The sequence below is a fragment of the Aotus nancymaae genome, unplaced genomic scaffold (assembly GCF_030222135.1).
Source record: "Aotus nancymaae isolate 86718 unplaced genomic scaffold, 86718_ANA_hifiasm-v0.15.2.pri h1tg000015l_0, whole genome shotgun sequence".
In the NCBI taxonomy this organism is placed as follows: domain Eukaryota; kingdom Metazoa; phylum Chordata; class Mammalia; order Primates; family Aotidae; genus Aotus; species Aotus nancymaae.
Window position 1 is genome coordinate 6,980,505 of NW_026988426.1, and position 101,325 is coordinate 7,081,829.

The window sequence follows — 101,325 nt, forward strand, 5'->3', positions numbered from 1 at the left end:
GCATGATCTCGGCTCACTGCAACCTCCGCCTCCCGGGTTCAAGCAATTCTCCTGCCTCATCCTCCTGAGTAGCTGAGATTACAGGCATGCACTACCATGCCCGGCTAATTTTTGTATTTTAAGCAGAGACAGGGTTTCACCATGTTGGTCAGGCTGGTCCTGACCTCTGGTGATCCACCCGCCTTGAACTCCCAGAGTGCTGGGATTATAGTCATGAGCCACCGAACCTGGCCCTTCTCTTTTTCTAGGACTCCAGTGACACAATGTTAGATCTTTTGTTATAATCCCACAAGGCCTTGAGGCTTTATTTTTTTTCCAATCACTATTCTCTATGTTGTTTAGATTGGGTCGTTTCTATTATTCTCTTTCAGTTCACTGATTGTTTTTTTTTCTCCTCCATTCTGCAGTTCAGCCCAACCACTGAGCTGTTTTCTTCAGCTACTGTAGTTTTAGTTCTAAAATTTCCATTTGGTTCTTCTTTTCTGTCTTCTTTTTCTTTGGTGAAGTTTTTTTTTTTTTCTTTGCTGAGGATTTCTATTTCTTTCATTTGTTCCAAGCACATTCCTAACTCCCTTTCCGTGGATGCTTTAAAAGTTTTATGAGATTAACTTAACATCTCTGTCATTTTGATGCTGTCACCTGTAGGTTGTCTCTTTCCATTCCATTTTGAATTTTCCTATTTCTTTGTATGACTAGTGATTTTTGGTTTAGGTCTGAACATTTGTGCAGTATGAGACTCTGAATATCATTTAAACTTACTTTAAATAGGCTTTTTCTGACTCTGTTCCAGTAGGAGATGGGGAAGAGGTGCCACCTTGTTACTTCTATAACAGTTCAGGTTCCCCACTTTGCCACCAGGGTGGACTTCCCATTACTGCTGGGTAAGGGTTCCTATATGGGGAGTTGCAGCTCCCCATATGGGTAACGCTAGCACAGAGAAGAGGAGGGAAGGGCTTCATTACCATCTATCAGGGGTGAAAGTAAAAGTCCAAGTCCTTCCTTGGCATTCTCTGATACCACTCACTGGGGGTATGGGAGTCCTCATTACAGCCTCATGAGGATGTTAATCTCAACTCCAACTCAGCCTTTGCTGGCTTGGGTGAGGGAGGGGTCATAGCTTTTTTTTTTTTTTTTTCCCTGTGGTGTTTGGCTGAAGTAGATTTGTAATTGTGTAAACGTTTTCTGCTTTTCTTGGCTACCCCTTTCCTTGCCCTCTTTCTTTCCTGATCATATTTTTGTTGGGACTTTTTTTTGGTGGGGATGGTTCCAGCTTCTTCAGCTCCAGGTCTGGAATATATTAGGCAGAACTTAACCAAAAGAAAATCCCAGGGAAACAACTACCGTGTTATTCCTCAGTTCCTGAGGTCCCTAGCTTTCTTTCCACTGTTCAAGTCTTCTGCTCTTGTTTTATATGAAATGTTCAAGATCTTTAGTTGTACTGATCAAGAGGAATAGAGAAAAACATGTCTACTCCATCTTTCTGGAAGCATTAAGAAGTGAATTATCAAAGCAACCAATAAAATATTTGTTCCCTTTTTTAAATCTACGTATTTTGAATTTTCTAAAATAGACCCATAAATTTGGCAGTAAACAAATATACCTAATTTTACAATTATTTAAATTCAAAATTGTATATTCTATGTTATATCCTTCTTGGCTATCATCAACACTTTTTATAAGGTTAGTGAAGTCACAAGGAGGTGAGCCCAGCACATTACACTAACGTAATGTTGCAAGTTGTGTTCTCTGTGAAGCATATTTTGAGATAGAGGTTTGTGGGAAGGATGGTGATTAAGGAGTGCCCTTAGGACCAGCACCTGTGGAAAGGAAAGGGGTGGAAGTAGGAGTACACAGAGAAGGAAGGTGAATTTTGATACAGGACCCTCAGGAAGCTCTGGAACAAGAATAGCCCTTCAGACTTGGTCTGTATTGGGCCGACAGTCAGACCTTCATATTCTACATCACTCAGTCCTTGATGTGGGCTCTGGGAAGAGCATCACCTTGGGTGAAAGAGGTCTCTGCAGCTGGCACAATTTCCAAACTCACTGCCAGCTGAAAGCTTTCTGTGGGCAGCATTCTCAGCCACTGAGGACACAAGTCCTTCTTTGAAGGAGGGTCTGGATAGTGCATCACCATGTATACCCCACATGGATATTTATTTATTTATTTTTGAGACAGAGTCTCGCTGTGTCACCCAGGCTGGAGTGCAATGGCTGACTGTGACCTCTGCCTCCTGGACTCAAGCCATTCTCTTGCCTCAGCCTCCCAAGTAGCTGGGATTACAGACATGCACCACCACGCCTGGCTAATTTTTGTATTTTTAGTAGAGGCAGTGTTTTACCATGTTGGCCAGGCTGGTCTCGAACTCCTGACCTCAGGTGATCCAGCCACCTTGGCCTCCCAAAGTGCTGGGATTACAGGCATGAGCCACCACATCCGACCATTACATGGGTATTTCTAATGGGAACATGTCTTTCAAAACATCTTCTCTAATCTCATTTTATAGATCTTGTAGCAAAAGACAGGAATTACATAAGGTCACATATTAACAACTACCTTCCCAAATATTTTTTCTCACAGCAACCACAGTGACCTTTACAAAGTGCAAATCTGACCAAGTCACTCCTCAACTTAAAATGTTTCAGTGGCTTCTCATTACTAAGGACAGAAGTCAAAATTGCATACATTAACCTGAAAGCCTTGCACAGTCTGTCCCCTGCTCCTGGCATAATTTCCAAACTCACTGCCAGCTGAAAGCTTTCTGTGGGCAGCATTCTCAGCCACTGAGGACACAAGTCCTTCATTGAAGGAGGGTCTGGATAGTGCATCACCATGTATACCCCACATGGATATTTTTCTTTCTTTCTCTTTCTCTTTTTCTTTCTTTCTTCTTTCTTTCTCTTTCTCTCTTTCTCTCTCTCTTTCTTTCCTTCCTCCCTCCCTCCCTCCCTCTTTCTTTCTTTTCTTTCTTTCTTTCTTTCTTTCTTTCTTTCTTTCTTTCTGTCTGTCTGTCTGTCTGTCTTTTGAGACAGAGTCTCACTGTTGCCAAGGCTGGAGTGCAATGACAGATCTTGGCTCACTGCAACCTCCACTTCCCAGGCTCAAGCCATTCTTCTGCCTCAACCTCCCGAGTAGCTGGGATAACAGGCACCCACCACCATGCCCGGCTAATTTTTGTATTTTTAGTAGAGACATTCTTGCCCTGCCAGCCATGATGGTCTGCCTTCAACATTTTGAGGCACCTTGCTTCTTCTCACAGTAGACCGGTTTCCTCTGCTTGAAAGACTCCACCCTAATATGACAACTGCATGAGTGATGTTATACTGCTTTTGGCAAAATATCCCTTTGTCATCTTTGTACTTATGTGTGTAATGCCAGACTTTAAGTTTGGAACATTGGTTAGTAATCAGCCATCTACTCTCTTATTACACTAGCAGCAGCAGAATTGCTACTATGGTGACAAATATTGCTGTTAAAAATATTGTGTTTTATCTGATAGGGTTATTGACTTGATGCCCCAATTGATATCTTCCTCTGAGGAAGAGGCCTGTTGCTTTGAAATACGTAGGTATTTATGCATCTTTCTCTTGATGAAGTATCAAGATAGAAAAGGAATTGCAGAGAAAGTACGTGGCAAAGCATGCTGTGGTGGGCAAGTCCCCACCTCTACTTTACTTAAGTTGCTTTTGTGTACATTGGAGGTCTGCTCAGCTAACACCCTGCATGGTGGATAAACTATGTTCGTGCCGAAGAAACCCTTCAGACAGGGGAGGGTGCATAAAACAAGACTAGAAGAAAAACAAAAGATAAAGCCATAGTCTACACAATTATGAGATTAAGCCATTTGTAGCTAGGATAATTCAGACTCTGGCATAGCTATAAATCTGGAACTCCAGATCAAAGGCTTTGACAGGAGTTCTGTTTTATCTCTCTCCTCTACCCCACCTGCCAACCTGTCACACTCCTGGGTGGCTTTCCCAAAGGCCCTCTCAGACTTCTGGGTGTGTGCCTCTCTCTCTCCATCTAACTGTACCCACTGTTTCAAGAGTTGACTCCCAGAACATCTTAATCTCAGCTTCTATGGTCTTTATCGAAAGTCGCAAGGTGAGATTTTCCAGCCGCCCGCCAGAGCCACTGAGAAGGGATTCCCCTGATACTGACAAGCCACTACTCCTCCCAGAATACCTTGCTTCTCACCTCCTCCATCTGCACTACACATATTTGGTCTTCAGAGAAAGTCCCTAAGTTTCGCTGGAAACTCAACTTCTGTCCTCCAAGGTACTGCTGCAGAGGATGAGCAAAGACTCAAAAGCCTGGGCGGTTGCTCCCCTCCTGGACTTACATGAACACACATGGCTCCCAGAACCATTTTTCTCAAATCCAACTTATATTATCTGATGTTAATAATGTAATGTTTTTCATGGATTCATTTTATAGGTTTTTTTTTAAATGGAAAGACAATTTTTTTTACAATAAAAGTTTTTAAAATTTACAATCCCATTTCTAATGTAGTGTGATTTTTTAATTCTAGGGATTAACTTCCACATGAACACATAATTTACATCATGTTAGTACACAGCGTTTTGGACCATTTTATTTCTTAAGCATTTAAACATTTTTCATGTTTCTATATTCTGAATATTTTTATGTTACTTAAAATTTTTGTTTTGTACCTATTGAAAGATGTCTTTCAGACTTAGATATTTTGTCATAAATCTCGTGTGTGTGTAAAAAGGAAAACATTGGTGAAATAAATTGGATAGGGCATTTCTAAGGCAGTGACAGTGACATACAATTGACACTTTGCTGGCAGTGATTTAAAAACAATCCTGATTTCAGAGATGTTAAAATGAAGATACAATAACAAACCTCCATGAATACACCCTCTTGTTTAAGAAATGGAATAATCATGATTCTGTTGAAACTCTTTGTGTGTGCCTCCCAGACCAGACATCTCTCCTTTTACCCTTTCTCTTCTTTCCTTTTTTTCATTCATATCCCGAATTTTGTGATTATCGTTCTCTTATTTTTCTCTATACTTTAAGCAAATATCTATCCTATAGTTGAATCTTATTTTTCAGCTGTTCTACAAATTGAACTATATCATATATATTTTTGTGACTTGCTTTTAGTATCCCACATTATGTAAGATTTATCCATGCTAGCTGGGCACAGTAGCTCACGCCTGTAATCCCAGCACTGTGGGAGGCCAAGGAGGGTGGACTGCTTGAGGTCAGGAATTCGAGACCAGCCTGGCCAACATGGCGAAACCCTGTCTCTACTAAAAATACACAAAATTAGCTGGGCATGGTGGTACATGCCTGTAATCCCAGCTACTTGGGAGCTGAGGCACGAGAATTGCTGGAACCTGGGCGGCCAAGGTTACAGTGAATCAAGATCACCTCACTGCACTTCAGCCTGGGTGACAAACCGAGACTCTATCTCAAAAAAAAAAAAAAGTATCCTTTCTAACAGCTGCTATTCATTTTCACTGTTGTAGATTATGCACTGTAGTTTATTTCATAATTTATTAATTCTCCTGTCTGATGAACACTTGAGGATTTCCAGGGTTTTGCTGTTACAATTTTACTATAAACATTCTCTAGTTGTCTACTGGCAAGCATATGTGAGAATTTCTCCACTGTCTACACCTAGGAGGAAGACTTGTTAAGACTAGATCAAGAGTCAGCACACATTTTCTGTGAAGGCCCAGATAATATTTTAGACTCTGCGGGCCATATGGTCTCCATTGCAACTACTCACATCTGTCATTTTAGCGTGAAAGCAGCCGTAGACAATATGCAAAGGAATGGCTGTGGCTATGTTCCAGTAAAACTTTATTTACAAATCCAGGCAGCTGGCAAGATTTGGACCTCAGAATATGGTTTGCCAATTCCTGATCTAGATGCATAAATTTCCTATTCTAATTGCCTACAAATGCTGCTGCACTGCTCCTTCCTCCCCTGAATATCCCCTGAGGGGATGTGAATCCTGTCTCTGCCTGGTCTATGGACTGGACTGAACGTCCATGTTCAGGAGCATTCAGGGAAAAGAGAATGGGCCTGGGGACGTGCCGGTGGTGGTGCATCCAGCTCTTAATCTGTGACTTTGACAGTCTGGGGGAAGCAAAGGCAGGAAGGGGTTGAGGCAAAGCAAAACACTCACATTGGCTCTGCTGGGCCTTGGTGGGTGGTGGGGCTCTACCTGCCTGGAGGCTGGGGTCTCAGGCTGTAATGTGGTCACCATCACAGAAGCCACTATGAAGTCACTGCTGGGCTATGGGGCAGAAAAAATTCAAACAGGAGATTTTATTTATTTAGGGGTTGTATGATTTCCTTTATTATTTAAACTGCAGTAAAGAAAGCTGAGATGGGCTCTCTAGGGATACTTCCCAGATCCCTGGGTAGTTGTAGCCCTGGCTCCTCCTTAAATGGATTTGGTTTCAAAGACGATCACCTCCGTCATCTCAGATGTCATCGTGCCACTGGTCACCTCCAGCTCCTGGGCTTTCTCCACTTTGGCCTCTATGTTTTGCTTCTCCACCATCTTAGCCACGATGTCTACCTCTCTGTCGTGTGATGTGACCCTTGTTTTTGAACCAGCAGTGGCCCTGAGGCTCCTTAAAAAAGAGCTGATTTTACTGGCTTTCTTACTTAAAGCTCCTGTACTAGATGTGGATTGGTTCTTCCCCAATTTGTGAGTTGTTCTCAACTCTTTCCTGGTGGAACTGTGGCTGGAGCTCTTGCGAGAGGAGCCACGTCCCTTGCCCCTTACCTTGCTGCGCCCTTTTTCTTTTTTGCCATCTCTCGTGTTTTTATGACCGGATATAGACCGGTGGGAGGATGCTTTCTGGGTCTTGTCTCCTGCTGTCCTGCAGTGACTTTCACCTGCCTTGTGGTGACTTTCACCCGCCTTGCGGTGATGGGAACTTTTCCTACTGGGACGTTTGTCCTTCTTTTCTCTTCTTTCCTTTTTTTCATTCCAGGCTTCAGCACTGGGCTGGGAAACCTTCTGGCTTCCATCCCGTTCACTCATGTAGCCTTCGCTTTGCAAGGTGGACACGAGGGATCCCAATGCTGGTCCTTGAGTTCTTTCTGCCACACACTTGCCTGTCGTCATACTGCCTGCAAATGCCGTACTCAAGCTGTTGTCTTGGGAGAGACTGGCGGCCCCCGCCATGGTGGTGGAAGTACCTGCCGAGGAGGGGCTTGCAACACCCACCAAGGCCAAGTTAATACTATCTGAGGATATGTTGGCAGCACCTGCCATGGACTTGCTGGATTCATTTTCTCCTGGATTTTTGATGGCTGCGCCCGCCAGCGCTGTAATCACCTGGTCTGGGCCTGCAGGTTTGGTTGCTGCTATGCTCACAGCGCCTGTTGCAGGACTCATTGCTGCCCCTGCTATTGCCACACCTGCTCTGGGGCCTGTTGTTGTTCCTGCCACGCCACCTGCTGTCCTTGCTGCTGCTCCTTCAGCAGCCTCTGCAGTGCTTGTGTCTAGAGAAGTCGCACTAGCCATTCCATGGGAGGCATGTCGGATTCCCTCTCCTGCAGCATAAGCAGAAGAGGTGGCTGCAGATACATCACAAGGCTTGTGAAGCCCAGTCTCACTCTGATTCCCTTTTCTGTGGAGCTCTGCAGCCTGTACCAAGGAGAGGAGATACAGGTGAGATAGAGATGACTGAAAGAGAGTTCAGAACTGTCTGCTGCTCTCTTATCCTGGAGCAGAACAATTCAAGGGTTTATGATTAGAAGAACCTGGATCGAACGTGGTGGCTCACACCTGTAATCTCAACACTTTGGGAGGCTGAGGAGGGCAGATCACCTGAGGCCAGGAGTTTGAGACCAGCCTTGCCAACATAGCAAAACACCAACTCTACTAAAAATACAAAAAATTAGCCAGACGGAGTGGCACACACCTGTAATCCCAGCTACTCAGTAGGCTGAGGCAGGAGTATCACTTGAACTCAGAAGGCAGAGACTGCAGTGAGCCAAGATTGCGCCACTGTACTCCAGCCTGGGCAACAGAGCGAGACACCGTATCAAAAAAAAAAAAAAAAAAAAAAAAAAGAGAAGAAGAACCTCTAAAATCATCAAGTCTAAGTGTTTTTTTTTTTTTTTTGAGACGGAGTCTTGCTCTGTCACCCAGACTGGAATGCAGTGGCGCTATCTCGGCTCACTGCAATCTCTGTCTCCCAGGTTCAAGGGATTTTCCCCTGCCTCAGCTTCTCAAGTAGCTGGGACTATAGGCGCCTGCCACCACGCCTGGCTAATTTTTTTGTATATTTAGTAAAGACAGGGGTTTTGTCATGTTGGCCAGGCTGGTCTCAAACTCCTGACCTCAGGCGATCCACCCACCTCGGCCTCCCAAAGTGCTGGGATTACAGGCATAAGCCACTGCTTCTGGCCTTAGTCTAAGTCTCACTCTCATTTATTGCCAGGTTCCATCTACAGCACCCCTTCAATGGTCACTCAGTTTTGGTTGAACAATTCCAGTACCAGGGAAAGTACTGATACAACTCCTCGTCCTTGGACACTGTATTTTATACACTTATTTTTGCATGCTCTGCAGGACAGATTTCCCGAAGTGGGATTGCAGGGTCTAGGGATATGCTCACTTTACATTTTGGTGGCTACTAAGATTGTGCATGTGCGTACACACAGGCAGGGTGTACTGACTGACACAGAAATCAGTGCCTGGTAGTCACGGGAGACAGACTGTGACTCAAATGGAAGAAAGACTTCTTCATTGTTAAAAATATTGCACAGCACTTTGGGAGGCTGAGGCAGGTGGATCACCTGAGGTCAGGAGTTCAAGACCAGCCTGGCCAACATGGTGAACCCTCATCTCTACTAAAAAAAAAAAAAATACAAAAATTAGTTGAACATGGGGGCAGGTTCCTGCAATCCCAGCTACTCAGAGGCTGAGGCAGGAGAATCGTCTGAACCAGGAAGGCGGAGGTTACATTGAGCCGAAATCTCGACATTGCACTCCAGCCTAGGAGACAAGAATAAAACTCTGTCTCAAAAAAAATTGCACAAAAAACTGTACAGTCTCCAATTGCAAATTGGAGACTCAGAAGGGTGGGAGAGGGGTGAGGGATGAGAAATTACTTAGTAGGTGCAATGTATATTATTCAGACGATGGTTACACTAAAAGCCCAGACTTCACCAGTATGCAACATATCCACATTAAAAAAAAAAACTACACTTCACCCCTTAAATTTATACAAATAAAAGATCCACAACAAGCCAGGTGCAGTGGCTCATGTCTATAATCCTGGCACTTTGGGAAGCTGAGGCGGGTGGATCACAAGGTCAAGAGATCGAGACCATCCTGGCCAACGTGATGAAACCCCGTCTCTACTAAAAATACAAAAATTAGCTGGGCATGGTGGCGCATGCCTGTAGTCCCAGCTACTCAGGAGGCTGAGGAGGGAGAATTGCTTGAACCCAGGAGGCGGAGGTTGTGGTGAGCCAAGATTGCGCCATTGCACTCCAGCCTGGGTAACAAGAGCAAAACTCCGTCTCAAAAAAAAAAAAAAAAATGTTCCACAGCAAATCAGAACACCTGGGTCGGGGTAAAAAGTGTTCAAGAAAAGGCTGACAATCAGGGTACTGTAGAAAGTATTTCAACCCTGGGTGTGAGGCCAGAGTAACTGATACCTAAGGTCTCTGAAATTCAGCCTTATGGGACACTCTGAAGAGGCCCTCCAACCTCCCAGTGTGCTAAGTCCGCTAGTAGTGGCTCATTTGGTGCTGAGCCCTTGAAAATGGAATACCTTTTCCAGGTGGACCTCAGAAAGCACCAAAGGCTTTGTAGGATTGGCTTTGAACTCCTCCCCCATAAAACCCTGCCCTCTTTTCTCCAGCCTCTAAAGAGGCTTACCAGTAGGCTTTCGCTGTCTTTTGGTGCTGTGTCCCCAGATAGAAGTGTCGGGGTACTGCTGTAACTCTCCACTGGTGGCCTCAGGAGATAGACAAGTTTTTCCCAATAGCTGAAGAGATCTTCCCGGGTGTCAGAAGATGGACACAGCTGCAGATAAAAGGTACGGCCAGTGGCAAGTTTCAGGCGCAGCTGCTGTTTCTCATGATTGTAGATGGAGATCTTCACAAACTTCAAGGGAATTAGTCTCGTGAGCTCTAGAGTCTTGGGGGGCCTGCAACGTCTCCCCTTGGCAAACCAGCCCTGTCTGGCATGCTCTTCACAGACTTTAGCTGGTCGGGCCAGCAGCATGACATCAGGCAGTGGGAGGATGGGGCTGGTGCAGACGATACCCACTGTCACCGTTCGGACACGGTTGTGTACATCAATCACGTCTCCCTTTTTGCTTATCTGAATAAAATCACTCTCGAACACTGGTGCATACTTGAAAATGTCGTACTCTCCTCTCTTGTACAATTGTCGTTGCAGGTCACCCATGGAGGTTCTGAACACATTCATTGAACAGTAGCTGTGGGCCGTGTAATAAGGTAAACAAGATTCATTGTTCATAGTTCTCTACCTTTAAGACAGCTCCACGAGCCACAAATGGAGTCTCTAAGAAAGAGAGGGAGAGAAGGCAACTACCCGTCTCTCTACAGGGCTTCTGCCTAAATCCTCTGGCATCACCACATTTATCCTCTGCTGTCCTTTGTGACCTATACTTATCTCACACTCCTTTGTCCTAGCCTCCATGCAGCTGTCCCCTCGGGTCAGGGTCACCAGCCTCCCCAGCAAAACAAATAAGTGCCTCTACAGGGGAGAAGCTGACCCTGCCGGGGTGTAGGTGTGAGTAGGCTGGGTATTCTTTTCAATCAAAATCCTGGGTTGCACAATTTATGAAGCTATTCTGCTTTTATCAATATCTAGGTTGTTTCCAGTTTTGCTGTTGTTATGGGTACCCTTTCAAGGATCATCTTCTTGCAAAAATATTTTTGCTTCAGCTGAATTACTTCCTGGGGATAAAATCCTGGCCGTGGATGGTGTGCTTGCTAAGGGCAGGGGCGCTGTCTAGATTGCTGGTCTCTGTGTCCCCAGCGTGTAGGTAGCACAGTGCCAGCTGGCACTCAGGAATAGATGCTGAATGAATGATCCCGAGGGACTTCTGCTCCACATCAGAATCAGAGACACATTTGTATGGTGATTTTCAGGATATGGAAGATTTTCTCACTTATTTGCTCATTCGAAGCAGGTTAATTTTTTTTTTTAATGGAGTTTTGCTCTCGTCACCCAGGCTGGAGTAGAGTGACGCAATCTCAGCTCACTGCAACCTCTGCCTCCCAGGTTCAAGTGATTCTCCTGCCTCAGCCTCCCAAGTAGCTGGGATTACAGGCACCTGCTATCAGGCCCAGCCAATTTTTGTATTTTTAGTAGAGATGGGTTTTCGCCATGTTAGCCAGGCCAATCTCAAACTCCTGACCTCAGGTGATCCACCCACCTCATCCTCCCAAAGGGATTACAGGTGTGAGCCACCGTGCCTGTCCAGAAACAGGTTTTTGTTGTTATTGTTGTTTTGCTTTGAGACAGAATCTTACTGTGTCATCAAGACTGGAGTGCAATGGCGCAATCTCAGCTCATTGCAACCTCTGCCTCCCGGGTTCAAGCAATTCTCCTGCCTCATCCTCCTGAGTAGCTGGCACTACAGGTGTGCACCACCACACCCAGCTAGTTTTTGTGTCTTTAGTAGAGACAGGGTTTCACCATATTGGCCAGGCTGGTTTTGAACTCCTGACCTCGTCATCTGCCCGCCTCAGCCTCCCAAAGTGTTGGGATTACAGGCGTAAGCCACTGCGCCTGGCCAGAAGCAGGTTTATTTTTCAAAACATAATTTTAGCGTGAGGAAACTGAGGTTTAGGATTGTCTTGCTTGAGGTCAGAGTGCAGAGCTGGATTCTAGGTCAGAGCTTTTTCTCTTCCTCAAGCTGCCCAGCTCACTGATAATCTCATTCTGCATCAAAGCTGGTGTCATTGGTAGTTATCAATGTGTGTGGGGACTTATTGAGAACCACAGGAATTCTTGGAGGTCTTGAATCACTGTAGGATTTCCCACACTGATAGGTCTGCTGCTTCACTCTTGATGCCTATTTGATAAACCACTGACGTTCTGTTTCTTTTTAAAGCTCTTCTGAGAAATTGTGGCAAAGACATCTTTCTGGAGTTTTTTGTTTTGTTTTGTTTTGCTTTGCACAAGGTGAAGACTCCAAATTCCCCCTCCCCCAGCTAGAGAACTTCTTCTGAAATAAACATACATTCCCCCAAACTCAATGATTACCAGGTAGAGGTCTTGAAATAAACTTCAACCATGAAATGTTATTTTTTTATATCTCCCAGTGCAAACTGCAGAACCTGACACATTGCAGCTTTGCAGTAAATATAAACTTGCTCATGCCCATTGAAATTTATTCTTCCATTTATTTATTCAACAAAATTTAATGAGCAAGTATTTTGTTTGGGACTAGCTAGAAAGTGGAAATGCAAATATAAAGTTTCCTATCTCTGAAAAGCTGAAACATTTTTTACTAAAGATGTTGAATAACTTTTTGAGGAAAAAAAAAAATGAACAAAGTGGCATATATTCTATTATAAGGGAATAATAACTAAACGTCAACACAATTATGTTAAAAAGAAGTTGGAGCTATATATCGATATAGCCATATATTCTTCTCATAAGGTCATTTCTGATGGATAATTAATGAGAGAAATTATCATATTATTGAGAACTTACTATAAGCCAGGCATGGTGCTACCACTATACAATCTTCTAAAATTTTCAATTCTGGCTGGGTGCATTGGCTCACACCTGTAATCTCAGCACTTTGAGAGGCTGAGGCAGGAGGATCACTTGAGACCACAAGGCTGAGATCAGTCTGGGTAACATAGCAAGACCTTCAGCTCTACAAAAAATAAAAAATATTAGCTATACATGGCAGCATGCCTGTAGTCTCAGCTACTCAGGAGGCTGAGACAGGAGGATGAAGCCCATGAATTCAAGCAGCCAGTGAGCTATGACTGAGCAGTGGCTCAGTCCACTGCACTCCAGCCTGGGCAACAGAACAAGATCCTGTCTCTAAAAAAATAAAATAAATGAAAATTTAAATCCTCACAACCCTATAAAATGCTTCTTTTTTTTTTTTTTTTTAATTTGAGATGGAGTCTCACTTTGTCACCCAGGCTGGAGTGCAGTGGTGCAGTCTTGGCTCACTGCAGCCTCCACCTCCTGGGCTCAAGTGATCCTCTGGCTTCAGATCCCCCAAGTAGCTGGGACTACAGACTCATGCAACCATGCCCAGCTAATACTTTCTTTTTTCCTTTTCTTTTTTCTTTGTATTTTTAGTAGAGATGGGATTTTGCCACGTTGGCCAGGCTGGTCTCTAACTTCTGGCCTCAAGTGATCTGCTTACCTCAGCCTTCCAGAATGCTGGGATTACCTGCAAGAGCCACCATGCCAGGCCAGGTTTCTATTTTATAGAGGAAAAATGAAGGCTCAGAAAAGTGACAAGCAGATCGGGCATGGTGGCTCATGCCTGTAACCGCAGCACTTTGGGAGGCCAAGGCGGGAAGATTGCTTGAGCTCAGGAATTTGAGACCAGCCTGGCCAACATGGCAAAATCTCATCTCTACTAAAAATAAAAAAATAAAATAAAATAAAGAAAGAAAAAAGAAAGTATTAGCTGGGCATGATTGCACGAGTCTGTAGTCCCAGCCACTTGGGGGATCTGAGGCAGGAGGATCACTTGAGCCCAGGTGGTGGAGGCTGCAGTGAGCCAAGATTGCACCATTGCACTCCAGCCTGGGTGACAAAGTGAGACCCTGTCTCAAAAACGAACAAACAAAAAAGAAGTTACAAGCAATTTCAGCAAGGTCACATAAGACTAAAAGCATACTGACATCCCAAAATGTGGCAATGGTTAAACTATACTAGCCTAGGTGACACTAATAGGACACAAACATACAAATGCACTGCAGCATAAATTTATCCATTCACTCCCTTAATATAATTAATTGTCTAATTTGTGCCAGATCCTGTTTTAGGTGCAGGAATATAGCAATGGACAAAATAGACAAATATTCTTGGTCTCATGGAGTGTGTATATAGACAGTAAACAAGTAATTTGTTTTCCTAATACCTATGATCTCAATGATAAGCAAGCAAATTAAATGGCATGTCCAATGCAGTAAGCACTGCAGAGAAAAAGTAGGCAAGCAGGATGGGAGTGTGTGTAGGGGAGGGGAAGGTGGTGGTTAAGAAATACTCAACGAGAAGGGTTTTTTGTTGTTGTTACTGTGGTTTAAGAGACACCCAGGCTAGAGTGCAGCGATGTGTTTATGGCTCATTGCAGACTCAAACTCTTGGGCTCAAGTGATCCTCCTGCCTCATCTTCCCAAGCAGCCAGAACTACAGGTGCACACTACCATATCTGTTAGTTTTTAAATCTTTCTGTGGAGGCAGAGTCTTGCTATGTTGCCCAGACTGATCTCAAACTCCTGGCCTCAAGCAGTCCTCCCACCTCAAATCTTCCAAAGTGCTGGGATTACAGGCATGAGCCACTGTGATTGGTCCACAAGTGACTTTGAGTGAAAGAGATCAGGGAGGACGCTGTGAAGACATCTGGGGAAAGAGCCTCTTAGTGAGGGGAGCAGCAAGGGCCAAGACGAGAGCATGCCTTGGCTCACTGCAGGCTCTAACTCCTGGGCTTGAGCCTGGGACGAGAGCATGCCTGGTGTGTTTGAGGAGTTCCCAGCAGGCTACAGTGATGAAAACAGAGTGAATTAGGAGGAGGGTTGTTGGAGATGAGGCTGAGAGGCAACTGGGGTGGTGGTGGATGAGCAGATCATGTTGGACTGACCTTATAGTGCTCTGAGAGGTCTTTGGCTTTGCTCTGAATGGGAGATGATCCAAACCACAAATAGAGAAGATGATTCTGGTCTTCGTATTAAAAAGAGACTGTAGAAGTGCAGGGAAAACAGCAGTAGAGATAGGTAGCTCCTACAAGAGATGATTTGGAGTAAGATGTGTGTGATAGCAGTGAGAGTAATGAGAAGTGATCAGCCACCACACATACTTTGAGGCAACTATTATGTATGCTGATATTGAACAATTTCTAATAAATATTAGCAAGTAAAAAAGCAAGTTGCTGGACCTGGGATACTGGGTACACACAAAAAAAGGAGGTTCCAAAATAGCATATGTGGTATGTCATGTGTTTGTTAATGAAAAATTTAAAGTGTGTGTGTGTGTGTGTGTGTGTGAAAGGAACTGGTAACAGGAGCTATCTTGGGTCAACTTGCTGTCTCAGGGAAACTCTGTGAATATATACTAAACATTACCAAACTATACACTTTCGATGGATGAATTTTATGGTCGATAAAACATATCTCAATAAAGTTATTGAAGATAATAGACAGCAATACTTCAGTTTTATGGATCCAATCCCATGTCTTCCTTCATTCTCTTAGATAATTAAATAATCCTTTGGCAGGCATGTTAAACAAGGCTTTAATATGACATCAGAAGTACATAGTGTCTGCTTTACTTGATTTTTATTTACAAATATTGGGTAATTTTTCTTGACTGGAATGTGGCAGAGCAGGTATAAGCTAGAATTGTAGAGAGCTTACAAACGAGTAGAACACACATGGAAGAAACAGAGAAAACAGGAGGACAAGTAAATACATGGTAGGGTGATAACAAATTAGTTGAATGAATGGTGACCCTAATACCCTTTACCACTATATTCAAAACCAACAATAATTGTTTCTTAAGAAGAAAAATGATCAAAACCACAATTCTAAAGACAGTTTTGCGTACATTTTAAATTAACCTAAGGTTGAATAGCTGTGAAGAGTGGCAACACAAAACAGTGTATACGAGGCACTGAGTATATGCAGACGTACAAGATTATACATGGCTGAAGTCTAAACGTGCATTGTGGGAAGTGGTTTCAAGTCAATAACTTTTATTCTTCATCTATGATTTTGAAAAGCAAGGTAGACAGCTATAATTAGCCTTTTCAAAGAGTGTGCAGCCCAGGGGAGCACTGCGAGCTAGGCAGGATGTGAGGGTGGGGAGATTTCCATACCATACACAATATGTACTGGCTGGGTAAATCCCCTGGCCTAAAATACAATCCACAGTACTTTTATGTCAGTGCTGCTGAGCCGAGGTGGCGTGGGCTGAGCTGCGGTCAGCCTCGGGCACCTAGGACTTCAGGAAGCCAACCTGATTTCTGCCTTACCTTCTGGCTCCGAAAAGACCATAGTCGCCTAACTCTTACCCTGAGGGCCAGTATGCAAATCAGCCTGCCTCTTCCTTGGGTTGAAAAGGAAAATGAGCTGGTATACATACAAAAAAGAAGTCGGACAGGCGATCAAAATAATTTTCTCAACATTATGATCCAACTAGCGCCCCCTGTCGTTCCCCTCCCATCTCCCGCCCCTGTGTTGCTTCTTTCTGGCTCGGCCTGTTTGGCCCCACTCCCAGGCCGAATCCTTCCCAGCTCACACGGCTTAGGACTATTCCCTTTCTCCGATTCCTGTTTTGCTCTGTTTACAGATCATGAGATGTTCTCCCTCCGTTTATCTATTTAATGTTACACTGAAGAAAGTTGCAGCTAAATTCATACACATAGACACACACACATAATAAAACACTTAACATTGAAGATAAAAATGAAGATCAGGCCAGGAACGGTGGCTCACGCCTGCAATCCCAACACTTTGGGAGGCGGAGGCGGGCGGATCACCTGAGGTCAGGAATTCAAGGCCAGCCCGGGCAACATGGTGAAACTCCAGTCTCTACTGAAAATACAAAAATTAGCCTGGCTTGGTGGCGGGCACCTGTAGTTCCAGCTACTCCAGAGGCCGAGGCACGAGAATCGCTAAAACCCAGTAGGCAGAGGCTGCAGTGAGCCGAGATCAGCCACTGCACACTCCAGCATGGGTGACAGATCGAGAATCCCTCTCAAAAAAAAAAAAAAAAAAAAAAAAATCAGAAATTGTCTGCAGGTAGAAGGACGTAACTGATCCAGGAGCTAAGATAAAATGATTATTCTAAGTAAATATTAAATTTAACTCTGAAAAAATACTGGAAGAATGTAAAATAAATATTAACATTAATTATTTCTGAGGAGTGATATTAGATGTAATTTTTATTTATTTGCTGGTCTACTCCTTCCACCAAGAATATATTTTACTTTTGTCACCAGAAATATATATATTTCAAAAAAAAATTAGCTCTAAGTTTACCAGCCACTTCAGTTATCATTGTCTTCTATGAATCAAACCAACAATTCTGACAAAGGACATATTTTTCCTTTATTTTAAATAGGAAAGTAAAAAATCCTTCCATTTTATCATTTTTTAAATTATGTAAATTAAAAAGTGAAACATCTCTGTACCTTTCTAGTTTCATTTGCTGGCATTTTGATATACAAACTTCCTGATATCACCATGTGCATTTACATATACATTAATAGAAACACAAAATATACCTGGAAAAGGTACAGAACAATATGTATGGCTTGTATGTAAAAACAAAAAGTAAAAACACAAAAGCCAAATGTATTGTTCTGCACCTTTTCCGTGTTAACAATATATCCTGAAGTTTTTTAGGTTGATACATTATGAATATACATTATTTGTTTCTGTAACCTTGCACTGTAAGGATGCCCCGTAGATTATTTTACTTGTCTCTCATTGATGCACAGATAGTTTCTATTACAAAAAAATACTGCAATAAACATCTGGTACAGATACCTCTCTGTGCTCATGCTATTTTCCCCCCTTAGAATTGGTAGCTCTAGCAAACATAAGGTGCTACTGTCGTTGTTGTCGTTTTCAGAAGAAAGAAGTTATGTATTTACCAAAACATTCTAGGTATGACTCTTAAATGGATATTAATAAACCTGATTAAGTTTGGACAGGAACCACAAGGAAATCAAAGGGCTTCAAAGCCACATCCTGAGAGGACAAACTGAAGGACCTCTTTGGCCTAGACACAAGAGGGCCCTGGAGTTATCCAAAGGGCAAGCCCCTGGACTAGAGAAGGTTGGAGTTGTAGGACCTCAAGCGATAAAGCAATGAAGACGAGTTTTAGGGAATAGTAAGAGTGCAATCATTTATCAATGATCCAGCAGCCGTTCCCCTTCCTCTAGTGTTCCTCAGAGAACCATCCCTCCCCGATCTGTGGATAGGCAGGTCTGTGTGGTTGGGTAGAGCTGACTCCACGCCACCCTCAGATCCAGGAGTGGGTCCAGACCTGGAATGAGTCAACTGACTATTCCATTGCCTTGGCTCTAATGATTGAGGTACATGTGAGCATGTCATCTGAGCTAGGCCAATGATTCAAAATTCTGGGACTTTTACTGGAACTATGAGGAAAGGGATCTACCTCCACTGATAAGATGTCAGCCCAGCAGCCACTTCGCTGCCATGGAGGACAGCGTGCCCATGCATGAGACCAGCCCAGAACTGAGAAAGGAAAACCAAAACCTCTGATGTCGTCGTTAAATGCCAGGGGACCCAGCAGTGCCAGGTTGAACCGATTTTTTCTTTGTTATAGAAATTAGGTTAAATTAGGTTTTTCCAGCCCAGTTTCAGTTGAGGCCCTAAGGCCCTATATTAATATGATAAAGGGAATGAAGTACCTCCATCTACACTTGATACATTAAGAGGCAAAACAGGTTCTGCCAGTAATAGTGTTTGCCCACCTTCAGCCTTTAGAAAACAAGGCACGAAAAAGCAAGAGAGAGAGTGTTGGGGGCTGCGCATTTCCTCTTACCACCAGCCCACAGGGGAAGGCAGGTGGGTGTGTGTCTACCAGAAGCCAACCAACAGGGACTTTAAGAGACTTCTCGGTGAGCTTGGTGTGAGTCTCAGAGTTTTGCAGCTATAAGGACTAGTGTCTAAATCTCACTTGGAGAAATGTAATGGTGAAAGCTTGTGGAAGAGCTACTATTTGGTGTCAGAGGGAAAGGGGGCTCTACTTGGGGCAAATGGTATGCCCATCATTGGCTGGGAAAGGAGGCCTGAGTCTTCCAGTAGAGGCTGAGGCAGGAGAATCACTTGAACCCAGGAGGTGGAGGTTGCAGTAAGCAAGGGAGGGAATAAGTGGTGTGTGGTTCAGTTTCTTTTTTCTTTATTTGAGATAGGGGTCTCACTCTGTCCCCCAGGCTGGATTGCAGTGGCACAATCTTAGCTTACTGCAACCTCCACCTCCTGGGTTCAAGCGATTCTCCTGCCTCAGCCTCCCAAGTAGCTGGGATTATAGGCACCTACCACCACACCCAACTAATTTTTGTATTTTTAGTAGAGATGGGGTTTCACCATGTTGGCCAAGCTGGTCTCAAACTCCTGACTGCAGTGATCCACCCACCTCAGCCTCCCAAAGTACTGGGATTACAGGCATGAGCCACTGTGCCCGGTTCTTTTTCCTTTTTATTTAATAGAAACCGTTTTTCTGTGTTTTGCCCAAGCTGATCTTGAACTCCTGGGCTTAAGTGTTCCTCCCAGCTCAGACTCCCAAAGTGCTGAGATTACAAGTGTAAGCCCCCATACCCAGCCTCTGTGGTTCATTTTCAAGGAATTTCAGCCAAGAGGACAACCTAGTGGGCAAAGGAATCCCGACTGGGGGGAGGTGGAACAGCTGAATCCCAAGGGCTGAGGGTTGGGCTCGTTGGCCAGGGAGAGTGGCACCTCCTACATCAGGGGAACAGTTGTCAGAACCTTCAGTTGAAAAATCTCTGAAAACAACAAAGCACATGAAACACGCAAGAAAAAGCAGCAATTGTGCCTCCACCACATCCCAAGGACATCATCCCCAGGTTACTGCTGCAGCTTCATGACTGCTGCACCATTTGCCCCTCTTCCTTTTGCCCTCCAGCCTGAGCTGCTGGCTCAGGTGGGTCAGAAACCCGGCTTCTGTGTGGGAAAAGAGAAGTTAGGGCATGGTGGAAAAAGCCAACATGCTTCAAATTCTGAAGCAACCCATGCAAAGTTAAGGAAAGCGTCGTCTTGAATACATGTTTGGAGTTTTGATTATTACCTTGAACTGAGCTGGGCTTTCTTTTTCTTTTCTCTTCCCTTTTTTGTTTGTTTGTTTTTTGAGACAGTTTTGCTCTTGTCACCCAGGCTGAAGTGCACTGGCACAATTGGCTCACTGCAACCTCTGCCTCCTGGGTTAAAACAATTCTCCTGCCTCAGCATCCCAAGTAGCTGGGACAACAGGCGCCTGCCACCAGGCCTGGCTAATTTTTGTATTTTTAGTAGAGATGGGGTTTCGACATGTTGGCCAGGCTGGTCTCAAACTCCTGAACTTAGGTGATTCACCCACCACCTCAGCCTCCTAAAATGCTAAGATTACAGGTGTGAGCCACCGCGCCCTGCCTCTTTTTCTTTACTTAACTTTTTATATGGAAATTTTCAAACATGCATCAATGCAAGGAGAGCAGAATAATGATGTACCCATTAGCCAGCTTTAGCAATTGTCAAGTCATGAGCAAACATATTTCATCCCTTCCCCTACCGATTTCTCCCGCTCCACTGGACTATAATGAAGCAAATTATAAACATTTTATTATTTTATCAATAATTCAGTATGTTTCTATATAAAATAAGGACTATTTTAACATGGTAATAGCACCATTATTATATCTTTTTTTTTTCTGAGATGGTGTCTTGCTCTGTTGCCCAGGCTGGAGTGCAGTGGCACTATCTCTCGGCTCAGTGTAACCTCTGCCTTCCAGGTATAAGCAATTCTCCTGCCTCTGCTTCCTAAGTAGCTGGGATTACAGGCACACGCCACCTCACTCAGCTAACTTTTGTATTTTTAGTAAAGATGGGCTTTCACCATGTTGGCCAGCTGATCTCGAACTCCAGCTCTCCTGACCTCATGTGATCCTCTCACCTCAGCCTCCCAAAGTGCTGGGATTGCAGGCGTGAGTCACCATGCCCAGCCCATCATTACATCTTAAAAAATAACAAGTTTCTCAGTATTATCAAACATCTGTTCAACATACAAATTTTTCTAATTGTCTCATAACACTTTTTACACAGTTGATTTGCTTGACTCTTAACCCAAAGTCCAAATATGCTTAAAGTTTCTTTTTTTCTGAGACGGAGTCTTGCTCTGTTCCCCAGGCTGGAGTGCAGTGGTGCCATCTCAGCTCACTGCAACCTCCGCCTCGTAGGTTCAAGCGATTCTCCTGCCTCAGCCTCCCAAGTAGCTGAGACTACAGGTGCGTGCCACCATGCCTCGCTAATTTTTTGTAGTTTTGGTGGAGATGGGGTTTCACCATGTTAGCCAGGATGGTCTCGATCTCCTGACCTCATGATCCACCCACCTCGGTCTCCCAAAGTGCTGGGATTATAGTCATCTTTTAATTTAAGAGTTCCCTTCTGACTTATTTATTGCTGTTTTGTTTTGTTTTTGTTTTACGAGACAGAGTCTGTCCCTATTACCCAGGCTGAAGTGCAGTGGTGCAATCCCAGCTTACTGCAACCTCCACCCACTGGGCTCAAGCAATCCTCCCACTTCAGTCTCCTGAGTAGCTGGTACTACAGGTGTGTGCCACCATGCCTGGCTAATTTTTTGTATTTTTTGTAGGGACAGGGTTTCACCATGTTATTAAGGCTGGTCTTAAACTGCTGGGCTCAAGCAATCCACCCACCTTGGCCTCCTAAAGTGCTGGGATTACAGACATGAGCCACTCTGTCCGGCCCTCTATGGCTTATTTGTTACTGATACTGAGTCATTTGTCCTTAGTATGTTTTTTCGTATTCTGGATTTATCCAATTGCACTTCCACAGTGTCATTTGTCAGGTTCATTTATCTCTTGTATTTTCTGCAATCTTGAATTTATATCTCAAAGTTTGATTAGATTTGTGTTTGATTTTTGTTTTCTCTTGGCAAGACTTCTGAGTTGGTGATTTTGTGTACTTCCTCTTGCGTCACCTCAGGAGACATACAACGTCTGGTTGTCCTTCTTTTAAGATTAATCAGTGTGTTACAGTGTTGTCAGCTTCATAGGACAGTTATACATTTTCCTACTGGCTTTTTGCATAATAATTTTAACAGCCATTGATGATCATTGCCTACATTTCTTGTTTCATTAGCATTGCAAAACGATGATATTCTATCACTCCTTCATTGTTTAGCTTCTCAGAAAAAAAAAAAGACTTCCTCATTAAATACTTGATTATTGAACCGAGAGATAAGTCTTCAAGAAAAGCAAGAAATATGTTTCATTCTTTTCCTTTGTTTCCAGTTTTCAGAATAACAAGTTGGTTCTTCAGCATCCTCCAAAAGTGATCAAAAGGTTGGGATGCTTTTTTCAATTCTTTTAGGAACTCATTGTTTTAACATTTTTACTGTTCTTTATTTCATGGCAATTATTATTCCTTTTGATACTCAAATTGTTCCAATTTTGGCAAATGAGAGCTCCTTGAATTTGGCTCCTGTGAAGCGAACTTTTCAAAACCAAAAGAAACAAAGGGACTATTTGTTTTTGTTTATGTTTTCCTTAAAAGGAGAAAAAATATTGAGCCTCCTAAGTTTACATTTAAAAAGATGGCAAAGACAAACCTCAGTTAGTGGGTTTGAAGGCTCTATGAGAAAGAGAATAAAATTACTTATGATGACACTCCATGGAAACTGGGCAAATGAAAGCCTCCTAACTATTGCAACAACTACCAATGATATTTTGCTTTCCCGGCTGAGAACGCTTTATGACGTCTGTAAATCTTTTCATCTGAACCAACCAGGTATAAAATGTACTTTTCTCAAACGAGTTTGTAGTCTAGCTTGAGAAGATAGCACTGAATTATCTAGATTTGCTGGTAGTGACAGAAACCTCAAAATAACCAAGACTTAGAAACTAGATATTAAAAAAGGTAATCCACGGCTGGCGTGGAAGATCCATGGTCACCAGGGTCCCAGATTCTTTCTGTCTTATACTCCATTGTCCTCAACATGGAATTTCCACCTCGTGATACTAGATAGCTGCTTCAGCTCCAACTGTCACCTCACCATTCTAGTCAGAAGGCGGGAGGAAAAGGGAAAGAAAAGGATGACAGATCCCATTAAGGAAATTTCCTAGAAGTTGTACACACCACTTCTGCTATGTTCAGTTGGCCAGGAGACAGTCATACAACTACACTTGGCTACACAAGAAAGGCTAAAATTGTAGTTTTTATTATGGCTGGCCAGATGCCCAGATAACCGTCAGGGATTCAGTTACTCTAGTAAGAAGGAGAGGGTAGATATTTGGGAAAAGTAGCAATCCCTGCCTCAAGCCTATACTCAGAAAAAATATATATTATCTTGTTTGGGCAGTGTATTTCCACACATATGTCTTAAAATCTCAGAATGGAGGAGATCATTTAAAATATACCCATACCCTACTCTCCTGGGTGTCTTGATTATGCTGGGAATGCAATATATAACATAAAATTAGGCTATTGTCTGGTAATTTACATTTAAAAATAAACATTGGAGAATTTCACTCCTATACAGCAATAATGATTGTTTCATTTATTATTTATCCCTACCCAGTACATGCCATCTCTGCTTACACTAAAATCTCTTGATTATTAACATGGTAGAGGTAAGTATCACATATCATACTTCATCTATGTACTAACTCTAAGGCAAGATACATGACTAGCACCCACCATTCATAAAGTGTAGGGTATTCAGTCCTCCAAGGACCCTCACAAGGAAGCAAAGGATCAGAGAAGGCATAGCTTGCTCAGAGAAAAACAGCGTAGTAAGTGACAGAGCTGGGAGTCCAACACAAGTTTGTCTGTTTTCAAAGCCCATGTATACTTTGTTTGTTATGCCATTCTGAAGGATTCACTTATTTTTCAGTTTTCCACAAAATGTCAGCATAAAAAGGCAATCATCTTTATGTAGCATTGAGAAATTTCTATGGGTTTTAATTTAGATCTTAAAAACTAATAATCTTCAGCAACATATTTCTTCATTTTAATATATGAGGAGTTTGGCTCATTACCTCTTTTACTTGTCCAACCCAATTCGGTGATGATCCATTGAACAAATTTTTCTTAAACATCTTTTCTTATGTCTGAAGGTTGCTGAGTATATCATGGTAAGCAAAACCACACATGGTGTTTACCCCCGTGCTACATGTTTTAACTGCTGGTTGGATTAAACCAGGAACTATAAGGATTAAACTGTAATCCTTACCATAATTCTGAGTCTACAATTCTTCAAATATTATTTCAAGCCATATAGCAAAGGGTGTATGTATTTTTTACATATGCCTCTTGGTTTTGTGAATTTCGAAAGGATGTGGTTATGGCCTTTGACATCAGAGGAGAAGCTCTGCTATGCTGGCTAAATGTTGATAGAAAGATAATGTTGAAGGCAAGTTGCCTTTGAGCAGCTTTCTGAAGATCAACTGCCTCCCCATCGCATTCTTTGCCCCAAAGCTCTTTCCTTCTGTTGTGCTAAGAGGTGATGCCCAAGGTGCATCACCTTTCAAGAACTGGATCATGAACAACTTTATCCTCCTGGAAGAACAGCTCATCAAGAAATCCCAACAAAAGAGAAGAACTTCTCCCTCGAACTTTAAAGTCCGCTTCTTTGTGTTAACCAAAGCTAGCCTGGCATACTTTGAGGATCGTCATGGGGTATGTAAGCAGTTTCATTTGTCTTTTTTCACATAATATTTTATGTTTGGACTGGGCTGATGCAAATATATATACATAGCATAAAATAGAAAACATGAAACACCAGCATGCTTGTTATAACAACATAAAAAGTACAGTAAAAGTAATCAGAGGAGAACACATAAAGCAGTCTCGAGGTGAAATGGTGGCGATAGGCTATTTCAATTCTAAAAACTATACATTTAACATTTATCAGCTTTTTCCCCCTGCAAGATTATGTTTAATTTTAAAATCATTAGTAACAGTTTAGGTAGCAAATATGATTAGATAAAACTTGAACTTTCTATGACACATACTAAATTTAATGAAACATAGATTAATACAATATTAGCATTGGATGAGATGATCTACCCCAGCTTTCTTATTTTTTAGTGGAAGAAACTGTTGTTTAGAATGGTTAAGTGTTGGGTTCAGTGTTAACATTTTCATGAATTTAACTCTGTTTGTCTCAATACTCGTCACTTGCCCAATCTTGGAATAAGATTCTTCAGGCATTTCATTGTCTAAAGTTGAAAGGCACAATGGCAAACCTCTTCATCTTTGGTAGACTTCCTTGGACACCAGGGTTATTAAGAACAAACTTTCTGCAGTGCAGACCAGCGATTCTTACCCAGAAGAGTATGGCTCAGTACAGACTGAGCTAAGTCAGTCTGTCTCTATATCTAAAAATAGTCTCATGTTTCTTAACATCAGTAATAACAAAAGCAACGGGAATAATCTTAATAATGTAGTTTGGTAGAAACAAGAGTCAAGAAACCAAATTCTACTTCTCAGTAGGTGATCCGGCCTGGACAAATGTCCACCTCCTATTTCAGGTTCTTGCTTTATAAAAGGAAAAAACTGGAAATAACAACAAACAAGATCCCTTTCTTCTTCAAAACTTCTTTGTTTTATGCAGTGGCTCTTGTTTAGCTCTACTCTGCAATCTTTCAAAGCATGTTTGATTTCTTACTGTATGATTATATTATTTTTACATCTTTAGTGGGGTAGGACAAGAATTATCACATATATTACTGAAGGGAAAATAATATTAGGTACCTGATGGTCACTTAGAAACAAAAGCGCTCCAATTCTTTGTTGGAGTCTGACTTAGCAGGTGGAGGCATGAGTTTGGGAGCCTTTGGAGTGCCAGGCTTTAAAGCATTTCATGAGGGGGAGCTCCAAAGTAGGTCAGGCTGGGTATAGAGCCTATGGATGCCTCACCTTTTAAAGTTGCAGGTGTTGCATGTCCTTGGTGAATTACAGAAAAAAAAAAGTTGCAGGAAAAATAATGCTGCCTCTTTGGAAGTGAAAAGAATTGCTTGTCTTGTTATCAGATTCTTACTGATAACAGTTTACGAATCAATCAAAAAACACATGGAATTACGTGCAAGGCCTCTTTGCTAGGTGGCCAGGAGCCCAGGTTGTGAACTTGGAGGATTTATCGTGTAGAGCTAATAAATCGCATGGCGTTACTCAATGCGTTTTTGTGAATAGAACATTTAAAGGTTTTGTTTCATATTGAAAGAACAGTCATGTGCCGTTAAATATTTTTTCAAAGGCCGTTTTACGGTTTTCACCAGTTTGTTTTTCTGACTCAAAATAGTATCATCTCATTTAGTTAGTACTAATAATTCCTTAGCCCAATTGCTATTTGTGAACTGTTCGTGAATTCAGCTCAATATTATTTGCAAATAATCACAAACCAGATGACCTTAACTCAGAGTTTTATTGGTCATAAGTTGCATGTAGACAATGTTGTAAAACCACCCTACTTCTTTTACTGAGCATTATGAAAATTTCCAAGACAATTACTTCATTCTGGGGAGACCTAGGTATAGTTTCTAATACTTCCATGTGAAATGGAACTCTATACATTGGACATGTATAAAGTATACATGTCCAAATACCAAATTTCTTGTTTTCTAATGCCAATGTTTTATACTTATAAATAACATTTTAAAAGTAATTATTTATCTATTGTAATTATTTTAATAATTTATTAAATTATTTATTTATAATTTATAATTAATTATTTAATCATTAATTAGAAATTTATCCAAGGTCACTGAAAAAAATAATATATGTGAGTTATTATTGTTCATGTCCTATGTATAATATATCATTTAGGACCACCAGTTTGCACACAAGAGTGCATTAATATTACTTAGAAGTAAATAACATTACACTTGTGGAAAGAACATTTTCCTCTTCAAATTAAAACCTCCATTTTCAATCTGTAAAATGGGTGTGATCACAGCACCCATTTCATAGGAAGATGGCAAAGACTCGAGGTACAATGTCTTTAGGCTGAACTTTTTGAAATTATTTGGTGGATCAAATATCAGATATTAGCAGTTTCATACAGTTCAACTTAATATATTAGGTACTTAGCACAGCCTTGTCAGCTGGTAAGCGTCTAGTAAAAATTAACCATTATTTGTATCCCTTTCGTATCTCTAAAAAAGCCAGCAGGGTGATGGCATTATTTTCAAATGATGGGAGATTTTAAAGGATTCTTTGAAGTCAAGCTAAGATCAGGGTCCTGGATTCCTTCTGTTCTGTAGCTAAATACAAGCCTGTGGGGAGATATACACACATCATGAGCTCTTGGGTCAGTTATTGCCCCTCTTAGGATCTCGAGCTTCTTCTTCTCTTCTCTGATTTGTAAAATTGTGATCCTTGCAGTTCTCACCATATGAAAAATAACCCTTCTACATACTCAAGAACAAATTTGGTAATTCTGGAAATCAAGTAACCTTAAAAATCATGCCTATTGTCATTATAATACTAATTGATTGAGGCTTTTACTTGAACATGGATTTAATTCTGGTGTTAGATGCCTGTTTTCCCTATTGGGATGTGCAAGTGTGTTCAAAGGGGCCAAGAAGCACCTTCATCTCGCTGGAGCAGTGGGCCAAAAAGAAGCATAGATTTGGCAGGTGGTGGCCTGCGGACAGGCATGATTTCAGATGCTCTCCTGTGCCTGCCAATTTTTTCCCAAGTGGTCCCTGATGCCTAAAATTCTATGACAGAGGACAATGAGAGATAAAAGCCCGTGGGTGTTCTGGTAAATGTTTAGGAATCCGAGGATGGGGCTTGTTGGGAAGCCCTGATTCATAGTGTATTGCCAATTCCTTTGGTGTGAATACTTCCATCATGGCCCATTTTAAACTACCAACCTGATGTCTAATGGTTCACAAATTCCTGAAAATTTAACAATTAGCTCCCGCAGGCCAGTGCAAGCCAAGTCCAGCACACCATCAGCAAGCCTAAGTACAAATAATCCTTGGAGAGGTAGCCACCAACTAATCAGCATACTTAGTTGCACATGACTGATATCAGATCCTTTTTAATGGTAAAAGGAAAATGGAGCACCTCAGGCTCTTTGAGTAAGCATAGGATGGAAGAAGCAGCCTAGATGGAAATAAGCATCATAGATTGGTGTTGCTTGTGTGGCCAATTAGAGCTGGATTCAAATCCTGCCTCTGTCACTTTCTAAATATGGGATTTCAGACAAGATATTTGACCTCTTTATGCTTGTGTCCTGTAGACCCCAACACTACCTACTTCAAGTGATGTTGAGTATTTCATGAGAAAATATGTTATAAGCTTCTTACCAATTGCTACATGGTAAGGTGATTATTACTCACAATTTTGCCCAAGCACCACCTTGATCTTCTGAAATCCCCTCTGGAGAACTGGAAAGTTTCTTCCATTTTGATGACTCTTTGCACCTTAGGGATCAAGTGTGCTGTGCTCCTTATGGTATGGAAGGCATTATCATTTACATGGAATAAGAGAAACAGTCAAAATCACCATTCCGGTCAGCATCTGGGTAAGGGTCTCCACTCCTCACAGCCTCTTCCCTTTAGCCTGCAGTCTGATCTAGCAACAGAATCATCTCCTGTAGCAGGAAATCAGAGATCTGGAGAGACCGATGGGGTTGCAGGAGGATTCTATTTAACATGTTCACAGGCTCAGCGGAATCGCTTCTTAATTCTGAGCAAAGGACAAAGAAAATGGCCTACCTTTTATGCACCTGGGTGGTACAGGGTGACAAAGTAGGAAGCAAGTTTACAGAAGCCAGAACAAAGAGCAGTTAACTAACTTGTGACGTATCTTGTGATGTACTTTACATTTCAAAAGTAACATCTTGAGAAACACATTTTGCAGTTTTGAGTTTATCTGCTTTGTGACTTGCAGCTGATCAACAAGAAAAACAGGAATTTTTAGATGCCTGGGAACTTTGTTAAGAATGTGGGAAGGATAGATAAGGTTCAGTGCTTTGCAGAAAGGCAGTTATTCTGCCTTAAACAGAGCTGGGAGGTGTTATATTAAACAACACACAACACAGCAAAATTTCCTTTGTTACATAGCAACTACAAATTATAAGGTTTTGTTTTACTATTATTGCTATTATTTAATTTCCTTCTTCACTCCTACTTGCAGCAAGCATCCTTTCTAAATTAAAGATGGCAGGTGGGAAAGATGATCCCCTTTCCTTGCTTTTGAAAGCATTACTGCATAGCAGAAACACTGCTTCTGGTGTCAGACAGATCTGACACCAGATCTGTGTCACAGCTCACATTTGATCTGTGTGATTTTTGTCTACATTGTATAATGCTGTGCAATCCTCTAAGAAACTATTTATGTTTTTAAAATAATTAAGGCCAGACGCAGTGGCTTACACCTGTAATCTCAGCATTTGGGGAGGCCGAGGTGGGCGGATCACTTAAACCCTAGAGTTTGAGACCTGCCTTGGGCAACATGGTAAGACTCCATATTTAAAAAAAAAAAAAAAAATTAGCCAGGTGTGGTGGTGCATGCCATAGTCCCAGCTACTCAGGAGGGTGAGGTGGGAGGATCCCTTGAACGCAGGAGGTTGAGGCTGCAGTGAGCTGTGATCAAGGCACTGTAATCCAGCCTGGGCAACAGACTGAGATCTTGTCTCAAAAATAAGATAAAATAATTGAACATTCCTTCTTGATCTTATTAATCTTATTTCCTTTTAATAAGATGGAGGTCACCTTCATTCGAATAAGATAGTAACTAACATTTACCGAGCACTTACTACATGTCCAACACTGTGCAAAATGTGAATTATTTCACCTAATCATTACCAACACCTTGTAAGTTAGGAACTAATATTACCCCAATTTGTAGGTCAAGAAATTGACACAAAGAGAGTTTAAATAACTTGCCTGAGGTCCCATGTCTCTAGAGTCTACATTGGTCCCTGATAAATAGTACTTATGACCATTAGCAGTTGGCACTCACAGGTAATCAGGTATTCCATTGGGTTTTTACAAAGTGTGCAATGCATTCTTGTTCTGAAGTCCCCAATGTAAAGGACGGTCCTGAAAATTGGTACCCTGTGCCACATGGGTCTTCTGCAATGAAGAATTTTATGACTTCTACATTTTTCACATATGCTTCAGGACAAATCTCTGTCTCCATTCACTTCAAGAACCCCTGCTATGTGTCTGAGACAAAGAGAAAGAGAGAGAGAAAGAGAGAGGGAGAGAGAGAGGGAGAGCGTGCCTTGGCAAGCCTTGCCGCCTGAAGTTCCTCTAGAATCTCCACATGGCAGCCAGCACCAGCTTTTGACATGTGACCATAGTCAAGTCCTGATGACCTTCATCAGACATCAATGTGTCCCTGCAGCGGCTCTCCCCATTCCCTAAGGATGGACACCACCAGAATCTACCCCATGGTCTCTTCTGTCTCAGCTCATGTCTCACTTTATCCCATCTCGGGGTTCCAACCACACCACATTTTCTTCGGTGTTAAAGCCTCCATTTTAAGTGTCATTTATTGGGAAAGCCTTCGTTGACTTCCCTAGACGAAGTCATGTCCTCCTGTCCTTTCTACCGTAGCACCAGTGCCCTTTCTTCAGAGCACAGGTCGAAGTTGTAACTACCCATTAGTTAATGTGATGATGTATTAATGTCATTTCCCCGCCTTGCCCTCCACTGGACTATCAGCTATATGAGAGCAAGCATCCAAGTTGATAAAGATGGCTTCGCCAGTGTCTACAAGAGTGTCTGGCACACACTATTCACTCATGCATCATTTGTGGAAGGAAGAAAGAAAGAAAGCTGGAGAGGTTAGTGACATAAACGAATCTCAAATAGAAAAGGTTCAATGACCAAATAATAGAGACCAAGGCAAGTGATGTAGGGCTTTAAAAGGGAGATTACTGAGTGTAGGAACAAATAACAAAGACTCCCTGGAGGCAGTAGTGTATGGCCTGTCCTTGAACAAGGAAGAGGAAGATTCACGTGGTTGGAATTTTAAGAGCTGGATCACAGAGGCACGTGTAGGAACCAGCAGGAGGTCCAGGTCCCAGTCCTCAAAGCTTTTTAGGAGTTTAAGCAACTCTTTTCTCTCTTTTCCTCTGCCCAGTCTTACCCTTCTCCTTGCCTTTACAGCTAAACCCTCTGTAGATAATATTCTTTCTTTTGCGGGGGGAGGGTCTGTTGCCCAGGCTGGAGCGCAGTGGCTTGATCACAGCTCACTGTAGCCTCAATTTCCAGGCTCAAGTGATCCTTCTGCCTCAACCTACCGAATAGCTGGGACTACAGGCATGCACCACCAAACCTGGCTATTTTTTTTTTTTCTTTTTGAAACAAAGTCTTGCTCTTGTCCCCTAGGCTGGAGTTCATTGGCACGATCTTGGCTCACTGCAACCTCCGCCTCCCGGGTTCAAGCGATTCTCCCGCCTCAGTCTCCCGAGTAGCTTGGCTTACAGGTGCCTGCCACCACGCCCCACTAATTTTTGTAATTTTTAAATTTATTTTATTTTACTTTATTTTTGAGATGGAGTCTGGCTCTGTCACCAGGCTGGAGTGCACTGGCACGATCTCGGCTCACTGCAAACTCCACCTCCCAGATTCAAGCAATTCTCCTGCCTCGGCCTCCTGAGTAGCTGGGACTACAGGCACACACCACCATGCCCAGCTAATTTTTGTGTTTTTAGTAGAGACAGGGTTTCACCATGTTGGCCAGGATGGTCTCGATCTCTTGACCTTATGATCAACCCACCTTGGCCTCCCAAAATGCTGGGATCACAGGTGTTAGCCACCATGCCTGGCCAATTTTTGTATTTTTAGTAAAGATGAGGTTTCACCATGTTGGCCAAGCTGATCTTGAACTCCTGACCTCAGGCGATCCATCTGCTTCAACCTCCCAAAGTGCTGGGATTACAGGCGTGAGCCACTGCGTGGGGTACTTGGCTTTTTTTTTTTTTTTAAATTTTTGTGGAGACAGGGTCTCACTATATTGCCTAGGCTGGCCTCTTAACTCCTGGGCTCAAGCAATCCTCCTGCCTTGGGCTCCCAAAATGCTGGGATTACAGGTATGAGCCATCGTGCCTGGCCATGTAGATAATATTCTTAAAACTTCCCGAGCATTTTTGCTTGAGACGTTCAGCAGTCATGGGCTCTCTTCTCTACATTCCCATGTCATTCAGTTGTCTTCCAGCTGGGCTCCTGCTGACACTTGAAGCTCTTTACAGTCTGTTATCCACATGGCACCTAGGATGAACCTTAAGATCATAAATCAAATACTACTTTCTACCTTAAAACCCTTCACGGCTATTTAGAGTATTTAAATAAATTCTCAACTATGGCTTACAAGACCCCTCATCCTGTGGTCCCAGCCTGCCTTCTTTATTTCATTTTACACCACACTCCCTTCATGTGCTTCCATCACATCTGCCTTCTTCCTGAAGCACTCCAAGCTCAAAGTCCCTGCAGGGCCTTTGTACAGGGCCAGGACTAGGGTGAGACAAGTGAGACACACACGTAAAATGACACTCATTCTCAGGATGCAGGATCTTAGCATTAGCTGTTTCCACTGCCTCAAACACCCCAGATTTTTGAAAGAGTGTTTGTTTGTTTGCTTGTTTGTTTGCTTGTTTCTTTGAAACATGGTCTTACTCTCTCACTCAAGCTGGAGTGCGGTGGCAGGATCTTGGGTCATTGCAACCTCTGCCTTTCAGACTCAACTGATCCTCCCGACTAGCTGGGACTACAGGAGTGCATCACCATGCCTGGCTAATTCTGTTTGTTTGTTGATTTATTTCCCACCTCTTCCAAAGCACATAGATACTTTAGTATCTGCACTTATTTGTTAGGTTTATGGATGTGTTTCTCTGTTTAGTATCTGTCTGTCCATCTACTAGAAGGGCAGGTCCATGAGAGCAGAGATCTTGCCTGTCTTGTTCATTATGGTATCACCATCATCTAAAACAGTTCTGGACACTGTTTAGTAGTAGTCAGTAAATACCTGGGGAATGAACGAAGGTCACATAACTCACATTGCATTCAGAAAAGCATCTGGAAGCTAAAAATGTGGGTCTTGTCTAGCCACGCAAAGAAACTAAGGGCCCAAGCAAAGTACTTGATACTTGAGGCGTGCATGGTTTCCACCTGTTTTAATGGAGTTTCATCATGAATTGATCTTTGCCTGTGTTATGTGAGGTTAACGTTTCATGGAGATAACTATTGCATTGAAATTTTCTTTTTAGGAGGCAAATATTCTCACATTAAAATTAGATTTGACTCCTACTATTCAGGGGCGGGTGCACCCATTCATCAGTTTCTGCAGTAAAAACGGGCCACAGGGAGATACTACGAACACGAGAGTTTAGTTTTTGACTCAGTCTGAAAGAAAGCAGAAGAGCTCAATTTCAGGCCACGCACAGTGGCTTACACCTGTAATCCTAGCACTTTGGGAGGCTGAGGCAGGCAGATTATCTGAGCTTAGGAGTTTGAAACCAGCCTAGGCAGCATGGCAAAATGCTGTCTCTACTAAAAATACAAAAATTAGCCAAGCATGGTGGCACATACCTGTAATCTCAGCTACTTGGAAGGCTGAGGCAGGAGAATCACTTGAATCCTGGAGGCGGAGGTTGCAGTGAGTCGAGATTGCATCACTGCACTCCAGCCTGGGTGACAGAGCAAGACTCTGCCAAAAAAAAAAAAAAAAAAAAAAAAAAGCTCAGTTTCTTGAACTATGAGCTCCATGTAAAACAAGACATTTAAATATCAAACTCAGAAATCGTATCTACAAAAAACTATTGTAAAGCTCTTTGCAAATGTTGATGGACCATATAGTAAATTCTCATTCCACCCTTATTTTCTTAACCAACTAATAATACATACCTCCATTCATCAATGAGTTATGAGGCCAACTGGAAAAAGGACACCTTCTAGGATGTAATTTTCATCCAGAGGTCAGTTTGGATTTGGCTTCGTGACACTCAGAGGCCTAACTAAAAGTGATCCTGAGGAGAAACAACTCCGTAACGCTTTCCCAGTCATCTGAAAGTCCCCTTTTGGATCAACGGCCTGCTCAGCTCCTTGAAATTCCGTAAAAGTTTTCTGTATTTTAATAGAATAAGAACTCGAGACAGGTTCTTATGTCTTATGTTGCTGTATAATTCCTATTAACCTAAAGTTATTTATAAGCAGGCTTCTCACCATATTTTTCCTTTTTTGATATTTAAAAAGTCACAGAAATTTTACCTGCTTGTTATAAAAATTCAACTATAGAATTTTTTCTCCCAAACTTCATATATTGTGCCAAATCTTTATTATTATTGGTTTTTTTTTTTTTTTTTTTTAAGACAGAGTCTTGCTCTCTCCCCAGGCTGGAGTGCAGCAGTGCCATCTGAGCTCACTGCAACCTCCGCGCCTCCTGGGTTCAAGTGATTCTCTTTCCTCAGCCTTATGAGTAACTGTGACTGGGACTACAGGCGCATGTCACCGCGCCCAGCGGAATTTTGTCTTTTTGGTAGAGATGAGGTTTCACCATGTTGGCCAGGATGGTCTCAATCTGCTGACCTCATAATCCGCCCGTCTCTGCCTCCTCCCAAAATGCTGGGATTACAGCCATGAGTCACCATGCCTGGCCATGTGTGTGTGTGTGTGTGTGTGTGTGTGTGTTTAGTTGACTCTGTATCAAGGAAACATTTCTGTTTTGGTACATTTAGATATATTCATTTGTTCAGCAAATATTCTGCAAACAACTGCTCTGTGCCAGGCACTGTGCTAGATGTGAGAAATGCAGTGGTAAATAGTGGAGGTAGGTGTCTTAGGTTGGTGCACAAGTAATTGAGGTTTTTAATTAAGGTCAATTAATTGTGCACCAGCCTAATAGCTTACATTCTAGGGGATGGGACAGACAGCAAGCAAGTGTATAACTGCGTAGGGCAGATAAAGAATGTGGTAGGTTCTATGGCGAGACCACATGTCCACTGGGGCTGAATTGGGAGGAAGGGTGGTCAGAGAAGGAATTTATAGCTGAACTAAAGTTTGAGGAAAGAGCTGGTTAAGTGAAGAAATGGAGAAGAGCATTCTGGGCAGAAGGAACTGTAAGTGCAAAGACCCTAAGGTAGGAAAAGGCTTGGCTTGTGTGGGGAATAGAGATTTGAACATGTAGAGTTCGAGAGAAGGGCACAAGACGATACACAGAAGCCAAAATCTGCAGGCCCTTGTGGATCATGGCAAGGAGCTTGGATTTGATTCCAACCTCAATGAAAAGTTTCCAAGGTTAAACCAGTGGGTGTGATTCCATACATCTAGAAGTGAGCTGACAGTTGTGGGGTCAGCAGATTATACAATGGCCAAGAATAGAAGCCAGGAAGTTGGGTGGAGTCTACTGTGGTGGTCCCCTAGGCCACTGTGTAGTGTCCCATCCTATGAGCTGTTCTTCAGTTGTCTTTTTTTTTTTTTTAAGGCAGAGTCTTGCTCTGTCACCCAGGCTGGAATGCAGTGGCGTGATCTCAGCTCACTGCAACCTCCGCCTCCTGGGTTCAAGTGATTCTCTTGCCTCAGTCTCCCAAGTAGCTGGAATTACAGGCACACACCACCATGCCTGGCTAATTTTTGTATTTTCAGTAGAAGCAGGGTTTCATCATGTTGGTCAGGATGGTCTTGATCTCCTAATCTTGTGATCCACCTGCCTCAGCCTCCCAAAGTGCTGGGATTACAGGCATGAGCCACCGTGCCTGGCCTATTTGTCTTATGTGTTAACTTTCTTGTGGCATCCTTCTTCCTGGGGGTGCTTTGTCCAGAATCATCTTACTCCATGTTTTGATGGGAAAGTGCCTAGTGTATAACCTGGGTCAGGATCAACACTAAGCTCAGGTAGACTGTAGCAGCAAAGACTGAAACCCACTTAGAATTGGGTTAAATCAGCCTTGATTAATCTCAAGACAGAGCAAGGAACCTTCTGATCTCCACACTGTGAAAAATAATTAATGAGCCAAGTACACTCAGAATGTTTTCTATAACTCTGGTCTGAAGACATTGATTTACTGTCTCTGTGAGCACTGGTCTTTTCTCTCATGCAGATATAACTTTTGCATAGTTATAATCATAATGCATGACAATTTTGAATTCTACTTTTCCATTTATTCTTTTATATAAATGTATTTCCATATATCTACATTGCCTCCAAAGTAATAATTTTTCATTTATATGATTTTTTAATGGTTGAGTCAGTTCATTGCAAGAACATGTTTATCTATCTTATGCACCTGGGGGAATAGATGAACTTATCCATTAGTTATGGTTCAACATGCAGGTTGTTTCCATGTATAATGAAAACACCAAAAAAAAATAGTATACACAATATAGGACTGTCTCATTTTTAAAATCAGCTTCTTAGGATAGAGTGCCCCAAATACAATAATTGTGTCACAGGATAAGAACACTTTCTGGTTTTGATCATTTGTTGCTACGTCATCTTCCAAAGAGATCGCAGTGCATGGATCACCAAAAGTGGCACCATATTTGTTACCAAAACCATTAGAGAAGATTATGTTTCTACAAAAGAATCCCATTGTGATTTTTCAAGCACATCATTTTGACTGCTGCAGTGAGAGAGAGAGGAATATATGTAATCTTTTATACATAGGTGAGATGATTTGATTTTTTTCTCTACTTTTTTTTAAAACAAGCTGTGATTTGGGAGAGATGATTTGATTTAATGTCAGTGTCACATGTATGTAAATGAGCCCATCAACTACATAGTTGGATTTCAGGTGTGCCAAAAGGTCTCCTACTCTGCAAAACCTGAATCCCCTAACTGACTGTCACAGAGCAGGGGGCATGGTCTGAAAGGTTCCCATGAATGAGATCTTTGGGTTAGGTCATCAAACACCTTATCAAGGAGCAAATGAAATATAAGAAGGTGTCACAGGAGCCACTTTTGACTGCTCCATAGAAGCCAGTTTTAATTTTAGACAGGGCCTAAGATGCTGAAATTCTCAGGCTGTAATTCCAGAGAAGTGGAATGAGGTGAGGAAGGAACAACAGGGCAGCCTAACAGAAAAGAGATTTGGCCCCGGCTCACCTGGCTAATTCTTTACCCTCTCTGGGATTTAGCTTTCTTGTCCATAATCAAAGGATTTGGCTAGATCAGTGTTTTTCCAAACTTTAAACAACATTTTAATACAAAATTATACATGCCATCACCATCCCCACATATAAAACAGAGAAAAGTGGACGTTCTCTGCTTGAAGGAGGGCAGGGAAACTGCTTAGAACCCTACACCCCTTGGCCTGCTCCTGACTTTCAAGGATCAACAAGGTATCTTCCAACTCTGTGACCCATCTCCTCAGGGTGTAAATTGAATAGTAGAAATGATAAAACAAGAACCAGTAGAAAGTCACCTTGAAACCTTATTATCCTCGTCTCTGACATTATAAAGTTAGACTGAATGATTTCTAAAGACTTATCCAGTTCAAGAAAGTAGAAACTTGGTTCAATTTGTAATACACTTTGGGAGGCCAAAGTGAGAGGATTGCTTGAGGGCAGGAATTTGAGACCAGCCTGGGTAACATAGTGAGACTGTGTCTACACACACACACACACACACACACACACACACACAAATTAACTGGGCATGGTGGTACGCACCTGTAGTTCCACAATTTGGGAAGCTGAGGCAAGAGAATTGCTTTAGCCCAGGAATTCAAGGCCACAGTTCAAGGCACCACTGCACTCCAGCCTGGGCTACAGAGTGAGACCCTATCTCTATTTTTTTAAAGTGGAAACTGTGATTGTGTATCTCTGTCAATGATATCAGGAATTCACAAAAAGTGTTGGAGATTAACCAAACATGGAAGCCTTTCTAGGAAGTAATGCCTTTACGATGATAAATAACTGTGTGGCTCATGAGAAAGCATGTTGTCGAAATACAAACAAGACCCCAAGAACACACCCTAAAAATGAAGTCAGATGTTTAGTGTGTAACCAGCATAAAATCTGAACTAATAACAGCCAATATTTGATGAGATCTTGCTGTATTTCAAAGGATCAAGGTTAAGTGCTTTATGTGTCTTATAAATATTCTCAATAATCACAATCATTATGTTATCCTATTGTCATCCCCATGTAATTTATGAGAAGGCCGAGGTTTAAAGAAGCTAAGTATCTTTATCTAGGTTACACATATAGGACAAACATTAAAAGTTGGATTAAATGTTCTTCAATGGACATTTTCAGATTAAGCTTGTTTGGTTCTGATATGTCTTACAATGGAAGCTGATAAGGCAGAGTTGGGGCAAGAATTTGTTGGTGAGTTTCTAACACACTCCGATAGAGGTGTTGCGTGGGGACCAGCAGGCTCGATCCAGGCTGCCCAGCAGACTTACCCAAAAGACAGCACAAACAGGCCAGGCGCAGTGGCTCACGCCTGTAATCCCAGCACTTTAGGAGGCTGAGGCGGGCAGATCACGAGGTCAAGAGATCGAGACCATCCTGGCCAACGTGGTGAAACCCCGTCTCTACTAAAAATACAAAAAAATTAGCTGGGCGTGGTGGCACGTGCCTGTAATCCCAGCTACTCGGGAGGCTGAGGCAAGAGAATTGCTTGAACCTGGGAGACAGAGGTTGCAGTGAGCCGAGGTCGCACCACTGCACTCCAGCCTGGCACCTGGTGACAGACTGAAAATCTGTCTCAAAAAAAAAAAAAAAAAAAAAAGACAGCACAAACATCATCAACAGCAACCATTTTTTTTTTTTTTTTTAAAACCACAATAGCATCACTACAAGAAGAGGACTGAACACTTTGTTAAGTATTTTCTCATTTCCTCCTTACAATTCTTTGAACATGATAAAAGTAAAATTTTGTTTTAGTGAGGAAGCAATGAAGATAAGAGGACAGTAAGTAATTTGCCAAAGGACACAAAAAGTATAAAGGTGACACCATGCCTTAGGACATAAGGATTCCCTATACTTTGTTCCTGCACACATTAGTGTGACCTTTCCTGCTATCTCTGTGGTTACACAAGTTGAATTACCTTTTGTGAGAAGGTAATTCTACTTACCTTCACAACTGCAAGCATCTCAGCCAATTTCTCGCCGTGAGTTCGTGAATTCGCCAGTCTTTGGTGACTTTGCAGAGTGTGTTTTCATTCACCTGGACTCTATGGGCTGGTAAACATGAGTTCCTGGGCTTGTAAACCTGAGGATCTGTTTCTGGGGTGGCCTCTAACAAGGAAAGATGCTGTATCCACCTCAGCGCTATTTAGTTTTCCAGATTAACAACTAATAACAGTGTTGACCACTTATTGAGCCTCTTCTGAAATTAACATTCTGGGAAGGCTGTATCCAAAGTGATAATACAAGGAGTACCAGGAGGAAAATATTAGCCCAGCAAAGTGACCCAGAAAGGGAGCTTGAGGGTGCTAACACCAAACCTCACCCTTTTCCACAGTCCACGCTGAGGCCAGTTCTGTGACGGATCCAATTTGGTGTTTCCCAAAGTGGGGCGCTACCAGGAGCACACAAGATAGCACACGGACAGATCTGGTTTCAACATGTCTTTAATAGTCATGTGTCTACTACAATTTATATTAGAAATAAGTGTTTTTAAATTTACGGTGGTGACTTAAAGTTTCTTCCTAGAATAAATTTAAGTGGAAAAAATAAGTCAATTGAAAGAATACTGTTAAGCAGACAATACTATTTGAGGGAAATAGGGTATGGTAAAAACTGCAAGCCTGGGCTGCAACCTGAAGCCTGAGAGCACTGAATCCATGGAAATAACAACGTGAATCATCACTTATTATAATTTGCTTTTAAGTAGCTCCAAGAGTGAAATGTAATAACCTCCACTGGACATTTGGAGATGCAGAGGTGATCCACAGAGTCCAAAGCACTTGAAGATATTGGGTTGGTGCAAAAGTAATTGTGGTTTTTGCTACTAATAGTCACAAGCACAGAGGAGCAGGGAAGATGGTCAAAAGAGATCTCGGGCCCCCACGTTCTGCCAGAGCAAAGCAAGCAAATGAACCTGCTGTCACAAACTGAACCCAAATTTCTATGAATCCATGAAAAGGCTGCTCTAATTCCAAACCAGCTCGTTATAAATCTCAGTAACATGAAGTTAGTATTGTTTACATTGCTTTCCAACTATGTTTCAGATTGATAAAACTGTTTCCTAAAGCATAATTAACTGCCGTTGGAATGAATCCTAGCCCCCTTGCCTCTGTGCCTGCTGGACTTCACATCTGTGTATTAATAGTCACTTTTGTTTGGAGAGCTTCTGCAAAATGCAGACTAATTTTTAATTCTTAAAGAGATAATACATTCACATAATTTTATTTTTATTTTTATTTTTTTAGATACAGGGTTTTGCCATGTGGCACATTTTGATAATTTTGAAAAACAGTTGCAAAATGTTCTGCTGTAACAAATCTCTCATCCTTGTCCCATGTCACATTGCTGCCCTACATCAAAGCAACCATGCTAGTTAATTTCTCATAAATTATTCCAATAATACTTTATACACGTACTTATCATACAAATAAACATTCTTCTTTCCTTCCTTTTTAAACAGTAGTAACATACTCTACACACACTTCTTAACCTTTCTTTTAGTTGGCTAACAACATATCCTGGAGATTGATCCACATTGATACACAAAGATATTCTCTATTCTGTTTATGGTGGCATAATATTTCATTGCATGCATGAAAACTTTCTTTTAATAATGGATGGTCTGTTTCCAGTTTTTTGTTATTATGAACAATGAGAAATGAATAGTCTTGTAGATGTGTTATTTTCCATGAATATGTTTATAACAGTGGTTCTCAACCAAAGGTGATTTTGCCCACCAGGGCACATTTGACAAAGTCTGGGGAAATTTTTGGTTGTTCAAGTGGGGAGGAGGGTGCAACCAACATGTAGTGGGTAGAAGCTGAGGATGCTGCCAAATATCCTACAATTCACAGAACAGACTCACAACAAAGAATTTTCAGCCCAAAATGTCAATAGTGCTGAGGTTGAGAAGCTCCAGTCTGTAGAAAACATTTCTAGAAGTGGAATTGCTGAGTCAAAGGATATTTGCATCTGTTATTTTGTTGACTATGAACAAATTACTCTCCACAGAAGTTGTACCAGTGAACATTCCCCAGGGCCACATGTGAGAAGCCTGTTTTCTCAAAACCTCACCAACACCATTATCTTATGTTTTGATCTTTGCTAATCTGACAGGGGTTTAAAAAAATAGTACCTAAGTATAATTTATTTGCATTTCTGTTATTATAGTGACATTGAGCATCTTTCCATAAGCTTCAATATTTATGTTCCTTTTGTTCATTTTTCTATGAGGTTATTAGTATTTTACTTAATTTGTAGAAGCTCTTTACCTGCCAGCTAAACCCTTCGGGCAGACTAGTTTTAACCTACATTTTCATTGCCAAGAGATTTTTGCCACCCTGCCAATTTTTCTGGAAATCTTATTCCAAATCATTTCCATTAAGAGTTTAGTCTTAGGGTTCACAATCGTCACTTTATGCTGCATACTTGGTTTTATTTGCTGTTCCTTCAACGGATTAACAAATATGAATTGAATATCACATCTATGCAAGGGATTATTTCCTGAAATGCAATAAAGTTGTTATCCACTTACATATTTTGGCTACTCGTTCTTCAGTGCTTAAAAAGAAGACCCAAAATATCTGTTCTTGCCAACTCATTAAACATTTCAGATTTCTTATTCTGGGAGGAAGGGCTTTGGAGGAGCATCCATAGCTCAGAGACACTGAGAGGAACAATATGTAGGATACCTTGAGAGTCTACCTTATGCTTGGGAAATAACCTTTTGTAAGAAAATCTAAACACACATGTTTCATCATGCTAGGGTCATGTTATCTTGATCTAGTAAGAATAAGGCTTGGACATTATTCCTGAGTTATCAATTCACTTATAAGATAAATATACCCACATAAAAGCACACAATTACTTTATTGGAATCTATGAAGAAAATGGCTAGCCCTCTAGAAGAACGTGAGAGAGACTGTCATGAACTTGAACCTCCCTGGATACAGATGAGCAGGTGGCAGGTGCTCTCTAGCTGCTGCTTACTGCTAATGGGGTTATGTGGTTACAAGGGTGTGCATCCCGGCACACCCAGCATTTGATGTATACCCCTTATTCTTCTCCCACAATCATCTAAGTTGACACTGTGATGTTTTTAAAACTTCTGACTGTATTCAAACATTATTTTCATTTCTCTGCTTTTCCTCCCGCTTCACGCTCACTGTAAAAACTTCAAATATCCTAAGAATATATAACTTTGTGAATTTCTGCCACGGTGGAACCCATGACAAAGAACCAGTGTTAGCAGCTTGAACTGTTCTTGTATTGTTTCTTTGGATATTGCGTATACTAATATATAATCTCCTTTTCCAAAACTGGGATGCTGTTCCCTCTGTTGCTTTAAATCTGCTCTTTAACATTTAGTACATACTTTTATCCCTCCATATAGATGAACTTTACTATCTGTTAATAGCTACAGAGTAGTCACAGGATGGATGAACCATAACTAACTTAACCATTTGTCTATTGATGGATATTCAAGTTTTTCCAGTTTTATTTTAGTGTAATAAATAATGCTGCTGTGAACATCCCTTTTTCTCTATCTCTTTATATTTTGAACAAATATTTCCATAGGATAAATCTGATCAGGGAAATGTATTTATTCATTTTAGTTAACTGTTTTAATAAAATGAAAGAAATACACATTTATGCAAAATAGTCAAAGAGTATACAGAAGGACATGAGGTAAAAAGAAAAGCTCTTTGGGAGGCCAAGGCGGGTGGATTGCTTGAGCCCAGGAGTTCGAGACCAGTCTGGGCAACCGAGCAAGACCTCATCTCTTAAGAAAAAAAAAAAAAAGCTCTTTTCCCACTTCTGATTCCCAGCCCCCAGGACCACCCACACAGGTATCTGCTCTTAATAGTTTATTATGAGAAAATACATTTTAATCGAGGATCCTAAATTACCCTCTGAAAACTGTATATGAGTGTAATTCTTTTTCTTTTCTTTTCTTTCCTTCTTTGTTTTTTTCTTTCTTTCTTTTTGAAAATTCTCACTTTTTTTCTTTTAGGTGCCCAGGGTGTTACTATTTTAAAATGGCAGTTTTAAAGGAGGCGGAATTGTTTTCCTCATGGCACATCCAGCCACATGGTAGCCCACAGTGTGAAATGCTGAGGTGGAGAAAGCCAGCCAACGATGGGCCAGTGATGAGTAAGAGGTCTTACGGAAAAGAGGAGAGGAAAGAAGGCAGGTGTGGGGCAGATCAGAGTTTCCTGGCTTTAAGGTAGTCCAGGAGCCTTGAAATTAATGGCTTTAGCTCCAGGCTTTTCTAGAGCTTCAGAGTAGAGGGGGGTTAGGTCTAGCTGAAGATGGGCTGGGAGGGAGGAACTAGGAACAGCTCATTGCAAATTTCATTGGGGTTTTACAGATGCTAATTTTTCCATAGAAACAGAAATGATTATATCTGTTCTGTTTTGTTTTGTTTTGAGACAGAGTCTCACTTTGTCACCCAGAGTGCAGGGACATTATCATGACTCACTGCAGCCTTAACCTCCCAAGCTCAATTGATCCTCCTGCCTCAGCCTCCAGAGTAGCTGGAACTAGAGGCATATGTCACCATACCTGGCTAACTTTTTAAATTTTTTGTAGAGACAGGGTCTCACTATGTTACCCAGACTGTTCTTGAACTCCTGGCCTCAAGCGACCCTCCTTCCTTGGCCTCCCAAAATGTTGGGATTACAGGTGTGAACAATTGCTACTAGCATTTGCTGGTAATTTTTTAAAATCCTCTAAATTAATTCAATGATTCAGAGACTATTCTTATCTCACTTTTAAAAAATGAGGCAACTGAGAGGTTGAGACACTTGCCTCAGGTTGCACAGCTGGTAAGGAATGAGGTTAGAATGCAAACCTGAGTCTGCCCTACTTGAAAGCTCCAGTTCTCCCCAACTCTGCCTCACCAGAAGAGAAAACTGAAAACTGCTGTTTTTCAGAAAGATGGAGATGTCCTCTTCCCATGGGTAGCAGACACATAACTTCTCATCGATATATCTGCTGGGCTAGTTCAGCAGCAAAGGAGCCAGTGTTGTTGGAGCAGAGAGGAGTGACTATTCTGAGGAGCCAGGGAGTGTGTTCCACCTTTGCAACCCAGCATAAGCATTGCTCAACCAAATGGGACAGAAACAAAGCTCTGCTAGGCCATGGCTTGATGAAATGGGTCACACAATTGATTTTCCAGCACTGAGTTCAGGGAATGATGGTCTTCTGTGGAAAGTCCCGGGAAGGAAGCATAGTAGTTAGGTGATCAGGCTCTGCAGTCATAGAGTTGAGCTTGTATGCTACTCTTCGACTTATTAAGAGGGTTGACCTCTCTGAACTTCAATTTTCTCACTATAAAATGGGGAAATCATATGTTGTAGGATCGTGGTGAAATGGGATGGAATGTGGAGTGCCTGGAGTATACAGAATGTTCAAAAAATAGTATCATTTAAAAATTTTTTTTCCTGTCTCTCTCTTTGAAACTTACAATCCAAGTTCTATTTCATACAAAATATTAATACAAAAAGCCACTCCACCCCGCCATCTATCAAGCAATGCATGTTTATATGGAACCTGGAGCTAACCCATTTGTAAACAACCTGGGTTGTTTCTGGGTTGGGGTTTTGTACATAGCAGAGCAACTCCCTCGCTGTGAGATCTGTTGAAAGCCCTCAATACAAGAGTTTGTTAAAAAAAAAAGAAAAGAAAAAGAAGGAAAGAAGAAAGAAAGAAAAAAAGAAAGAAAAGGGGAAAAGAGAGAGAAATAGTAACATAAAAAGATATAAAAGCTGATTGCACAAGTTTACCCTTGTGCAAATTTGTAAGCATCAGCATCTTGAATTGTGTCTGAAACGTGTCAGATGCTGGGATGAAACATTAGACTATGAGGACAGCATATCTTTGAATGTGGCCAAGAAAAGAGACAAGGGTAAGCAAAGTCCTGTGACTTTCACCCCAAGTAATGCAGACAGAATAACAAGTAAGAATGAGAGCAGGTTGTACTTGGCCTCTCCCTTTCTCCGGTGGCTTTTGTGTGGTTTCCTTGGAAAGTTTTACCCTGGCATTTTTCAGAAATAGCACAGTTGTTTGGGATGATTATAGGCCATCACCCTTTCCCAGAGACTGAACTGTGTCAGGCTCATTGACCGGCCAGTCCCCAGGGACCAGCTAGGGAGGACTTAGCTAGCTGGTCCTGCTGTTTACCAAGTATTTGATCTTGTGAGATGCCAGGAGAACCAACCTCAGGGTCTTTGGAAAGACTTACCAACTGGTCAGGATGGATTATGGTGCTGAGGTCCCAAGCTCTCATTTGGGGATGAGAGTGATGTTGATGGCAGAACATGAAATCCATCCCAACAGAAGAGAAAGCTTGAGAGCAAGCTCATCTGACAGACTGTTAAGACACAGGCACGAAGGAGGCCATGTGAGTTGAGAGGAGAACTCCTTGGAAATCTTGGAGTCTCACTGTCTGCTAAGGTAGCCACTGACCACATGGGTCTACTTAGCACCTGAAGTGTGGCAAGTGCAAATTGAGATACACTGCAAAATATAAAATTTCAAAGACTTAAGTACAAAATATATATATATATATATCATTAATTTTTATGTTGATAATTTTTTTAATATATGACAACCAAGTAAGATTTTATTTTCACAAATGCAATGTTGGCTTACTATTCTTAAGTCAATTAAGATAATACACAATATTACTTGAATAAATGTCAAAAAAGAACGTTTCCATAAACAAAGAAAAACATTTGACAAATCCAACATCCATTGTGGAAAAAACCCCAAGTACGCCAATAGAAAAAGAAATTTTTGAGTCTTGCAAAAAGTTGTCTATAAAAACCAACTGCTAACATTATACTTAATGGTGAAAGACTGAGTGCTTTATCTGTAAGTTTGGGAACAAGACATGAATTTCCACTTTTTTTTTTTTAATGGAGTCTTGCTCTGTCACCTAGGCTGGAGGGCAGTGGCATGATCTTAGCTCACTGCAACCTCCACCCCCTGGGTTCAAGTGATTCTCCTGTCTCAGCCTCCTGAGCAGCTGGGATTACAGATGCATACCACCACATCTGGCTAATTTTTGTATTTTTGTGGAGATGGGGTTTCACCATGTTGGCTAGGCTGGTCTCAAATTCCTGACTTCAAGTAATCCACCTGCCTTGACCTCCCAAAGTGCTGGGATTTCAGGCGTGAGCTGCTGGACCTGGCCAATTTCCACTTTTAACACTCTATTCAACATTGTACAGCAAGTACTAACCAGATAAATTATACTATAAAGTGAAATGAAATTCTCCAGATTGAGAAAAAAAGTAAAACTGTTTTTCATTACACATCACATAATTTTCCACAAAAAAAAAATTTGTAAGGAATTTACTAAAAGCCCACTAGAACTATTAAACAAATTCATCTATGTCAAAAGATAGAAGATCAACATACAAATTAAATTTTTTTTTAAACTTTTATTTTAGGTTCAGGGGTACAAGTGCAGGTTTTTATATAGGTAAATTGCATGTTGCAGGGGTCTGGTCTCAGATTATTTTATTACCCAGGTAATAAGCATAGTACCCAGTAGGTTGTTTCTAAATTCTCACCCTCCACGCTCGAGTAGGTCCTGGTGTCTGTGGTTCCCTTCTTCATACCCATATATGCTCACTGTTTAGCTCCCACTTACAAGTGAGAACATGCAGTATTTGGTTTTTAGTTCCTGTGTTAGTTCACTTGGGCTAATGGCCTCCAGCTCCACCCATGTTGCTGCAAAGGACACAATCTCCTACTTTTCTATGACTGCATAGTTTTCCGTGGTGTATATGTACCACATTTTCTCTTTCTTTTCTTTCTTTTTTTGAAACAGAGTCTTACTCTGTCACCCAGGCTGGAAGGCAGTGGCATGAACTCGGCTTACTGCAACCTTCACCTCCTGAGTTCAAGCGATTCTTGTGCCTCAGCCACCCATGTGCCTAGGATTACAGGTGTGCACCATCATGCCCAGTTAATTTTTATATTTTTAGTAGAAATGGGGTTTCACCGTGTTGCCCAGGCTAGTCTCAAACTCCTGGCCTCAAGTGATCTGTCCACCTTGGCCTCCCAAAGCGCTAAGATTACAGATGTGAGCCACCATGCCTGGCCTCACATTTTCTTTATTCATTCTATTATTAATGGACATTTACGTTAATTCTGTATCTTTGCTATTGTGATTAGTGCTGTGATGAACATATGTGTGTATGCATCTTTATGGTAGAATAATGTATATTCCTTTGGGTATATACCCAATAATGGGATTGCTGGGTCAAATGGTAATTTTGTTTTAAGTTCCATCAGAAATCACCTAACAATTTGAAATGATAATATTTTAGATACTGGGTTAAACAAAAAATATTGTTAAAATTAATACTGTTTGTTATGTTTTGCTTTTTTGAATGTGCTTACTGGAAAAATATTAAGTCACATATATGGCTCCTGTTATATTTCTATTGGACAGTATCGCTTTAGAACTTCACTTAGAATTTTTATCCCTATTCACAATTCTGGTTACTATTTGCCCACTGTCTGCCCTCATCACAATGATGCTAGGCTGTTAACAAGTCAGACTCACCCAACAGTTTTATACCCCAGGATTTTGCTCCGGCTGCTTGCTCTATCTAGGATGCTCACTCCCCCAGACCTTCTCCCAGATGGTTTGTGTTCAACGTTTTGGTCTCTTCTTAAATGTCCTTTCTCCAGAGAGGTCTGCCTTGGCCACAGTGTGGTCACATCGACCTGTTCTATTCTCTCTCCAGCACTTCTTTTTCTTGTCTGCCTTCCCAAGTATACTATGAGCTCCGTGAGAGAGTCTACCATGTTCATCACTTCATTTCCTGAACTCAGAATAGCACCTCACTCATGGCTGGCCCTCAACAAATATTTCCTGAATGGCTAAATCTATTCTCCTTAAATCCGGTTAAGACTGTTTCAACTGTGTTCCAACTTGACACTCTTTGTTTTGAGCTAATTAAACTCCACTGAGGGCCAGTCACTGCTGGGCACTGGGTATATGGAAAGATGCCCTGGTCTCTGACCTTAGGGAGCTCAGGACTTAGTAGGTTCCAAAGATAAAAGTGTCAGCAAATGGAGTTGTCCTATCACTTGCCGTGAGCCTGTTGCTTTATTTCACCATGCATACGCTAAGGAAAGAACCCAGCAGAGGTCAAAACAGCAACCTCAAGCTCAGGCTCCCTGTTTACCACTAGCTGCAGATGGTTCCTGAAAAGGCAGCTTCTCTGTGCTCTATTATTTGTGAAAAACAGGTTAACCATTCCAAAGAACTGTAATTATGGGCAGGACCAGAGCATGCATTTCTAACTCCAAATGAGAAGATAGTTTGAGCCCAAAGGGCACGTTTTCAGAGGCTTTTGCAGCAAGACAAACCTCCTAATTTAGCATTTCAAAGGCAAGTTCTAGACTAATATGTGGAGCACTCATTTTCCTTTATATATACCCTATAAAAGTACAGGGAAAAACAAAAACACTCCAAATGATTAACCTTGGCTACCTCAGGGTTATGAGGCAGGGTAGGATAATAACACACTACAAATATTTCTTCACATGCCTCTATAGTGTTTTGCTTTCTTTGTTTGTTTGAAACAGTGTCTTGCTCGTCAACCCAGGCTGAGGTCAGTGGCACCATCACTATCACAGCTCACTGCAGCCTGGAACTTCTGGGCCCAAGCCATTCTTCCACTTCAGCCTCCCAGGTAGCTGGGACTACAGGCGCACACCACCAGGCCTGGCTAATTTATGTAATTTTTTCTATCATCTCACTATGTTGCCCAGGGTGCTCTCGAATTCCTGGGCTCAAACAAACTCCCACCTCAGCTTCTCAAAGATCTGGGATTGGCCAGGTGCGGCGGTTCATGTCTGTAACCCCAGCACTTTGGGAAGCCGAGCTGGAAGATTGAGCTCAGGAGTTCAAAGCCACCCTGGGCAACGTGGTGAAACCCCAGCTCTACTAAAATAAAAAAAGAAAAAAAAATTATCCAGACATGGTGGTGGGCATCCGTAATCCCAGCTACTCTGGAGGCTGAGGCAGGAGAATCACTTGAGCCCGAGAGGCAGAGGTTGCAGTGGACCAAGATCGCACCACTGCACTCCAGCTTGGGTGGCAGAGTGAGACTCCATCTCGAAAAAACAAAATGATCTGGGATTGCAGGCATCAGCCACCATACTGAGCATCTATAGTGCTTTTATTTGTTACAATAAACATAAATGGATTTTGTACTTTCAAAAATGGATAAAGTTGTTTTTACTTTAAAAATTAAAAACCAACCACCACAAAGCTTTCCTGTATTTGATAGGGTCTGCTTCTTACATCTTGAATTTTTTTTATTAATCTCAGTTCTGTTCCTCAGCTACTAAATAAAAAATCAGCTTCTGGGCTGGGGACTCAAAAACAGGAAGTAAAGATCGAATTCACTTTAGAGAATTTGATGATGTAGTGGATCCCTGGATATCAACCAAGTACATTCATGTATCACAAATCTCTTGTGATAGTTAAGGGTTCCTTAACTTCTTTAATTGGGAAGGTACCCTTTGTTGAGGGCACCAATTATAAGTCGGGTAATTTGTTTACATCATCCCATTTTATTCCCCAATCAACTCTCAAAAAGTAGGTATCATGGGGAGAAATGCCAGATACAGGTGACAGGGGATGGAGGCAGCAAACCACATTGCCATGTGCGTACCTCTGCAACAATCCTGCATGTTCTGCACATGGACCCCAGAACCTAAAGTGCAATAATATATGTATACACACATATATACATATATATGTATGTATGTGTATATATGTGTGTGTGTGTATATATATATATGAAGTGAATAAAGCATGTGGGATCGTTTCTGCAAAAAAACAAAACAAAAAGTAGGTATTGTCCTTACTTACCAGATGTGGAAACCAGGATCTTGGAATGTTGAATGAATTGCCCAAGGTCACAGAGCTATTATGGTAAGAGGCAGAGACCTATTTTGAACATAGCTTTTCCAAACTTGTGCTCATTTCACCACCATTTGCTACCTCTGCTTTATTTTTTAATTTTATTTTTATTTTTATTTTTTAGACAGAGTCTCACTCTTATTGCTCAGGCTGGAGTGCAATGGCGTGATCTCAGCTCACTGCAACCTCCACCTCCCTGGTTCAAGCAATTCTCCTGCCTCAGCCTCCTGAGTAGCTGGGATTACAGGCATGTGCCATCACGCCCAGCTAATTTTTAAATTTTTGGTAAAGACAGGGTTTCACCGTGTTGGTCAGGCTGGTCTCGAACTCCTGACCTCAAGTGATCTGCCCGCTTTGGCCTCCCAAAGTGCTGGGATTACAGGCGTGAGCCACCACACCCGGCTTGCTACCTCTTTTAAAATAATAAGGTAGAATGGGGTTTGAGCCACAATCCTGAACACCATAATCCCAAATACTGAAATCCAAAACATAAAAATCCCCAAAAATATAATTCTGGAAAAAATAATTTTTAAGACTTTTTAAAAAGACATTTGTTTACATTATAAGAGTGGATTTATGGCCAGGTGCATTGGCTCACGCCTGTAATCCCAGCACTTTGGGAGGCCAAGGCGGGTGGATCACGAGGTCAAGAGATTGAGACCATCCTGGCCAACATGGTGAAACCCCGTCTCTATGAAAAATAAAAAAATTAGCCAGGCGTTTAGCACACGTCTGTAATCCCAGCTACTTGGGAGGCTGAGGTGGAAGAATCGCTTGAACCCAGGAGGCGGAGGTTGCAGTGAGCTGAGACTGCGCCACTGTGCTCCAGCCTGGCGACAGAGCAAGACTCCGTCTCAAAAAAAAAAAAAAAAAGAAGAGTAGATTTATTTGAGAAACACGTAAAAACAGGACAAAAGGCTTCATAGATCACCTTGTGCAATAAAATAGGCAATAATAATATACCTACTTTCGTAAACATAAACACTCAGGTATACTAAGGACAGTCACATGGGTATAACAGTTATGAGCAGACAAACTGTGTTCCTAAAGAAATAGCTGGTATTCAAGAGGAATGCCTTCAGCTTTTGCCCATTCAGTATGATGTTGGCTGTGGTTTGTCATAGATGGCTCTTATTATTTTGGACTATGCTCCTTTAATATCTAGCTTATCGAAAGTTTTTAACATGAAGAGATACTGAATTTTATTGAAAGTCTTTTCTGCATCTACTGAGATAATTGTGGTTTTTGTCTTTAGCTCTATTCATGTGATGAATTACATGTATTAATTTGTGTATGTTGAACCAATCTTGCATCCGAGGAATAAAGCCTCCTTGATCATGGTTGATCATGATGGATTAGCCTTTTTTTTGGTTTTGTTTTTTGAGAACAGTCTCCCGCTCTGTCACTTGTGCTGGAGTGCAGTGTCATGATCTTGGCTCACTGCAACTTCAGCCCACCTCAGTCTCCCGAGCAGCTGGGGCTACAGGTGTGCGCCACCATATCTGGTTAAGTTTTGTAACTGTTTGTAGAAACAGAGTTTCACCATGTGGCCCAGTCTGGTTTCACACTCCTGGGCTCAAATGATCTGCCCGCCTCAGCCTCCCAAAGTGCTGGGATTACAGGCAGGAGCCACCGCGCCTGGCTGGATTAGCTTTTTGATGTGCTGTTGGATTCGGTTTGCAAGTATTTTGTTGAGAATTTTCGCTTCAATGTTCATCAATATTGGCCTGAAGTTTTCTTTTTTGTTGTTTCTCTGCCAAGTTTTGGTATGAGGATGATGCTGGCCTCATAGAATAAGTTGTGGGGGAGACTCTCCTCCTCAATTTTTTGGAATGGTTTCAGTAGGAATGATATTGGCTCTTCTTTTGTACATCTGGTAGAATTCAGCTGTAAATCCATCTGGTCCTGTGCTTTTTTTGGGTGGTAAGCTATTTATTACTGATTCAATTTTGGAGCTTGTTATGGGTCTGTTCAGGGAATTAATTTCTTCCTGGTTCAGTCTTGGGAGGGCGTATGTGTCCAGGAATGGATTCATTTCTTCTAGATTTTCTAGTTTGCATGCATAGAGGTGTTCATAGCAGTCTCTGATTATCTGTATTTCTGTGGGGTCAGTGGTAACATGCTCTTTGCCATTTCTAGTTGTGTTTAATTGGATCTTCCTTATTTTCTTCTTTAGGAGTAGAGCTAGTGGCCTATCTATCTTACTAGTTTTTTCCAAAAACCAGCTCCTGGATGCATGGATCTTTTGAATGTTTTTTTTGTGTCTCAATCTCCTTTGGTTCAGCTCTGATTTTGGTTATTTCTTTCTCTTTTCCTGTATCTTAATTATGGAGGTTATTACATAACTGTATACATTTGTTAAGATTCTCTGAAAGGTACATTGGTAAATTTTATTATATACAAATTGTACTTTAATAAAACTGATTTTAAAAACAAAAGAAAAACAATATGAATATGCAATGTATTTCACCTTTAAATTAAAAAAAAGAAATAGCTTATATAACCACGATCATCTGAAATACTATGATAGACAGAGGTCTTTGAATGAGATTGATCAAAAACAGCGGAAGAAAAGTCTGTTCCAGCTCTCAGAGAGAGACTAATTTGCCTTCAGTATTTGCTCTCTTTGGGTCCCTGGCTGATTGAATGGTGTCCACCAACACTGAGGGCAGATCTCCCCCACCCCACCTTGTCCATTCAGACACACATACTAATCTACTCTGGAAACACCCTGATAGACACATCCAAAATAATGCTTTATCAGGTGTCTAGATACTGCTTCTTCTTCTTTTTTTTTTTTTTGAGACAGAGTTTCACTCTTTTGCCCAGGCTGAAGTGGCACAATCTTGGCTCACTGCAACCTCTGCTTCCCAGGTTCAAGCAATTGTCTTTTCTCGGCCCCCAGAGGAGCTGGGATTATAAGCTCCCTCCACCACACCTGGCTAAATTTTGTATTTTTAGTAGAGGCAGGGTTTCACCTTATTGGCCAAGCTGGTCTCAAACTCCTAACCTCAGGTGATCTACCCACCTTGGCCTCCCAAAGTGCTAGGATTACAGGCATAAGCCACCACACCTGGCCTTAGATACTTTTTAATCTAGTCAATTTGACGCCTAAAATTAAGTCCGCAAGTACACCCCTTGTCGATTTGGCACCCATACACATCTTAACCACATGTAATTTCCAAATGAAGATAATAATAATGTAATAGTTCTGCCTAACATGATGCAACTAACATAATGAGGCTATTCTGTGAACAATAGAAAATGCGCTAATTGTGATTTTTGAGATTTTAGACATCAGGGACTTAGACTTTAAGGATTTTTATCTTTTAGGATTTCAGCATTTGAGACTATGACATTCAGAATTATGTCTTTTGGGATTGATTGGTAGTGGGTATTGTAAGGCCGGTTGCCTGGCCGGGAGCTCGGACGCACATTCCCCCCACCTTTTTTCTGAAAGCTCGGACGTGCTTGGGTTGTTCCCTTTTCCCCTTCTCGCACAGCCTGGCTTTGCCTTAAAGAACCCAGTATGCAAGCGGGGTCTTGTGATTCTAGCCAATAGTAGCCAAGTCTTTTTGGCCAATAATATCCAAGTCTTTCTAGCCAATAGCAGCCAAGTCTTTCTAGCCAATAGTAGCCGAGTCTTTCTAGCCAATAGCAGCCGAGTAATTCTAACCAACAGCAGCCAAGTCCTGTATGCAAACAAAGGCTTGTAACCTTACCGAATAGTAGTTCTGCTCTCCCACAACCAATCGAGCTCTTCCACTCCCTATAAAACCCCACGTCTGAGAGGAGTCCATGCGACTTCTCCGGCCCCTCCTATTGGACTGCAGAACCTCGCCGGGGAGCCTGAATAAACCTTTCATATTGGATTTTCTTGTGTTGGCCTCAGTTTCTTCCTTTAAAACTCAGCAAGAACCCAAGAACAAACCTCACAGGTATAATAACATTTTGCAACAGTTCCATAGCTGAATTAAAGTCAATTCTCAACGGCAGCTCAAAAAAAGTTTTCTTCCATCCAAAAGCATTTTTCTAACTATCTTTCCCTGGAGCCTGACAGGCCAGCAGTGGAATTTGTCCCACTGGGTAAGGCATCAAATCCCCTGAGATCCATTCTCCAAGCACAAGGATCCTTAGAAATAGGTAACATGTAACATTATTATCAATCACAATACCATCATGTGAATTGGTTATCAGGGAAATACATCTAGCAAGTTTCCAAGGAAATGAGACAGAGGCCCAGTAATAGTTGATGGGGAGGTTGGGGAGGAGGTGGAGAAGGGATATTTGTAGAGCAGAGTCAGAAATGTCCTTTGGGGGTGTCATTGTGGTAACTGTGGATAATTTAAAGGACATGGAGAAGCCAGATGCAGGCAAAAAAGTGCCACTAAGAGTATACACCACTATCCAGGTCAGGCCCGAGCTCAATTACTGTGCTAATATGGTCATGAATAGGCACAGAGAAGAGAAAATTGTTACATGTGTGTCCATGGATTTCTCTATCCATCCCAGCTACGAGTTCTGCTGATGCTGTCATTTGTCAGACGGGCAGTGGGGTACATGACCCTGTGGCTCAGTGAATGGAAACCTATCACCAAGGAGAAGACTCAGAAGGCATATTTTCCCAGAAGACTGCTCAGAGTGTTTTTTCTCACACTTAGGGCCAGGAGGCAGCTTTTGGATATTTGATTTGGAGGGTTGGAATTGGTTTACAAAGCCAATGGATCTTATCTAGCAATAGATTTCTAAAGCAATCTGGACAAAAATATTGTCTTCTCTCTTACATGAATGGGATGTGCTTGTCTTCCCACAGAAGAAGCGCACGCTGAAGGGCTCCATTGAGCTCTCCCGAATCAAATGTGTCGAGATTGTGAAAAGTGACATCAGCATCCCATGCCACTATAAATACCCATTTCAGGTAAGTCCATCAGGTGGGTAGTTCCCCATTCCCTGGACCATGGTTAAAATCCTCAGTCACTGTTAAGAGAGGGTGGACAGGGATGAATGCCTGGTCCAAGGTTAGAACTTGGACCAATCTCATTAGAAAACTTATGTGTTTCTTTAATCAATGACAATTATTCATTAATTCTTTCACTTACGGAACAAAAATTAAGCACAAAATCTTGAAAAGATGGTTATTCCTAATACCTCTTTCCTTCATGTCTTCTCTTCCTCAAGGAAAGTCCTAATTAATGAGGGAAGAAATAAAGCTGCTATCTGGAGCCCCAAATCCAAAGCATGTTAGTGCTTGAAGTGCAGTTTACTCATGATTTGAGGCAACATATTACAATTGCTGAGTATGAATTGCTTGGAGATTCTGAGGCAAAAAGATTCAGATTTTATAATCTGAGGGCTATCTGGAATTGCACTGTCTAGCAGCCGCTAGCCACACATGGATGTTCACATTTAAATGTAAATTAATTAAAATTAAATGATATTAAAAAATCAGCCTCTTAGTCACACTGGGCACATTTCAAATGTTCAATAGCCAGGCAGGGCTGGCAGCTACTGGACTGAAACAGCACAGGTTATAGAATGTTCCTATCATTGCAGAAAGTTCTACTGAACAGAGCTAATAAAAAATATCTCCAAAGTCCTTATCTTCCAGATGAATCTTGGCATTTCTGGCTTCAAAGGCATGGATATCTCCTTGTACATCCAAGGGTACCATTCTTGTTGGCCAACCTGAGGGATGAATATATTTTTAATGCGGCATAGAAAAGAACTCTTTTCTACTAGAAAAGTGACCATCATGAGTTGTAATTTTGAGGACTGAAAGTAAAAGGAATGGCATATGTTTTTCAGTTGCTCAAAATCCCAGTGATAATGAGTGCCTTAAAAAGTGGTGAAATATAAGGAAGATTGCAGGTTAGTTAACAGTATTGTACCAATGACAATCTCTTGGTTTCAAAAGATGGTTATGCGCTATGGTTATGTAAGATGTCATCAGTGGGGAAAAGTGGGTGAAAAGTACAGAGGAACTCTGTACTATTTTTGGAACTTCTTGAGAGTCTTAAGCTCTTTTGAAATAGGAAGTTTTCAAAATTCTCATTACACATTTGTCATGTAATATCTTTCTCTTTCATATGCCAGAAATACTTTTCAATCACTAAAAATTTAAGGTGGAAATAAATGTGCTTTCTAGACAAGAGGAGAACGTTCTCCTGCTGTTTTAGTTTAGCGATTGCTCCCTGGGGGCATGGAATCCTAGATGAGCAGCTGAAGCTTCTTACCCTGTATTTTCGTAGCAGCCAAACATCTAATAAAAAGGATACTGGCCTTCTAATCACCCAAATGTTTGCCCCTAAGACGATAAACACCTGAGACCCCACTTGGGCTCAGTAGGTCTGCTGTCAGTCAACTATCTCCACACACTCTGCTCACCTCGGACTCTGTGTGTGTGTCTCCAGGTCGTGCATGACAACTACCTCCTATATGTGTTTGCTCCAGATCGTGAGAGCCGGCAGCGCTGGGTGCTGGCCCTTAAAGAAGGTAAGTAAACTCATTTGCCACTGAATCACGGACACCCTTGATCCTGTAGTAGGCTTGGTTTCCACAATAGAGTAGAGTGTGGTGTGAGAACAGCTGATGGCTGATTTCCCTTTTGGTGTTGGTGGAAGTTCCCAAGTTTTCATCCTGGGTCCAGGAGGCAATAACTAGTATCATTCAGGGACTGACCAAATCCAGCCTGCTGTCTGTTCTTGTCAGGTTCTGAGCAATATTTGTATATAACTCATTTCAAATTGTTAAATAAGTACCTACATAAGGCCCTTGATTTTGTCTCATGGCCAGTAAAACCTCAAATATTTACCGTCTGGCCTTTTAAGAACAAGTTTGCCAACTCCTGGTATAGTATGAAGAAGCAGAGCATGGGCCCCCGTGTGAGATGACCTGGGTTTCAATCCCAGCCTGTCACTCGCTGTGTACACTTGGGCGAGTTCCTTAATTGCTCCCTGCTTCAGTGTCCCATTTATTTAAAAGGGAGAAAAGGAAGGTGTAACAGCACCTGCCTTTGGAGCTCATGTGAGCAAAGTCCTGGGAACTAGGCTGGCCCATAGACAGCATGCAGTAAATGTCAGCTAGTTTTCAAGCTTTTACACCATTGGTAAGGGTATTTTTTTTTTTGAGACGGAGTTTCGCTCTTGTTACCCAGGCTGGAGTGCAATGGCGCAATCTCAGCTCACCACAACCTCCGCCTCCTGGGTTCAGGCAATTCTCCTGCCTCAGCCTCCCGAGTAGCTGGGATTACAGGCACGCACCACCATGCCCAGCTAATTTTTTGTATTTTTGGTAGAGACGGGGTTTCACCATGTTGACCAAGATGGTCTCGATCTCTTGACCTCGTGATCCACCCGCCTCGGCCTCCCAAAGTGCTGGGATTACAGGCGTGAACCACCGCGCCCGGCCCTGGTAAGGGTATTTTTAAGCCATGACTTCCTAATGGCACAGTTAGAGTCAGTAGTGTTTCAGCACGTGGATGTGGAGCCGGGCAGAAGGTGAAAATCCCAGCTCTGCCAATGATTAGCGTGTGACCTTGGGTAAGTTTCTTGACCTTCATGTGTCTCTATAAATTGTGACTAAAAACAGTCATGGAGCTGTTGTGAGACTTGAATAGTGAGGACTTAGAACAATACCCATCTGAAAGAAAGCACTCAATGTTACCACTACTGTTCTTTAGCCTGAAGCGCTGGATGTGTCAGGTGATCTGGGTTCAAATACTAATCCGCCTCTAAGGAGAAGCAAGCTATTTGTTATCTCTGGAGCCGCAATTCCTCTATCTAAAAAAATGAGAGTGGAAATACAAGTTGTATCTTATTCCAAGGTTGTTGTGAGCCTCAAATAGGTTATGAGCAGACAAGTACTGGGTAAACAGGAAGGTGCTCTCAGTTCTAACAGTCACAGGACATAGAGCAAACGCTAAAGTAAAAAGTAATCGAAATGGGCCGGGCACCATGGCTGACAACTGTCATCCGAGCACTTTGAGAGGCCAAGGTGGGAAGATCACTTGAGCTCAGCAGTTCAAGGCTATGGTGAACTCCTATAGCCCTGAACTCCTGGGCAACTGCACTTCAGCCTGGGCAACATAGTGAGATCTCATCTCTACTAAAAATAAAAACATCAGACTGGTGTGGTGGCATGTGCCTGTGTCCCCAGCTACCCAGGAGGGAGAGGTAGGAGAATCTCTCAGTCCCCAGCTACTGAGATGGGAGAATCACTTTGAGCCTGTGAGGTCAAGGCTGCAGTGAGCCAAGTGAGCCAAACCTGACCCTGTCCTTCCTCCACCAAAATAAGGAAGAAAAGAAAAGTAATAAAAAGGGCCCCAACTATGGTCATTGGCCATTTGCCCTCTGTGAAGGGATTTTATACACAGGATGTTAAAGCTGGGAGGAACATTAGAGATTAGCTATCTAGTTCTGTGGTTTATTTATTTATTCATTGAGACAGTGTATTCGTTAATTTTCACACTGCTATAAAGATATACCTGAGAGTGGGTAATGTATAATGAAAAGAGGTGTAATTGACTCACAGTTCCATGTGGCTGGGAGGCCTCAGGAAACTTACAATCATGGTGGAAGGTGAAGGGGAGGCAGGCACCTTATTCACAAGGTGGCAGGAGAGAGAATGACTGAAGGAAGAACTCGCCAAACCCTTATAAAACCATCCAGTCTCATGAGAACTCACTTACTATTATAAGAACAGCCTGGGGAAAACCACTCCTCTGATCCAATTACTGCTACCTGGTCTCTCCCTCAACACGTGAGAATTACGGGGATTACAATTCAAGATGAGCTTTGGGCGGGGACACAGAGCCTAACTGTATGAGACATTATCTGTTACCCAGGCTGGAGTCAGACAGGATCTGTCACCCAGGCTGGAGTCAGACAGGATCTGTCACCCAGGCTGGAGTCAGACAGGATCTGGTACCCAGGCTGGAGTACGGTGGCACACGCACGGCTCACTGCAGCCTCAACCTCCGGGCTCAAATGATCCTCCCACCTCAGCCTCCTGAGTGGCTGGGACTACAGGTGCATGACACCATGCCCAGCTAACTTTGGTTTTTTGGTAGAGAAGGGGTCCCACTATGTTGTCTAGGTTAATCTCAAACTCCTGGACTCAAGTGATCCTCTTGCCTCAGCCTCCCAAAGTGCTGGGATTACAAGCATGAGCCACTCAACCCTGTTCTGTGGCTTATATATGTATTTGTTTCAGAAGCAAAGCCCCCTTTTTTTTTCCAACTAAAATCTTACTTCAAAGCCACAAATCTAGAAGGAAGAAAACCAAAGTTCCTGTGGTTGAAGGTAGGAGAGGTGGAGGGGTAGTAATTCCACCCTCTCAACCTTCTCATTACCCTTAAAGCACCTTTGCAGAACCCCTGGTTTAACAATCTCATTGCATAGTGGGGGAAACTGAGGCTCAGATGAGGTTTGTCCACCCTAAGAACACACAACTAATGCAAGGCAGAGCCAGACGTGAGCCTAGATGTGCCGATGCATAAATGTAACGTGAACTACCCCAGTAAATAGCACAGTGCACTTATGTGCTCAGGTCAATTCATGCTTCTGAGTGTTTTGGGCAATACTCAATCAGACTCACTCAGCCAAGTCTAATCCTGAGATGTTATAAAATTGGTGGCCCTTGATAGACTGACCTTGATATAATTCTTCTGTTGGTGACAACCTATTTCAGAAACGAGGAATAATAACAGTTTGGTGCCCAAGTATCATCCTAATTTCTGGATGGATGGGAAGTGGAGGTGCTGTTCTCAGCTGGAGAAGCTTGCAGCAGGCTGTGCCCACTATGATCCAACCAAGAATGGTAAGAGACTGGGAATTCCCTCCACTCTTTGTGAAATGACCATAAAAAGGTAAAAGCTTTCAGCTTTCCATCATCAACGGTGTCAGGAATGGAATGCAAAATTCTACATTTTCAGAGAGGAATCATCTCTCTTTCCTATCATTCTGTGGGTGCTTCCATCTCAAAGCTGATGTCTTTATAGCTCCTGATCAAATGTGCTCTTTGGACCAGCAGCATCAACATCTCCTAGGAGTAAGAAATGCAAATTATCTGGCTCACTCATGAGCTACTGGATCAGAACGTTCATTTTAACAAGATCCCAGGAGACTTATGTGCACAGTGCAGTTTAAGGAGCCCTGGCTATAACCGGCATTTGAATAGCATGGTCTATTGAAATCCTAAATTATAGAGGCATCCTTAAGAGATACAAAATATTCATTTCTCACAGTGACATCAAATCACACATACGTTTAATTACACAAATGCAACTCTATACCATTAAGGGTAAGAGGAATTCTTTTTTCTTTTACATTTTATTCTGTGGTTTCTCCTTGCCTCCTCTTCAAACTTGCCCTTGACCTCCACAGTATGAGAGAGGAAAAGGCCACAGTCTAAATTCAAAGTGAAAACAAGAGAAGCAGTTTCTTTGCCTTTGACGTTAAAGGCTCAGGTCCAGGGGATTGGGCTGCAACTTGATTTTAGTGATGACTTTGGAACCTTAACCTCCAATTGAGTACAACTCCACTGGAATGTACTTCACATTCACTATGCTCTTGTTCCTTCAGTGGGGTAGATGGACTGCCTTGAGCAATTCAGGGTGCTCCAGTAACCTGGAAGTGCTCTGCAAACCCATTATTGAGTAGGAATGATGGCCCATGTGGATCGTTTTGCTTCCATTTTCCTCTTTTCTCAACCTCTTTTGCCAGTTTCCCTTTCTCATTTTTCACTTCCTTTTGTGTACTAAAACTTAGTACTGAAAATTGACAACCCAAGGCAGATGTAACACATGGCTAGGTTTTCTGAGGCTTCGTGACTCACAGCCCCTCTCAATACCACTTTTTAAAACCACCACTTTTCACCCTGCACCTTGGGAAGAAAGCCCTTCAACATTATCGGTCCCTGGGCCCAGAAGAATAATATTTAACAAGTTTTCAAAGTTGGTAAATATTCAAGGGATCCTCCACGTTAGTCCTGTTGATCATACTCATGCAGGCCAATTTTTAATTAAAAAAAATTGGAAAGTTTTATATGGATGGGATCCACCACAGTAACAGGACGGCATGGGCTTACCTCAGTGAGTGAAAGCCCTTTCCAAAGGCAGAGATCTGGTCTCCAAATTTCTGCCAATGCCTTGCCCTGGGTCCTCAGATGAGTCACTTGGTCATCAAGTGCCCCAATGTCCTCATCTCAAAAGTGGCAGGGAGTCCTGAGGGGCTTAGGATGAAATAATATCTAAGCCCCTTTCCAATTCTAAAATTCTTTGACCTGGTATTTCCATTTGGTAATTTTCACCATGCATGCTGCAGCTGTTCCTCTTCAGGGTGCACAGTATTTCCTTCCTCCAAGTGATAGACACATGACTGAGGTGCTAGGAACATCTGAATGACTCACCAGAACTCCACTGCGGGAAGGCTGGTCATGCCGAGCTGCTCCCCACGGGAAACCAGGGCTTGAGCGCTCTCGGGGTCCCGCTGTGGGTGTCATGCAGTCACTCTGCTAATGGTTTTGCTTTTGCATTGCAATCCACTGCCATCTCCCCCTCTGAGCATCTCCTCACTCTACCCTCTTCTGACTTGGTTTAAGAACTTCATGCATCCAAGTTTTACACAATTGAGAGCAAAATTTTCAAGATGCACACTGCACTGTGAACGCAGCTCATGGTCGACTCCCCAGATGAAGGCTCACAGGATTCCTGGTACCAAGCACATTGACAGTGTCGGTCTATGAGCACAGGGCTTTGGACGGCCCCTCTGAGCCTCACCTGTAAAATGAGGATAATGATAATAGGTAGCTAGCTACATGTGAGGTTGGGCGATTCAGTGGGGTTGTGGAAAGCAGCACAGCTGCCAACATCTGCAGAGTTCTTGATAAATGGTAATTGTGTCTACTGGTCTTTCTTATTTGTGGATGGAAGAATCTGAGGCCGAGATACAGCCTCAGAACATGTGTATGTCTGGGAAACAGCAACAGCAGTTAACTAAAAACAGACCCCCCCTACGCTCAACCCATAGCAACACCCATTTCTGCAACCAGAACTGGCCCTGATCTCCCTACATACCAACTTCACACAAAGGGAAAGGAAGGAAGGAAAGAGCAAGGCCAGAGGAAGAAGAAAGAGAGACCAGTCATAGAATGTCCAGGGCTGGAAGTGGCCCAAGGCCCACAGCTAGTATTGGAGCCAGGGTTAGAACATCAGTCTCCCGGCTCCAAGTTGAGTTCTAAATGGAAACCATACTTCCTATTATGGGGGTTTTCCTTCTTCTCTGGTCATTGTATACCCAGGTCACTACCCCAGCCTACTCTTTCTTGCCAAGTCTGTACAAGGCTGGGCTCCAGTGTCCATGTGTGACTCTCCTGTACCGCATCCCTGATATGGGCTGTCCAGCTTCAAGTCAACCTCATACAGAAATGAAGAGCTCACTGCCTATCTATGCAGCCCATTCCCCTCTTATCTCTCATCATTAAGGAAGTCTTTGTATTGGTCTGAAGCCCGTGTAGTGTCTCCCATACTACAGAGAGCCCCAGACACAGGCACACACCTTTGATTCATTGAGTCTAGGCATGGTCTTTGCAGGGCTACAGAGGAGAAACAGTGAGAGATGAATATGAAGAGATGAGAGGAAAGAGACAGGGAAGAGGAGGGGAGAAGAGAAAGGAAAGTGAGAAAAGAGAGGAGAGCTAAAGAGATGGAGACATGGAAACAGATGAACAGAAGATAAGAGATAGAGAGATACTGAGGTTGGTATAGATTGAAAGAGGCAGAAAGAACACATATTCAGATGCCTTAAGGCAACTAAAAGTGGATTCCAGCCTACTCAAAAAGCAGCACAATGACTCCCACCTCAACCACCCCCTCCTCAAGCCCACAACTACATCAGGAAGCTGGTGAGTCACTGTCCCCCTGAGTCACCAATTCCCACTCCTGAGCTTAGCAGGTGGCAGAGGTATTCCCAGAAGTCTCTGTGCCTACAGGGAAGGGTGCAAGTCTAACCCCTCTGTCAGGCTTTTTCTGAGAATACAGAGAGAGAGAGGGCCCCCGAATATGGACTTCTGGAAGCTTCTGGTGTCTACTAGAAAAGGGAATCAGGAACCAGCAGGCTCAAGGAGATAAAAGACAGTTTTTGACAAGGCCAAGTCGGGTTTCACTATGTCTCTTTGTCTCCTTCTGGCCCCTTTCTTCTGTTGTTTTCCCTGGGCCCCTTTTCTCAGAAAAGCCCCCTGGCTGCTCATTTCCGGCTGGGTCCATTGGTTTTCATGCTCATTTTTTCTTTTCCTGTTTTTCTCGTTCTAGCTTCAAAGAAGCCTCTTCCTCCTACTCCTGAAGACAACAGGGTAAGTGAGACCCTAGCTCCACAGGCTACCTGATTGGCATGTCCCTATTTGCATGTTCACCTCTGGATGCATGCAGCAGGCTGTCATGATTCAGTGGAACTCAAGACACTGGAGTTTTTGGGGCCTGAACTGTCTTGGAGGTCTGTTCACTTAAAGGACCATTCAGCTGCTAAATCTCCATCTCACTTTATTCATTCAACAAATACTGGTATCAAACTGGTTGTAAATTCACCTGGCCACTTTGGAGTTATAGTAGCAGCTCACTCTATATAAAAGTGTGCCCGGCATGGTGGCTCACACCTATAATCCCAGCACTTTGGGAGGCCAAAGTGGGAGGATGACTTGAGCCCAGAAATTTGAGACGAGACTGGACAATGAAGTGAGACCCCCATCTCTAGAAAAAAGTTTTAAAAATTAGCCAGTGTGGTGATGCATGCCTGTGGTCCCATCTACTCAGCAGGCTGAGGTAGGAGGATCTCTTGCACCCAGGAGGTCGAAACAGAAGTGAGCCATGACTGTATGCCACTGCACTCCAACCTGGGTGACAGAGCAAGACCCTGTCTCCAAAACAAAAAAAACAAAAACAAAAACAAAAGCTGCATATTTACTCTATGCAAGCATTTTGGAGACACACATTTATTGATATTTTATATATTTCAAAGCACTTCCACCTCTTTATTATCTATTTTAAAATTTACTATCTGTTCCAGCCACTTCAGAGGGTTTTAGTTTTATTCTTACTGTAAAACTTGGGAAATCAAATCCCAAAAGAGGTCTTGAGGTTTTCCAAGGCCATTCAGCAACTTAGTAGGATGCAAGGTTTCTGGTGTGGTGGTCTTTAATTCCAATGATGGTTCTCAAAGTATAGTCCGTGGACCGGAAGCATCTGCATCACCTGGGAACATGTTAGAAATACAAATTCTTAGGCCCCATCCCTAGACCTGCTGTGGGGTCTAAACACTGGGGGAGGTGCCTAAAACGCTGGGGGAGGTGCCCAGTAATCTGCATTTTAATAAGCCTCCTCACTGGTCTGTAATATATTGACTTATAAGTCTTAGATGTTATAGTACCTACTCTAGGGAAGCTTATTTGACTAAGGAGATGAAAAAAAAAACAAAGACGGGAGAAAGATCATGACCTTTAAGTAGGGGATATGATGCTGACTTATGATAATATTAACACCAATATCCACTTTTTTTTTTTGAGAGGGAGTCTCACTCTTGTCACCCAGGCTGGAGTGCAATGGCATGATCTCAGCTCACTGCAACCTCCACCTTCCAGGTTCAAGCGATTCTCCTGCCTCAGCCTCCTGAGTAGCTGAGATTACAGGCACTCACCATCACGCCCGCCTAATTTTTGTATTTTTAATAAGGACGGAGTTTCACCATGTTGGCCAGGCAGGTCTTGAACTCCTGACCTCAGGTGATCCACCTGCCTTGTCCTCCCAAAGTGCTGGAATTACAGGCATGAGCCACTGTGCCCAACCAATATCCACATTTGAGTACTCGCTCTTCATTCCAGAGTAAGTTCTTTAACCAGGACTTACTGATTCTATTTCCTCATGCTTCTTCCTGAAGAATGAGCTCTGCCTTTTTTCCTTTCAGCCAACATGGTAACATTTCAAAACTGGCAGCATCCCTATAAAGGAAGCTCTAAATCCTCAAAGCCTCAGCCTGGTGTTTAGATCTGTTATCAGCCTACTCCTTCACAACAGGAAAGAAATGTACTGAAACTGTAGCATAGAACAAGCTCTCTCTCCTTTTCTTTCCTTGACCTTCTAAAGACTATTTCACCATCCCCCTTGAAGGCACAGTTCGGAATCCTACTGCCCTCCCTTGCAGACGGTTCCCTCAACGGTCCCCCCGAAACCCACACTTCCCATCTTAAGCCAGGCTGCTCTTGTATCTTTGTCTTCGGTATCCATGAAGGTGAAAGCCAGAAAACACTGCTGGTCCTTCTCTCCCTGTGCTCCACCATTTGGCTTTTCAGCCTTCTTGAAGGAGCATCGTGGATACTGTTTTGAGTGTTCTGGCCACAAGGGTTTTAGAATCATTGTTCTAGTTTCAACCACATATCTAAATCCAATGCAACAGCTCTCTTACTTGGAGCCACTTGAAGTCATTTCGCTTCTCGCCTTCCTGTTCTGCTGCCTGAGTGGTAATGACATCTAGGGTTGTCATACTGAAAAGCATTTTGCATTCTTGGCCACCACCCATTAAAGGCCTATAGCACACTTCAAATTTTGTGATATTCAAAATAACCTCTATATTCCAAGTTTGCATAATTGTTAGGAAAAAAAAACCATACATAGCCGGTGTGCCCCCTATAGAAAGGTACCATCATAATTTGAGGACCCTGCTCTGATCTTTCTCTTCAAAGGTATTAACCAATGAGTTGACCTAGAGTGGGATGAATGCCATAACTCTCCATCTTCTCCAAGCATCCTTGAATACAATTCCTCCCTCCATGAGCTCTTAGAGCAAAAGCCTCAGGCCATCTATGCTTGTCTGTAGCACCCCATTTATACAACCTCACAAGCTTTACAGATATCTGGATTTCAAATTCCAATCTGCAGCTGAGCGCAGTGGCTCATGTCTGTAATCCCAGCACTTTGGGAGGCCAAGGCAGGAGGATGACTTGACCCCAGGAGTTCGAGATCAGCCTAAGCAACACAGTGAGACCTTATCTCTATTTAAGAAAAAAAAAATCCAATCTGGGCTCAGCTGGGATGACATACTACATCAGTATAACGAGAGACTTTTTTTTTCAGCTTCGGTATTTTTATGCCACCAAATGCTTCAGTGTACTCAGAGAACTTGTGACTTCCTAACACTAAATCACATTCTAGCCAGGAACTCAAGCTTTCCCCACGTTTACTCTCACAAAGTCTGCTAACCCAGAGCAGGCGTGTCCGTCCTGAACTCTGGTGACTGTGTGCTTTGTAGTCTTTTTTCATGTCCCCAATATCTCATCCTAAGAAAGGGATTGAGGAACAGAGACATCAGCAAGAGAGTCTACAGGAGAAAGAAGGGAGACAGGTGCTAGAGTAGAGAGAGGCTTAGGGCTAATTCAAGCGGTAGATTGGCCAGGTCCATTTCTCCATCTAGGCCTCAGTTTCTTCATCCTAAATCAAAAAGTGCATGAAGTGATCTGTCAGAGGAATTCTAGCTCCAATACCCTATGATTCTGTAGACCTGGATAAACCCACAAGTCATATCAGCAAAGCACAAACTGAAAGATTTAATGTTGACTGCATCTCCTTTGCCAAGGGCATGATGCATCCGGCAGAGAGGCTGCCACATATAACACAGTGCAGACAGAGAAACCAACAGACTTTTGTGAAAATTGTGTGGCTGCTTGGAATTCACTGTGGTCAGAATTTACCTCATAGAATGAGAAATGTGATGAATTCCAAGTACTGATGTCTCATAGTCAGCACCGTAACTAACTCATAAAGAAAGTCAACCAGAGGAAGGCAAATTGTCTCCCAAGACACCCCGATGAAAGGAGGTATTTTACCTCCCTTTTTATGTCTTTGCTTGGTTTTGCTGTCTCCCTTCCCCAGCGACCACTTTGGGAACCTGAAGACACTGTGGTCATTGCCTTGTATGACTACCAAACCAACGATCCTCAGGAACTCACCCTACGGCGCAATGAAGAGTACTGCTTGCTGGACAGTTCCGAGATTCACTGGTGGAGAGTCCAGGACAGGAATGGGTAAGGCATCCTTGTGGCTGCTGCCCCTTGTTTGAGGTGGTGGGAACAAAGATAATACCAGGATGATCTGTCCTACCTCCTGCAGCGTGACCACTGCCCTGAGATGGGAGAGGAGAGCAGAGGCAGAAGGAAGATGGAGGAAGAGGAAGTAGTTGAGGCTCGTTTTTCCTCTTCTCAGAAGTGGCTCCGAGGCAGTCACCTGCTATGCTTGCTCCCTGCACCCCATCTCAAGCACTCCAGACCCAAACTCATCTAAAAAACCCCCAGATTTTTCCACTGACATTGACAACTTGGGAGCTTGGCAACTTGTTCTGCAAAGCGCTATTGTCCTTGAGTGTTAAGTGAAGCTGAAGGTACATCCCGTTAGGAAGTGCTTATTTTTGGTGGAAAGACAAGGTATGCAGAGATGGTACAGATTGATAGTTACATAGGATGCATCAGAATGAAGATACTACAGATTTAGTTACAGTTACAATCATTGAACTAGCCACCCACATGACTCAGGGGGAAAATAAGGTTGTACAAATACCACTTTTCTACCGTGGGACTTTTGAATGAAAACAAATATCGATCATGAGATTCACACTGCCTTTTAAGGTTTTTTTTTTCTTTTATTATATCAGAAGTATTAACCCATTCTCTGAAATATTTTCCAGAGTGTGAGTGCAATGGTTGCATAAATCCAGCAATAAATGTACCTAAATTAGCAAATTCCTTTGTTGAACACTTAGGTTGTCTCCAATATTTTGCAAATATTAACAACACTGCAATGAACATCTTTGTATATTAATATTAAGGGTTTAAATGTTTTCAAAGTATGAGGTTGTCATTAATTTAAAAATATAAAAAAGAAAAAACTGTCATTGCAACATATGAATTATTTATGTCAACACTTTATTTGACTAACAGTAGAGAGAAATATTACATTTAAAAAAATAAGCCATCCTCCATTTACCTCCACATCATCAGGTCCAAAAGTAATCACTATTTGGCCAGGTGCCGTGGCTCACACCTGTAATCCCAGCAGTTTGGGAGGCCAAGGCGGGTGGATCGCTTGAGGCCAAGAGTTTAAAACCAGCCCTGGACAACATAGTGAAACAGCTTCTCTACTAAAAATACAAAAATTAGCCAGGTGTGGTGGAACACGCCTGTAATGCCAGCTACTCCAGTGGCTGAAGCATGAGAGTCACTTGAACCTAGGAGAGAGAGGTTGCAGTGAGATGAGATGGTGCCACTGTACTCCAGCCTGGGCGACAGAGCAAGACTCTGTCTCAAAAAAAAAAAAAAAAGACAAAAAAGGTGATTACTATTAATACCTTTTTGTGTATACTAAACAAGTTATACCTCTGCAAATGCATCCTTTTTTCACTTGTACCAAGTTGATTCATTCTGTTCTGCATCTTGCTTTTAACTTTTAGTGGTATAATACACATTGAAGATCTTTTCATACCAGCACATGCAAATCCTCATTTTAAAAATAATTGCATAGGCCGGGTGCAGTGGCTCACACCTGTAATCCCAGCACTTTGGGAGGCCTAGGTAGGCTGATCACCTGAGGTCAGGAGTTGAAGACCAGCCTGGCCAACATGGTGAAACCCTGTCTCTACTAAAAATACAAAAAAATTAGCTGTGCGTGGTGGCAGGTGCCTGTGATCCCAGCTACTTGGGAGGCTGAGGCAGGAGAATTGCTTGAACCCAGGAGGTGGAGGTTTCAGTGAGCTGAGATCATGCCACTGCACTCCAGCCTGGGCAACAGAGTGAGACTCCATTTCAGAAAAACAAAAATTGCATAATATTAGAATGTCTGATTTTATTATAAATGTTTAAATAACCCATCGTGGTGGGACATTTAGTTGCCAGTTTGTTTCCTCTGCTGTTTCAAACAAGGCTTTAATGAAGATCTTGTGTTCATGCATCTTGGCAATCTTTGGAATACATATATATATATAAAACTTTTCTTTTCTCTCTCTTTTCTTTTTTTTTTTTGAGACAAGGTCTTGCTCTGTCACCCAGTTTGGAGCACAGTGGCGCTATCACAGTTCACTGCAGCCCTGACTTCCCAGGCTCAAGGGTTCCTCCCACCTCAGACTCCTGAGTAGCTGAGACTATAGGCATGCACCACCATGGCCAGATAATTTTTAAATGTTTTGTAGTGATGGGGTCTCACTATGTTGCCGGGGCTGGTCTGAAACTACTGTGCTCAAGCAATCCTCCTGCTTTGGCCTCCCAAAGTGGTTGGGATTACAGGCATAAGCCACCATGCCTGGCCTATGTCACACTTCTAACTGTGCAACAATTGAGTCCGAGTATGTGGTATCTTAATTTTGACATATAATTTCCTCACAAAGCTTGCCAAATTTGCATTCCTGCTAACAGGGTTATGGAAGTGCCAGTGTGGGTATCACTGAACTTTAAAAAAAAAAGCCAATCTGATGGATTAAAAAAAAATGTGGGGGAAGGCACAAATATCTTTACGGATGATGCTTACCTTTTACATAGACCAAAATTTACATTTTCAAGGTGTCTCCTCTTTAAGTAGGCTTATCAGCCCCATTGCAGGGGGAGGAAAGACAGGAGTGAGGTAGGGTAAAAGGTGATGAGATTCAGAACCATGGTTTGAGAGGCAGTGTAGTTTGCTAGCTAAGAACAGACCCCAACTTCTCATTTGAAACCTCCCTCTCTAGTTGAATCATGGAGATAATTGAAGCTGGTCACGTCCCCCTCTCTTTGTTCATTTTGGAGAGGCCCATATCCTAAATAGGTTCAAGACTGTCTACGGGGTCTATAAACACCAAAGGGACTTAGAAATTCACTAGTTCAATCAGCTGACTTTATTTAGTACACCTAATGTACCAGGACATTTCTTCTTCTAGTTCTTACTTCCCCAAATGACAGTTAAACCTTTCATTTGGTGACCTGTAGAAAGGCCAAACTATGCACTTCAAAGGGGATCAAAGAGGACACCCCAGCAGCCAGTCAGCATTATGGGAATTTCCCCAGTTTGCTTCGTGATAGTGTGGTGTAGTGGAAAGTACACAAGATGGGAAGACAGAGGACTCAGACTTTATCAGCTACTCTTGTCGTATGTAGCTGAGGATTCACAGATGACCATGTCGTATAACATGGTCAAGTAACTTATCCTCTGCAAATCCATCTCCAGAACTGGAAAATGCAGATAATGTCAGTGTTGTCTATCTCACAGTGTTGAGAAAATCAGTGAAAATGTTGGAAGTGAAAGAGCTTTATAAATTTTACCTATCCATATACAAGTATTAGAGTTACCATTTGTGGAGATGACCCAGCTTTTGGCAGCATATTCTATTCAATAGCAAAATATTATTTGATCCATTAATATAGTTGTAAAAGTATAGTATGGCAAAACCAGACATAATTAAGGGATCCCAAGAGTTATACAGAAGGAACAGGAACAGCAAATTTCAGAATAAGCTGACTTTCTTCAGTTGGAATGGCTGCCTTGAGCACTGGGTGAAGGATGATTCTGAGGCCAGATGTCCAGTTCTCCAAAGAAAGTATGCCATGATTGATTAGCAATGTCTGCCAGAGGAGTAAAATATAAGATAGTCATCCTGTATTTGGCATCTCCAGTCAATCTGCGCACCAATTACACATTTCCCATAAACATAATAACTAGATTGAAAATTGGCCTTACTATAAGAAAATTAAAACATTTTATGAAATAAAGAGGAAAAAACTATCAGGTTTTTTTTTTTTTTTTTTTTTTTTTGAGACAGAGTCTTGCTCTGTCACAGGCTGGAGTGCAGTGGAATGATCTCAGCTCACTGCAACCTCCACCCCACCCCCACATTAAGTGAGTCTCGTGCCTCAGCCTCCCAAGTAGCTGAGACTATAGGTTCATGCCACCACACCTGGCTAATTTTTGTATATTTTCCAAAGATGGGGGTTTCATCATGTTGCCCAGGTTGGTCTCGAACTCCTGAGCTCAAGTGATCTGCCCACCTTGGCCTTCCAAAGTGCTAGGATTACAGGCATGAACCACTGCACCAGGCCTATCAGGCATCTTTTTTTACAGATTGGCAGAGTATGGAGTATCTACTTAAACTAAATTTTACATATAATCTAGTTTAAGCCCCTCGTTTGACGGGTATAAAGCCAGATGTCCAGAAAGTGGAAGGGATGCCGCTCTCACCTTGTGATATTAAAAGAGATAATGAATGTGAAAGTGCTTTGAAAACTACAAAGTTATACACGAACGTAAAGAAGTTCGATATTCTTTTTTGTTTATGCACAAATTATTAATTCTTCCTCAAAAGTGACTCCTGATCCCCAAATCTAGCCTGGCTTTATCCTTTTATCTCGTGTTTTTACCATTCATATCTGAAAAAGCTCAGTTAGGGAGGCCTTAAATTAAAAAGCTTACAATGCCAACTGGTAGTATCTTTCAGAATCTGTGGTTGGAAAGTCGGCTTTTATATTTTAATTATTTTGGTTTCCTGACTATAAAATGATAGTACTAAAGTGGAAAAAATGCTAATTATCACACAAAAATGTTTCCTTATAGAAAATAGAGAGTGAATATTAATATTTTTTCCAGTAGAGGAAATTTCACAATGAGGAGAGCAGCAAGCAGAGCTTTTTAAGTAAAATCACGCTTCTTTTTTATCGTTTCATATTTTAGTCATGAAATCAGCCTCTCTTTAACAGACAGCAGGTTGCTGTTATTTTTACCAATTCTTTTATTCTAAACTTTAAAATATTTTATCGCAAATGCCAAATAATGTGATATTCCCCCAATTTTTAAATGCCTTTTAGTAGATTAAACCTATAAAATGATATAAAACTTAGTTCTGTGTAGGTCTAAACACTAATTTTTCTTTTAACAGGCATGAAGGATATGTACCAAGCAGTTATCTGGTGGAAAAATCTCCAAATAATCTGGAAACCTATGAGTAAGATATTTTCTTTGTTTTTGGGAAACATAGTCCTAAGGAGTCCTCCCTAGGTTAGGAGTAAATTATTGGTTGACTGTTAAAATGCCAGATGATCTCTACTGCATAGCAACCTGCATGCATACCACCCAGATCCTGGTTTCTAAATAACACTTTCCACTAAAAAGAACCAGGACTTTCTGGAGAAATAGCTTGGAGTAGGGATAGAACAAAAAAGAACTTGGAACATCTTTTTGTGCCAGAAAGTAAAGAAGTACTTGAAAATACATTTTTCTTGTTTAATTTTTTTGAGACAGGGTCTCGCTGTCACCTAGTCTGGAGTGCAGTAGTGTGATCTTGGCTCGTTGCAACTTTGACCTACTAGGCTGAAGCAATCCTCAGCCTCCCAAATAGCTGGGACTACAGGCACATGTCACCCATCTCCAGCTAATTTGTAAATTTTCTTTAGAGACAGGGTCTCACTAGGTTGCCCAGGCTGGTCTCAAACTACTGGGTTCAAGTGATCCTCCTGCCTTGGCCTCCCAAACTGCTGGGATTACAGGTGTGAGCCACTGTGCCCAGCCAAAAAGATGTAGGCATGTCAAATGAGCACAGAAGTTGATTCTTACTTTGTTTATTATGTTTTTTGTTTATGCACAATTATTAATTCTTGCTCAAAAGTGACTCCTGATCCCCAAATCTAGCCTGGCCTTATCTTTTTTCTCTTGTTTGTACCATTCATATCTGAAGAAGATACTTTATTTGTTTTTGGAAAATATAGTCCTAAAGAATCCTCCCTAGGTTAGGAATAAATTATTGGCTGACTATAAAAATACAACAAGATCTCCACTGCAGTAGAGATCATCCATTTGATGAAATCTGGGACAATTTGAGTATCAAAATAAGTAATGAGTATTAAAATAAGTAATAGACTACAAACCATTGAACAATATAAGAATCTGTAATAAATAGACTGATAAAGAAGTAAATACATAAAAAGGAAAGGTTATTTTTCCTATAGCAGAATGTCAACTAATGAATGATAAAGTTTAAAAATCATCATTTTGTAAAAATCATCATTTTGTAACTCAGAATGATCAACTGATTCAGGCAAGAATCCTCAATGAATGTCACCACTAGCAGGTTAAAGTTTGATGAGCTATGGCATATTTACATAGTCTCAAAGTATCTCCTCACAAATCACTTGTAATTACTAAAGGGAGGTAACTAGTAGGCCCATCTTAAACCGTCAATCAAAATGCACATAAATAATAGAGCAAAAAGATATCATGTGTCTCCTTATGTGATGCACTGAGAAGGGCACACATCACTTCTGTGATATTTCTGCTCAAAAATGCACAACTTGGATTCACTCATGAGGATATGTTTATAAGGGTATATTAGACAAATCCAAATTAAGGAATATTCTCTAAAATTAATGTCCTGTGCTCTTCAAAAAAATGTTAGTACCATGAAAGACACAACAGGCTGAGAATTGGTCCACATTAAAAAAATCTTAAGAGGCCAGGCACGGTGTCTCACACCTGTAATCCCAGAACTTTGGGAGGCTGAAACAGGTGGATCACACGAGATCAGGAGTTCGAGACCAGCCTGGCCAACATGGTGAAACCTCTGTCTCTACTAAAAATATTAAATGAGCTGGGTGTGGTGGCTCATGCCTGTAATCCCAGATACTTGGGAGGCTGAGGCAGAAGAATCTCTTGAATCCAGAAGGCGGAGGTGGCAGTGAGCCAAGATCTCGCCATCGCAACTCCAGCCAGGGCAACAAGAGTGAAACTCCATCTAAAAAAAAATAAAAGACTAAAAAGACATGGTAACTAAATATGGTAGTGATCTTGGGCTGGATCTTGAACCACACAAAAAATATTTTTGTTATAATATACATTATTGGGACAACAGATAAAATTCGAATAAGATCTGCAGTTAAATAATGGTATTATGTAGATGTTAAATCTCATGGTTTTGGTAATTATGTCATGGTTAGATAAGTGTATACTCTATGTCTTAGGAAATAGATGCAGAAGTACTTAGGAGTAAAAGTCAATTCTCAAATGGTTCAGAAAATAAATCAATCTACGTCTATCTAAAAAGAATACGAAAGCAAATGTATCAAATGTCAGTAATTGGCTTATCTGGGTGACGTGTATATGAAGGTTCTTTTATACTATTTTACAGCTTTTCTTTAAGTTTGAAATTACTTAAAATATTAATTACTCACTAAATATAAGATACCAGGCCTGAAGAATAAAGCTAATGAGGACACCTATTCACACATTAGGGTTCTTAATTCAAATGTGGCTGAGTTATTTTGTTGCTGAAATTCTAATAGATTCCTTAATGAAGAACCATCATTTTCTGGTGCTCTCAACTTGGCTTGTTTTGATCAAGTATGTGTGCGTAGCCCTTCCCTCAGTGAACAGAAGAGTCGTCAGTTCTAAGAATTCTTGAGCTGAAATAAAACATAAAGGAGATATGCTTTAAAAAAATTTATAGGCAATACCTTTGGAGAAAAAACAATAAGCATTTATTTCAAATGACCACTAGGCTGTGTAGTTTTGTTTGTTCATCCTTGCTTTTAATCAGAATCTCTTTGTTTATGATCAAAGGAGCAAACTCAGAATTCCAACAGGATAAGCAATAGGGAATAGTGAGGCCTGGAGCAAATAAAAAAAGTCTATTCACCCACCTAAAAGTATTTTAAACCATTTTTAAAATGAAACACTATACCATACAAACCAAACAATCTATTTATACTGTGGACTTTCAGTTAGCATTTTCCAGATTATGAATCTCAGCAGGAAAATAACATGACTTACAAGCCAACATTCAGATATTTAGTATACAACTGGATATATGAAAGATATCCAATATGATAACTTTTCATCCATGAACTTAGAGTTGTCGAGTTTCGGGTGAGATCTGCGTAAGTACATACAAATGTACCACCTGGGAACATAATCATGGGTTGGTAAATTCAATGGATTCAGATCTCCCGCCTTGGTTTGCAGTCATGACCTTGGGCAAGTTACCTCACCCTGTTTGAGTTCTGATCCCTTCATGAAATGAAGGCTCAGACAAGATGAAGGAAAGCAAATCATGACTCTTGCTGGCGTTCCCCTCCCCTGCACTGAGCTCAGGTAGACATCACTCCTTGATAGTGAAACTACTTACCCACCGTGCTGATGACAACCTTTTCAATGCACAGCTCTCGGCAGCCACGACTACTGCTGGGGGCTTGTGTATGACATGAAGCCTGTATTTGCCCAACGCTCAATTAGATAATCTCTAGGAGCCCATGTTGGTGTAACGTACTGTTCTGTCTTATAATGTTCAGAAACCTCTAACGAATTCATGAATTCCTTAAGTCATGGCTACTCTCAAAAAGCCAAACAAGTTCAGTAAGTGGTATTCCTTCCCCACCCACAACTTCTCTCCTCCTGGATTTATTAATTTTCAAGACTGGTTATTAACCGATGATTAGTCTGCCTCCTCTTACCTAAAAAGCAGCCACAGAGGCCAGGATGTGGCTCAAATACTGTTAACAACATTAAAAAAATTTATCCCTAAAGCTCATTTATATTCTTCTTTGCCATTTTATTGTTGTTTTTCACCAGGCGACAAAATTATAAAAATAATGCAATTCCTTGGCAGAATGTCTGGAAGACCAGTCTTAAAGTAGAAAATACTACAGTTGTTTTAAAAGGATGTTTGCTAAACTTTCAAACTGGTATTACACTTTTATAGTTGCCCTAGTACCCTCCTCCTTATAATCAGCTGCCCACTGACTTATGAAACAGAGAGGAAAATTAATGTTTTCTAAAACTGTATTTTAGAAAACTTCCAGCATATACAAAAGTAGAGAGAATAATATAATGAATATCCATGTTCCCCAAACCCAGCATCAACAATGATCAATATTTTGCCAATTCTGTTTATATGTTCCTTTCCAATTAAACATTTTAATACCTGGAAATGAATCATGCATTTGCTTTTGAGTTTAAAAGCACTGGTAGAAGCATACATGTGCAGGCTTGTTAAATAAATAAAATATATTCTAAAAAAAATTTAAAGCACTGGTAGAAACAGAAAATGACTGTATGATTTTCTGGCATTGTCTTTTATAAGGAAATAATGAAACTTTAAAATGTCATTGACATATGACTTTTCCTTGCTTTCAGGTGGTACAATAAGAGTATCAGCCGAGACAAAGCTGAAAAACTTCTTTTGGACACAGTAAGTCTCCTTAACCTGTCTTTTGACATATAATGAATTAAGGCTGAGTGCAGTGTCTCATGCCTGGAATCTCAGTGATGTGGCAGGTCAAGGTGGGAAGATCATTTGAGCCCAGGAGTTCAAGTTTCCAGTGAGCTATTATTATGCCACTGGACTCAAGCCTGGGCAAGAACAATAACTTGTCCAAAGAAGGAAGGAAGGAGAGAAGGAAGGAAGTAAAGAAGGAGGGAAGGGAGGAAGGAAGGGAAGGAGGGAGAGAGGGAGTAAGGAGAGAGAGGAAGGAAGGAAGGAGAGAGAGAAAGAGAGAGAGCAAGGAAGAAAGGGAAAAAGAAAAGAAAGAACTGTACTGTTTTATCAGCCTTGCAGTATTTTATGCCAATGCAGTGGGTTGACGTGTTCGATTACAATAGTTTTCATGTCTGCTGTAAATATTCTGGGGATTCACAAGGCTAGCAAACCATAGGCTAAGAAACCTGGGCTTGGCACTGACATGCAGACATCACCACAGCTGCAGCAGTCTTTCTGAGTGGTGATGGCTGACTGTGGGGTGCCATCAGGGCTGGTCTGCTATGCCTTCTTCTCAGTCTAGGTCAGGGGTGCCTGTGACCTGATTCAGCCTGGTTGGGCTGTGAGTCCAGAGGAAACATAGCACCTGTTTTAACTTACTTTTCATCAACGGTTATTCTCTAAAGCCATGCAGTGTTCATAGCAGGACCGATTTTACTCAGGGATGTCAAGATTAAGAGAGAAAGGGAAGAGAAAACAGAAAACATGGTGTGGTAGGACAGGTACTGGTTCTGGTTCCTGTTATGTCACCAGCTCAGTGTGTGACTTTGGGGACTTCTCTTCTTCCTTCTGGGCCTCAGTTTTTCAATGAGTAGAAGGGGAGCATTGAATTAAGTCAGGGATGACAGTTACCCAGCCCTCATCCTGCCACTTTCTGCTGCTTGTCCTGTGACCAACCTGGCTGATCACAGTCCATGGCATTGGGACTCTATTGAGAAGCAAGACAAATGCTGAAGAAAGAACGAGGAAATAATCTAAAATAAACCAAGGTAAACTCCAGAGGAGTTGGGAAAGATTCCACAAAGGAAAAGAAGTTGAACTGGGTCCTTACTGGACTCTGGTCTTTCCTTGGCTCTATATCAACTCAATATTTAATTATTTCCTATGAGTTTCCCCAGAAACACACATTAGAATTGCTGGGAAATGTTCAAAAACACAGATTCTCAGGTCCCACTCCAGATCCACAGAATCAGAACCTCCAGCGTTAGTTCCTGGGAATCTGTACTTTCTGAAGTTAAATTTACAATGCAAACGTAGGCAGCGCAAACCTGGTGCCACCAATCTATGTTATTGGATAACAAAGTAGAACTTGATTAATATGAACTAATTGGGAGGAGTGCAAAATTAACTAAAACTCTGAATTACACTGTGTTTAAACAAGTGTAGTTTTGTTATTTTAAATCATACGTTGGTTAATGATGTCTATGGAGCTCAAACAGCCTACATTAATGACTTCCTAAAGATGATTCCCGTATTACAGCAGTTCTTGTGAGGTGCTAAGCACATTTTGCTTGCTCTGGCAGTTGAAACATTTCTCTTTACTCATTTTTTTTCTTTTTTGAGACTGAGTCTTCCTCTGTCACTCAAGCTGTAGTGCAGTGGCACAATCTCGGCTCACCACAACCTCCACCTCCCAGGTTCAAGTGATTCTTCTCCCTCAGCCACCTGAGTAGCTGGGATTACAGGCACGCACCACCACACCCAACTAATTTTTGTATTTTTAGTAGAGACGAGGTGTCACCAGGTTGGCCAGGCTGGTCTCGAACTCCTGACCCCAGGTGATCCATCCACCTTTGCATCTCAGAGTGCTAGGATTACAGGCATAAGCCACTGCACTCGGCCTTCTTACTAATATTTTGAGCTACTTTACCAAATTGTCTTCTCCTCCTTAGTTAAATGTGAGGGCAAACTTCAGTGGGTCCCTGTCAGACTTAGCCCAGATTCTGGATAGAATTGAATGACATTTTCTTGCTACTTTTCACTTGTTTTGTATGCTGCTTTTGAAACAATAGCTGTCTTATTTCTAGGTGTATTTAGAGTGTTTTTATCTAATAAAAATAGGACCTTTAAGAAATGAATTGATTCATTTCACATTTTTATGAATTAAAACTCCTGGGGTACTGCCCCATATATATTTTGCCACTAGATTATAAACCTTTATCTTGTTCCTGCTGTACCTAGGCACCCAAAAGTGTATCTAGCACCATGTAGTTGTTCAAGAAATATTTGTTGAATGAATGAATGAATGAATACACTGAATGCTCAATAAATGTTTTTAAACTAACAAACAACTCCGCTTAAGGAGGACCTGAGTGATCATAAGCATCACTGCGGGAGCTTTTTAAAAATACAAATTCCTGGACTCCAGGTCTACCCAGTCAGAACCTCCAGAGGTGGAACCCAAGTTATTCTGGGAGTTACCCACATTTGGGAGCCACTAAAAGCGTCTCCTAATGTGCCGTATCAGTTCTTCCAAGGTTGCCTCCTCCAAGAAGTCTTGCATGCCTTCCCCCACCCTAGCTATGGAATGTGGGTCTTGGGAATGTCACTTAAGCTCTCTGGCACTCAGTGTCACTGGTAATTAAGGATACCAATGTCCAGATGACAATGTTGTGGTAAGAGTTGGAAAATATCTGTAAAGAGTCTGATACATACATGGAGAGCTTTAATAGGGCAGAGCTATATCTGTTTCCACTCATGGTTCACGTCAGCATGAGAACAGTCTGGGATCCATGTAGGAGACCAAGAAATATCTGCTGAAGGACAGGAGTGAATGAAACGGTTGCCATTCTTACTGAAATCTGCTCTTTGCCAAGTGGGCCTACAGTATTTCCTCCTTCTGTGGGCAAGAAAATAGAGCTGGAGGCATAAGCCTGGTTTCCTGAGATCACTAACCTTCCATTCTTTCTAACCATTCCAGGGCAAAGAAGGAGCCTTCATGGTAAGAGATTCCAGGACCCCAGGAACATACACCGTGTCTGTGTTCACTAAGGCCATTGTAAGGTATGGAGCTAACCCTGCTCAGCAAAGTGGGGAGAAACACTTCTGAAGTGTGTGAGCGTTGGAGTACAGACAACAAAGTCAGACGGTGCGAGAGGTAGAGGCCCGCTAGAAATGGGCTGTTTTCCGTCTTTACTCGAAGAAAACCAAGGCCATGGAGATCAAGGATAGAACTGAAGAGACTTAGAAAGTGACAGAGCTGGGGTTAGATGCCAGGTCCTCTTTCAGTTAGCATCCCTAATTTTAGAGTTCTAAAGACATAAAATACTTGGCACTGTATTGGATGAGTATATAATACGTAGAGTAACAGAAAAGATATTATTATCTGGAAGCAAAAATATATCAACTCCAGTTCTGGCTCTGCTCATAAAACTACCTACCATTAATTGAGTTTTTATTATGTGCCAGAAAATACGCAGACCATTTCCAATTCTAAAAAGCCCTGAAGGCAGGTATTACTATGCTCATTTCACGCAGAAGAAACCGAGGTTCAGGAGCTGATGGTGCCTCCCTCTGGCCGTGGGTCTGCAAGGGTCAAGCCACATCCAGGCTCCAGCCAATGGACTGCGAGACCCTTGCTGCTTGTCTGCCCCTCTGGACCTGTTTCTTCTCTGTAAAACAATGTCTAAGAACCCATCTAGGTCTCAAATTCCCTTTTAATTAGAATGTTAGTGAGAACTAAGCTGTTTGACAATGGCCAAAGTAGTCAGAATTAAGAGAAGAGACAAATAATTTTTAAAGTGGCTTTGGAAAATTTTTTTGGAAGACTGAGGATGTGAGCAGGATGTGGAGCAAGGGCAGGTGGCAAAGAGCCCGATCCAGGGATGGGAGGGAACACGGCGTACATCACAGAGGGGCTGTGTCTCTGCCACGGCTTGCAGACAGGAGGTGACCTGCTGCACTCTCACAGGTATGACGGAGGAGGGATGGGACATAATGTCTGTGTCAAGGCTCCCCACAACTACCCCCAGCTTCAGGGACTCACTAGGAGACCTTCCAGGACTAAGACTTATTGAGATTTAATACAACAAAGTGATCCAAAGCAAACTCAGCAAAGGGGAAAGACACATGGGGCAAAATCTAGAGGAAGCAAAACACAAGCTTCCGAGAGTCCTCTCCCACTGGAGCCACACAGGACGTGCTTAATTCCTCCAGCAATGAGTTGTGACCACACGTGAGCGCTGTCTACCAGGGGAGCTCATTAGAGACTCAGTGCCCAAGGCTTTTATTGGAGGCTGTTTTCACAGGCATCCCCTGTCTAGCACATGCCAAAATTCCAGATACCCAAAAGGAAAACAGGTGTTCACCACAAAGCACATTGTTTCGAGCAAAGTTTCAGCACAGCTCATCACCCTCATCAATTAGGGAAAGAGCCGTCCCGAAATCCAAGTTCCCAAACACCAGCCAAGGGCTAACGATGCAAGCAGGCCTTTCTAAGGAGGGTAGTCAGGCCTGTTATGTTCATCCTCTGCAGCAGCACAAAGTCAAATAAGTGTGAAGGGGCCAGAGAGGCTTTCTCAATGTATGTTGACAATCAGTTAAATTCATAGAACAGGCAGGGCAAACACATAGCACACACATCCATTCCCTCGTTTTGTGGCAGTGGAAGAGCCATCACCAATCCATCACAGCACTGCTGTCCACTGGGTCCAGACACAGCCTCAGAATTCTTTTTAACACAGTACTGCAAGCACCCAGGGCCAACCTGTCAGGACCTAGTTACACATCGAACTACAGCTGCCATCTTTGTGAGAGGTTACAAGACAAAGATAATAAGAACTTAATACTGGTAGACTTTTTCGTGTCTCAACGTTGCTTCTTACTAATCACTACATTTGCATTTCATTTGTTTAAGTGAGAACAATCCCTGTATAAAGCACTATCACATCAAGGAAACAAATGACAATCCTAAGCGATACTATGTGGCTGAAAAGTATGTGTTTGATTCCATCCCTCTTCTCATCAACTATCACCAACATAATGGAGGAGGTAAGCTCCAGAGCAGGGGTGGAGCAGGGGTGGACCAGGGCCACCCCACAGATGAGCAGCGGGCAAGCAAGCAGTACCGCCTGAGCTCTGCCTCCTGTCGGATCAGCGGCATAGATTCTCATAGGAGTGCAAACCCTATTGTGAACAGCACTTGTGGGATCTAGGTTGTATGCTCCTTATAAGAATCTACTATAAAGACACATGCACACAAATGTTCATTGCAGCACAGTTTACAATAGCAAAGACCTGGAACCAACCCAAATGCCCATCAATGATAGAGTGGACAGGGAAAATATGGCACATATACACCATGGAATATTATGCAGCCATCAAAAACGATGAGTTCGTGTCCTTTGTAGGGACATGGATGAACCTGGAAACCATCATTCTCAGCAAACTGACACAAGAACAGAAAATCAAACACCTCATGTTCTCACTCATAGGCGGGTGTTGAACAATGAGAACACATGGACACAGGGAGGGGAGCACTACACACTGGGGTCTGTTGGGGGAAATAGGGGAGGGACAGTGAGGGGTGGGGAGTTGGGGAGAGATGGCATGGGGAGAAATGCCAGATATAGGTGATGGGGAGGAAGGCAGCAAATCACACTGCCACGTGTGTACCTATGCAACAATCTTGCATGTTCTTCACATGTACCCCAAAACCTAAAATGCAATTAAAAGAATAAATTAATTAAAATTAAAAAAAGAATCAAATGCCTGATGATCTGAGATGGAACAATTTCATCCTGAAACCAACCCCCTGCCACACCCATCCATGGAAAAACTGTCTTCCACAAAACCGGTCCCTGGCGCCAAAAAGGTTGGGGTCCGCTGCTCTACAGGACAAAGCCAGAGCGCACCTGGGTTAGGCCTTTTTGAATTGCTATCAAGGAATACCTGAGGCTGGGTAATTTATAAAGAAAAGAGGTTTAATTGGTTCATTGCTGTATAGGAAGCATGGTGCCAGCATCTTCTTGGCTTTTAGGGAGGCCTCAGTAAGATTTCAGTCATGGCAGAAGACAAAAGGGGAGCAGGTGTATCACATGGCAGGAGCAGGAATGAGGAGGGGGAAGGTGCCACACGCATTTAAACAACCGGGTCTCGTGTGAGCTCGGGCGAGAACTCATTTATTATCACAAGGATAGCACCAAGACATTCATGAGGGATCTGCCCAATGACCCAAATACATCCCACCAGGTCCCACCTTCAGCATAGGGCATTACTTTTCTTTTCTTTTTTTCTTTTTTTTTTTCAGGGTCTTGCTCTGTCACCCAGGCTTGAGTGCAGTGGCATGATCTTGGCTCACTGTAACCTCCACCTCCCAGGTTCAAGCAATTCTCTTGCTTCAGCCTTCTGAGGAGCTGGGATTACAGGTGTGCACCACCATGCCTGGCTAACTTTTATATTTTTGGTAGAGACAGATTTCACCACATTGGGCAGGCTGGTCTTGAACACATGACCTCAGGTGATCTGCCTGCCTCGGCCTCCCAGTGTTGGGATTACAAGCATGAGCCACCGTGCCCAGCCGGGGATTACGTTTCAACGTGAGATGTGGAGGGGACAAACATCCAAACTATATCAGCACCCACACAGGAAACTTGGAGAAAACTGGCAAAAGCCCACCCTGGCTTCTTCCTGACTACAAATTATAACTAAATACACAAACAGAAAAATATACAAATATTTAATTATATTATAGATCTTCTATTAGCAAACTGTCTTGTGGAAATCGTAGAATTTTACTACCTGCCCATCTGCACTCATGATGTTTTCAAGGAGGGTGTGATATCAGTGGTTAGGCTTTGGGATTTGTTTTCCAGAATAAAATTAGCTTTTGCTTTGATTATTTTTTTCTAGTGATTTAAGTTAGATGGTTGCTACAGCAAAGCCCTAACCACTGCTTCTTGGCTTTTCAATCAATTCAGGCCTGGTCACTCGACTCCGGTATCCAGTTTGTTTTGGGAGGCAGAAAGCCCCGGTTACGGCGGGGCTGAGATACGGTGAGCAGTACAATCAGGAATGTAAACTCATGTCCCTAAAGATCTGGTGCAAATTCTGGATAAACTTGCCATGAGCCTACCTGTTTCCCAGGCTACAGATCACCATTAAAACAAGTATATTACATATCTAGAGATGATGGCACTAATGAATATTTACATTGTGTATTAGGGAAGTACATATATGAGCACATTTCTCTAGATCAAATCAGTGGCCATTGGTGCTAGTGAAGAGTTCATTAATAAACTGTTTATTAAGCATCTACTTTGTACAGAGCATTCTGCTAAATGCTATTAGAAAAATATTAGAAAATCATGCCTTAGTACTGTGTTTCCACCATCTTCTGGAACTTTTATATCATCTAGTTGGTTGAGTGTCAGACTATTGCAAGAACGGCAAGCTGGCAGCATCTAGAAGTCTGCATAAGAGAGTGTTAAAATTTTCTGGACTGCCTTTAGGTGTGGCATGACCTCCAGTGCTGTGGCCTCTACTATGTCTTCTGGTCTTACAGAATTGCTTCACTCACTTGGGATTATCTGCCTGGACTCTGAAGCCATTTGGCTTTGCATCCCTTGGTCCCAACTGTGTGTTGCTTATGGAAGCCTGGTCTAATTTTCATTTAACTCCTGGGTTGGTGGTTCTCAAACTTCAGTGTGCACCAAAGTCTTTTGGAATGCTTATTAAAATTATTGACTCCTGGCTCCTATCCAAACACTCACCAAAACGCAATCCTTGATAGGGTCCTGGAGTCTACTTTTTTTTTTTTTTCTGACAGGGTCTTGCTCTGTCACCCAGGCTGGAGATGCACTGGCGTAATCATGGCTCACTGCTGCCTTGACCTCCTGGGCTCAAGTGATCCTCCCACCTCAGCCTCCCAAGTAGCTGTGACTACAGACAAACACTGCCATGCCTGGCTAATTTTTAAAAATTTTTTGTAGAGACAGGATCTCACTATGTTGCCCTGGCTGGTCTTGAACTCCTGGGCTCAAGCAATCCTCCTGCCTCGACCTCCCAAAGTGTTGGGATTATAGTCATGAGCCATTGTGCTCTGCTGAGTCTACATTTTAAACAAGCATGCTAGGTGACTTTGATACAGGTGGCCAGAGGGCAATAATTTGAGAATCACTGCCACACATGGGCTTCTTTATCCCTAACCAGCACCATGTCTGGCACACGGTACCTACTGGTGCTCAATACTGCTTGCTGTTGAGTCTCTGCCTCAAAGAGGTAGAAATCTGGCTATTTAGGTACCAGACCAAGCATTGGAGAAGGGTAATGACTCTTTAGCCTCCTTATGAAAATAAGGGTATTCTAATAAATGTAGGGTCTTAATGTGTCCATGCTGGATAAGATCTCAGATATTATCTGGTCAACCCACTCATTTTGACAGTGAGAAAATTGAGCCTTGGGATCTGGTATTTGTTTGCTGAACATTTCTTGAGAGCCTCCCATGTGCCAGACACCGTGCTAGCTTGTGCCTCTGCACAAATTCTCTTTGAAACTATCTTTTTAACTGTCCCCCAACCCCCGCCAGTAAGGCCTAGCAGAGTGCTGCGTATATAGCAGATGCTCTTGATAGGTGAATGAATGAATAAATGATCAGCTCAAATGAAATTTACTTAGTGTGAAAAATGACAATAAAAAATTCACGGTAAAACATAGATTTGGTTGGAACATTGCAAGAACCCTTTCGTTAGTATTTTGATTAATATAGTTTCTTTAATATCTTGATTCATGCCATTCTCCTCCTTCTTTCCATGTTACCTTCCCACACATATTCTCATAGTTTTCCAGCACATCCAATGTTATTATGTGGGGAAAAGATAATTTATTTGCCATCTCTGAATTATATTAACAATAGGCTAAAATTCTAGGTAGGGCTTTACAGTCCCCTGGTATCCCAATACCTTATATCTACTGCTTGCCAACCTTAGAGAACTATTTCTCTTTCTTTCAGGGAAATGGGTGATCGATCCCTCGGAGCTCACTTTTGTGCAAGAGATTGGCAGTGGGCAATTTGGGTTGGTGCATCTGGGCTACTGGCTCAACAAGGACAAGGTGGCTATCAAAACCATTCGAGAAGGGGCTATGTCAGAAGAGGACTTCATAGAGGAGGCTGAAGTCATGATGTGAGTGGTCAAAACAAGGATGTGCTGAAACTCTGGGGGGAATATCGGTTTTGTGTTCTTGAAATACCATGCAAATGCCATGTGCTACTATCTCCCTGTGCAAATTCCTGGCAGTGGCTTCCTATTGCACAAAGAATAAAATCAAACTCTTCACAGTGGTCTCCAAGGCCCGCCATAATCTGGTTATGGCCACCTCCCCTTCTCAGCTCCTGCCCATCTTTCCTCCGGTCCATGACATGCCAGCCATAACTGGCCTCTGCTCGTCTTCACACTCACAGCGGACTCCTTGCCATTTGTCAGGTCTCAGCTCCAATGACATGTTTTTGTTTTGGGGAGGGAATGAATATTATTTTCATCCAAACCATAATAGACAAAATGACCATTGACTATTCTGGCACCCTAGTATTTTCAGCATTTTGGGGGAGACTAAGTTTAGACCATCTTACCCCTTGTTTTTTTCTTCCAGGAAACTCTCTCATCCCAAACTGGTCCAGCTGTATGGGGTGTGCCTGGAGCAGGCCCCCATCTGCCTGGTGTTTGAGTTCATGGAGCACGGCTGCCTGTCGGATTATCTGCGCAGCCAGCGGGGGCTTTTTGCTGCAGAGACCCTGCTGGGCATGTGTCTGGATGTGTGTGAGGGCATGGCCTACCTGGAAGAGGCGTGTGTCATCCACAGAGACTTGGTATGGGCATGCAGGGTGAATACCCACAGGTGCAGGGTGAAGGGACGTGTCCCCCTGAAATGGCTGGGAATGCATTAATAAATAATACCTCACAATCTCCTTTCTTCTCTCAACTTCTCCCTTCCTCCACCACTTTGAGTGGACCTAGTGGAAAGTACTTCATGCGGACTTACATCTGGGCTCTAATCCCAGCCCAAACTCTTTCACCTGCTGCATGTCAGTTTACATTCTTCCAAAATGGAGATGACTGCCACTCCTTCTTAACCTCTCTGTGACTCGGTTTCCTCTTGGTAAATGGAAGAAACTGAGTTTGTCTGAAGGTGTTATTCTACCAGAATCACACTGGGGAAACCCTTAAGCTACTCTCACAATCTCTGGTGGCTGGGACTCAGGAATATTCATTTGAACACATTCCCCATATGATTCATATGCACATTAAAATTTGAAACACACAGCCGGGTGTGATGGCTCACACCTGTAATCCCAACACTTTGAGGGCGGAGCCAGGTGAATCACGAGGTCAGGAGTTTGAGACCAGCCTGGTCAACAGGTGAAACCCCGTCTCTACTAAAAATACAAAAAATTACTTGAGCCTGCTGGCGGGCACTTGTAATCCTAGCTACTCGTGAGGTTGAGGCAGGAGAATCGCTTGAACCCGGGAGGCAGAGGTTGCGGTGAGCTGAGATCACGCTACTACATTCCAGCCTGGGTGACAGAGTAAGAGTCTGTCAAAAAAAAAAAGAAAGAAAGAAAAATAATTTGAGATACAGTGGGGTGTTATCTCTAAGGGCTCTGTTAATGCAACATTCTATAATACTAATTAGGGGTCAGGTACTCTCCCTTTTGAAGAATGGTTTTAAGAGGATTAAAAATGTCAAACTATTCTTTCTTTAGTCAACTGGGAGACATTTTCTTCCTATTATCCCTGATGTTAACATTTCCTATCACATCAGGTTGTATTAGAGCCTATCTTTGGCTAGACAATACCATGGATTCCTCTTCTAATTAAAACTCAAGAATGAAGATAAACTTGCTCATCTTGATAGTGGATCTTACACATTCAGCTTTCCAGTTAACTTCCAGAAGGCATTTGTGAGGCTTAACTAACATTTGTAAAGCTCCATGATGCCCTTGTAGGACAGCACACAGTAAAGCAAAGGACTGTGATTAGGGGAGACTCCTTAACTACTGATTACCCGTCAACAGTTTTCCTTCCCCCTTTGTTTTTCTGTCTCCTCTCCAGGCTGCCCGAAATTGTTTGGTGGGAGAAAACCAAGTCATCAAGGTGTCCGACTTTGGGATGACAAGGTAAAAGAGGAATGTGGTGCCAGTGAAGTCTCAGGAATGGGACTCAGGCCCCGGAACATTCTGACCTTCTCCCTCCACTCTCTTCCCAGGTTCGTTCTTGATGATCAGTACACCAGTTCCACAGGAACCAAATTCCCAGTGAAGTGGGCATCCCCGGAAGTCTTCTCTTTCAGTCGCTATAGCAGCAAGTCAGATGTGTGGTCATTTGGTGAGTGTCATGCTGGGCCCCACCGCCCCACGATCTGGGCTGCAGGCCAGATGTTTCCTTTATCAAATGCAGACAATCCTACCCACCCTGAACCCTGTATTGTATCGTGAGGGTGTCCCACTGGAGGGTTGTGTAAGAAAGGTCCTGAAAACAGTGAAGAGGCCCTCATTATTGCGTTTGTTTTTAGAGATATTGGACATGGTGGTGGGGGTTAAAATTAAAGTGGAAACAGCGTTCTGGTGCCAGCTGCTGTAAAGTCAAAAGCTGAAGTCAGGAAATTCAAATAGGAACCCCTTGAAGGCAGGGACCATGTTTTGTCTAACATTACATGTCCATACTTATCTCTCAATAAGTATTAATATTTTACTCATTCATTCAACAACAATTAACTGAGCATCTATTCTATGCCAAGGGCTAATCTAGGTGCCAAGGATGCAATGGTTCATACGACAGAAAAGACTTCTGTTCTTTTTTTTTTTTTTTCAAGACACAGGCTTGCACTGTTGCCAGGCTAGAGTGCAGTGGTGCAATCTCAGCTCACTGCAACCTCCCAGGTTCAAGCGATTCTCTTACCTCAGCCTCCCAAGTAGCTGGAACTACAGGTGTGCACCACCACACCCAGCTTATTTTTGTATTTTTGCTAGAGATGGGGTTTACCATGTTGGCCAGGATGGTCTCGATCTACTGACCTCATGATCCTCCTGCCTTGGCCTCCCAAAGTGCTAGGATTACAGGTGTGAGCCGCCATTTCCGGCAAGACTTCTATTCTTTTGGAACTAAATTTGAGATGGGAGAGGAGACAGAAAATCACAAAAGATCATAATAACAATCATAAACAATAACAATCACAAACAAGCTAAGGAACAGAAGATAAGGCCAGGCAATCATGAGTAGGTGCTATGAATAAATTAAAACAGTAATGGAGCAGAGTGACTAGAATGGAGAGAGGGTCTGCTTTGAATAACGTGGTATGGGAAGGTCTTTCTAAGAAGGTAATAATTCTTGAGCAGAGACATATGATAGGAGGGAGCTGTCACCATTTGGAGAGCCAGAGAACAGTGTCCCTGATGGAGGGACCAGCAAGTGCAAAAACTTGGTGCATTCAAAGAACGGGGGGTACTAACTTAGTGGGAGAACAACAGGCAGTGAAGCTGGCAGGCCATCATAAGGAATGAATGAATGAATGAATGAATGATGTTGGTATGGCAGGATGTACCAAGTGTTCTTGCTGGATTTGTCATGTCACCTGAAGTCATAGTTTGTGCACTAAAGTGTACAAAAAAATATACCAGACAACCTCTTTGATTTGGATGACAAGAAAAATTATACTGTGGACAGGAGCTGGTTGAAGATTGATTTTTGCCATTCAGTATGAAGGAAGGGTTTGATAAGGGCTTACTAGCAGTCGAAACCAGCGGGAGGTTCGCCAGGTAAATCTCTTAGGAGAAGAGTGAGTCTTAAAAATCTTCTCCAGCGCTTTACACTATCCATCTCTAGGAGCCAAGTGGTTTGTTATTATGAGTCCTACCTGTTACTTAAAACAGTCTGCTATCCATCAAGCCTAGCAGCCGCTTTGTTGACCAGGTTTAAGTTACAGAGTGGACTTGAAATAAATTGTGCTGACAGCATTCTTGAATGACTCTCCTCTCCCCGGTGTGTATAACTAGGAAGGTTGGGGCTGATGTGTAGTCATCTCACTATGGGTGATGAAACTGATCACACTGCACCAAGCAAGGGCCCCAGAATGAGACATTTGGAGCAATGACCACTTCAGCACATTCACCTTCTGATTCTGAATGGGGTGTATTCAGCCAAAGGGTGCCAGCCTGGGAATTTCCTGCTGTATCTTATTGAAATTCATCCTTGCCTATGATATATTATTTGAAGACAGCCCAGAAATGAGATTGACGGATGGATGCAGAATAGAAAGGGGTCAATGAAAAAAAAGTATGAGAAAATGGGGTGCCAGCCTAAGCAACAGAAGCCTGGATGGGCTAAGAGCTCCATGGCTGCATCAGCCCACTGGACTTTGTTCTATGTTTTAAGGTTTTTTGCCCTAATTAGCGGTGTGCTATTCTGAACAAGTCAGTCTCTTTGCACTTCACTCAATATTTTCATCTATTCACTTCTCATCTATGCATCTATGTATTAAGGCAATCATTCTGAAACCATGTTTTAGCAGTAGCACATATTCAAAACTATTTTCACTAAAAATTCTGGTATCTTGGGGTGATAAACACTCTTATTTAGGGTCAGGTTGTGGATTTCCAACTCCTGAGGCACCTCTGAGTAACCCCTAGAGATTCTGTTCCACTGGGTCTGGGCTAGGGCCCAAGAATCTGCCACTTGAACAGGCCTCTGAGATGATTTTTATTTGGTGTTTTGGGGATCATGCTTTGGGAATGTCTACTCTAAGATTCTCTGGAACAAACCTTGAAAAGCGCTGGATTAGGTGATTTACAAGCAGTCTTCCTGGTCTGACAACCTGTGACTATATCAGCACATGATAAGGACAAAGCTGACAATTCTCCTAAGGGCAGAAGAAGAAAGGAAAAGGATTAAATCAGAGGTCAAAAATAGACAAGCCAAAGATGTATTCTGCTTGGTCTACATGGTATTTTTAAAATTCAAGAAGTTCACCTCTTAATTTTTTACTTCCTTTTCAAAAATCAGAAAATGTAACAATTCTGATCCCTCATTGTCATGTGCCATACTTTGGCTGGAGTCAAATCATAGCTGTCTCCTTAAGACGGAGCTGTTTATCTCATTTTCCACAATTCTCCCCTATCACACTTCCTGCACTCCATTCATTTACATATTGCACGTTGGCATTTGAGTCTACACCTGTTAGTGGCAGCATTTGAGTTTGATGTAACAAAGGGTCCATCTTGAAAATCCTTCTCCACTAGAAAGGCTGGAAAAGTTCAGTTCTTTAAAAATAGGACAGGCCTAATAAACCTCAGGTAGACTTGATGTACTCCTGGAGGTAGCACATGAATCCCAATGCCAAGGAGTCTGAAATTTCTTGCGGCAGGTTGGTTTGTTTGCTGTCTGTGGGCTTTGTCATTCACTGTGCTGTGCTCACCATTTCTCGTAGGTGTGCTGATGTGGGAAGTTTTCAGTGAAGGCAAAATCCCATATGAAAACCGAAGCAACTCAGAGGTGGTAGAAGACATCAGTACCGGATTTCGGTTGTACAAGCCCCGGCTAGCCTCCTCACATGTCTACCAGATTATGAATCACTGCTGGAAAGAGGTCAGCGGAGGAAGTGCTTTCCCCTGCATTGTCATATACAATTTCAGGACCTGCCCCCTTCCCTGGAGAAAGTAACCCTCTCAGAAGGATAAGGCAAGAGGGATGACTAATATAGATTAACAACAACATGACTTTGAGGGTCTTTTAACGGGATAGATGCCCCATCCCTAATGGAGCTGATGGTGACCTTAAATATTATTTTGTTTAGTATATAATGTCACAAGCCATAAGCATAACTTCAGAGAGGAGGATGGAGTGTGGCCTATGCCAACTTCCTTCTCAATTTTCTGAGAAAAGAAATAAAATCTGTGACATCATAAAACCATGAAAAGTACATGAAGTTAATTCTATAACTTGGGGAACAAAGTTCACTCACACTATGAAAATATTAAAATGGCTTAATTTGAATTCATTTTATTCATTCAGCAATTTAAAATGGGGAGCCACTTACTTTATACCCACCCCACTCCCATGCTCATCCTTTTTTTTACTGTTAAGAGAATTAAATAATGCTTGATCTATGAGTTCATAGAGCCTTTATAATGAGAAACAAAGAAACAATAAAGTCATAAACAAGGGCATGAAACAAATCTTATCCACTTCATAAGGATTAACTACAATAATAATAATGACAGCTGACGTTCAGTTAGCACTTTTTCCTCTTTTAATTAAATCTTTTGTTGATTTTTTAAATTTATAGACCTTATTTTTTAACAAAGAGTACAGAGTTCTCAAATACCATCCTCACCTGAACAGTTTCTCTGTTCACTAACATTTGGCAAGAGTGTGATAATTTGCTACAATTCATGAACCTTTATTGATACATTATATTAACTAAAGTTCATAGTTTACATAAAGGTTCAGTCTTTGTGCTATAGATTTCTGTAGGTTTTGATAAATGAATAATGCCATGTTATCTGCCATTATAATATCAGACAGAATAGTTTCACTGCCCTAAAAATTTCCTGTGCTTCACCCATTTATCCCTCTCCTCATCCCCAAACCACTGGCAACTACTGATTTCTATATTATTTCTATAGTATTGCCTTTCCCATAATGTCATATATTGGCATCATACAGCATGTATGCTTTTCAGACTGATTTCTTTCACTTAGTAATATGCCTTTAAGGTCCCTCCATGTCTTTTCATGGCTTGATAGCTCATTTCTTTTTGTTGCCAAATAATATTCCATTGTATGGATATACCACAGTTTGCTTATCTATTTACCTACTAAAGGAAATCTTGGTTGCTTTCAGGTTTTTTTGTTTGTTTGAGTTCTTGTTTTGTTTTGAGATGGGATCTCAGTCACCCAGGCTGGAGTGCAGTGGCACAATCTCAGCCCACTGTAACCTCTGTCTCCCAGTCTCAAGTGAATCTCCCACCTCAGCCTCCCACGTAGCTGGGACCACAGGCATAAGCCGCTATGCCCAGCTAATTTTTTGCATTTTTGGAAGAGACAAGGTTTTGCCATGCTGCCCAGATGAGCTCAGCAGTCCACCCACCTCAGGCCTCCTGTAGTGCTGGGATTACAGGTGTGAGCATCCAGGCAGACTGGTTTCTTTCACTTAGTAATATGCCTTTAAGGTCACTCCATGGCTTTTTGGCTTGATAGCTCATTTCTTTTTATTGCTAAATAATATTCCATTGTATGGATATACCACAGTTTGTTTATTTCCCTACTAAAGGAAATCTTGCTTGCTTTCAGTTTTAAGCGATTATGAATAAAGCTGCTATAAATGTTTACATGCAGGTTTTTGTATGCACATAAATTTTCAACTCGATTGGGTAAGTGCCTAAGAGTATGCTTGCTGAATCATATGGTAAGGCTATGTTTAACTTTTTAAGAAACTGCCAGAATGTCTTCCAAAGTAGCTGTACTATTTTACATTCACACCAGCAACGAGAGCTCCTCATTGGCATTTGTTGTTTTGGATTTCAGTGGTTCTAATAGATGTGTAGTTATATTACATCATTGTTTTAATTTGCATTTTCCTAATGACATACGATGTTAAGAACATTTTCATATGCTTATTTGCCACCTGTATATCTTCTTGGTGATATCTATTCAGATCTTTTGCCCATTTTTCAATCAGGTTGTTTACTTTCTTATTGTCGAGTTTTAAGAGTTCTTTGCATATTTTGGATACGAGTCCTTTATCAGATATGTGTCTTGCAAATATTTTCTCCTATTCTGTGACTTGTCTTCTCATTCCCTTGACAGTGTCTTTCACAGAGCAGACTTTTAAAATATTTTAACAAAGCTCATCATCAGCTTAATTATTCATGAATTGTGCTTTTGGTGTTATATCTAAAAACTCATCCCCAAGCCCAATGTCACCCAGATTTCCTCCTATGTTATCTTATGGACATTTTTATAATTTTGCATTTTACAGTTAGGACTATGATCCACTTTGAGTTAATTTTCCTGAAAGGAGTAAGGTCTGTGACTAGAGTTATTGTTTTCTATATGGATGTCTAATTATTACAGCACTGTTTGTTGAACAGATTATACCCTTTCTCCTCTGTTCCTTTGTCAAAGATCAGTTTACTATATTTATATGGATCTATATCTGGGCTGGTCCATTAATCTTTTTGTTTATTCTTTCACCAGCACCATGTGTCATTATTACTGTATCTTTAGAGTAAGTCCTGAAGTCAGGTAGGGTCAGTCTTCCAGCTTTGTTCTTCTTCTTCATTATTATATTGGCTCTCTGGGTCTTTTGCTTCTCCACATAAATGTTAGAGTCAGTTTGTCAATATCTACAAAATAACTTGCTGAGATTTTTATTAGGGTTGCATTTAATCTATAGGTCCAGTTGGAAAGAACTGACATTTTAACACCGTAGTGTCTTCCTGTCCCTGAGCATGGAATATCTCTCCATTCATTTAGATCTTCGTTTTCTTTCGTTAGAACTTTTGTATTTTTCTCATATAGATCCTGTAGATATTTTCTGAGTCTTATATGCAGATATTTCATTTTTTGGTGTTCTCTAGCAATAATTTCATGAAGTATTTTTATATGTGATTTATTTAATTCTCAAAACAATTTAATGAAGTAGATACTATTATTGTCCTCATTTTACAAATGACAAAACTGAGGTTCACAGAGGTTAAGTAACCTGCTCAATGTCACACAGCTAATTAGTGGTAAAACTGAGACTGAACACTAGTCCGTTGGATTCCAGAATACCTGCTATTAACAACTAGGGCAATGTATATGGAATACAGTCAATATGGAAGTGCATATAAAAATCTGCAAGGGATGCTGCTATTAAATTCTGGTTTGTTTTGGATTTACCTATGACACACAGATACAAGGAACTTACAGAGTTCTTTTTTCCCTTTCCAGAGACCAGAGGATCGGCCAGCCTTCTCCAGACTGCTGCGTCAACTGGCTGAAATTGCAGAATCAGGACTTTAGTAGAGACTGAGTACCAGGCCACGGGCTGCAGATCCTGATGGAGGAAGGATATGTCCTCCTCCCATAGAGCATTAGAAGCTGCCACCAGCCCAGGACCGTGCAGAGGCAGCCAGGCCTGTGGCACCAGTCCCTGAGTTACCATGGAAGCAGCATCCTGACCATGGCTGGCAGTCAAGCCACAGCTGGAAGGTCAGCCACCAAGCTGGGAGCTGGGCCAGAACAGAAGTGATGTCTCTGCCCTCTCTCTAGCCTCTTGTCACATGTGGTACACAAACCTCAACCTGACAGCTTTCAGGCAGCATTTCTTGCACTTCTTAGTAATAGACACAGACATGAGTAAGACCCAGATTGCTATTTGTATTGTTATTTTAAACATGAATCTAAAGTTTATGGTTTAAGGGACTTTTTATTTGACCCAACAACACAGTATCCCAGGATATGGAGGCAAGGGGAACAAAGAGCATGACTCTTTTTCTAAGAAAACTGGTGAGTTAACCAAAGTTAGAAAGAGTGTGCTCTGTTGCTGTGATGCTGTCACCCGCAGCTTCCTGCCGCAGAGAATGGTGGAGCAGCTGCTCCAACAGGAGGCCGGATATTCTGAGAAGCAGCTCTGTGAGGTTTTACAGAGTACGCTGCTACCTCTCTCCTTGAAGGGTGTATGGTGAGACCCATTGGATGGATTGGGGTGAATAGTTCAGGTCCCATGCTTGGAGCATTGGGTATGTGATGTCTGCGCCAGGACAAGAGAACATCTGATGGTGGGGAATCACGTGGTACAAGAGAGGCCTTAGGTTTTATCACTCCCATGCTCATCCTTTATACCAAGCCATGCAGGTGACTATGTCTCCTCTTCTGCACAGAATGCTTCCGCCAGCATCTTGAGAAGAAATGATTACTTGTGAATACTGACTCTTATGGTCATCCTTTCCAGCCTCTGGGAATCAGACCCCTCTCTGCACTATCTAATCCTGATCAACAGAGGGCAGCATTGTGTTGATTAGTGTTGGCCTGGAGAGCAATTGAAACTTGTTTAGGGTTGAGCAATTTTAAGGTTGAGACTCCAAGTCTCTCAAAATTCTAGGAGAGAAATAAAGAGTCTGTTCTTGCTCAGACCATCAGGATGGAAACAGTCAGGCACCGACTGGGGCGCTTTCAAACATGCAGGAGAATGCCTACTCTGGCTTGAGCACTTCTATATGCAAGTTGAATATGTACTGAGCTAGCAGTCTTTCCTGCAAAATCTCTGTTCACTCTGAGTTCACGTCCCCATGAGGCAGTATTATTATTCCCATTTTACAAATAATGTAACTGAGGCTTTAAGAAGCCAAGACATCTGCCCAAAGTGACAGAACTAGAAAGTCTAGAGCTGGGATTCTAGCCCAAATCTGTCTGACTCCAATACACAGATTCTTTATTCCTATTCAACAGTGCCTCCTACTGAAAATGAAAGGGATTGCAGGGGGGAATAAATACAGCAGAGAGGAAAGATGGAAAGACAGTAAAGAAGTCAATATAGAACTACTAGCGAATAGTGTTGCTCTGGCACAGGCCTCTGTGGTTGATGCATGGCCCCCCCACATGGAATAGGATTTTCCTTTTCCTACGCTGTATCCTTGTCTTGGTCATGTTAATGACTTTGGAGTTATTCAGTTAATGAACTCTTTAATTCTCACAACCAACCCATCAGGTTGCTTGAAGCCATTTATAGACGAGCTTCAAAGCAACTTTAAAAGGTTCTTCTGTAGAAGTATGAGTTCTTCCTTTAATTATCATTCCAACTTTGAGCTGTAGTCTTCCGGAACACTTCATGGGGAGGGACATTCCCTGACATACGAGAGGATGGTGTTGCAATTGGCTCTTTCTAAATCATGTGACATTTTGACTGACTTGAGTTTCAGATGCATAACTTTAATTATAATAATTGTGAAGTGGAGAGCCTCAAGATAAAACCCTGTCATTCAGAAGATGATTTTACTCTGCTTATCCAAAATTATCTCTGTTTACATTTTAGAATTTTGTACATTATCTTTGGGAACCCTTAATTAGAGATGATTTCTGGAACATTCAGTCTAGAAGGAAAACATTGGAATTGACTGATCTCTGTGGTTTGGCTTAGAAAATTCCCCTGTGCATGGTACTATCTTTTTCAAGCTCAGATTCATCAAAGCCTTAACTGAAATGTGTAGATATTTCACCTTCCACTGTCCTATCCCACAAAATGGGCTTCCTGTCTGGTTTTTCTCTCACATTTTGTAAACGGTGCCCTGTGTTTGTAGAGAACTCCCTTATACAGGGTGTTGGTTCTAGTTCCATTTTGTAGACTTTGCATTTTGTACCTTTTGACTATGTATTTATATTTGGATCAGATGCATATTTATTAATGTACAGTCACTGCTAGTGTTCACAATAAAAATGTTACAAATACCTGTTATCCTTCATGGGGCACACAGAGTTAAAAGTTGAGTGTAGCAGTTAAAGCTGTGTTTTAATAAATATGGTGCATAGGGCCTGGGTTCTGTATTTATTCAAATGGCAAACTCTCAGGACTTTTCCTTAGGTAAAAATGGTTACATGGTTTCATTTTCCACAGTTATTAAGACTACATGTCATTGAACAACATTCATTTAATAAGTAAATATCAAATGTTCCCATGGGTCATGCACATAGCTCGGTGTATGTATCCTCATGCAAACAAAGATGGAAAAGGCATAGTCTTTACTTCTAAAAAAAAGTCTCCTAGTCTGATTGAAAAGGAAAACATATAAAGAAATAAAATTACAATACAACAATTAGGGCAATGACAAAAAACTGTGGTCAAAGAAGAGAAGAGCTCAGAAAAAGTGACGGAATCTAACAGGGAAAGGATGACATCAAGAGAAACCTCTTAGAGCCCTGCTACTCAAAGTGTGGTCCCTGGACCAGCAGCAAGAACATCACCATGTTGTGAGAAATGCAGATTCTCAGGCTTCTTCCTCACCTACTGAGCAAGTATCTTCATTTTAACAAGATACTTGCAGGTAATTGTATATACATTAAAGTTTAAGAAGCACTGTCATAGAGGATATAATGTCTACCCCAGTTCTGAAGATAAAGTATGAGTTATAAGGCAAATAAGTGGGCAGAAGTAAGAGAAATACTTTCCAGGTAGAGAGGACAGGATGTATTGGAAAGCTATTGTCAGTTCACTATTGCTGGAGTGTGTGTGTGTGTGTGTGTGTGTGTGTGTGTGTGTGTTCTCAGAAAGGATAAGGATGATAGAAGAGGTGGGTAAATTGAAACTGAGACTATGAGACTATAAATCTAGGCAAGAACTATACTTTCAAAGACCAAGAAGATGGAATTTCACCCTATAGGTAGAAAAGATGTCATTGCACAGGAAGAGAAGGGCGAATTTGTGATTTGTGTTTAAGAATATATTCTGGCAGCAACGTGGTGAATGGATTTGAAAAAGGCAAAGCCAGTGGAAGAGAAACTAATTTGGAGATGATGTCTGCCTTTTTCACAGTACCATATTATTTTTCCTAATCATTCACTGTCATCTGCTGTGTGGGTGACATACGGAAATTGTAATCTGGAGTTCTTCACTCACTGTTGGATAACAATAAAATAGCTTTCCCTCTGAAAACCCCAGTAATATAAAGGCTGGGTGGTCACAGTTTTGGTGTGCTGAGCACTCTGTGCCTTTCAGTCCACCAAATGTCCAGCTCCATTGCTAGAGTCAGTTCATGCACCGGTCGACCACTAGGCATGGATAAGAAAGCCCATGGCTTCCATGCAGTCCTTCCTAGAGCTCAGGGGAGTGTGTGCATCAGCAGGTGCAGAGGGAGCTGCAGATTCCCAATTAGAGGGTTTGGGAGGGTGGCCTGGTCAGGAAGAGAGGGTTAGGCGTGGAAGCTGCATTTGAACAGTAAGCACATGGTTTTACTTCAGAATATATATTAATTTGCATGGGCTTTAATGGTGGAGGTGCTGAAATTTTAGTGCACTGAAGTTCGCTTCCCAGAGCCACCCCTTGGCACCACACTAGGGGTGTGTGTATGGTCATGTAAGAGTGTGTCCCAATGACTTTGAGATTCTCCCCAAGGTACAACGTATAGTTGGCTTGTAGGATAACAGAATCATACAGACAGTGAGTGGTGGAAGGAGTTTTAGAGGTCATTTATTTATTTCATAAATGGTTACTGTTCATCTACTATGGCTCTGTTAGGTACATGATATAAAAAGACGACTAAGATATCAGTTAGGGACCAAACATGTCACATTCAAATTAGTATAATTCGAGGAGAGCTTTTTCACAAAAGGACTATTTAAAACTGTGTGGGTCAGTTTAGGAGAACCTTAGAAAGTGGTACAGAGGAAAACAACAGCTGAGCAGTCATGCTATGGTTTGAATGTTTGTGTTCCTCCAAAACTCCTATTGAAACAATCTCCAATACAATAGTATTAAGTGATGGGGCCTTTAGGAGGTGATCAGGTGGTGAGGGCTCTACCCTTGTGAATGAGATTACTGCCCTTATAAAAAGGTTTGAGGAGTTAGTCTCCTTCTGCCCTTTACCCTTCTGCCATATGAGGACACAGCAGCACGGTGCCATCTATGGAGCAGAGAGCAAACCCTGAGCAGATACTGAATCTGCCGGCACGACGGTCTTAAGCTTCCCAGTCCCCAGAACTGTGAGAAATAAATTTCTGTGGTTTATAAATTACCCAGTCTATGGTCTTTTGCTATAGCAGCTGGAAGAGATTGAAACAAGTAGTTATCACCCCTAGGCCTGAAGGGATGGTGAGGGGGAGTGATCTTTTAAATATGGAAGCAGAATATTGGAGAGTGCTGCCGCGAAAAGCAGAGGACCTTTATAGTAAGGGACAGAGGAAACCCAAGGCAACATCACGGGGAGGAAGCCAGGGGCATCAATACCCTGCCTCACTCTCCTTCCTTCCTCCCATCAAATGGGTCTTCTATTGGTCAAACCCAGCTGAAAGCAGAGAATAAGGAAGCCCTAGTAGGGTAGTCCACAGAGGTCAGTCTCCAGGATCACAGTGCAGCGTGAGAGAGTGGAGCGAATCTGGAGAGACAAGGAGAAGATACCTAGCACAGACACCAACCCTTCCTAAAAGAGGCCTCAGGCTAGTGAAAAAGCTTAACGCATAAACAGATGCAATCGATTCTCGTTACTTGTAGAGTCTGTATTGGTAGGTTTATCTACTGGCTAAAATTTATTTATAACCCTAAAATCAATACTGGAGCCTTTTCCTGCAGTCATCCATGACGTGCCCAAGTGCGGAGCTATGAAAAGTTGCATTGCTCCATATACACATTCCCAGCTGAGAACCGAGTGGCGTTCAGCTCTCATGCTGCAAACAAGTGGCTCTTTTCAGTCTATTTAGTGACACATTTTCTGCATTTCTGTACTTTTTCCCAGTGATTTTGCTGTTTAAAATGGCCCCCAGCTGGGCATGGTGGCTCACCATGTAATCCCAGCACTTGGGAGGCCAAGGCAGGCAGATCACCTGAGGTCAGGAGTTCCAGACCAGCCTGGTCAACATATAGTGAAACCCCATCTCTACTAAAAAAATACAAAAATTAGTTGGGTGTAGTGGTGCACATCTGTAGTCCCAGCTATTTGGGAAGCTGAGGCAGGAGAAATGCTTGAACCCGGGAGGCAGAGATTGCAGTGAGCCAAGATGGCGCCACTGCACTCTAGCCCGGGCAACAGAGCAAGACTCAGTCAAATAAATAAATAAATAAATCGGCTTCCAAATGTAGCGCTGATGTGCTGTCTAGTGTTCCTAACTGCAAGAAAGCTGTTTGATAAGTTTAATGAGGTATATACGAATTATAGTATTGTTGACTGAGTTCAATGTTAATGAATCAATAATATAAATAAGGTTGTTTTTTTTTTTTAACAGAAACATGCATAAAACAAGGTTATGTACTGATCAGTTGATAAATGTATGGTGACCAGGGGCTTTCAGGAACCTAACCCTGTATTTCCCCTAGAAGCAATGGTTCAGTATTTGTTAACCCAATGTTTATGGCAACTTTGTGGAACATAATTACTGAATAATAATCAACTATAATTGCAAAGAGCTGTTATAGGTTATGCGATGAAGCTATAGTCACAGTACAGCAAGAGCATAGAGAATTAGACATTTCTCTAAAAATGTTTCTGTATGATACAAATTCTTCTTTCACTATTTGCATTAGTTTCAGTGCCCATGTCATAGAAGGGTCCATGTCATAAAAGAAGTCAAAAGTTGGCCGGGCGCTGTGGTTCATGCCTGTAATCCCAACACGTTGGGAGGCCAAGGCAGGTGGATCACGAGGTCAAGAGATCAAGACCATCCTGGCCAACATGGTGAAACCCCGTCTCTACTAAAATACAAAATTAGCTGGGCATGGTAGCACATGCCTGTAGTCCCAGCTACTCAGGAGGCTGAGGCAGGAGAATTGCTTGAACCCAGTAGGCGGAGGTTGCAGTGAACCGAGATCGTGCCACTGCACTCCAGCCTGGTGCCTGGCTACAGAGCAAGACTCTGTCTCAAAAAAAAGAAAAAAGAAGTCAAAAATCACCTTGAGTAACCAAAACCCTCCACCAGATTGCCTAACATCCATGTGTTTTCTGACACTGCCTCTTTTACATCTTCTTCCTCGACATCTGGCACTTGCTCAGTAGCACTCATCTCCATCAAGTCGTCATCTTCTGCTAATCCCTCTGGAGTGACATCTATTCGCTCTTGAACACACCTAAGGGATCAGGAAGGGCCTCACAGGGGAAGTGAAGTTTGAGCTGTGCGTTGAAGGGTAAATGAGAGTTCCCAAGAAGGAGAGTGTCTGGAAGGACATTTCAGATGGAGAAATTAGCAGGCATAAAAACGCATCTTATTTCAACTTCTTCCCTGCCTTATTTTCATATTAGGACTAGGACCCTTGAGGCCCAAACCAAGTGCTGGCCACAGTCACATGAGAGACAATTGAAGGAATCAAGCACAGTTGACCTTGAACAACAGGGAGGTTAGAGATGCCAACCCGTGC

At 42.0% G+C, this 101,325-nt stretch overlaps 2 protein-coding genes across 2 annotated transcripts; one reads left to right on the plus strand and one right to left on the minus strand.

Moving 5' to 3' along the window:
• Positions 1 to 6,317: 6,317 nt before the first annotated feature.
• On the minus strand, positions 6,318 to 10,497 carry GARIN3 (golgi associated RAB2 interactor family member 3). Its single transcript, XM_012455605.3, has 2 exons — positions 9,892 to 10,497; positions 6,318 to 7,644 (listed from the first exon to the last, which is right to left on the minus strand). The coding sequence occupies exons 1-2, from the start codon at positions 10,495 to 10,497 to the stop codon at positions 6,427 to 6,429; spliced, it is 1,824 nt and encodes a 607-aa protein (XP_012311028.2). The 3' UTR covers positions 6,318 to 6,426.
• A 13,852-nt stretch (positions 10,498 to 24,349) lies between these two features.
• On the plus strand, positions 24,350 to 96,799 carry ITK (IL2 inducible T cell kinase). The gene is made up of 17 exons (XM_012455604.2): positions 24,350 to 24,632; positions 54,820 to 54,924; positions 56,417 to 56,498; positions 59,694 to 59,822; positions 63,313 to 63,353; positions 66,919 to 67,070; positions 71,933 to 71,998; positions 76,177 to 76,231; positions 79,218 to 79,300; positions 81,153 to 81,286; positions 83,215 to 83,289; positions 85,245 to 85,416; positions 85,883 to 86,099; positions 87,343 to 87,407; positions 87,497 to 87,615; positions 90,713 to 90,870; positions 94,221 to 96,799. Exons 1-17 carry the CDS (start codon positions 24,495 to 24,497, stop codon positions 94,290 to 94,292), a joined length of 1,863 nt encoding a protein of 620 aa, XP_012311027.2. The 5' UTR covers positions 24,350 to 24,494; the 3' UTR covers positions 94,293 to 96,799.
• The last annotated feature ends 4,526 nt before the right edge of the window (positions 96,800 to 101,325 follow it).

Excerpts from the sequence above, each read along its gene's own strand:
- ITK (XM_012455604.2), top strand. The coding sequence starts at position 24,495 with ATGAACAACTTTATCCTCCTGGAAGAACAGCTCATCAAGAAATCCCAA. Across the intron at positions 71,999-76,176 it reads AATAATCTGGAAACCTATGA|GTGGTACAATAAGAGTATCA; the intron begins GTAAGATATTTT and ends CCTTGCTTTCAG. Across the intron at positions 86,100-87,342 it reads GTGTCATCCACAGAGACTTG|GCTGCCCGAAATTGTTTGGT; the intron begins GTATGGGCATGC and ends TCTCCTCTCCAG.
- GARIN3 (XM_012455605.3), bottom strand. The coding sequence starts at position 10,497 with ATGAACAATGAATCTTGTTTACCTTATTACACGGCCCACAGCTACTGT. Across the intron at positions 7,645-9,891 it reads AAGACAGCGAAAGCCTACTG|GCTGCAGAGCTCCACAGAAA; the intron begins GTAAGCCTCTTT and ends TCCTTGGTACAG.